At 39.3% G+C, this 144,179-nt stretch overlaps 2 protein-coding genes and 1 pseudogene across 7 annotated transcripts; 2 read left to right on the top strand and 1 right to left on the bottom strand.

Moving 5' to 3' along the window:
• Positions 1 to 50,233: 50,233 nt before the first annotated feature.
• On the bottom strand, positions 50,234 to 102,822 carry CDCA2 (cell division cycle associated 2). Of its 5 annotated transcripts, none has more exons than XM_055300445.1 (15): positions 102,765 to 102,822; positions 101,536 to 101,602; positions 101,266 to 101,445; positions 99,799 to 99,953; positions 88,098 to 88,248; positions 86,421 to 86,617; positions 84,535 to 84,619; positions 78,706 to 78,914; positions 76,399 to 76,483; positions 75,714 to 75,967; positions 71,497 to 71,575; positions 70,031 to 70,119; positions 68,789 to 68,926; positions 57,620 to 57,791; positions 50,234 to 54,945 (listed from the first exon to the last, which is right to left on the bottom strand). In XM_055300445.1, the coding sequence occupies exons 2-15, from the start codon at positions 101,600 to 101,602 to the stop codon at positions 53,702 to 53,704; spliced, it is 3,105 nt and encodes a 1,034-aa protein (XP_055156420.1). In that variant the 5' UTR covers positions 102,765 to 102,822; the 3' UTR covers positions 50,234 to 53,701. The 5 variants fall into 5 exon arrangements, with proteins under 5 accessions (XP_055156420.1, XP_055156419.1, XP_055156418.1 ...); XM_055300444.1 differs by lacking the exon at positions 102,765 to 102,822 and adding an exon at positions 102,368 to 102,494; XM_055300443.1 differs by lacking the exon at positions 102,765 to 102,822 and adding an exon at positions 102,045 to 102,230.
• LOC129493544 (60S ribosomal protein L27a-like) lies at positions 94,680 to 95,127 on the top strand (annotated as a pseudogene).
• A 302-nt stretch (positions 102,823 to 103,124) lies between the features above and the next one.
• Positions 103,125 to 141,621, top strand: KCTD9 (potassium channel tetramerization domain containing 9). Of its 2 annotated transcripts, XM_055300163.1 has the most exons (13): positions 103,125 to 103,275; positions 112,805 to 112,926; positions 115,843 to 115,886; positions 119,372 to 119,468; positions 119,972 to 119,986; positions 120,099 to 120,157; positions 120,356 to 120,484; positions 124,719 to 124,786; positions 124,883 to 124,978; positions 125,686 to 125,835; positions 136,624 to 136,729; positions 137,478 to 137,611; positions 139,611 to 141,621. In XM_055300163.1, exons 1-13 carry the CDS (start codon positions 103,228 to 103,230, stop codon positions 139,725 to 139,727), a joined length of 1,185 nt encoding a protein of 394 aa, XP_055156138.1. In that variant the 5' UTR covers positions 103,125 to 103,227; the 3' UTR covers positions 139,728 to 141,621. The 2 variants fall into 2 exon arrangements, with proteins under 2 accessions (XP_055156138.1, XP_055156139.1); XM_055300164.1 differs by lacking the exon at positions 119,972 to 119,986 and having other exon boundaries at positions 139,611 to 141,620.
• The last annotated feature ends 2,558 nt before the right edge of the window (positions 141,622 to 144,179 follow it).

Genomic DNA, 144,179 nt, shown 5'->3' with positions numbered 1-144,179 from the left:
TCCAAACCTCAGACCAGAGGAATCTCAAGCTGTGCAGCCATGAACCATTTGGATTCCCCCAGCCAGATTGGCCACCTTGACTTTGCAGTGGTCAGAATCTGGCTCTTGTCTACGGCCATACCACCCTGAACGGGCCCAATCTCGTCTGATCTCAGAAGCTAAGCAGGGTCGGGCCTGGTTAGTACTTGAATGGGAGAATCTGGCTCCTCTTGTGCCCCACACACAAGCCAGGCAGAGAGCCAGGTAATTCCCAAAGCAGATGGCTCTGGAGGTTCCAGCTAGAATTGTCTTAAAAGCATCAGCAGGCTGCATCATGAGAACTTTCCATCATTCTTGCACTCAGACTCTCTCCTTCTTCTTTCTTCTCTTCTCTTTCTGCTTTCTCTTTTCTTCTCTCTTCTTTCCTAAATGATAGGCAAGCCAGGGGCACCTCCACTTACCCATCACACACAGAGCCAAAGGGCTTTCTATTTCAAATTTGCAATGTGGCTGCAAGAAGCCCCTGTTTCTTCCTCTGTCCCCATATTGCTGCAGCTCCCTCTCAGCAATTCTTTGGTTTTTAGAACAACCTCATGAATTAAATCCCAGGACAGCATCAACATCCATGGGCCTTGCTGTACCCCTTTTAACTCAAGCTTTCTCTTCCGTGAGCAGGAAGGCATTTGAGCCACCCTCTCTTCTCCCCAACTCCCACAGAACCCCATGTGGCCCCCCTCAGTGATCAGACAAAGCCAGGAGGGAACAATGTTCTCAAGGCAGGAGCCCCTTAGTGTAGAGTCTGACTGTCGTCTGCAGGTGGCAAACAATTTCATACCCAGCAAGGCTGGCTACTTAGTTCTTCTCAACTGGAAACAAGCCACACACACACACACACACACACACACACACACACAAAGATTTTCAAAGAACAACGAAACCTCTTGTATAAAAGAGAAAGAGGAAAATGCTACTTGGCAGTTTCTCCTGGAGTCTAAAACATGAGTGACAGTATGTATCCGGTATAGTAGTGAACAGTACAGATGCACTTACAGTTGCCTGTGAAGATGTAGGATGAGGATCAGGGCAAAGGCTGAGAAAGTAGGGTCCAAACAGCCAAGAATCAGACATTTCTTAAGCAAAATTCTTGGTATTAGTCCACTCAATAAACAGAGGGGATTTTAAACTTCAGCAAGGTAAGAGGCAAAGTTATGCCAGAACAAGGATAAAGGCATACGTGGCTCTCTGTTGCCATCCAGTGGATGAGTGCTGTGTGATGGGGAGATTCTTCACTGAAATGATTCGATTCCATACATAAAATTCAGTCCTCATGAAATCATGTTGTCTCCTCCAAAGAATTACTAAAGCTTCCAGAATGTCCTTTCCCCTAGTCCTCCCCATTCCCTCATTAGCTGCATTTGTTTGTCTTTGAGATAAAGGCATCTTGATTGGATTCTCCTTGTTGACTGAAAAACTCAATACTCAAAAAAAGAACAAACTTTTGTGGCCCTTGAACAAAATCTGCCTGAAATCTGCTGTTCCCTTAATTGGCTTAAAAGACAGGCGAGAGGGGTGTGGAGGAGAATAAATGAGAACCAGGGAGAGAGTGAGAGACTCTGGCTTTATCTGAGTGCCAAATGGTAAATAAGCCCTTTTTATGGACTCATTTGGTCTCAGCGCTACAAAGGCTTCTCTAATTGAGGGAGGAAGCAGACAAAAAGGCAGTTGTAAGTGACATTCGATTCTTCCTGAGGAATGCTAAGGTTTCTGGTTGATCTGGAGAGGAGATAGTAGGGATTCTGGAGTCACTCTTTAAATCCATGGGTTTGCTAACCCAAGAGGTGTCCCTCTTGGGGATGTTTAGTTTAGTTCACGTTGTCCGAAATGTGTCCTTCAAGCACATACCTGGTGTTTCCCTCAGTGGGTCTCCCATTCTGTATGCAGCTGATCTAAGCCCAGCAGCCAGGGTCCATGGTGCCTGTGCCAGATGTGTCCCCAGGTCAGTTGCCAATGGCCCAGGAGGCATGAGATGCCTTAGGATATATCACAGGTAGTTTCAAACTGTGTGTTCCGGACACCCAGTGACACTGGGGTCCCACAAAAGTTTGATTCAAGTATTTTTATTTTTTTTTAAAGATTTTATTTATTCATTTGAGAGAGAGAGAGAGAGAGAGAGCACAGCAGGGGACAGAGGGAGAAGGACAAGCAGATTCCCCACTGAGCAGGGAGTCCGACAAAGGGCTCAGTCCCAGGACCCTGAGATCAGGACCTGAACCGAAGGCAGACACTTAACCCACTGAGCCACCCACGCACCCAGTTCAAAAAATATCAGTTTTACCTTAAAAAAAAAAATGCCTTCTCAAATGTCTTGTATGTCAAATTTAACACACCAGGACAGCAATAAGTTAACTTGTATGTCTGGACTTTTTAAAAACCTAGGCCTATGCATGTCTCCTCATGTGATATTGCATACATATGTTCTTTTAGTAAAATTGGCTGTGCTCAAGCTCCATCAGGGCAGGCTCATCCACGTCTGCTCAGAGAATGTGTTCTCCCAATATACTGTTAGCTGTGTAGTAACAAGTAAAGAGATGATAAGACTTATGATAACATCACATTAAAAATAGTTTTAGCAATTTTTATACATTCTGGATGCTTTTTATTTAAGTTCTCTCTCTGTGATAAATGATATTAACAGATGTTAAATATTGGTAGTAATTCAATTTAATTTTTATTTTAAATCCAACTATTCCTCTTTTGGGCTTTGCATCAATTTATTTGAAGAGTATCTAGAGATCACAATATGAGCTAATTTAAAACTGTTACCATTTGCAGATACTTATCTGTGTGAATTAGAATTTTCCCAACACTGTTTTAACCGAACAAAACAAATACTGTACTAATAAAGCCAGGATAATATTTATCAGCAGATCTCATTAACAGACAGTAGACTTCTGTTGTCTGAAAAAGTGTATACAAAAGAGCATAAGCTTTGGAGTCTGTCATGGGCTGAATCACACACCCCGCTCCAACTGTAATTCATACGTTGAAGTTCTAATACCCACCAGCTTAGAATATAACCATATTTGGAGATAAAGTTTTTAAAGAGGTCATTAAGTTAAAATGAGGCCATAAGGTTGGGTCCTAATCCAATCTCACTTGCATCCTTATAAGAAGAGGGGATTTGGATGGAGAAAGAGGCACCAGGTGTGTTCAGAGAGGAGAGACAGTGTGTGAAGACAGAGGAGAAGCCTGTGGTCTGCAAGCCAAGGAGAGAGGCCATAGAAGATACCAATTGTGCCAATACCTGAATCTCAGACTGCTAACCTCCAGAACTATGGGAAAAGAAATGTCTGTTGAAGCCAGCCAATCTGTGCCATTTTATGATGGCAGCCCAAGCAGACTAATACAGAGCTGAAAACAATTAGGTCTGAAATTCCCATCCTACCACATATTACCTGTGTGGTCTTTTTTTTTTTTAGTAGCTTATTAAAATATAATTTACATATCATAGAATGTATCTGCCTTAAGTGTACAATCCAATGATTTTTAGTGTATTACAGAGTTGTGCAACCATCATCACAATACCTTTGTAATCTTGAGAGAGATACTGAACTTCTCTGGGCCTTAATTTCCTCATCTGTAAAATGGAGCTAATACCTTCTACATGGGTTTGTTTGAGAATTTAATGATATAACATAAAGCACATGGCTCATGTGTTTGTTTTCTTCCTTCTCTCATTCTTGATGTCCTTCTACCCTAGCCCAATCAAGTCTCAAATCCTGGATACTTGAAGCTCCAACTTTCCTGTCAAAGCTCCAGTCCTTGAAAAACTTTGCATTGTAATACCTTTCACTCCTACTTACCACTTCCTACCAAAAGGTATAATAGTTAGCTATGCGTGCCCCAAAAAAGGCTTCTGCTCTGTGGTAGGCAGCCACTAAGATGGCCACCAATGATCTCTGTCTCCTGGTATGTTCCTGCCTAATTCCCTTCCCTTGAGTTTTAGATGGACCTAGTGGCTCACTCCAAATGAGAAGAAAACAGCAGAAATGATGGGATGTCACTTCTGAGATTAGGTGACAAAAAGCCTGTGGTTTTCTTCTTGGGTATCTTCTCTGGCTCTCTAACCCACTCAATTGGAAGGCAGCCAGCTACTATGTTGCGAGCTGTCCTGTGCAGAGCCCAAGTAGCAAGGAACTTCTGCCTCTAACCAGCTGCCAATAGAGACCTAAGCCCTGCCAACAGCCAGGTGCATGAGCTTGGATTATCCTTCCCCCAATATGCCTTGAGATGATCAGAGCCATGATCTGTGCCTTCCTTGCAGCCTTATGAGAGGTTCTGAGCCAGAAATCCCCAGCTAAGCTGCACCAGGTTTCCTGACTCACAGAAACTGAGATAATAAATGTTTGGTGTTTTGAGCTGCTTAAAGTGGTAATTTAAATGGTAATTTGTTACACAGAAATCCAGAAGCAATATACTCACCTTCCAGTACTGTAGAAGGAAAAGAGTCAAAAGCAGGCTGACCACTTTGGAATGGTCAGTGGCCAAATAAGGAACAAGTAAGGTCAGCCCACCCTTGGTCTATAAGAATTTGCTAAAAATATCTGTTGTTTATGGCAGTACCTCTTCATGTGTCTCCATGTCTCCTGGGAGGGGCTTAGTACCCTCTAACGTGGAATTCAGTTTGGGTTGCCCTATGACCTCTAACAGGCTCAAAAAAAGTCATGATTTTATTGAATATCCAGCTTTTTCTTATTGTTAGGGACAAAGCAATGTTCTCTGTGGCTCTCCACATCTTAGGTAAAAATGAAACCCCAGACTGGGTTTGAATTTTGATCTCTCCCTTCTTTTCCTTCTGACCAGGTACTGTGACACAGGTCCCAGAACACCCACACAACCAAGGAGACAAGGAGGCTTGGATTCACTCTTTGAGTCCAAGATCCATAGCCGACTGGCCCCACATAGTCCATTTACCTACTGACCTAGAGGCAAGAAAAGAGAGTTGCCCCAACAATGGGATTTAAAGACCTTTGAGGCTGGCCTTCATGTACTCCTTGAAATTCTCATCATTAAAGTCATTAATGAGTTTGATGACCAGTCTGTTGAATGTAGGCCAACATAGGAAATAAATAATTAACCTGGATAAAGGAACTTTGGGGTTTTTTGCCCAGTAACTCACCAATTGGGCAATTTGGCTTGGGCAATTCACTTCAATTATCTGTGAATTACTTTCCTTATCTATTAAAGAAGGACCTAAATGGTAGTCCTTATGACAACATAAGAATTAAATTTCAAATTTATCAAAAAGAGACTACTTTTCTCCTCATATTTGCATCTGTATTACTCTGGGCTCCCTCAAAAGATTCCACTGTTTTGCGGGGCTCTAAACAGAGGAGACTGACCAGCTGAATCTTAGGGAGAGTTAAGAACTGCACTTTCTTAAATCTGCACAATTCCCATTCTTTTTATTATTATTTTTTTTTAACAATCTCTGTTTCTCCCACCCCTCAACACATGCACACAAGCTAAAGGAATGGACACATGACCTAAACCCAGCCAATCTTATTACTTTAATCCTTCAGCAAACAAGGTTTGGGCCAAAAAATGGACAGAGGAGAGCCCTTCCCTTGGATTATCTTAAAGATTTTGGAGAAGGGACTTCAACGGCTGTGTTTGTTTACCCAAGAGAGTGTGCATTTGGGGATACTGGCTACCACACAGATGGAAAGTTTCTCAAAAAGAAGCCAAGATGAGATAAGGAGAAAGAAAGAAAGTGAAAGGTCTCCAGTTAGGGTTGTGTCCCAGTTCCAATTTCTAAGGCTCTGATCTCTGCAACTCTTCTCTAAATTCTGTGAACAAACCTAATATCCTTCCCAGGCACGTGAGCTAATAAACAAAGATGCGTTGAGTTTCAGTTACTTGCAACGCAGACAAGCCTGATAAATACAGAGATGGAGAGGGTGGGGGATGAGTAATAAAAGCTAAGAATGAAAGATTTTGGACTGAAGTGATGGGACACCTCAAGACAGAGGATCTAGGGGACCCAGGCAAAATATCCAACTTGATTCCTTTCCAAATGTATATGGCTACAGATTGCCAGCTACTTCTTGCAAGGTGGACAAAGCATGTAGACTTGTTTTATGCAAGATCCCAAACTCTCGGGCAGCACGGTGACCTGGCTATGGTTTCTTTCAAGTTGCATTCATCTCTGAAAACCAACTGGTACAGCGACCTGTAAGCGTTGAAGTGACTAGCTAACAGAGTAAACTGTGATGTCTCTAATTTGGGCAGTCTCCAATTTTCAAGTGCAATGTGGCTCTGAAGACGATAGCATTGATTCGATTGTCACGTTACAAAATCCCAGCTGCAAGTGTACTCAGAGAGGCGGCATTGTGTTAGAGGGGAAAGTGTGGAGATTGGAGAAGCATTAAAAGTGGACTCAGACATCATATTCTCTCACCCAATCCCCACTATGTGCAAGGGTGAAAGGTGTCACCTCAGTTTTAGAGCCGTGAGACACTAACAGCTCCTATGGGGATAGAGCCAGTAGCCTTGGCCTTGGTCTCATTAGTACCAAGCTCTAGCCAGCTGAATTAATCATAAAATGAACACTTGTCTATGTAAGACACATTTTCCCAGGGCACTTACGCTCTGGGCTTAAAGGGAAGTTACATTAATACTTGCAATCCATATCTTGCTGAGTTTCTCCACCCTGCTTGCTCTAACAGAATATCCAACTTCTTAACAAGTTCCCCCAAATTATGTCTTAGGACCTCTGAAGGGATTTTACTCTATACAAAAATAAGCCCTGTCAGCTTCAGTATGGAGTTCACTTCCATATTCTTTTTTTCCATCCTCTTTCCCTATCCCCTTAATGTCACCAAAAGGATTACCATTGTGTCCTACGGATCCCAGCAATGTAGCAACACCATACTCCACAGATATAAAGAAAATCCTTACTCTAGTTCCTGACACCCACCTCCAGGAACCATTAGCGTACCCTCTGAGCATGCATGCACACACACACACACACACACACACACACACACACACACACACACATGCACACACCCCTTAGTGACAAGGTCTGTCAAAATGATCCCACATTAGTGCTGTGTTATATGCCAAATCTTAAAGGGCTCCTTTTTTTTAAAATTTTATTTATTTATGATAGTCACACAGAGAGAGAGCTAGAGAGAGAGGCAGAGACATAGGCAGAGGGAGAAGCAGGCTCCATGCACCGGGAGCCTGAGGTGGGATTTGATCCCGGGTCTCCAGGATCACGCCCTGAGCCAAAGGCAGGTGCTAAACCGCTGCGCCACCCAGGGATCCCCCCCAGGGCTCCTTTCTATATAGCACACTTTTCCATTCCCCTGTGTACGTCTTTTATTTCCCATGGACCCAGACGTAAATCCATGGTGCTAACAGGGAACCGGGCTCCAGAACAACTCCAACGCTATCACCCCATGCCTCCTACAGCCTGAGCACACACTTCACTTACCAAACACTCCTCTCCTGCCTGTTATCCAAAACATCCCCAGGGTTCCAGAATCAATCCATAGGTCACAAGCTTTGGGCTTCACTTTTATGTTTCAGTTACACGTACATAATTCCTATTTTTTGCATTGCATGATAGATAATACGGCAACTGCTACTGAGTCCAGGAACACTTGTGAAAGAAGACCCATTGCCTCAGCTCACCTTAAAGAAAGGGTCACAGTCCAGCGGGCCTCACACTATAGTGGAGAAGATGAATATGATAGAAATCATCTTAAGATAACAGGCTGGAGGGGTGCCTGGGTAGCTCAGTCTGCCTTTGGCTCAAGTCATGATCTCAGGGTCCTGGAATCGAGTCCTGTGTCCGGCTGCCTGTTCAGCAGGGAGTCTGCATCTCCTTCTCCCTCTACCCTTACCTACCCCCATGTTTGCTCACTCGCTTTCTCAAGTAAATATATAAATAAAATCTTTTTTTTAAAAAAATGACAGGCTGATTTTTTTTTTTTGGTCTGTTCCTTCCCTGACATCTTATGAAGATATGTTCAAACCATTAAGATAGAAAGTCTAGCTACAAAGCAAAAGAGACAGAGTGGGTTGGGACTCATACAATCCACGAACTAGGGAAGTCAGTCTTTAGGAGAGTGCTGCAAGTTCTTGTACTATATAGTAACTTTTTATATTCCAATTCAAGTCTTTAGTACCAAGGCCCCCCTTATCTTTCTAATCTTGTGTTAGGAACTTTCTTATATATTATCTCATAGAATCTCCAGGATGAAACTGTGCTACCTATGACATTTGAAACAAAATATATTGCTTTATCTTTTGTTCTCCAAGCAATACATGTTCACTCTAAGATAAAAAACTGATGAAAGGAGACATGTTAAAATTATCTATTATTCCTATGTCTGGAGAAAAATATTTTAATAGTTCGATATATATGATATTTATTATTCTATCATCTTTTCCTACACATATGCAACATATAACTTTATAATACTACAATTTTAAAGCTGTTTTTTTCTGAACAATAATGAATATTTTTCTGTGACATGAAATATAATTTTTTTCTACAACACGATAAGTCTGCATGAAGTTCCATCATACACTATACATCATGATACATTTAACTGATTCTCTATTGTTGGGGACTTCAGCTGTGTCCAATTTTTTTCTTATTATAAAAACATCCTAAAAGCAAAATCTTCACACATATCCATGATTATTCCTTTTGGATTGATTCATACAAGTAGAATTTCTGGGTCACAGCACAGTAAAATCTGAAGGCTTTTCTCCCATATTGCCAAACATCCCTCTAGAAAAGTTCTAGCAATTTACATGGCCACAAGTGGTATAAAAACAAGTACTAATTTCCCTGCAACACTGCCAGCATTTTTATTTTTATCTTTGCCAATTTTTTGGAAGAAAAATTAACTTTCAGTTGTTTAAAATGTGTAATTCTAGACATTTGCCAGGGAGGTTAAATATATTTTGCATGGGTTCACTGGCTATTTATTTACATTTCTTCTTATGTAAAGTGATGTTCATTTCTTTTGTCTGCTTTGTATTAACTTGTTCCCCTTTTTCTTGTTGATATCTAAATGCTTAATTATTAAATCTCCCATACGTATCAGAAATCTCTTGTAACTCTTTCCCAGGAACCAAAAATATTGTCTCTCAGTTTGCTTTTTAATATAATTTAGTATTTGGTATACATAAGTTTTCATGATAAATTTTTATGGAGTCAAGTTATTCTGTAATTTTCTTTATGATTTTTGTACTTTCCAGGACACTTAGAAAGGCCTTCCAGGATTTTTTTTTTTTAATTTGCTTCATTATTTTTTAGAGCTGTAAAGTTTGTTTTCACATTTAAGTCTTGACTTTGGGTGTGGTCTGAAGCAGAAACCTATCTTTATTAAATGGCTAGTCATTCTCAGGTAATCCATTCTCTTCCCACTGACCTGAAAGGCCAGTGTTACCACATAAAAAATTCTGTTATGTTTGGAGTCTCTTTCTATTCCATTTCATTGATTTCACACATAGTGTCTCTCATCATTCTTATGCCCTGCCTTTTCCATTTATCCTGCTCCATCACCAGGAAACGGATTCCTTTTCTACACAAAATGAAGACAAGTCACCTGTTTTCAGCTCTCCTTGAAAAGCAAAAGAGTGAAAATAATGATCAACTACGGATATTTTTTAATTGAAGAGTGCCGTTTCAAAGGAAATCATTCCTAAAGAAATGGGCTTTAATCCCGTGTTTTTGTACTATTAGCTATTAGCAACTGAAAAGAGGTGGTGGTGGTGGCAAGTCCTGCTAAAACACTTGTCTCTCTCTTTGTTAACCCTTAAGTTACATGGAGATGCAGTTAAAGGAAGGGAGTTGGCCAGAATAGCAATGCTATAGTAGCCACATCTATGAAGCAGAGAGCAGTGACCTATCCATATGGCCATTTTCGTCTGTTGCTGCTCCTTTAACATGGCAAAGTGAGAATCCACTTATGATATTGGGTAGTGTAAATAGGCCTTTGACCCTGCACCAAAGACCTCTATCACTCACTGTTTTGAATCTGTTTCTGGTCAACTCGGTTGGCCCAAATGCAGCTCTAATGAGACTGAGGTCATGGGTTCAATACCAGTGTGGTCTAATTACCAATAAGTCAACTGTTTCAGGGCCTCCACTTGTATTTCTATACCAAGCCAGCCATTTTGCATATGCCCAGCCTTGGTCACTCAGGGGACAAGGTGAGAGAGCACAGATAAATCAGAACAAATCTCCCACTGTACTGGGACGTGCACTCAATGCCCTGCTGTTGGCAGGTCAGTAGCACGGTTTTGGATACGAGCAAGGAGAGCACATTTTTCTATTGGAATGACAGCCTTCGGTAATTGGCATATTCTCCACCCCATCCTGCAGAGAGGCTGCCAAAGTCCCATCTCAAAGGACTTATTATTCTAATTTAGAGGATAGAGATTGGAGGGGTGAAGGGTGGGGGATAGGATCTGATGCTTTAACAGGAATATTCCAGTATACCTAGGGGGAAATCAAAAAATTAAATGGAGAGGCAACGCTTCTTTATAATTTCATTATGAAGTCACTGAAACATGTTAAAGATAACTTGGAAAACAAGCAAAGGACAAAAACATCCATGCTCACCCACACAGCACATGCACAATTAGAAATTTTAGACATTACTTTTTCCTTATCATTTCAACGCGTTGCACAAATAACATTTTGCAGGAGAAAGAAACATTTTGCAAGAAAATGGAAATCACCTACCATCTCTAACAAAGCTACGATTTTAAATTTTCCCCGCCGATTTCCAGTCCTCACCCACAGAAGCGCTGTGTTTTGAGTAACTCCTCATAAATGCAGAAGTCCTCAAAGGCGCTGACCCACCAACCCGACAAAAGGCCCATAATTAAAATCCCCCAGGAAGTCGAAGATGCCCCGGTATTCTCGAGACTGCTTACACTTCACCTACTAAAGAAGTTTCTAATCACCAGCATTCAGCACGATATCATTTGGAAAACATCAAGAGGGGAGGAAAAAAAAAAAAAAAACAGTCCTCCTGCCTAATGTGAATGCAGTAGAATTGGCGCTCCCCTTTAGAACGTACTGTAATTTCTCATGGAAACACTTTGTGAAAAGCCAGTCATATATCGTAGCCCCTAAGTATGAAACCACGGGTCCCTCCAACCACACAAAACAGCTGTGCCCTCGGAGGAAAGGTCATCGGCTGCAGTCGTGTTTCTTTTTACTTTTAAAGAACTGTCAGACCATGTTTTATGCGGTCCTTATGACAGGGTGCTGTTTATTGTATGACCAAGCTGCCATAACTTCAGGACGAGGAAACTGCCTTTATTTGGAGAGTATATATCTTTCTGACTTGCAGGAAAGATGAAAATTAAGAACGGCCCCTTTTCGGAGTGGGTCTAAGTATTCTTTGACAGTCTCCTACAATATTTCAAACATCTTCGTCAGACCCATAAAACCTGATGCTGGCCTCACTTAGGCCAGCTGAAGCTATGTTGGAGTTAGGACATTTATCGCCAAGTGTGGTGTGAATGCTGCCACTTGGCAGATGTTTTTGACCAAGGATTTTAAACCAGCTTGCTCGGTGCCCCCGAGGACAATGAAGTGTACATAAAGAAATCACGTGACGTTAGGAGGTGGTAGTGATAGCCGATGTTTATATCATGTGCCAGGTTCTGTGCTAAGCGTTCTACATGCATTATCTCAATTTGTAATCCTGTGATACAGATAAGAAAGCCAAGGCAGGAAAGAAATCAACTAACTCGCCCCCAGGTCACACTGCTGCAAAGCCAGGGTGTCAGGATTCACATCCAGGGCTCATCACTCTGAGCTGCAGGTGCAATTAACATCTGCGGGTCACATGATGTTTCCCAGGCACCGCGGTCCCACAGGATAAGGACGGTCTCCACCGTCCTCACACGTTACCCTTACTATTGAAATTGTATTGGAGAAACTAAGTTCCTTCCCCAGGGTAACAGGTGGCAGCTTGCATTTGAAATCAGTTGTGTCCAAAAAAAAAAAAGAAAAAGAAATCAGTTGTGTCTGACCTCCAGCTCCCCGCTCCGGTGCCAAAGTTCTTGACCTGGAGGGTTTTCTAGAGAGGAGAAGTAAAGGGAATGTGAAACACTTTCAAAAGCTTGCTCCAGGACTTGACTGTCTAAGGATTAACTGGGGAGGGACTGTGACAAAGTCCCTTGAGAGCTCTGTTTAAAATCCTTGCCAAATTCTGTTTCGGTGTGTTTTTATATTCTGGCGTGGGTGAAATTTGAGGTACACCAAGCTGCTTCAGAAATTAGTTTGCATCTGGACCATGCTTATGAGGGACCAACAGTTACTAGACTAAATGCAACCTAGTCCCGTAGGTTAGTCAAGCAGTAAGTACCATGCCTGGGGTGTAGCAATGGGTTGTGTAGTCTAGGCAAGTCTCCTGCCAGCTAGAAGTCTCCCTTGGGATGGGGAAACCATGAAGTTCAGATGGATTAGGTGAAGTGACCATGAAACCCTCTTCTCCTAGGATAAAGTCGCGAGGGAGGCTGACAGCTGATAGACATATCCACCCTCCCCTCAGTTGCCACCCACCCCATGGAATCCCCTCCCTGGCCCATGCTCCCTCCCGTCTCTCTCCTTCCTCAGCCACCCTGGGATGGTGGGAAATCACTGGCTAGGTGGGCTGGCTTCTAGCCCTTGCTCTGACACTCACTAGCTTTGTAACTCTAGACAAGTTGCTTAACCTATGTCTTTCGACCTCATTGCTTCATTTTTTCCTGCAGATTTGTATTAAACGCCAAATGAAATGCTCATATTTCATAGGCGACATGAGGAATTAGGCCAGTTAGACTCTGCCGTTCTTTCTAGGTTGAAAATACTATGACTCTCTCCCTCTGGTGTGATGCTCCTGTCCTCCTCTTTCTCATCATCTTCCTTCTCTCTATACTTCCTTCTTCTGTAACCTCATTCCAGTCTACTTCTGAGGCTCTCTCTGGCTCAAAGCAGAGAGACAAAGATAGAGAAGAGAAATTCCTAGATGATGGGATCTTCCTTCCTTCCTTCCTTCCTTCCTTCCTTCCTTCCTCCCTTCCTTCCTTCCTTCCCAACCCCATGATACTTTTCTTTGGCTTTTCAGGGACTAAAGAAACCTCTCTTAATTCATTTGTTCATTTGGGTAAACTGTCTGAGTGTCTGCAAGTGCCAGCACTTTGTTAGGCATAGTAAATGACAAGTATCACCAATGGATCTGGGGAATATTAGTTCACAGATATGCAAACTGTGGTCCCTTGGGGGAACCCAAGGAGCTCATTGTAATCACCTGCCTCTAAGGAATGCCCAAACCAAGTACATGGGCTATCTTAAAAGTGACAGCCTCAGGAGCCCATCACAGTCTTCCCATAGAGGTGATTCCAATGGCTTGCAAGGACCACTAGCAAGTGCCAGCTCTGTGTATGTCTAACACATCCAGCCTTCCTGCTTGAAAAATTCCAAAGGGCTTGAAAATAACTACACCAGTGCTGTCCAACAGAACTCTAGGATCCTGGGAATGTTCTATATCTGTGCTGTCCAACACCACATGAAGCTATTGGCTACCACATGGGACAGCACAGTTGCGGAATATTAGAAGCTCATGGGAAAGGACATAGGACTTCTAGACGATAGAACAAATATGTACAATGGACATCAGGTAACCCTGAATCAGATGATGGAGAATTTAAGGGTAATAAAACTCTGAATTGTGGGATTTTTAAGAGCAGAGATGCCAAAACAAGAAAGGAGGGAGTTTAGTCTGAGGCAGTTTCAGGCAACCCTGGCATACAAGTCTCCAAAACTTCACTGGATGGGTTAATGGTTGCTAGAGCTTCAGGCTAGGCTGGTTTGGTTATGAAAAGGAACAGACACATACTCACATCAGCTTGAGCAAAGGATGGCAGATGTTGTAGAAAAGCTGTACTTATTCTATACAGGGGGTGTGATCTTTCAGATCTCTCAGATCAGCTAAAGACAGCGGGGTCTCACAATGATTGGGAGGCTCGGGAATACATTTTCACAGTTTTTTCAACAACGTGATGCTGAACACCTATAAAAATTATATAAGCACTTTTCTGAGTGTATCATTGACTGATAAATAAATGTCAATGATAAAATTATAAAAATGGCATTTAAAGGGTATATCAATGATAAGAAGAATAAGGAAGTCTTCATGTTTGGGGCAGAGGATCATGTTCAATGCTCATGGATAAAAATAGAAATACTTGGCTCCTGTTCATTTTTTTCCCACCTATTTTATCTTAAGGAGATCAATCTTCATGTGAGAAAAGAAAATACAAACATTGTAAGAGATAAGCCAAAGTTGGTTATTATAACATACTTCATTGCCCTCAGTGAGTTCAAATCGCCAGGTCTACACAAATTACACCACCAGCATCTTGTAGAAATAATGAAAGCTGAAATGCTGTAGATACCTTCTGAACAACTATGGAGAATGAGAGAAGTATCAGTGGGCTGGATTCAACATTTTCCCAGACTTCAAGAAAGGGTAGAAAAAAGGCTCCATAAAATGACAACCAATAGTCTTGACCACAATCTCTAGAATAATTTTTTTTTAATTTTTATTTATTTTATGATAGTCACAGAGAGAGAGAGAGAGAGAGAGAGAGAGAGAAAGAGAGAGAGAGAGAGAGAGGCAGAGACAGAAGCAGGCTCCATGCACCGGGAGCCCGACGTGGGATTCAATCCGGGGTCTCCAGGATCACGCCCTGGGCCAAAGGCAGGCGCTAAACCGCTGTGCCACCCAGGGATCCCTCTCTAGAATAATTCTGAAGTGAGTTTGAAGGGAAATGGTTTGTGAACACACTTTGAAAGGAAAACAGTGATCACCAAGAGTCAGAATGGGTTCACTGAGAATAAATTATGCCAGTCTACCCCCCATTCTGCTTTTGGGACAGAGAATAGCAAAAACACACACTAAGTTGGACTTCAGTGAGGCTTTTGACGGGGTCTCTCATTAGATACCTTGGACAAGATTTAGAAATTCGAGCTAAATGCTGGTACCATTGGATAGATTAATAAGCACTTGCATGGCTATCCTCAAAAAGTTGTGATTAATAGATGACTGTCAACCTGAAGGGAGGCTTTAATATCATGCCATAGAACTATTTGTCCTTGGCATGCTCTGCTAACATTTGCATGACTTAGATGAGGACAGTGACTGTATGTTCATTAAATCAGCAGATGACAGGAAACTAGGAGAGATAGATAACAGATTTCAGGCCCCAAATTTTCTCAGTCTGAGAAAATGGGCCAATTTAATAAATTATCAGTATGAGGATCTGCCCTAGTCCACGTTGACAAACACCCCTTTCAGCTCCTTGAAAGACCAGATGGGATAAAGCCAGGAAAACTTTGCTTGAGGGATTTAAAACCCAGGTTCCACCATTTTCCATGATCAGACCACCAAAAACAATTTGCTTTCCAATCTCTGGACTGTTTTGTTTTGTGGTCAGAATAACATCACAGAACATCAATGTCATCACCTGCTTCTTGTTAGGACTGACCTCTTGAATAACTCCTTAGGCCCTTGTCTCCATACTCCGTGCACCAATAAGAAGTTTCCAAGTCTCTACCTCCACGTGGAGCTCCTAGTACTTTACTCCCTTTCCTGATGAGGAAGTCACAAATTCAACTCTTGCAATTTGTCCTGTGATGAGACGAAGAGGGCTTCTGTCCTCAGTGATCCTCCTGGGCTTGCTGTGTTGCACTATCCTCTCCAGCAGGCTGTTTGATCTCTCATGTCATCTAAAAGCCAACCCTTCTTTGCTCCTTGACACTTTGGGACTATGGCCCCTGTGACATATGATAGATAAAGGTAACTGGCCGCATTTTTAAAACCAATAAGATAAGCACTAAGGCAGGAGTAGCTTGTGTTCAATTGATTATGGATCCAAAAACCAACGTGATACTAAGAGGTGCTATCAGAAATAACAAGTCTATCATAAAGGAAGTGATCCTCTTGCTCTTCTTTATACTGAGTAGACCATGCTGGGTACTTCATGGAGAAACACTATCATCTAACTGAAACTTCCTTGGAGAAGAATGGCTAGCAGAGTTAAGACACTTGACATCAAGTAAATAAAACAAACATTGAAAACTTGGGGTGAGTGTTTAGCTCTGAAAAGACCATAATAATTGCCCACAGAATTTAGGTCTGGCTTATAAAGGATTGGGATTGCTCGACCAGACAAAGCAAGCATCAGTAGATGAAAAGTCCAGAAAATCAGATTTCTTACAACAATCTCTAACAATTAGAACTGTCCAAGGCCAGCTCTAAGCTACCCTGGGATGTTCTTAATTCTCTGTTGCTAGAGGTGCTCAAGAAGAGAGTGTTATTTATATTGTTACAGTTGAAATGCACAAGCTAGCATCTAGTTAACTAGGAAATCTTCAATGCCCTTTATATCCTAGGCCTATGATTTTATAACTATATGTCTGATTTAACTTGGGCTATTTTTTCCTAATTCTCCCTGTCTACTATTTCAAGAATATATTCTAGAGAAGATATATGGCCTCTCTTTTTAAGTTTGTGAGGCCAGGCAGAGGAAAATTGGGGAAGACCAAGATTAATCCTTCTTTAAAGATACAGCTGGTAAGTATCTGCTGGGGTCTACAAAATTCTGCTCATCATTTGTAACAATCCTTGCCCCCACCCGAACTCCCTTGGGTCCTTTGAAATATGACTTCAATTCTGTTCTGTTATCAGACTCTGGACAACAGGTCAGTTTTCCTCCCAAGCCCTCCTCTTCACAGATAAGCACTCCAGGACACTGTGGCCAAGTGTGGTGGAGGGGGCCTTGCTTACTCAGCCACTGAAACCCACACAACCACCTGATTGGCTCCTTCTTATCCCAGCATGAGAAGGGGGACAGAGAAAGGAGGGAGTCATAACACAGAAGAAGCTGACTAGGCTCATCCATCTTCCTGCATCAGCCCATGGCCATTCTGCTCCTGGGCTTCTTTCCATCCCTGGGCCTATCTCTCCACTAAAGAGCCTCAAGGTGACTCCCATCTCTCTCCCATGGCTTTGGGCCACCCTTCTCAAATAAGCATTCTCTCTGCATCACTAGCAATCTTTGTCCAAAACCACACATCTTTCACCTTTCATACATCTTTCAGTTTATTGTCTTTAGGCAGAGAAGGTATGATTATTTTTATAAGATTTTTATTTATGTATTCATGGGAGACACAGAGAGACAGAGGCAGAGACATAGGCAGAGGGAGAGGCAGGCTCTCCATGGGGATCCTGATGAAGGACTCAATCCCAGGACCCCAGGACCAAGGCCTGAGCCAAAGGCAGATGCTCAACCACTGAACCACCCAGGTGCCTCGAAGGTATGATTATTTTAATTATTCTTGTTACCATCCCTGTTTCCTGAAAACTTACAATGTCAACCCTTTATGTTACTTCCTTTAACAGATGAGGAAGTAGGCCATGATAAAGAATATTGAATAATTGACTAGTGTCAGAACATGCTCTCGAGAGAACCTAAAATATGTGGATAGAAGGTGAAACCAGGTAATTGTGAAAGATCTTTTCAAATCTAAGGACACAGAAAAGAAAGAAAGAAAGAAAGAAAGAAAGAAAGAAAGAAAGAAAGAAAGAAAGAAAGAAAGAGGAAGGAAAAGGAAGGAAGGAAGGAAGGAAGGAAGGAAGGAAGGAAGGAAGGAAGGAAGGAAAGGGAAAGGGAAAGAGGGAAGAAAGGGAAAAAACAGAAAGTGGAATGGTTGTTGCCAGGGACTGATGAGAAGAGCCCAGGGGAGTCCTTGTTTAAGGGGACAGAGTTTCAGATGTGGAAGGTGTGATGAGTTATACAGATAGATTATGGCAACGGTGGCACAACAATGTGGACATAGTTTATACCACTGAATTGTACACTTAGAAATAGTTAAAATAGTAAATTTTATGTTAGATGTATTTTACCACAATTTTATTTTGTTTTATTTTTAAAGATTTTATTTATTTATTCATGAGAGAGAGAGAGAGAAAGAGAGAGAGGAAGAGACACAGGCAGAGGGCGAAGCAGGCTCCATGCAGGGAGCCTGATGTGGGACTCGATCCTGGGACTCCAGGATCACACTCTGGACCAAAGGCAGGCACTAAACCACTGAGCCACCCAGGGATCCCCCTTACCACAATTTTAAAAATGAAGAAAAAGATTTTTTTTTCAAAGCTAGATTTGACTCCATGATTTTCGTTAGAACTTCTAAGAATCAGCACATAGTTAATATGTAGGCCATAGGATCTGAGAAATGATGTGAAAGTAGGTGAGGAAAGACGGAAGACATGCATCTCAGCAGGAAAGTCATAATTCTCATAGACAAGAGAATCTCCTCACTCCTCACTCCAGCAATTAGCAACACTCGACAGCCACGTGTCCATCCCAGCCTTGGTTTTCTGGGTTCTCAGCCAACAATAGATTCAGAACAGGGCATCTGAAGAGAGTAGGACATGGCAGGGAAAAGATGTTAGGCTAAGACACAGAGCCTAGAAGAGATATTGGATAATGATTAAAAGCATATACAAAACTAATAAAAGTCAGCAGGCTGAGACCATTTAGTGCTGGAGCAAATAGCTCTTCATGGCTCAACAGGCCCTGAGGGCCTGGAACAATGACTGGTGCACATAATCAAGTCATCAAAGCATCATTTAACAAGTTAAATAATGTTCAATGTTCTTAGTTGATGAAAGAAGAAAGTATCAAATACTTTTCAGAAATATTCTCATAAATGCTTTAAATTTCTGTCTAGGTTGGCATTTAAAATGGAACACACTCAGTTGTCTGGAAAACCCACTGATGCAGAACCCTCATTTTCCAATGATGCCTGATAAATAAGTATAGCAGAGTTCCAGAAAGTTCAGGTCTGGGTGTACTGCATCTTTTCAGGGGAGGGGAAGTAAACTCCAAGAGGGTCTTTTCCCCTCTCTTTGTCTTGCCTTTCAGTTAAGGAAACCCACATGGGCCATTAGGAACCAAATCTCAAGGCAAATAACTGGAAACACATCCTCTAGGCTTAAAGAAGGCCAACTACCTCTAAGGACTGGTGGGTAAACACTGCTCAATGAAACTTCCCTCAATTGAATGGTAACAACCTGATCCAACTGCATACTCTCTTTTGGAAAGACGAAATACTATGAAATAAAGAGAAGGTGAGCTGAGTTCAGTTCCCCATTCCAAAGCTGTTATAGATCACTCCAAATGCTTAACGCCATCAGCAATTTTAAAGGAGACCTAAGCACCTATAGTCCTCTAGTGATGAAATATGTGTCCTAAGCAAGGGATAGCCTTAATTGCACCAGAAATGGGCACCTGATCCAATGTCGGCCAACCTCTAGACTGATCCCAATCAGTGAGGTTGTCTGGAAGAAAACAGTTTACCACAAGGTAATAAGCAATCTAATTTGAAAAAGAAAATATGAGGGATCCCTGGGGTGGCTCAGTCGTTTAGCACCGGCCTTCAGCCCAGGGCGTGATCCTGGAGTCCCAGGATGGAGTCCCACATCGGGCTCCCTGCATGGAGCCTGCTTCTCCCTCTGCCTGTGTCTCTGCTTCTTCTCTCTGTCTCTGTGTCTCTCATAAATTGATAAATAAAATCTTTTTTAAAAAAAAAGAAAAAGAAAATATGAGAGATTCAGTCAGTGTGCTTGGGATACACACGAAGTAAGAAATACTCTGTCCTCACAGAGCTTATAGAGCAGTGGTTTTGCAGGCAAGTAAATGCTATTACCGTAATTGCCATGAAATTGTGAGACAAATCCAAATTGGTTCAGCCATTATAGGAAACAGTGTAGAGGTTACTCAAAAAATTAAAAATAGAAATACCATAAGATCCCACATTTCTACTTGTGGGTATTCATCTGAAGAAAACGATGACACTGAGTCAAAAAGATCTGCACTCTCGTGTTTATTGTAGCATTACTCACAATGGTCAAGATGTGGAAGCAACCGAAGTGTCCACCAGGGGATGTATACATAAAGAAAATGTGGTATATAAATACAATGGAATATCTCTCAGCTATAAAAAAGAAGGAAGTCCTGCCATTTGCAATAACATGGATAGACCTGGAGTGAAGTAAGTCAGACAGAGAAAGACAAAATACTGTATGATCTCCTCACATATAAAATCTAAACAAACAAACAAACTGAACTCATTGATACAGAGAATAGATCAGTGGTTGCCAGAAACAAGGCAGGGGGAGGAGTGGGCCAATAAGTGAAAGGGGTGAAAAGATACAAACTTCTAGTTTAAGATAAGTAAGTCGTGGGATGCAAATGTATAGCATAATGACTGGTTAACAAGGCTCTGTGGCATATTTGAAAGTTACTAAGAAAGTACATCTTAAAAATTCCCATCACAAGAAAAAAGAAATTGTAATTATATGCAGTGATGGATGTGAAGTAGACTCACTGTGGTGCTCACTTCATAATATTTACAAATATTGGATCATTATGTTGTACAGCTGAAACGAACATAATATTAAATGTCAGCTATATCTCAACCAAAAAAATTATACAACTCTCCTGCTAAAACCCTTTCTATGACTCCCTAAGGCAACTAGAAAAAACACCCACACTTCTTCCTCTATTCTACATGTGACTGGATCCCACATGGTTTTCCCCACACTTCCACATGTCATTCAAGTCTCAGCTCCAGTGCTGTCCAGAACCATACAGCAGATATATGCTCCCCTCTTTATGCTTTTATATTTTTTTGAATGGTTTGTAAAATATCAAAAACTTCAAAAGTATATTAAAATTCACATTATTTTAAGCTTAAACATTTTATTTGTACCCAAACCAGAATTCATTGGCTTCAACAGAAGCAAACTCTCCAAGAAGATGTTCAAAATTTCTTAGATGATCTCATTTTCATTCTTTTTTTTTTTTTTTTAGATTTTATTTATTTATTCATGAAAGACAGAGAGAGAGAGGAGAGACAGAGAAGACACAGGCAGAAGGAGAAGCAGGCTCCATGTAGGGAGCCCGACGTGGGACTTGATCCCGGGTCTCCAGGACCACGCCCTGGGCCAAAGGCAGGCGCCAAACCGCTGCGCCACCCAGGGATTCCCATGATCTCATTTTCAATTGAGAGAATTGCCATATTTGACAACATCTCTTGATCAAGTGATGATCTTAAATAATTTTTAATTAGCTTCACCTTACTGATCCTTTTTTTTTAAAGTTTTGATATTTTGTTCCTTGTGTTTTTGGCATTAATTTTGCTTTTAAAAATATTTCCTTAAAATAGTATTTATTTTGATTACTGAGATTTATGTGCCCCCCACACACACACACACAAAAACTCTGTGCTGAATTCTGTACTTACCAGCTTCACATGGTCACAGGCCCATTCAGCTCAAAGGCCTTCTCCTCAAAGATGCCTTCTCTGACCCTCTATTCAAAGTAGCCTTCCAATCCTGCACCTGCCTAGTTTCTTTGTCTACTGTTACCCTGATTTAGTTTTAAAAGTAATTCTATTATTCTAAATCATTTTATTTAGCTTTTAATTTTTTTTCTTAGGTTCTGTCTCCCACCCCCTCGCTAGAAAATCCATGCACTGTGTCCATCTTATTCACTATTCTTGCTATAGCACCTATAACAGCAACTGGCACATGTCTGATAAAATAATGCATTTGGGAATAATCGAGTTATACATTGTCATTGAAGCTGTGTGCTTCAAAGAATGGATAATATGAAAAGAAAATCTAGCGTAGGACAAAACTCTGAAAGACAACAATATTTAGCGGGGGAAGAGGAATTTAAAGAGCTAATTGTGGGTGATGGGCACTGAGGTGGGCACTTGACGGGATGAGCACTGGGTGTTATTCTATATGTTGGCAAATTGAACACCAATAAAAAATAAATTTATTAAAAAATAAAAAAATAAAGAGCCAATTGAAGTATCAAATTTTGGTAAGTGTGTAGAGGAACAGACCTCATTCACTGCTGGCGGGAGTGCAAAATGGAATAGCCACTTTGGAAGACAGTTTGGAGGTTTCTTACAAAACTAAACATACTCTTATCAGCATATCCTTACTAAGAGCCAGCAGCAGTCATACTCTTTGGTATATATCCAAAGCAGTTGAAAATTTATGTCTACATAAGAACTTGTACACAGATAAGTATAGCAGCTTTACTCATGATTACTAACACTTGGAAGCAACCAAATGTCCTTCAGTAGGTTAATGGATAAATAAACTGTGGTACATCCAGATAATGGAATAGTATTTAGTGCTTAAAAAAAAAAGAAAGAGAGAGAGCTATCAAGCCATGGAGAAACATGGAGGAAACTTAATAGAATGAAGAAACCAGTCTGAAAGGGCTACATACGTACTGTATGATTCCAACTATACAAGTACAAAATTACAGAGCCAGAAAAAGATTAGTGGTTGCAGGGAGTTGAGGGAAAGGGAAATGACTAGGCAAAGTGCAGATGATGATGAAGGCAATGAGACTACGAGGGTGGATACATGCCATTATGCTTTTGTCTAAATCCATAAAAAGCACAATACCAGCAGTGAACGCGAATATAAACTATCTGGACTTTTGATGATAGCATATCAATGTAGGTTCATGAATTGTAACAAATATGCAGTGCTGGTGAGGGACATTGATAATGGAGGAGGGCCCCACTGGGCATGTGTGGGGGCAGGGGGTAAATAGGAACTGTCTGTATCTTTCTCTTAATTTTGCTGTGAAACTAAAACTGCTCCAAAAAAGTAAAGTCTATTAAAAAGAAGAAAAAAAGGTAACTGAGAAAGTACAGAGAAAGAAGCAGAGAGTGAATCAGAAGAGTAGCTCTTGCAAAAAGCAAAAGGCAAAAGATGAGATTATTTCAAGGAGGGCGAGGCAGTCATTCCCAATGCTGCCAAGAGTTCATCTAAGATAAGGACTAAAGAGTGTCTCTTGAGTTTAGAAAGAGGTCATCCTCTACTTTTACAAGAGCCGATTCATTGAAGGATTGCGGGTGAAAGCCAGATGGAGGGATGAGGAATGAATGGGTGGTACGACAGTAGTAGAGCTTACAATAATGACAACTCTAAGTGTCTGGCAGTAAGGGAGCCGCAAATAGAGGAAGGGGGCTTTTGCAGTTTTTAGATTGGGAGAGACATGAACATGCTTAAATACTGATAGGGAGAAGCCAAGAAAGAGAGAGAGAGGTAAAGAATGATAATGTAGGAAAGGGGATAACTTATATTCCATCTTCCTGAGTGGATGGAGGGATTTACCTTGACTGGGAGGGGAAATTCTTAATTCTATTACAAAAGGTAGAGAAGAGAAAAGACCATGAATAGGCCTGATCAGAGAAACTTGATGATGCTTTCTCTCATGCTTTCTATTTTTTCTTATGAAATTGGAAGTGAGATCTACTGAGGAGAACCTATGAAGTAATTGGATAAGTTTTATTTATCCACTTCACAAATATTTATTGGGGACCTACAGTGCTCAGGCACCATCTTGGATACTTGGAATACATTAATGGAAAAAACAAAGATGCCTGTTATTGTGGAGTTTATATTCTAGCACGTGAGGATAGGTAATAAACAATGAACATAATAAATAAGTTATATAGTGTGTTAGGTTATAAACCTAATATATAGGGGGCACCTGGATAGCTCAATGATTGAGCATCTACCATTGGCTCAGGCCATGATCTTAGGGTCCTGGGATTGAGTCCCACATCAGGCTCCTTGCAGGGAGTCTGCTTCTTTTTCCCTGTCTATGTCTCCGCCTCTCTCTGTGTGTCTCTCATGAATAAATAAATAAAATCTTAAATATATATATTTATATATGTATGTACATATATAAGAAAGTAGAGGAAGAAGGAGATAGAGAGTCCAGCAGGAAGGCAGAGAGCAGTTTACAATGTCCAACAGAGAGGTAAAGGTGAGCTTCACGAGAATAGGAAGTGTGAGAAAATATTTGAATATGATGAAGGAATTAGATGGGTATCCAGAGGAAGAGCGTTTGAAGAAGAAATAGTACAGAAGTTTTAAGGTGGGAACATATTGGACCCCGTATAAGTTTCCCATTGCTGCTGTAACAAATTACCATAAACTTTGTGGTTTAAAACAACACAGAATTGGAGCACCTGAGTGGCTCACTTGGTTAAGTGTCCAACTCTTGGTTTCAGTTCAGTCATGATCGCATAGGTGGTGGGACTGAGCTCCACATCAGGCTCTGCACTCAGTGAGGTGTCTGCTTGAGGCTCTCTCCCCCTCTCCCTCTGTCCCTGCCCCCATTCGTGCACTGCTCTGTCTGCCCAAAATAAATAAATAATTTTTTTAAAAAACACACACACACACAAAATTTATTCTCTTACAATTCTGGAAACAGACATCTAAGATCAGTTTCACAGGGTTAAAATCAAAGTGTCAGCAGGGCTAATTCCTTCTGGAGGCATTAGGGGAACTCTGTTTCCTTGCCTCTTCTAGCTTCTGCAGGCTACCTGAATTTCTTCACTCATGATCCCTCCCATATCACCCCAACCTCTTGCTTCCATGTAAAATCTCTTACTTCCTCTTCTGTAGTCAAATCTCCCTCTGCCTCCTCTTACAGGAACCTTGTGATTACATTTAGAGCCCACCAAGATAATCCAGGATAATCTCCCTAACTCAAGATCCTCAATTATAATTGCAAAGTCCCTTTGCCATGTAAAGTAATATTCACAGGTTTGAGGAATTAGGCCCTGCATATATTTGGGGGCCATTCATCAGCCTACCACAATCCATACTCTGGCTCCCAGAGATTCACATCCATCCAATATGCAAAATACATGTACCCCCATCACAACATCCCTAAAAGTCTCAGTCCTTTACAGCATCAATTCAAAGTCCAAAATTTCATCTAATTATCAACTCAAAAATCTCAAATTTTGTCTAAGTCAGGTACAGATAGAACTCTGGATATGATAAAAATTCTGACGCAAATTTCCCTTCCATCAATGGACTTGTAAAACTAGAAAACAAGTTATTGGTTCCTAAAATTCGATGGTGAGACAGTCATAGGCTGCCAGGTATAGATATTCCCATTCAAAAAGGGAGAAAATGGATTAAAAAAAAAATCACTGGTCCTAGACAATTTTGTAATCCAGTAGGGAAAACTCCAATAGTTTTCAAGGCCTTAAATGATATCCTATGGCTTGAGACTTTATGCTGTGGACTCAAGGTTCTGCTTTGTGAGCCATCCTTCTTTTTCATGCAGAGTGGCATGTGTTTGTAGCTGACTGGTTTTATTAGCCTGCTTTCTGCCTATAGAGTTTGGGGAGTCTACAGGCTTCTTTCATTTTGTTCTCTCAGTTCAAGCTGGTGGCATTTCTGCTGGTGTGACATTCTTGGAAACCTTGCAGGTCTCCTATGGATGTCATGGGGATCCACTAGATTCCATTAGACCCTTCCGTAGGTTTTTCCTGGTAATCTCTTCTCTGTTCCTGGCTTCTGTGGAGATGGCTGAGTCACACATCTAAGCTCTTCAAAGTGCCGTCTGTATGACCAAATACTCTAAATAGTGAGGTAAAGTTTGCCCAGTCACACCCTGGGCTTTCTCTCCAGAGCACAGCTTTCCTCATAGCAAATCTCCTAATTTTAGCATTTGTTGCCATCTAGCTAGGCTATTTCCCAAATCAACAGGTCCTGTTCATTTTTCTTAATAGTTCTTGCTTCACAGAAGCCTGTGCCTTCAACATCTTGCTCAGGAATCTCAACTATCTGCATTCATTGTTTAACAATTCTGCTTTCCACAAAACTATGGGACTCAACTCTGCCAAACTTTCTGCTGCTTTATACCAAAGCTCCTTTTTTCTCTGGTTTCCTAAAATATGTTCCTCATTTCCTTTGAAGTCCACATTGGTAGCACCTTTAATGCCCATATTTCTACCAACAATTTGTTTATGGGTATTTGTGTATTCTCCAAGACAATATGGGCTTTCTTTACTAGTGAGGGGGTTTCCCACTTTCTTCTGACCCCTCACAGGCAGAGTTTTAACATCCATGTTTCTACTAACAGTCTGTTGAAGTCAATCTGTCTAGGCTTTTTCTAACATGCCCTTCAAAATTTTTCTGGCTTCTGCCCACTGCCTAATTCCAAAGCCACTTCCACATATTTAAGTATTTGTTAGAGCAGCATCCCATTTTCAGGGTATGAAAATCCATGCCAGAGTTCAACCAGAGAAATACAACTGGTAGAGCAGATATATATTAAGAGATTTATTTCAAGGAATTGGCTTATTTGACGTTGAAGCAAGATGTTGAAGGCACTACTTGGAAATGATATTGTAAGCCCCTCAGGGATGAAGGTCAATAGAAAGGAAAGTCCAGCAGTCAGTCAGAAAGTTGGGTAGGCAAGTCCTAAATCTGTAGGTCAGACTATCAAGATGGTAGACTGGAACTTTCAGATATGAGCTAACACTGCAATCTGCAAGAAAGCCTCAGTTCTGCTCTTACAATCTTTCACTCATTGAATAAGTTCCAACAAGAGTACCTAAGATAATCTCCCTTACTTAAAGTCAGCTGATTATGAGCTTTAATCAGACCAACAAAATACCGTCACAGCAATACCAAGATTGGTGTTTGAATAACTGGGAATGATAGCTTATTCAAGTTAACACATACACCGACCATCAGAGATGCGTTCAAAATTCAGCAAAGAGGTCACTGTGGCTGGATGGGTATGGGCAAAGGAGCTTTAAGAGGTGACAGCTTGAAATGCAGGGTTTTGTAGGTCAATGAGAAGAATGAAAAAGTTTTGAAAAAAATAATTCATAGAATCAGGGGGCTGAAAAACCTAAGTGTAGAGTGCACCAGTCTCTAAGATAATGCTATTTTCTTTAGCAATGCAGTAGTCCCAGTTTAGGCAAATTGAAGTCAGGCACTCGAATGATCCAGAGGCTTTTAGAGTGGACAGAACAGAAAAAAAGAGGGGGCAAGGAATTAAACTAGCAAGAGAAACGTGAAAACAGTGGAACCAGGAAGTTTAAGTTGGTAGGAAATAAAGTGAACAGTGGATAGGGAGAAGGTCTGGGCTTCAAGAAATTCAAGGAGGACAATAATAACAAGGCCATAGGACCAAGGAACAGGTAGAGGGAGTAACTGCACAAGATAGGTGTGAAATTAACAGGTCCGGTCGATAGTGGAATGTCTACACTTATTCTGGGATGGAATAGCTATGGGTCGCAATAGGGTACATGGTGTATTTATGGAAAGAACAGCTGATGAGGAGTAAAGCTTCCAAAGATGAGCTGGACTTAGAGAGGAAATTAGGAGGATGAACCCCATACCAGTGTCTTCACTGAATGAAAAATATATGTCCAGAGGACAGAGCGTGATAGAACCAGAGGAGATGCCCCTATGGCAAAGGCTGGAAGAAAGCAGCCGGGCTTTTCTTTCCCCTGGAGGCAATGAGCATTATCTGTTTGAGATAGCTACCAAGAGAAGTAGTGTCCTTAGGAGAGAGCCTGGTTTCAGTTAGAGAATGGAAAGAGAGATAATCTTTAGTGAAAATATTGAGGATGCAGAGAATTTGCTTTCTATGAGACCACAGAAGGCTTGGAAAGGAGAGCAAAGGGAAGGTGGGCTGGGGAGTCAGAGCAGAGAGCTATAAAGATGAGAGGAAGTTACCTGGATAGTAACCAAGGATAACAGATAAGGGAGGCATGATGGATTTACTGGTGTTGCATTTCTTGCAAGAATAAGTCATAGCAGTCTCCTGGTGGATGGAGAGAGGGACATTCAGACCTTGAGTCATCCGGGACCTGGACGGATGCCACTTGCAAAGGAGGTCTACTCTGCTGGATGAGTAGATTCTGGCTTCACTGGAAGAAGACAGCGTAAAGACAGATGATATGGGTTCTCTGTAGATACTATTATACTGTCCTGCAGTGGAATTTAAGGAGATGTGGAACCCTATACAAGTACAGGTGACTACTTAGAAATGATATTGTGAGTCCCTCAGGGGTGAAGGTCAATGGAAAGAAAAGTCCAGGACAGTTAAAACATGGACAAAGAGTCATAATTCTAGATACACACATACAATTTTATATTTATTTTGGGTACTATCAGTATTAACATATAAATGAAAGTTAAAGCAATGGTTATAGAGAAGGCAAAGTGCCATGTAAAGATGGCACTAGAGGGGCGCCGAAGTGCTTCAGTCAGTTAAGTGTCAGACTCTTGATTTCAGCTCAAGTCATGATCTCAGGGTCATGAGATGGAGTCCTGCATTGGGCTCTGCACTGGGCATGGAGCCTGCTTGGGTTTCTCTCTCTCCCTTTACCCTACCCTCCCACCTACTCTGTCTCCCTCAAAAAAATAAAAGTATCATTAGTTATAACAATAATAATAATGATAGAAAAATTTATTGAGCACTTACTCTATGGAGTAGCTGGCAAGCCACTACTCTAGCACATGACATGTATCCACTCATTATTTGTAGATATTAATATTTTTCCTATTCTACAGATGACATCACACAACATAATGATGGTACCAGGATTGAAATCCAGAGCCCACATTCTTTTTTTTTTTTAAGATTCTATTTATTCATTCATGAAAGACACAGAGAGAGGGGCAGAGACACGGACAGAGGGAGAAGCAGGCTCCATGAAGGGAGCCCGACATGGGACTCGAACCCGGGTCTCCAGGACCATGACCTGGGCTGAAGGCGGCGCTAAACCGCTGAGCCACTCAGGCTGCCCAGAGCCCACACTCTTAATCCCAAGCTTAGGCTACCAAAAAAAGAGAAGGTAAAATATAATCCCGGAGAACATCATTATTAAGAACATACTGAGGAGAAACTATAGAAATTGTACATCACTGAGATACAGGTAACGGATCCTAAGTATGGTCTTGAAAGTTTATTTTAAGATAAGTTGCTGACAGGGGTGCCTGGGTGACAGTTGGTTGAGCATTCAACTCTTGATTTCAGCTCAGGTCATGATCTCAAAGTAATGAGATCGAGCCCTGTGTTAGGCTTCATGCTGACCAGGGAGTCTGCTTGAGATACTCTCTGTCCCTCTCCCTTTGCCCCTCCCTCTGCTCTCTTTCTCAAATAAATAAATAAATCTTTTTTTTAAAAAAAATATAAGTTGCTGGCAGCATCTTGCTTTCTTGTCTTTGACTCTTTTTTTCTTGAAAGTGGAATGTGGGATAAAAATGAGTTCAATTTAGTTGGGTTTCAATTAATGAAAGTTTTGTGGTATCTGCTTAGTGGTTTAATAAAAGCAACTTTAGCACTGGGAAAACTTCATCTCGTCTTCCTGCATTCCCACAAGAAATTTTTATTTAAAAAATAATAATCACCATAATAATAATCATAATTTTTCTTATTTTCTAAAGTAGACTCCTTGGACCTTACTGGCTAGAGCAGTTACTAAGGAAGGATCAGGGGTTAATTTCAGTTCTCCTGGGTTGTGAACACTGACTTGGGACCAAAGGAAAACCTTCATCCAATTTTTTTCCAAATTAAATCAAGAGCATTGATAATTAGTTTCTATCAAAGACATCTAGTGGGAAATGAAAGAACTGAAAAAGCCATAAGCTGCCTTTACTTCTTCATTAATATTTGCTCCCAAATGCAGGTCAAATAAACTACACTCACAGTTTTAAATGAGTTGCTTTAAAGCTGATGAATTATTTTTCTCCTTGGATTTATACCACCCGTTGTGGCTAATTATTCCCAATACGTGCCCCCCGCACTTACTTGAGGTTTTAGTCAAACAAAGAAAACAAAGCTAAGCTCCATAGACATTGAACTCTGTTTTGCTTTTAAAATTTTTTTCACTACATATGCAACCCCACTTTGAATACTGAGAGATTTCTTCTCACAATCAAAGCTCCTCTTGGCTCTTAATAGATAGTGGATGAGGTTGGCTGATTTTATGGCTTTCTGAATACCCAGAACAGAAACACAGTTTAGGAGGCAAGCCTGTAGGAGCTACAGGTACAACTCCATTATGACCACATCCTAATTTCCCCTGGTTGAAGCTTTCTTTCACTCTACCAGGCCTTAGCTTGCTCATCTGCAAGATAAAGACAAGAATACTGTGATAGAAACAGCTAGCTGGCCACCGAATTTGTGCAGAGTTGTTGCTGGGAAGTAATCATTCAGCCAGAAACTCGACTTCCCCACTCTTCTTGTACCAAAATGAACCCATATGACTAGTATTCGCCAACAGAAATTCAATGGAGTTGTACACGCTTGAGCTTTTAGACAGTGGGCATGCACTCCTGCTTCTGGCCAAAATACAGTAGCAGGGACTAGATTTATCCTCATGTCCCAAACAACTAAAATGTCAGACAATGTACACAAAGCAATGGTTCTCAAGACATGGGACATCAAAAAACAAAGGGCAATAATCCCTGAGTGATCAGAAAAAGTGAGGTAAGCCCGATGATTGCCCAAACTTTACCACATAGAGAAAGTTTCCAGTGTGTACCACCACTGGGAGGGGGAATCCAAGCTGAGACCCCATCTCCCTGAATTGAGGATATGGAGTTGGGAATCTGGGGAAGCCAAAGCAGCTAGAGTCCATAGGCCGGAGTACGGGAGAGGAGGGAGGGTGCTGTACAGAGAGAGAACTCTGGGGCTCTGTAGACAGTCTCCACTGAGTACTCAATTGAGTATTACTTAGTACATGTGCATAAGTCAACTACCCAAGGCCAGGAATCACTCTAAAGAATTAGACAGAACAATGCTCAGAGGACGCACAGGGCGGGGATCAATACCTGTTCCAAATAGCCAGAGTGGAAAATCTCATAGTACATGAAACATCAGAATACTAAAAAGAGCCTTTCCTCACAACTGAAGAAAGATTAATCTTAAATTAATCTTTAGGTGGTCTCATCTAAAAAGGCTTATCCAAAAGGATCACATTGGGGCCCCTGGGTTGCTCAGTGAGTTAAGAGTCTGACTCTTGATTTTAGCTCAGGGTTTTGAGTTTAAGCTCTACTTGGAAAAAAAAAGGATCAAACTTTTTTTTTTATTTTTTTTTTATTTATTTATGATAGTTACACAGGGAGAGAGAGAGAGAGGCAGAGACACAGGCAGAGGGAGAAGCAGGCTCCATGCGCCGAGAGTCCGACGTGGGACTCGACGTGGGTCTCCAGGATCGCGCCCCGGGCCAAAGGCAGGCGCCAAACCGCTGCACCACCCAGGGATCCCAGGATCAAACTATTTTTAAGAAATAGCATCCCAGGACAAAGCTCAAGGCCATTTGTTAGAATGCAAAAATATCTATCACCAAATAATATAAAACTCACGTCTAGCATCCAACAAAAATTGCTAGGCATACAAAGAAAAAATATACGACTCATAATAAGAAGAAAAAAATCAATTGAAACTCACCCAGAAATGACATAGATGGTAGCATCAGTAGAAAAGGACAATAAAAAAGAACAAAAGAAATTTTATAACTGTATTCCATATATTCAAGATTCTAGAGGAAAGATAGAACAAGCTAAATAGAGACATAGAATATATTTTATTTATTTTTAAGGTGTATTTTATTTATTTTAAAGAGAGATAGGGTGTGGTGGGGAGGGCAGAGGGAGACAGAGAGAGAAATACAAGCAGACTCTGTGCTGAGTGCAGAGCCTGACACAGAATTTGATCTCACAACTCTGAGATTAGATCTGAGCCAAAACCGAGAATTGGATACTCAACTGATCATGCCACCCAGGCACTCTGAGACATAGAAGGTATTTTAAAAGACCCAAAATGAGAAAGTTATTGGAATAAATACAAGAAAACTGCTAGAACTAATAAGTGAATTTGGCAAAGGTTTCAGGATGAAAAATTAATAAACAAAAATCAATTATATATAGTAGCAAGGAACAATTGGAAAAGGAAATTTAAAACAATGCCATTTATAATAACAAAAAATATGAAATACAGATAAATTTAACAAAAGATATGCAAGACTTGCATACTCCAAGCAACTCTCAGAACATACTCCATGATGAACTCAGTCAACAGAAAGCACCTTGCCTGGACAAACTCGATTCCCCCTTCACCCCCTAATCTAATTAAGTCTTTGGTTCCCCCCCTCTCCTACCTCTTTTCCACCGGCCTGAAACCTATCCCAAGATCCTACCTCCTTTTGAGTACCCTCCACTACTGGCGCAAGGGGGCCTCCTATAGCATCCCTCTTTTCCACGGAAACTTGTCTCTTCAATGCCCCATCTCCTTCGAACCCCAACACCAACTCCATCTTCCTTCTCCACCTCTGGATCTGTCCCCTTTCTGAGTGATTGACTGCAGGAATTTTCATTGTCAGGGAGAAAGCCCCTGTCCTCAAGGTGGCTCACCCTAAATCTGTCCCATCTGAAGGAGCCCAGTAATCCTCCATCAGCATGCTGCACAGGGCTGGATTATTTAGTTTGGAATAACATTCCTGTGGGCCTTTCACACATAGAGTTTTAAGCCCTCAGTTTGGTCTCATCTCAAGGCCCCTCTATCAACCTTGTCTGGGGCTTGTTCCTGATCTTCCGGCTGAGGAATGCTTTCATCAGGAGCCAACAATCATTTTTAGTGAGAGGGTTATCAAAATATGTATGCAGGGAAATTTTTTCCTAAAAAAAGAAAGTAATCTGTGGAGATATGGCTTACCCACAAGAAAAACCTTCTACATTGTTCTGCAGAACATCTTATTCTTCTTAAAGACTCTGATTTACTTGAAAACTATCCTTTCCAAGAAGGAAAAGATCTTTAAGTTTGCAAAAACCAAGGTCCCGCTAAGCTAGTTTTCCTGCAACCAAGAAATATTTGTCCTAAAATTCTTCAAGACCCCATCTTCTAAAAGTATATTTTTCCCAAAGTTTCCAAGATCCCAAGGACTAATTCTTTGGCAAGGCTCAAGTTCACAGTATGTGTTTTTGTCTTTCCCCTACAGACACCTCAGCAGTTCATGCAAAAAGGAAATATTTCTAAACCCGCAGCCTAAAATGGGAAGCTGGCCACCCACGGCAAACCCCAGAGATTCCAGCCTGTATCTTATTATAGGATACACACACACACACACACACACACAGGATTTTTATATATGATATATAAAATTATTTAATTATATAATGATATACATGTATTATAGATAATATATAATACACTACATATTATGTTTGCTGACTTACAACAGCCCATACCTATGAATGGCTGTCCTTTCCTGTCCCCCTATATCTTCAAGACTTCCCTCCAGGATCTCTATTCCAAACAGTGGGAGAAGGGTGCCTCTACCCTACATTTATATCAGCAGATGAAATCAGAATTTAACAATTTTATGGAAGAGCAAACACATACCATTTGAATTAAAGCATCTGTAACTCCATCAGCATATTAGTACTAGAGGAGTGTAGTAATTATCTGCATCCCACACTGCAAAATAATTTCTGGAGGAAAATTCATCTTGTGTTCTAAACAAATAACGAACACAATCCTTTGTGCCTTTCTACATGCTGATGATGTACTATATCCTGGAACATTCCAAAAAATATGCTTTCTCTCTACACTTTCTTGCGAGATAAATAGCAGGCAAAGTGCTAGCTCATGGTAGAAATGGAAAATTTGGAAGCTACAGAGAAGATAAAACAAATTCAGCCGAGGTCCAGAGCAGATTTTCCTTCTGCTAAGCAAGGACTGCTTGCCTGTACATGTCAGTCTCCCAAATACATAAGTGAAGAGTTGGAAAAAGAGAAGGAGGGTGGACCTTGCCCAGAACACAGCGCTTTATCACCATGGTCCCACCCTGCCGATCTAGGGGTTTAAGTAGTTCAAAGTCTTCTGCTTTGGCCAATCAGAATCATTCACCTATTGAACTATGACAGAGCAATAAACGCAAACCCCAAAGGGATGTTTTGACTCTCTAGCTGTGCTATACTTCTATCAACCAACCAAGAACTTCCTAACTGGAAGTGAAGTATCCACAACTCTAAACTCTCCTTCCTGGCTCCCAACCCTGCCAGCTCCAGGGAGAGGCCACCATGTTCTCTTGACTTGTTTCCTCAAGTGTTCTCTCACAGGGCAACATTCAGTTAGAATTCCAAAAGAAACTGTTACTTCCAAGGGTTCCATTCCGTTCTCTCATAGTAACGCACTGCAGGCTAGTATTTACGTGGCCGTGCGGGCTATTTCCAGGCCCAGCCATAACCAGTGAATGCGGTGACATTAATATGAGTAAATGCAGGAAAAGAGATGAAATAAAACATATCCTATTGAAGGAAATGAGAGCTCCTTAAGAAAGGAAAACACACATAGGAAAAGACGTGGGCATATCAGAATACAAATAGGGCACTTGGGAGCAGTGGATTCCACAGGCATGATGTTATTGAAGTATTTGATACCAGAGTAGGCACCTGCAGATATGAATTACATCCTCATGTAGACCACTAACGTTAGAGTACTGACATCTCAGGAAGCGCTTATGTTATATTTCAAATCCCCTGCCCGCTGCACAAATATCCAATAAATCAATCAGTGATAAAGGACACCAACAAAAAAGGCTTAAAATGCTGAACAAGCCACCTTTCCCTCCTCAGAGAGGCTGCCGCCCTTAATTTATTGGGGGTTCCCTAGTTGCTCACACCTCAGCCTTGGGACACCAGGAGGGTACTATTAACACCTTCAGTGCTGGGCCAAGGGAAAAAGCAATAAGCTGGCTGTCTGGGGACATTTCCGAGGTAGGCATCAGCTTGGATGGAATTCCCTGGTTATCTCTCAGGAATTCCTGATGCCTATTTCCTCCCCACCTCTGCCTCCTTAACTGGGGTGTCACTTCTTTTTCCTTAGGGTGAGACGTGAGGTGGTGGGTCATGCTTATTTCATTTGGTTATAATAACAGCACCTTATATACGCAAGGCAAGTTTTCCAATGATGATTATTCTATAAGTGCAAAACCAGAGGCATGGAAAATTTTAGATACTTTTCTAGGTAAATAAGAAGAGACAACATGAAATCTCTAGTCAAGTAGAATAAGTGATTTAAAAACTGGTCAGTGGCACACTGAACAAAACACAGAGAGAAAAGATTGAAAAGCAACAGGGCAAACTCTAATTATGGTTATCTTTGGGTGGTGGAATTTGGGGACTTCTTTTTCTCCTTCTTTCCTGAATTTCCTAGATAGTCTATTATATTAGGTGTGATGCTAACTTTTATGTGTCAGCTTGACTTGGCCAGATATTTGGCTAAACATTATTCTGGGTGTATCTGTGAGGGTGGTTTTGGATGAGACTGATATCTGAATTGGTAGACTGAGTAAAGCAGATTACTCTCCCCAGTGTGGGTGGGCCTCATCCAATCAGTTGAAGACCTGAATAGAATAACAAGGCTGGGTAAGAGGGACCCTCTCTGCCTGACTGTCTTTGACCTGGGACATTGGTCTTCTCCTGTCTCCTGACACAGACTCAGAATGAAACTACATTACTGGTTCTCCTGGGTCTCTACCTTGCCGACTGCAGATCTTAGGGCATTTTCTCCATAATCGCATGAGCCAATTTCTTATAATAAATCTCTTTATATATATCTATATATAAAATATATCCTATTAGTTTTGTTTCTCCGGAGAACTCTCCAAGTAATGCAGCTAGTTTTGCATTTATACTTTACTATCTTCTGCAATATTATTTTTATAATTAGAAAATAACTTTTAAAATTTATCTATGCAAATTTAAGAACTATGTACTATGCAAAGAGAGCCTCACAAAATTAATCCCACTGAGAGCACTAGTATTTCATTTCATGTTTAATTTTGATATTTATTCCTACCACATAAATCTTAAGGCACCTAGAGAATATTAACATCAATATTATTTACATAACATTACTCAAAGCCTTTCCTGGTTTTGAAAGCATCTTTTTTTGTGTTTAAAATTGTGCATTGGAAAGGAAATGTTTTTCTGATATACCAACTGTACTCTTCTTCAGTGATTTTAAAAGCAATGATAGCAAGTCTTAGCTTTGTTCTTAGACAGCATTTGACAAAAACTTATTTAAGTTGCACAGTGGTAGGCCCCGTGGGTGATACAATGTACAAAAATGAAACTCTTTTTTTTAAGTGTACCAAATGCTATATTAATGATTACCTTATTTAGTCCTCACAATAACCTTGTGTTTTAAAAGGAGACATCAGCACTGTTTTATAGCAGAGGAAAGCACAGACGGTGAGGGTGCAGCGACTCACCCAAGGTCATGCAAGCTGGTAGGTTACAGAACTGGGGCTTGAACCCGGCGCCTCTACTTCTAAACCTTATGCTTTTTCCTATGGAGTGTGACACTGTCCCCCTGCTTGAAGAGCTGACTGTCAAGACAAGATGGATACACAGGAAACGGAATAAGAGTATACGATTAAGCATTAAATCTGAGTGGTATGTTCATCGACTTCCATCAATTATAGCAAGTCTCGCCTGACTTGTTCCATTTTAAAAACTGAAGTTCAAAGTTGGAAAATAATTCACCCACATAGTTAGTGGCAGCTCCAGAAAGAGAATCCTGGAATGATGGCTTATGTTCCAAATGAGGCATAAACAGAGACATAGCTACAGCCCAAGAAGCTGTGTTGTGAGGCCCCAGCAAAGGCAGCCCTCCCCTCTGCCCAGATGTTCAGGAACAACAGAATATAATGATTCAGAGGGGAAAAAGTTTTTGTTTGATTGTTGACTTTTTATTAAGCCTTTACAAAATCAGTGATTCTCTTTAGGGTCCTCAAAATCACTGATTTCTTCTACATAGAATGTCAAGAACTGGATGTTCTTTAATAATTAACGTCTTCCTTCAGATCCTCCAGAATGGGGATGGGGGTGGAGAGGAGGAGCCAGGAGGGTGTGAGAAGGATAAGGGAGAGAACAGGAAAGGAGCAAGGAGCACAGGAAGAAAAGGAATATAGAAGAATTTGGGGTTGACCCCACTCACATTTATCGTTATTCTAGTTGGCCACCATTTTTGAGAATCTCCTGAGGACCACCCTCTATAGATGAGGTGTTTTATTTACACTGAGTCTCACAAAAAAAACACTTGAAAGAAAAACAGTGCCATCATTTCAGACAACGAATTTGAGATGACCTTGCTCAGAGTCGCAAAGCTAGGCAGTGGAGCTGAATCCAAACCCGGGTCAGTGTGTGGAACTTGAGTTGTCAGCCTCCGAGGAAGACTGTTTCTCCATTTCCAAGTTCTGTAGGCAGGGACTTCAAATATTCCCAGATGCCCTCTCTCACCTTGGCTAAACCATGGCTAACTGGTGGTTCCCCAGCTAGTTGGAGTTCTCTACGAAAGTGCCTGGTCTGAGGATGCCTGTGTGGCTCAGTGGTTAAGTGTCTGCCTTGGCTCAGGGTGTGATCCTAGGGTCCTGGGATCGAGTACTGCATCAGGCTCCCCACTCAGTGGGGAGTCTGCTTCTCCCTCTGCCTGTGTCTCTGCCTCTCTCTCTGTGTCTCTCATGAATAAATAAAATAAAATCTTAAAAATAAAATAAAGTGTCTGGTCTGTGAATTAATATTCTTTTCCCACTGACTTTGAATTTCTAACCCATCTGAAAGTCAGGACTGCTGATTAAAACTCAGGATTTTACTTGAATTAATCCTGGGATGGGAAAGGGTCACCCCAGAATTCCTCAGTATACTGAAATTCTGTAAGGCATCTGTCACCCCAGTGGATTGTGCTGTTAATTGTCCTCTGTGTCTAGGCAGGAGGACATTGAGTCAGGCCAATCAGCGACGGTTGGCTGAGGACAAGAGCAGATCGACAGCTCTTGATCTCTGCTAGAGTCTGGCCAGAGCCAAAGTCATGCCAATGGATGACATCGCCAGTTTCTCAAGTCCTAACCACCAATATGTTAACAATATCGTCAGCACTCCCTGAGAAAATAAACCTTCCTTTCAAAAATAAACCTGACTAAAGGTATCAGAAGATAAAGGGTTGGTTTCCAGCCAGCAGCAAAACCGTGCAAAAGAATGACAATGACTTTGAAATAGAGTTCTGGAGAGCTCATCAGAATTAGAAAGGACTGTGGAAACAAAACCCCTAAAGCTCAGCCACGGAATCACATGACAGTTGAGCCAAGATTAGCACATGCAGATCTAGGGGCCCCAGTAGGGTTGCTTCCTAGTTTTTCTTACTTTTCTCATTTTTATAATACAATGTGTTCAGCAGTCTAGAACAAAGAACACTGTTTTTGTTAAGAGTGTAGTTTTGGAAACTTTGGAAACTTTTGGCTTGGAGTCCTCAAAAATGGGTTCAAATCCCAGGTCTTACACTTATTACGTTCCTGCGAGCAATTTACTAACTCCTTAAGTCTCTTAAATGTTGTTAATAACATCTGCTTCGTGATGCTGTTGAGAGAATTTGATGGAATATTTTCCAAAGCATTCAGCACTACGGCTGGCACATAATACATGCTCAGTAAAAGATGGTTGGCTCCTGATCTGAATCTGAGTCAGAGAAACACTGCGGAACTATGTAAATATTCCCACTGCTATAATTACAGCCCCTTAATAATAATCATTGGAGCACATTATCTTGTATTTTTAGATTTACACTGAGGCATTTAGGGGATGGAGGCATCACATCTGTAACCTTATTAAGTGGTTCAGAAAAAAATAGTATTTATAGGTAGATAGACAAATATGAATATAGAGATGGATGGATAGATAGATATTACAGTCCCCAATTTAGGATGTTTCAACTCAATGATTGGACTTTACGATAGTGGAAAAGTGATACGTGTTTGATAGAAACCGTACTTCAAATTTTGGATTTGAATCTTTCCCTAGGCTAAGTAGCAAGAGCACAGTCCTATCTCGTGATGTGGGGCAGCGGCAGCTCGCAGTCAGCCACCCCATCATAAGGATGAACAACCAATACGTTTACCACCATTCGTACCCACACAACTATTCTTTGATCGTTTTCAGTACGGTATGAAATAGTCAAAACTTTATTATCAAGCAGGCTTTGTGTCAGATGATTTTGCCCGACTGTAGGCTATTGTAAGTGTTCTGAGCACGTTTAAGTTCAGCTAGGATGAGCTCTGATGATCGGTAGGTTAGGTGCATTAAATGCATTTTGACCTAGGAGATTTCCAATTTAGGATGAATTTATTGGGAGGTAGGCTGATTGTAAGTCAAAGATCTATATCTATATAGACATAGATCTACACAGATCTATGTATCAATTTATCTATCTATATAGATATACCTTTCTCGAGAGAAAAGCAGGTACAGTAAAATACTAGTATTTTGGGAATCTTAGTGAAGGCGATTTGTAGTATTTCTATTAACTTTTCTTTAAGTCTGAAATTTCTGTAAGTCTGAAATCACGTTAGGAAAAGTAAAAATTAATATTCTCTTATTCAATCCCTATCGTATGCCTAGCACTAAACAACTTTACACATAATCACTACATAATCCAATCCTCACAATTACTGTAAGAGAAAAAAAATATATATATATATATTTTAAAGATTTTATTTATTTATTCATGAGAGACACACACACAGAGAGAGAGGCAGAAACATAGGCAGAGGGAGAAGCAGGCTCCATGTAGGGAACCTGATATGGGACTTGATCTGGGAACTCCAGGATCACACCCTGGGCCGAAAGCAGGCACTCAACCGCTGAGCCACCCAAGCATCCCTGTAAGAGAAAATATTATTACCCTCATTTTATAGATGCAGCAACTGAGAGTTCCCAAGAGGATATGTAATTCAGCAAATAATACAGTAACTGGGGCCTGAGATTCAAACTCAGGACTAACTTCAAATCCCCTGCTCTTAACTCAACGGAGGTCTCACTGGCAACTGGCATCAAAGGCAAATCTCACAAAATGATTAGGGAGCAGAGAGCGTAAGAAGCTTGAGATCACTGTGTCTCAGGGTCCAGCAGCTGCTTGAAACAGTGGGTCAAAGGGACACTGTCATTGGGTAAAATGCTGACCTTCAAATGGGACAAAATTATTGTCACTTTTAAATAAGTTCCCTGATTTGTTTGGAGTGGAGCATGCTTCGAGAAATACTGGAATGATTGCAGGAGACTTAGCCAGCCCCTCCTGCTCAACATCTGTCCCAAGCGTGTAGAATGACTTTGGATTACATGCTTTTCTAACAGAAATAAGAGTCTCAATACCTAATGCAGGTATATCATTGCATAGTACAGCCTCTCAATCCCTCAACAAGCATCTATGACATATGTTATGTGACCAGCCTGTTGCTGTGGTCAACATACAAGAGAGAGAAAGCCCAGTTGGTGGTCATTTCAAGAAGGTAAAAACATGGTTAGGTGATAGAATATCATTGATCCCACAAAAGCGACATGGAGAGGGAATAGACAAATGCCCTATATCTGGGAGACCTTATCCTAGCAGGTGGTGGGCAAGTGGTTGCAAATCCCCTCCCATCAGTTTCCTTACATACAAAGTTAGAAGGTAGGAAAATAATAAAAGATAGTCCTTATTTTGTTTTTCACTCTATCCTTCTGTAATTTTCTAAAATTGTTTTATACACTTTGTATCTCAAGGCTTCCAAACCACAAGCACAAAATAATATATATCTGGAAATTTTTTAACCGACATTTTATGGTGTCACTGCCCATGGCACATATTACATACAGGGGAAATGGGGTCATGAGGCAGTATAAAATAAATGTTTAAAAACGTCCTTCTCCAATTCCCGTTGCAGAAGCTATTGGGGAAAGCAGGGTAACACTCCCCAAATTTGGATACTAACTCCTTTAGAAGGAAGCTCCCATTCTCACCCTGAAATATCTTGGTACCACTGCCTGAACCAGAGCAATGAGATGGAGGGACCCCCCCCTTAACTTTAACCAGCCTCTCAGCTTAAAGCTAGCATGCCAACTAAATGTATGCTCTACTCACTGTCTAGTAATTAATGATCATTTACTAAACATTTCTTTTGGCACTTGCTGCCCCAAGCCCTTGGCACAGGACTTGTGCCAGTTCCTCCTTCTGGGTCTCTGGACACAAATGACAGCCAGCAGCTCAGATAGATTTCTTCTTGGGGTTGAGGTGCCCAGCAGGATGGAGGAGAGTCTATATTACTCAAACTATCCCCAGAACTGGATTTAGGATGGACAAGAACCCCCTCATGGAAACTCTGTTCTTCTGTCAGACTCTAGAGAGAACCTCTACCAAACTTCCTACTTTTTTCTGGCTAAAGTGCACACCTGACCCCTTGCTGTGAAATCATAGGTGAATATATTTTGGGTGATGAAAATATCCCTGTATTTGATTTCCATGGCTAGGAAAACCCTAGGGAAAGGTTTGAGTAAGATAATATGAAATTTTAGCAAGCCAGTGCATTCAGTGCAGGATTACACAACCAACAGCCTTGCTGCTTACGCACGCTTGCCCTAACCCCCTTTTGATACAGAAACATCTAAACTAGGAGTGAGGGGTGCATTAGGTGGTGCAGTGGTTGAAGTTTAGGGACTGATTTTCTTTGGAGGACATGTAGGACGAGGCTATGGGCAAAGGACATGAGAGCAAGACCAGAAGTGGGAAGATGCCCCCCAAATGGAGCAAAGGGTACCCTTGTGTCTGTAATCTGGAGTAGAGGGCATCAGCTTTCCCTCAGGGGTATTTCTAATAACATGAGCAAGTCTAACACAGAGAAAATTCTCACCTTCAAATCCTTGCCTATTTACAGCATCTTCCTCAAAGGAGAATGGACTTGAGAGCACAGCAAACTCCTAATTCCAGCTCTGTCACTTAGTAGCTATGTGATCTTGAGCAAGTCACATGAACACCTTAAAGTCAGCTTCCTTCTTTGTAATATGGGCATAATAATGAGAGCATGTAAAACAAGACCCTGTGAGAAACCCCTACAGTGATAACACTGTGGATAGACACACGAGAAAGGAAATGGGCTCCCGTAATAAGAAAGTGTAGAAGGATGAGAAAACAAGGGGCATCATGTCTGTATTAACTGATTTTTATAGCACCCACATAAAGCAGGTACCCCTAACATGCCCATTTTACAGATAAGGTAACTAATGGACACTTTTGCTGTTAATGTTCTAAGTCCTTTAAGTTTTTAAACTTATCACAGTTGACCCTTGAACAACACAGGGATTAGGGGCGCCAGCACTGCCTCCCTCCAACCCAGTTGAAAATCCATGTGCTAACTTTTTTTTTTTTAAGATTTTATTTATTCATAACACACACACAGAGAGACAGGCAGCGGAGAAGCAGGCTCCATGCAGGGAGCCTGACGTGGGACTCGATCCTGGGACTCCAGGATCATGCCCTGGGCTGAAGGTGGCGCTAAACCGCTGGGCCATCAGGGCTGCCCCATGTATTAACTTTTGACTCTCAAAAAACTCAACTACAAATAGCCTACTGCTGACCAGAAGCCTTACGGATACCCAAACATTTGATTAACACCTATTGTATATGTTATGTGTGTTATAGATTGTATTCTCCTAATACAGTAAGCTAGAGACAAAGAAAATAATAGAATCAGGAAATACTTTTAGTAATGGATTTATTGTCAGAAATCCACATGTATAAAAAAAAAGAAAAAAAAAAAAGAAATCCATGTATAAGTGGGCTCAGGCAGTTCAAACCCACGGCATTCAAGGCTCAACTGTAATGACAGATTCGCAGGAAGTTGCACAAATAGTAGAGGTCCCGTGTCCCCTTTCCCTAGCTCCCCCCATGGCTGCATCTTACCCCAGCACGGTGGCTGTTCCTATTTCCTCGGGGGAGCCTAGCCTGAGGCTGACAGTCGGGAGCATGGTTGGGGCCACTGGAGGACTTTTGGGAAGGCTATGGGATGAAGGAATAGATGTCAGTGCTCGGGGAGCCCGCACTAATCTCCTGATTGGAGATTTATGAGACAAGACAGTCATTGAGGTTCATGGACAAGGTTTGGCTGCTTCTGCCTCAGAAGAGGACACTGGCCCTACCAACTGGGATCGTCCGTGATCCCGCCGGTGGAGGCGGCCAGCTCCCTAGCATGGTCCTCTAATCTGCTAACGAGGCTCTGGATACTGACTGGCTTCCAGTGACCAGCTGGGCATGTGGTGATGAAAGGCTTTCTACTTTATTACCGGTCCCTCCGGCTCCTCTGCTCTTCCATGCACTCTGCTTACTGTTCCAAGTTACCCCAATCCAAAGCCAGCAAATGTATATGGCCAAGCCTACCCGGCCCCTCCTGCACTCCAACTTTTGAACTTGGAAGAGAAAATAGCTCCCACATTTGTTACTGTGCTATTTGTTGGATGGGAGTCACTTCATCAATCATAAACATCCTTCTCCGAGAGCTGGTTCCCAGGAAGAGAGGAAACTCGATCCTTTTCCTTCAATACAGATACCCCTTGCAGGGCTTTGCTGTCTACACGACCCAGGTGATGCCTCCTGAAAGTTCCACGTGGGAGGCTGTCTTTCCATCTTGGGCCACGATGCCCGAGAGGCCAGAAACCCTTAAGGAGAATTAAATCGACCCAGCTGCATCCCACTGTCCTGCAGCCCAGCTGTGCCCCCACTGCTCCCCGCTGCCCACTGGGAGCCAGAGCCTCTGCCTGGAAAGGACGCCCTCTGCGGCTGTGCAGCCTCGTCTGCTCCCGGGTCTGGTGGCGCACCCCGGCTCAGGAAACTCGCGTAGGCCAGGGGATGGCAAAGACAAAGCATACTTGTATTCCTTAAAAAAATAAAGGCGAAATGTTCTCTCTGACCCCCGCTAAAACAAAAACCTTTACAGAAAAAAGCACCCTGCTCAGCCGCGATAAGGTGAAAGGTTAAATGTGGACAGAGCAGTCATATATAAGCAGTTTCTTAGTTTTCTGGTGGGAATACTTAACAACCTAAGTATGTTTCCCCAGGAGGTAATCTATTATATTTTGTCCAATTTCTTCCTCCAAGAACTGAATCAATTCATGATGTAATGCCCAGGGGAGAAGAGTCTTCTGGAAAGAGAGTATCTTTCTGGGGACAAGGTTGAGGAAAACATCTTAATATTGTTACAGCTTTGGCCTGGCGGTAACAGCTCTTTGCTTTGCCCAGATGGCAGAGCACCGGCCGGCAGGGAAGGCAGGAAAGGTCCGAAGGACTCACGCCTCGGAAGTGGTCTGGGTACGGCCAGAACTGTTTGCCCCTCGTGGGGAAATACAGGATATAAATCCCGGCAGATGGTTACAGGACAGCAGCGGGACGCTGGGCACATGCTTCAGGAGTCTGGTGGAGAGTGCTGCTTGTTCCAAGTGTTGGCATCTAAATGCACATGCAGTCCTGGTTTCTGGTTCAAACGCTATTTCTTCTGGCTTCTTTCCTGTTCCCGATCCCCTCTCCTCCTCCACACCCCTCCCGCCCCCAAATATATTATAGAAGAAATGGTAAATCAACACTCATGATTCACGTCGTTTTAAGAAGAGAGATGCAGCTTTTGATTATTTGTGAGAGTCTGGATGGCTTCAAAACCCCATGGTAGCTGTTGATTTCAAGGGCTCCTCCAACTAAACTTTTACAAGAACAGCCAGCAAGTACCCAAATGGCCTGACCTCCTTAAGCATGCAGGTAGAAAACGGAGGAGGCCGCTGAGGCAAGTGAAATAAGCCACGGGCCCGGTATCAGAAGGCCTCCGATCTTTCCAGGTCTTATTATTGCATCTCTCTCTCTCTCTGTAGGCAGAGAAAACCACTTCCCTCTTGATCATCTTATTTATAAGATGGGAAAACATCCTATGTCTTGCTATGCACTTTGAGAGATAGACTACCTCAGAAGGGTGTTTTGTATGTTTTACTGAAATGTGGGTTGAAAAAAACCAAACCAGCTCACAAAGTGGAGTGTGAAAACCTATTGATTAAGGGTTATGAGTAGAAGGCAGGTAGGCTCAGGCAATGTACCTAAAGAAAAGCTGGTTTCTGAGGGGGGAATGAAGCCACAGTGCACATTGTTTCCAATTTGACTGAGAAATGTACATTCTTAAAAATCTTACAATAAGCTTACTTAGTTTTAGGTCAAAAAAAAGGATCCCTCAGCTCTCACGGAGTTGTAAAAAAAACAAATAGTAGAACTTCGATAGATCAGTGTCCAATTATTCCTATACCCAGTGAAAGAACCCTATGTATCCGCATTTAAGTTTGAATACTTAAGTCGAAAAACTTAGAGCAACATTTAAAATGGAAAACAGCTTATTTTTTTTACCAAGAAGTTTGCACTTCACCCTCCTCCCTTCCCCTCTTACACCGTAACACTCATATTTGCTTCTCTACAGCCTGAGAGCCGTGGACCTCGTGGATGCACTTACCCAACACAGAGGTCCTTCCACTTCCCACCATTCAGACACGCTGCACCACGCTAAGCACCCGCTCCTTCCAGTGATTTATGTCTGGAACATGCCAGTCAGGCTGCTTGATAGGAATACAATTGGACTTTGCAGTGCTTGGGAAATAGCTATCTTTGCGTCAATATGCAATGTTACTAACTGAAATGCAAGATGAAGGCAGTGTTCTGTCTGGAGTGTTTATTGTACAAAAAGTTAACGGTCAATGAAATTATCCAATGGCTTATGTCCATTCGCACAGATGTCTGATATTGTTCAATAAAACATTTGATGAAAGTTTGAATTTTATATTTCAAAGGAAGGACCTAAAGGTGGATTGAATGAAGTCTTTGCTACCATTTTCTGAGGCAGACTGCCTGGCTCAAAAAATTTATGTTTCCAGTATTTCTTTGGTTAAGGCACAAACCATGGTCACGGGTGACCATAAATTTAAAGTTATTATTCTAATAAAAAATGTATTTTGCCAGGGTTATGAAGCACAATGGTGCATTACAAAATGAATTATCTTGATTGTGCAGAGTACTTTCTCCCCACAGATCCAAACGGTGGGAATACTTAAGAGGGAGTTATTGGAGTCAGTAAACAATGTTGGAAGCATCATCATAAAGGAGTCATTGATACTCGCTAGAAGGAATTCTTCGGGGGCCATAGAAGGCTACCATCAAGGGAGTTTTACTGCATATTTGCTGGGTCTGATATTCCTAGAATTCTCAGATTCTTAGTGGTCTTTCTAAATGTTTAAATACTTAAATTCAAACATTTATCACTCTGTGGGGACCTCTGTAGAATTTATTTACATTTGGAGTTACTATTATCGGAGAGAAGTTCATTTAAAAAATATCAGCCAAAAAAAGGTAGCCTATTTAAAAGTATTACTACAAATGCAATTACTTAAGACAAATACCATTTAAGAAAAAAAAAAGCCACCTGCAAGCTGTAAATATGTGTATTAATTTTTCCCCACAATATTTGCTTTGGCTGTGACCTATCCTAATTCTCAGTTGAACAAGGGCTAAAAATTGTCAAACCAAATTCTTGTTTGAGAGCTAGAGCTCTAACTACTGCCAGTTTGAGAAAAACACACATGCAGGTTTAGGGAATATGTTTTGTTTGTTTTGGCTATGACATAGGGCAGAACACTTTCCATCCCATTCGAATGCATTCAAGAGAGTTTGAAATATTGCACAATAAAAGCCATTCATTATATCTGTCTCCTTTCCCTTCCAAAAACAAAAATGGCTGCCCAGTTCCAAATCTACACAGGGGGCAGGAAGAAGGGAGTCACAGGGTCACTGGAAATCACCCAAGACCAACACCAGGTTTTTCAGGTTTGAGTTAGGGAATACTTCTGAAATCTTCATTCCCAACGTGTACTTAAAACAAGAAAAAGACTGGTGGTTTTGGATTGTTGTTCTGTTATGAACAATTAGAAAATGAACACATTGTCCGTGTTCAAATGTTAGGCATAAAAATCACACACTTTACATCCAAGTGCCTGGCATCTTAACCAAACTTACTTGAACCGAAAAATCCTTTTGCTCTCTATCAAGTTTCAACAGTTTGACACCAATTTTATACTAAACAAAAATTATGTCACTGTTTGGGCCATACATGTGGAAGAACCTATTTTTGCAAACACCTGATGCTACTTAGCAGTTATTTGATATGCCTAGAGAGAGAAAAAAACTGACGTTTACTTCATGCTTACCAGACCCCACAACACTGGAAATGTAGTTTGTTTTTAAGCAGCAAAAAATAGAAATGTCACTAGCAAATCACCATATTTAACATTCAAACAAGTGGGAAAAAAATTTTTTTAAAAAGCAAATGTTAAGTTAGGTAAGTAAAGCCATAGAATAAAAAAATTATTATACGTAATAAGTATATATAAGAGCTATCTTGACATTTCAGAGCTTAAAAATTCACAAATACCCTCAGGAATTTGGAACTCTAAAAAATATGTAATTGGAATTTTCTTAAATTACATCTAAAACCAAAATGCCAGCTGTTTGCACCTTCACAGGCCACTTTTATTCACAGATTAATATAAATTAAACCATTTATCAGACACTGTGTATGTTGTGGACAGATGAGAAGGAAGCCTTAAGAAAACTGCTCTACAACTGGACTTTGGATATTTTGGACATCCCAACCTGCCCCTTAGAAAATGCAAACTGGTATTTTTCTTTAGTGTGCATGCTCATGTATTCCCCATTTTCATATAACTGATATAACACTTATGGTATCTACAAATTGCAGCTCCAGAAAACACTTGCTTCTCAGTATCCTATAATTTCCAAAGTCCTAATAAATCTTAAAATTAAGGTCACCCCCAGGCTAAGTAGGATTTTGGTTGAAGATGTGGGACAAAACTATGTATCAGGAGAATGGCAGTAATTACTCATCTTCTCACCAAAGCTATTATGTTACTTGCAGTCTGTATCATGATTTAATAAAAAACGAGAAGCATCAAAGAATGTACAAAGATGAACACACCAGTACAACAGTAGACAAATTTGAAATTGTTAGGCCACAGTACATTGGTAATTAATCTGTTCTAGAGCCAAGTTAAGGTTATGAAATAGTCTCAAAAAAAAAAAAAAAGAAGAAAAAAAGAAAAAAAGGGGGGGGGGAATAATCTCCAATAAATTAAAGGTTAAAAAAAAAAACACACCATGACCATCAACAAAAACCAACCACAAAACAAAACAGGAAACACCCAACACTTTTTTTTTTTTTTTGGCATGTACAATTACTTATTGTGATTTAATTTCATTGCAGTTCTGTTCACTTGATCATGGATTCCAAGTCCCGGGTCAACCCTTTGACACACTACCAAGAAATCTGGTAATACAAAAGACAGAAATGCATCAGCATTCAAGGAGGAGAGACTTCTTTAAAACTTTGTTATGTACGTTCATACTCTCTAGTTTCAAATCCAAGCTTTGTCCAGATTTATTCATAGGTTAGAATCTAATGGGAAATTTAAGAAAAATACTGAAAGCAAAAATGTGTATGAGATGAAGACAACTTACATTGCCTCAACACAGCAAAAAAATTGCAGAAATTACAAAATAATTAAGATAATCACATTTGGAAAAGAATATGCCTTTTGGATCCCCATTCCTCTAAAACTCCTGTTAGTAAATTTTGTTCAAGCATCACTTCTAGAAAGAAATCAAACTTACCTGATCTCCAGGTGGTATCACTTGAGAGTACCAAAATGTTCCTTTCAAATCACCCTGGACTGTAATTCTGCCCCTTAGAGAAAATGGAGTATCTTGAAGAGAGTGATCACATTAGAAATTAATGCCTGGCATACATATTATTGAATCTACAATCTGTCTACTTAGGGTGACCTGGTGCAGGAAAATATTCCTATGCTTAAGAAATAATTCTCAAATGTTAAGGCTACTTTATGAGTGAAGGTAGTGGCAGTTTTTAAAACCAAAACCAAAAACCAAACTATAGTAAAAACTTTATTTATGAGAAGAAATGAATCAGATTTATAATTTAATATTTTTGGCAAAGACTTTTGAACCTTATTTTAATCCAATTCTCTTTATTTTCTTGCCGATTTTATATGGTAGTGTTCAAAAAGAGAATTCTTTCTCAATGACTAAATCTTACAGTGGGGCTCAGGGTGACAATTTAGAATCATGAACTGAGCAAGGGCACTGGGCTGAATGTACACGGACTCAATGAAGTTTGTTTCCTTCCTATATTTCTGATAGCTTATTATTGATTCTTTCCCCTAAATGGTAATGCAAGTCTGGGTATAATTGTAGGCTCCAGATAGAATTGGTTGGTCAATCTTTTGCTTCTACTGGCCTCACAAAAAAATAACTTTTAAATATAAACTATGATAAAAATCATAGTTAAGAAAAAAAAAAGCCTTCCATAGTAATCAAGATGTTGTGATGTTGGTTTAAGAACAGAGATCAATGGAAAAGAATGAAGTCCGGAAATAGGCTTGTACATATAAGGTCAAACAATTTTAACAAAAGTGTCACAGAAATTCAATGAAAAATGTATAATCTTTTCAACAAATGGTGAATAATTTCCATTAAAAAAAAAACCCTGACCTTACATAATATACAAAAATTAATTCAAAATGCATCTAATACCTGAGGGCTAAAACTCTAAAACTTCTACAAGAAAACACAGGGGAAAATCTTTGTTTTTGAATTAGGCAAAGATTTCTTAGATAAAACACAAAAGCATGAGCCATTAAAGAAAAAAGATAGTTGTAGATTACACTGAAATTAAAAGACAGTGCTAAGAAATAAAAAGACAAGTCACACCTGGGGAAAAATATCTGCAAGATACATCCAATAATTTGTATCCAGGGATGCCTGGGTGGTTCAGCAGTTGATACCTGCCTTCAGCTGGGGGCATGATCCTGGAGTTCTGGGATCAAGTCCCACATCGGGCTCCCTGTGAGGAGCCTGCTTCTCCCTCTGCCTGTGTCTCTGCCTCTCTCTGTGTCTTTCATGAATAATAAAATCTTAAAAAAAAAAAAAAGAATTTGTATCCAAATATACACAGAACTCTTTCATTCGATAGGAAAACATCAATAAATAAATAAAACGTGGGAGAAACATCTGAATAGACGCTTCACTAAAGAGGATATAAGGATGGCAAACAAGTGCAGGAAGAGATGTTCTACATTTTTAGCTGTTAGGGATACAGAGAATTCTAAAATGAAAAAGACAACATTGGGTGCTGGTGAAAATGTGGAGCAATTGAATGTGTTGCAGGTGAGCACGCACAATGGTGCAACCACAATGGAAAAGTTTGGCAGTTTCTCAAAAAGTTAAACATATCTCAACCACACACCCCAGGAATCCCCACTCCTAGATATTGGCCCAAGAGAAATGAAAATGTGTTTAAAGAAAAAAAGTCCATCTGTGAATGTTTATAGCAGCTTTATTTGTAATGGTAAAAAACCAAACAATCCAAATATCCATTCCATTGGTGAATGAGTAAAGAAAACTGGTACATCCATTAAACAGACTTTTACTACTTAGTGAGAAACAGGAATCAACTACTTATAACATAAAACATAGATGAATCTCTAAGGCATTTTGCTAAATTTCAAAAGAGACACAGAAGGATATAGCTCATATCCATTTATACAACACCGTGGAAAAGACAAAACTAGAGGGATAGAAATTTGCTAAGTGGTTGTGAGAGGTTGGGGTTGGGGGACAGAGGGTCTGACGGCAACAAAGAGGTAAGAGGTGTTCTGGGGTGATGGAAGTGTTCTCTTATGTAACGGTGGCAGCTGTTCTAGGACTGTATGAATTTGCCAAAATTCACACTGTACATTTAACAAGGTAAACTTCACTATAGTTTATTATAGTTAATTACACCTCAATAAGTCTGATTTCAAAAAAAAAAAAAAAAAAGAGTTCTTCCAATCTAAAGCATGAACCAGGCACTAATAACCATTTCCTCCTTATCGTGCTAAGTCTTAAGCCCCACACTCCACTCCACAGCTCAAATGCCATGGGGAAGAGAAAGAGCAAGAGAAAAAGGAAGCAAACTGGCACTGAGGTGATGGCGGAATGAAGGAAATTCATGCCAGAATGTTTATAGAAAAACTCTATCACGTATGAACCAGGGAAGATAACTTGATATCCATTTAATTTTAATTTCAAGGAATTTGTCTTAGGGATATTTTTGACCCAAGTCCAGTGTGGCGTAATTTTCAATCACAAAAAAGTGGAGACAACCAGACTCGTTAGTAAGGAGAGGCTAACTAAGTTATAGACGTGCAGAGTGTATGACTCTGCAGGGATTCAAAAGACTGAGGCTGCACTAGGATTCCCCATGACAACATGGAAGCTCAATCCTGGTGTTTTGGTGAATAAGAAAATCAAGCTGCAGAACGGCACATTATAGTGATCCCATCAGAAAACAACAAAACCTACACTTGTGGGTATACAAGCAAAGGTCTGGAAGACGTAGGCCAGTTGTTAACAGTGTTCACACGGAAAGCTGGGGAGGGGCAGGTGTGGCTGCAGGGAGACAGTCTGGAATGGTGTACAGTTCTCCACTTTTTTCCAATAGACACATATCACTCCCATGATAAAAATGGGTGAAAATTAAAGTGACAGAGAAGCACCCACAGCAACAACGAAGGGCTGCCCGGGCTCCAAGTTAATGTATCCAGATGTCATGCTGCCACCTTCTGGAGCAAACAAGCATCGACAGGAGCGATGGGCTGCTGCAGTAAAAAAAGATTAAGGCAAGAACAAACTCTTCCAAAGCCCACTTTCCAATCCGACCGTTAATGAACAGAAACAGCTAAAAACAAGCAAGCATGATCAAGTACAGAAATAATTAACTTTTCACAAATCTTAGGAATACAAATGAGACAGTGGATAAAATTATGTCCCAATTGGTTTGATTTCTCAGACCTCTTCTTTTTAGGAAAACTATTTGTTATTTACAGATAATCAACAGAACATTTATGCTGATACATCCCAAAACTAACAAAATACATCAAGTGTTTACATTCTTAACTGGAGATGCCAGAAAACAAGAATTTAACATTTAAAAACTCAAGCCAAAAAAAACCCACATATCAAATGTGTCCCTTGTCCGCAATTAGCACGGTTTGAGAAACAGAACAAAGCGGGTGAGATTCTTAAAATCCAAATACAAGGGAGATCACACATCATCATACAGCAACAAGGGGAGGAAAAAAAATACCAGTAGTTTTAGCCTTCACATGAAAGGAAGAGAACAAAAAGCTTTTTAAAAAACAGGACCCTTAACATTGTATGTTTCTGAAAGTTTTTGTTCTTTTCTAAATTACCAAAACCAAAAAGTTTCAGAATAGTTCGTTTTGCTGAGGGGAGTGTGTGTGTGGGGTGTTATTTTCAGTTTTCAGTGGTAGAGATTTGCCAACTATACCAAACTATAAACGGGGAGGGAAAAAGCCCATAAATAATTTACGTGTAAAGATAAAAGAATTTTTAAAACAATCCAGCCTTTAGCTGAAGAAATCGGGGATCACTTTGAGTGTTAATGTAAAATACATTTAGTCTTTAACAGCAGGAGTTCCAGACCTATTGGTGCCAAGAAGGTAACAAATAGTCTCTATCTGAGGCGGGGGAAATGGGCACTCAGCAGGAGCTTTCTTCCCTGTTGTGTTATTTATAGAGAGCTCTATTTGTTAACATGTTTCTGCTATCAGGGAGACGGAGAGTTTAATGATTTAAAGGATTTCAAAGACAATTGTTTAATGATACAATGATTTATGTGCATTCACAAATTCCAGATATATAGCAATTTAGATTTTCAAACTGCTGTCATCAAAAGGGTAACAGGAGAGGACGCTGCTGAAATGTAACTGGAAAATCAAGACAAGTGATTGTACTTGAGATCGTGAAATAAAGAGAACTGCTGGAAAAGGCCAGATTAAATAAAAAATCAGCCATCTACCACCATCTTTGTGTTAGTAACCTAATTTTCCAGGGCCCTTTCATAGGAGTTTCTGGATTAAAAAAAAAAGAAAAAAATTTTTTTAATCAAGAACCATGAATTAATTCCCAAATCAGTAATTTGGGGTTTCTTTGAATAAATCCTAAATGTGACTAACTGGAATGATCAACTAAACTGCTCTGTTTTCACCAAAAACCAAACCTGCATGTCCCACCCCACAAACCATGTAAGAGGCTTTTTTGAAGAACAGAATGTTTTCACCGTATTTATTCATAAACTAAATATTCATTTTAGAATGCTAGATTTATAATATTCTGATTATTGAAGGAATTTTCCAAGGTGCCATGTTTAAGTTTTGGTTTTAACCTATTAATACAAAATTTTCATTTGAGACAAAGTAAATTAAAGCTTCTCAACTTTAAAACGTCTTATGATTTCCATCTTTCCTGTTAACATTTTTTAACCTTTTTTTTTTGCATTTTAAAACACATCTTTTCTCTTTTTCTAACAGTTTTTAACCTTGTATTACCTTCCATCTTCACAAAATTACATTAATTCTATCATTTTGTTTTTTAAACGCTTCTCATCCAGACAGAATGAGTCAATTCTAAAAGACAAGGTTTTTTTTTTGTTTGTTTGTGTTTTTGCAATAGAGACTTAAACGCTTCAGTGAACATGTGGCAATGTGAAAGCTTCAGTAAGTGTGTACTATTTGGGGAGAGAAGAACAATATTAAATAGAATGTTTTCCTTTTCAATGAAGAAAATAATTTACTTCTACTTAAAAATAAGTTCAACTCAAATGATTTTATTTGAAGCTTTTAAAACACCGAAGCTGAACAAGGGACATGAACTGGAATGAATGAATCTTTTGAGCACGGATGGTTACCTTCTCTGCTGCCCTGCGTTCTGTAGGAAATGCCAGCTACTGCTTTAGTTCCTGGACATGTTCGATTCTTTGGAAGTCCTTCGGAGAGCTCTCTCCCTTCTGGCTGAGAGAGGTTCTTCTTTTGTAGCATTTTGCCTGAGTAGTAGTATCTCTTGTATTTGCGAGCACAGATGTGCAGACACTCTTCCTCCTCTTTCCAGGTAAACTGGAAGAACCAGCAGCAAAGCCCTCTCTGTTTTCTTTACCTGATACCGGGAATGGCATACTCGGTTTCTGTCCAGAAGACACAGTTTCTTTAGAGAGGGACAGGCCTCCAAATCCTCTGCTGTCAACTGTACATATCGTTCTCCTTTTCGTTTTCTGGGAAGTGCAGGAAGTGGAAGGACATGGAAGTGAAATCCACACGAGCCCTTCATCTTCCAAATCTTTCCGTAGCCGTGTGCTGCGTCTTACTTTTGTTTCGCCGTTTGTTCTCTGAAAGGTTTGCTCGATGGAGTCAGATAAATCTTTATACAGTTCAGAATTTTCTAGACCAATTTCTACAGAGCTGCTCGCAAGGTAGGGAGATTCGTGATTTCCATTTTCTTCCAAATATAAACTCTGCCCATCGGAATAACATGAAGAGCGCCTTCTGTGCTTCTTTTCTCCACCACGCATACCAGTGCCACTTCTACCTTTTATGAAGTTTCTTCTCAAACCTGCACTCGGACTTTTACTTTCTTTTACGTTGTTGATTAAGACCTCTTCATTCTGGAAGTCAGACGTTAAATGCATGGTCTGCACTTTTCCTTCTGTAGCTATGAAAAAGTCATCCTGTTTTTCATACTTTATGTTTACATCTTCTGAAATTTTAAAGATTTGGAAAATGTTTTCCACATTTTGACTGGCAGTAGCCAGTTCCTGAGACGGCAGGAGAACATTGGATTCTGCGTCATCGGCTGCCAGGGGCTCTGCGGTCACAGAAGCACAAAAAGCATGACTGCTTTCGCTCTCAGGGCCCGCCTTCAGTTCATGTGCACCTTCTGACTTAATTTCTGCTTTTGGAATTATTTTAGGTTCACTAGTTGCTACAGCATTTATGTTTAAATCTTGATCTAAAGCAGAGTTAATAAGCGACAAGGAACTTTTGGTGTAAGAGCTGCAGAATGCAGACAGATCGTATTTATTAAAGCCCTGATTCATCTGCAAATCTTCGGGGCTCTGGGGCAAAAGAGTCTTTCCTTTAGGAGGCTTTGCTTCTTCAAGTTCTTCTTCAAGTTCACCGTTGGATTTGAAATCATCTAAGGGATGTAAATAAGTTTAAGTCTCACTAAAAAGTAACAATGGAAATAAAAGTCAACATATCAAACAGGTGCCATATCATCTATTCTGTGTTAAGCTTTCAAAACTCACAAGACTTAGCAAATGCTGCCCTGTACTTGCCCCCATCTGTCATCTTGCTCTTTCCTTTCTAGTTCTTCTCCAAGCCACAGGTTAAGAAAATATGTATTTAATACACGAGTGGATAAAGTACATAATCTCAGACCATGAAAATGAGAAGTGTATCTCAAATTGCTTCCTGTAATGTACTTTCCACACTACAAGGTCAATCAGCACAAGGCGGCCACATTTCCCATTTCACAAAAAATGAATCACTGAAAGTGGGCACCGCCGTGCTTCTGAAACTTTTCTAGCTACATTTCCCCTGAAATAGAGAAAAGAAAACTTGGAATTCTGGCAGATCTGAGGGTACTTCTGCAGACACTTAGGTCTTAGGCCCTGTGTTTAAAATTAATATAATTTAAACTGCACTATACTGTCACATAGAGCTTTGTTTCAATATCCTAAAAACTCTGTCCCTTCCACCTCAATCTCAAAGTCAGACCCTAGGAAGATATGCCAGGCGGAGGTGCCCAGTGTTTCTGACACCCTGTGTCACATCACACAGGTGAAAGAAACACCATTGAGGTTTTAAAGCTATGGAACACAGCCTTAAATAGATAAATCTTAATATATATATATATATATAAATCTTAATATAATATATATATATATATATTTTTTTTTTTTTTTTTTAAATGGGGCACCTGGGTGGCTCAGTCTGTGAAGCCTCCAACTCTTGATTTGGTTCAGGTCATGATACCAGGGTCATGAGATGGAGCCTGGGGTCTGGCTCTGTGCTCAGCAGGGAGTCTGCCTAAGATTCTCTTCCTCTCCCTCTGCCCCTCCCCCAGTTCCCATGTATGCACGCTCTCTCTAAAACAAATATTTTTTTAAGATTTTAAGCTGTGTAACACAGCGTAAAAATTCAGGCTTTCAGTACTCAGTACTACTGGATCCCATCTCTCTTGTTATCTCAGAGAGTAAAGTTTTTAAATGGCCAAATAAGTATAAAAAATATTTTAAACAAAAACAGAACTATAGGGTATACAAATCATCAGCTGAGCTAAAAATCTAAAAACCAGTATTTCATGATTTAGGTACTTAAAATCAGGTCACATGAGGCAGAGATTAACAGAGGGTCCACTTGGTGGCAACCAACTGATATGTCACTTGGGCTTTTCATTCAACTTTAAAAATCAATGTTTATGTATTTGACATGCTAGGGAAGAAACACAGGGATCAGGGATGGAGGGAGGAAAAAAGAAAGGGATGGGGGAAATGGAAAAGGGAGGAAGAATAATTTGCTTTAAACCTTTAAAACATGACTCCATTGGATAGAGAAAAAAATAATCCTTCAGAGGTGTTTTTAAGAAGAAGTTCTCTAATAAGATGCAAGATGGAAAACATACACTAAGAGTCATCATTTAAACATCTTTGGAAAAACTCCTGTCAGGAACTGGAGATATAATGAAATAAGACTTGGTCTTCAGTGTCAATGTGACTGCAACTTGCAAGGGAGGGAGGCAGATAGAACATTACAAACTAGACGGTAAAGGTGCAGTGTGAACAAAGACTCTCCCTGAAAGGCAGCTAGTGGAGCTAAATCTTAAAGGCTAAGCAGCACTGGGGCCAGATTAAAAAGAGGTGAAGTGGCCAACCCCCTGTCTCAAGACACAGTACATAAAGCGGCTGGGGTGTCGATGGTGCCCAGGGGCTGGAGGAGCGTAGGTGATGATGGGCTACCTGTGTGTGCTTTAACTCTGTGCTTTTCTGAAGTTAAGAAGCAGGTGGAAGCCAACAGTCCAAGGTGGCATATACTGTATTCATCCTAGGATCTATTATAAATCCTATAGATATATTGCAAATGGAATGCAGGCTATATACATTTGATGACTGACAAAGACAGCTATTTTTAGAAATTATTCTATACAAAATTAACACACCAAATGAACACATACTCTTATTAATTGCAGCATGATTTAGTCAATCTTAAAACTCAGGCACTATAAAACAGATGTAACTCCAATTTTTATCTAACTAGGATGTCAACTGACTTAATCTTTGCTTGCCAACATAACTGTTTCAAGGTAATCAAGTTCAATTCATAAATGTTATTTCTAATAGATGCTTGGCAGTGCCAATTCTACTGAACATCATAGGGCAATTATTATTTTTTAAATTTTGGTCCATCTGTTACTGAGCCATCACCTTGTTTACTTTTCATGATGGACCATAACACCACACAGAATTCATTTTACTTTAACAGCATGCTATAAAAAAATCAAAACATTAAAATGCTTTAAAAAGAGAAAGGATGGAAGGAAATTATTTCCCCTAAAATTATATGTACTTGTACTATCTTGTGTCTTTGTTTCTCTGGGGAGAAGATCCAGAGTTTCCATCAGTTTCTGATGAGGGTAAAAGTTACCAACTACTGCTTCCTTAACTTCAAAATCTCATGGTAGTACGACAGAAGGTTGTTATTTTTATTTATATGCTCTTTAACAGTGAATGGGAAAAAGGCAAAAGAGGGTGCAACAGCAAGAAAGTGATGGAGAAGACAAAAATATCAACAGGAAAAGAGCAGGATACCTGAACACATCCTTCCGGCGCCTAGAGTGGCAGGCATCCCCTCGGAGAGCTCAGGCAGCTCGGAAATAGGACTGAGGAGCGGCTTCTTCGAAGCGAAGTCTCTTTCCCCATATAAAGACTTCTGAACACTCTTCTTTCTCTTTGCTTTCTTCTTCCTGCAACTTTTTAAAGCCTGTGAAATGTAGTAAAATGCCGTAATTGGGAAAGACGTCGCACCATTGAACTTCTGAACCTTTAATTAATTCTTACAGAAAAACCTGAGATTAGTTATGCCATTTAAAATTTTAGAAATTCTGGGATGCCTGGGTGGCTCAGTGGTTGAGCATCTGCTTTTGGCTCAGGGTGTGATCCCGGAGTCCCCGGATCAAGTCCCACATCAGGCTCCCTGCATGGAGCCTGCTTCTCCTTCTGCCTATGTCTCTTTGTCTCTGTGCACGCCTCTCCCTCCCTCTCTCTCTCTCTCTCTCTCTCTCTCTCTCTCTATATATATATATATATATATATATATATATATATATATATATACACACACACACACACCCACACACATACACATATACCATGAATAAATAAATAAAAATCTTAAAAAAAATAAATTTTTATAAATTCTGAGTCAGGCATGGGTGCCTGGGTAGTTCATACGAAGTCAAACAGAATACGAAGCAGAACTCAGTTTACAGATTATATGGTAACTAATGGTCTACATTTCCACAAAACATTTGCCAAAATAAGTTCTGGGTAAGTGAGAGATAGATTGGATGCTGTAAAGCTGACAGACTTAAGACATGAGATATTTGTAAATCAGATATAGTTATAGAATGACTCATGATTAACCTAGAATGAGGTATCTACTGGAAACTATGGGAGACTGTCCTCTGCTCATAGGTTTGGAAGAAGAAACAACAGATGCATACATAAAAGTTAAAAGATAACACAAAGCTAGCTGAACTACTTCAAACAAAAGATGATTTAACCAAAATTGAAATGAGTAGGTCAAAATGAGATGGGTTAACAAGCACAAGTAGAAGATGACAGACAATGGTCTGGTAATAACTATGGACATGTGGGTTTCCATAAAAAATTGAAACTGTTCTAATACTATCTGGAATGTAGTATTAAATTCAATTTTGACTGCCATGTTAGCAACTGAGAACTAATGTTCTCTGTTAAAAAAAAAAAAGTTCCATATGGAAAAGACTTCAGTGAAACTCAAACACTGTATTGTTATGAACAAAAAGAAGTACACTCAGTGTGATAATATTGGAGAGAACTAGACTTTAGGTCAACATAAGGAACATGTTTTCAGCAATTAAAGCTGCCAGAAAACGGAATCCATGCAAACATCTATTGAGAAACCACTATGTACATGTAGTAACTGGCTAGATAGGAAACAAAAAACAAACAGGATGTGGTCTTTAAGGGGCTCCCAGTCTAAGGGCAAGTAACTGTAATACATACAAACCATGACAGGCTCTCTATGGACTCAGATTGGTATGTGGCCTACAGGGGGCTTTCAAGATTGCTCCCCAAGGCAAGCAAGGCCCTTGTATGCAATGAGTATGAGCCTGAAAACAATGAAGGTTCACTGCACGGTGATTCAGGGAATGACAACATTTGATTTTACATTTAAGAAAGATTATTTGGGTGAAAGCATATAAACTGATGACGTGAAAGAACAGATGATATTCAAGAGTACAAAAATGGCACAGAACTGAATGTTCCCTGAGATATGTATAGATATCCTGTAAAAACAAAACAAAATAAGACATTCCATGGAAAAATAATTTTAGAACTGTACAAGATAAATGTTTCTCTTGGTGATTTACAATATACATTCAACGTTAAATTCTATGAGAAGTCCTCAGTATAAATAATCTTCATACACATTAGGGAAATGCTGGGTTAACTATTTTTCCATGAAATACACACACACACACACACACACACACACACACACACACACACACTTATGGAACATCTGTTGAGATTCCATGAACAGTTGGGGAAATGACAGCTTGGTCAATGGATGTGGAAACCAAAAGAAAAAATCTTAACTTGGGCTCCTCAGATGAGCTGTGAAAGAGAACACACGACCTCTGGTGCCAGATGCCTGACTCTGTCACCTAACTGTTTTGCGATCTTAGGCAAGTTACCTCACCTCTCTATACCCCCTCCTCTGCAAAATGGAAACCACACCGGCACACACTACTGCAGCGAATATTGTTAGTTGATATAAGTGAAATGGTTAAAATAAGGCTTGAGCCATACACAGAAGAGCTATGTGTCAGCTATTCTTGTTTTTTTTTAATTCCTTCCTACTACTATGGGAATATAGGGAAAATTTTTTTTGATTCCAAAGTATGCTTAGTGTTATTGTGTGACACAGGTACTACACAGTTAATACCCTATGGTCACTGTCATCAGTTATAACTTCTAGAATAGTTTGGGATTCACAGGTACAGAAAATACCCTTCTAGCAAGATTTTGGACATCTTTGTTCATATAAGATGTCTCCCATACCTGCAACACTTCCCGAAACACAATGACTTCCCGATAAAAAAGAATGAACAAATGAATGAATAAATGTAAAAGAAAAGGTATATTTAAAACTTCATAAAATTTGCTACACATAATGAAAAACTAATATTGCTTTTTCATTGTTATGGGCCAGTAGTACACCAACCGAGAAAAGACCAAAGATTATTAAAGCACTTGCACTCTGTCATGAACATACCTCTAATATTGCTTGCCTATTAGAAGGTTTCATCTGCAAAGGCTAAAATCTTATCAGAATTTAAATTTGTTCCAATACAAAACAGCCTTGCTTTTATACTGCAATAAAAAAGCTGCATGTCACTGGAATCCTAGGGAAGCCACTGATTACAAACGGTTAGGCTCGTATTAAGACTTGAGGCAGATAAAGGACAACTGAACATACTATCCCCAAAGTGATTCCAATCACTCCAGAATCATCAACAGTTCTTCTCAGCGAAGGAGATCACTAAATAGATGTAAATACTTGTCTTTTGTTTGCATAAACAATACTTAATTTGCTTCCTGTGAATAGCTTTAAAATTATTTTAAAACAATTCATGTACATAGCAACAAATCACATTGCACAGGAAAGCTTATGATGAGAAGCACACCCTTCCCTACACCTTTTATTTATTGGTTCAACTTTTAGTTCTTATAGCTAGCTCCACCTCTCTATAAAGAGGCTCATACTGTCATTTTTTAAACCTTCGATAATGGAAAGTTTCTAACACACAACAGGTAAAATAGTATATTGAACCCCAGGTACCTATGATCTAGCTTCAACAATTACTAACATATAGAAATCAGGATTCATTTATAACTCTCCCTCAGATTTTAAAGCAAATCCCAGGCATCACCTCATTTCATGTGAAAATCCTTCAGTATCCCTAAGATATAGAGCTCCCCCCCATAATAAAATGAAACATTTTAGTTCCTGGCATTATATTTTATTGTTGATTTTTTTCATTTTACAATGCCATTTCCCCCCTAACTTTATTGAGATAAAACAGATAGATAAAATTTAAGTGTAAAATACACAATGTAATGACTTGATATATGTATATATTGCAAAATAATTATCTTTTTTTTTATAATAACAAATACTATTCAGGAATAAAAGGAACTAACTGTTGATATACACAACCTGGATAAATCTCCATATAATAGTGAAAAAAAAAAAACAGTCCCAAGAAGTTACAGAGTGTGATTACATTTACATAACAGTCTGGAAATGGCAAAATTAAAGAAATGGAGAACAAATTAGTGGTTGCCACTAATGATGGGGACAGGCGTGGAAATAGGCAGGGCTACAAAAGGGGAAGAAATCCCTGTGGCAACGGAAATGTTCTTTATCTTGACTGTGTTGGTATTTTTCTATGTGATACTATTGAAGTTTTACTGGGGGAAACTGGGTAAAGGGTACCTGGGAAATCTCTAATTCTTGTTACAACAGCCTACCCTCAAAATAGGGACTCCTGGGTGTCTCAGTGGTTAAGCGTCTGCCTTCGGCTCAGGGAGTGATCTTGGAATCCCGGAACCAAGTGTCCTGGAGACCCGGGATCGAGTCCAACATCAAGCTCCCTGCATGGAGCCTGCTTCTCCCTCTGCCTGTCTCTGCCTCTCTCTCTCGGTCTCTCATGAATAAATAAAATCTTTAAAATAAATAAATAAAATGACCTCAAAATATACAGCTTAGACACAAAGAACAAAAAGAGAAATTTACCCTAGTTATTTCCTCAGAGACTAAATTTCTCCATTTGGCCCGTGTCTTTTTATAGCTGTTCAAACCAGGATCCCTATAAGGTCGTCACACATTCCATTTGGTTGACAGATCTTTGAATCTATGGTTATCTTTCTTCCCTTGCCATTTATTTGAGGAGTAAACTGAGGCACCGGCCTCAGAAAATTAGTCAAACTCTGGATTTGGTTGGCTGCAATCAAGATGTCTTTATTTTCCTCTCTCCCCTACGCTTCCTAACACTAGTTGTTAGATCTAGGCTTGATTAGATTCAGCTTTTTTTTTTTTTTTTTTTTGAAAAGAGCATTTTGTGGGTGCGTGTACCCTTCCTCACTGCATTGGAAGGACTGTGTTCTCTTCCCTGTGACCTTTGTAGGCTCAAGTGCTCAGTCCGATCCATCCACTCTGCCTCCCCCATCAGCCTTCTACCCCATGATCAGCAACTTTCATGAATGTGTCTTTTTGACTTAGTAGAAATTTTCCTATAAATAGCTTCCCCTCATCAACTATGTGTTTACTTGAAAATAGAACTCCCTTATTTTCTAGTTTTCACAAAAATGAGTTGGTGTCCTAGAAAGCTTCTAAGGTGACCTTTAAGATTTTTTAACTATTATGAACTTGAAGTGTTTTTTCACATTTGAAGTCTGTGTTTCAATCCACCACAACTGTTATTTCTGATAATCACACCCACCTTTGGTCAGTGGAGCCCCTTCGAGATGGTTTGCGGTCCTTCCCCATGGCCGCAGGGGTTTCTTAAAGCTTATTCCTTCACTGCACACTGGTACTGACCCAGGCTCGTTCCCTATGTGTGCTGTTCATAAACCCACAAGCAGCCATTTCACTACGGAATCCTCATCACTTTTAGTTGAAGATGTCAATCTGGGTCCCAGGGGTGCTCACTGCTTCTAAGCCTTGAAAGAGCTAGGATATCTTCCTAAAGGAATAAAACCTGACCTGAGCCTGTACTGATGTTTCCAATTCAAATTTGGCCTAACAAGGTTCTGAATTTGATTTTTAATTCTTATTTTTTATCTAATGGTCAGGTCTGGATTCCTAGTAAGTTTAAAAAAAAAAAAAAGCAAGAAAAGAACTCTGAATTTCTTTATTCTACATTACACTCCCCTCTCAGTAGGAGTCCTTCCTTTTGTTTGATTAAGCTCACTTCCTTTGTAGTCACTCTTGTCCTGAGGATGCTTTCTGAAAGGACCCTCTAAGTTCTAGGTTTGAAATTATTCTTTGTGAGGTTAAGCCAATAACTTGACACCCAGATGATTTGGCTTCCTTTTATTTCCAATTTTTTTTAAAAAAGATTTTATTTATTTATTCATTAAAGAGAGAGAGAGAGAGAGCGGGAGAGGGAGGGGCACAGAGGGAGAAGCAGGCTCTATGTAGGGAGCCCGATGTGGGACTCAATCCCAGGACTCCAGGATCACCCCCTGGGCCAAATGCAGGCCCTAAACCACTGAGCCACCCAGGGATCCCCTTTATTTCCAATTTTTAAGGACTGTTCTCTTTCTCATAATTCTGATTTACTGTATCCTGTGCCATACTGACACAGTTCAAAGTCAAAAGTCCAAAACATGCTCAGGAAAGTCTGGCTTTGAGTCTTTCCTATTCCCTCCTCTGTCTCCTCTCCCTAGAGATAATTGGTTTTGGCCTTTGGCTTATTCTCTCACTTTTATGAAAAGATTTTATATGTGTATATCAATATATACACCTGTTCATACAAATATATGTTTAAAGTTCCCTACTTTCTTAGATAAAACATAGTACATTCGATTGTCATATTAGCTGCCATCACAAAATACCTCAGACTAGGTGGTTTCAACAATCTTAGTCTATTTCCTCACAGTTTTGGGGACTGGAGGTCCGAGATCAAGGTGCTTGCAGAGTTGGTCTCGGAGGAGGTCTTCTTCCTCCGTATGCAGATGGCAACTTCCTGCTGCTTCTTTTTTTTTTTAAGATTTTATTTATTCATTCATGAGAGACACACACAGAGAGAGAGAGGCAGAGACAAAGGCAGAGGGAAAAGCAGGCTCCATGCAGGGAGCCTGATGTGGGACTTGATCCCAGAACTCCAGGATTACGCTCTGGGTCCAAGGCAGGCGCTAAACCACTGAGCTACCGAGGGATCCCCTTCCTGCTGCCTCTTTAGCTGGTCTTCTCCCTGGCTGTGTGCACACTTAGGGTCTCCTTTTGTATCCAAACTTCCTCTTATAAGGACACATGTCACATTGGAATAGAGACCATCCCAATGGTCTCATGTTAACTTAGAGTTTCTTCCCTTTTTTTTTTTTTTTTAAAGATTTATTTACTCATGAGAGACAGAGAGAGAAAGGCAGAGACACAGAGAGAGAAGCAGGCTCCCTGCTGGAAGCCTGATGCGGGACTCAATCCCAGAACCCCAGGATCAGGCCAAAGGCAGATGCTCAACCACTGAGCCACTAAGTGCCTGAGGTCAGGGTTTCAACAAAGAAATATTTTGGGGGGGGGGGGATCCCTGGGCGGCGCAGCAGTTTGGTGCCTGCCTTTGGCCCAGAGTGCGATCCTGGAGACCCGGGATCGAATCCCACATCGGGCTCCCGGTGCATGGAGCCTGCTTCTCCCTCTGCCTATGTCTCTGCCTCTCTCTCTCTCTCTCTCTCTCTCTGTGTGTGACTATCATAAATAAATAAAAATTAAAAAAAAAAAAAGAAATATTTTGGGGGCAGTGTGGGAGTGGGATCACAATTCAGTACCAAGAAGCCTACTCTATGTTATTTTTACACCTTGTTTTTTTTCACTCAACAGTAAAGACATCCTGACATCATTCTATCATTGGAAATTCTCTTCACTATTTTTTCTACAGCTATAAAATACTTGGCAACACACCATAGTTTATTCAACCAGTCTCATACTGATAGGTATTTAGTTTTTGTGTTTTTTGCATTACAAAGGGTACTGCAAAAAAATATCTTTGCTCATATGCCTTTTTGTGGCATATGGATCTGAGACAGATTCCCAGAAACAAGATTGCTGGGTCAAAAGGTAAATGTTTCTTTTCATCAATATTCAAAATATACCCTGAACCCCTAATCTGTAAGATAATCCTAATGACAGCCACAGTGCCTACTATGGCCAGGCACCAGCACATTACATATATTAACTTGTTTAATGCACACAATAGGCTTTTAAATTTAAGTACCACTATTCCCTTTATTTTAAAAACAATGGAGAAATCAAGAATCTTGCCTGCCATTCCACTGGTAGGAAGTGGTCAAGCCAGAATTTAGAATCTAGGTTGTCTGGCAATAGAACCTGCACTGTTAACTCCCTTACAGTGAATGCTAACTAACATCCTCACATCTTCTCTATCCACTTTTCACCTTCTGCTAGCAGCTACACTTAGATCGTCTTACACAATCCAGTTCTTAAAGCTTTGCTCTTAGTTGAAAACAAATAGCATTCACATCATGACTGTGTAAAATTTTTTTCATTGCTCTGCCAAGGACAAAGCTCATATTCCTTTCCTCTGGTGCCCCCTGTAGATGATTCCTAGCACTGTAAAACATACTTTCCCTTACACTTGCTTGTAATCACATTAATGTTTGCTTCATATTTACTCCAAAACTTTTATACACAGGCTTTTATTTGAAATGGTATATGTATGTAACTACCTTTTTTTTTCTTCTTATATGATACACCTTCTCCTTTCTCAATCATTGGTCTTTTTGTTTTTCTCTCCAAACACCTTCTCCCTGGAGCACCCTTTCTTCTTGCTCAAATTTGGCCTGGTTGCTCTTCTAGGTTGGCTGAACAACCATGTTCAGAGATTTCCCTCATACTGCTCTCCCATATCATTAGATCCAGTGTGTTCTGAATCCTTAAGCTTACTTCCTCAGTTTCCTAGAGTATCTCCTCCAGTAATAATCCAAAGAAAAACTTTCAAAGTCCTTGAGTGTCTAAATGTCTTTGTTTTTTCTTCTACACTTAATTGAATTTGACTGGGTACAAAGTATTGGGCTGAAATCAAGTTTCGTTCAAAACTTTAAAGATCCTGTTCAATCATCTTTCAGCATTTCGACTACTGTTAAACTGGATACTTACTATTCAGATTCTTGTTTCCAGGGAGGAAAAGTCCACTTTTCTTGTCATCCTTATTGCTCAGTTTCATACCGACAGGCTGAAGACTTGGCCTTTTTTTTTTTAAATTTTATTAGGCATTCAGTAGGTCCTTCTAACCCGAAGACTCCTTTGTTGTGGGAAATCCCTTCTTTTGACAATTTCTCTCATTCTATCTTCTTCTTTCTGAGATACCTACATAGTCTCCTAGATTTAGTTTTTACATCTCTTATTACTAGTCTATTTCTCTTTTGCTCTACCTCCTAGGAGACTTTCCTTAACTTTACTGTCTAGTCCAATTACTAGATTTTACATATATATGACTATTTTTTCCTCTGCTCCTATTTCATAGGATCCTCTTCTTTCATGCAGATAATATTTTCTTAAATCTGAGTAGATTAGATTTTTTTCAATAAAGTTTCCATCCATTCCCAGAATAGCATCTCTTTCTGGGGTAAGTTTTTCAACTTTTAAATATTGATCTTTCATCTCTTGTTCCTACTCAATTATCTGGTTTTACATAAGGAAAGACTGGATAAATTGGTCTGAGCTTCCTCTGCGTTCCATCTCAGTCTTTTTCCTGCATGGAAATTCTATTGGCAACTCTGTGCAGGGTGAGGCAGGGCAGAATGAGGAGTATCAGTGGGTAGGCTGTGCTTTAGGGCAAGAACAGGCTGTCAGGACTATGGGACTTTCCAAATGCCAGAATGGGACTATGGGCTTTCACTTTCATGATAACATCTGTTCTGAGATGGGAGAACATGGAGGGACAGGGGTGGAGTGCCAACTGGTGCAAACAGTCTCAAATACAGAACTTCGTTTACTCTGTTACCTACTACCACTCCTCACTCTCACCATCCACTGGATCTCCCAATACTGGGCCCAAAGTCTCCTGGGATTGCCACGTGCAAGCTGGCTCCCAATGCCTCTCTGGCTCCCTCTAAGAACATTCTGGGCTGTAAATCCACCTCTTGCATCTGTTAATGTGCCCTCATCCACCTTGTCTTCCAGAGATTCACTGAAGGCTGTCATCTGTTGCTTAATATCCCTCCTTACTTCCTTCCTCTTCTCAGTGCTATTCTGAGTCTAGTCTCTTTATTATATCTATTATTTTAATTCCATGGGGTCCTGGGAGGGGTTGAAACAAACCTTAATGCTCAATGCTCCCTGAACTTTCTGGCTATTGATTTTATGTCAAAAAGTATGTGTACATTCTTTGTAGCAGTGTTTTTTAAAGAGTATAAAGAAAACCAATTTCTGATACAGTAATAGAGGTACATGCATATTTCTGAACATATGTGTTTTTTTCAGCAAGGGGATCTTTCAAAAGATTGGGATCTAAAAGAGGGATTAAACCAGGAAAACTTCCAGCTTTTTTCTGGCTTTGCTGACTGCAGATGTTTGGGCCATGTTTAAACCAGTTTTTGTTTCATGGAACAGGATGGAAGTTTACTGTTTTGGTGGCCAGGATATTGGGGTAAAATTGAGTTTAGTTTTGGAAAAGCTGATATCTGAGGTGCTTGCAGGATGGTTTAAGAAGAGAAATATAGTAGGCCACTAATTATGTTTATACATTAGAAAGATTTGGGAGGCATCAACCATGCCACCTATGACATTACCCAGAAAATACACGATTTAGAAAGGCAGAGAGTAGAACTCTGGGTAGTACAAACTAAGGGTGGGTGGAAAAAAAAAATAAACCTTTAACAGAGACTGTAAAGGGATTTTCTCAATTATGCCAAATTCTGTGGAGGTGGCAACCAAGCACAAGAACTCAAAGGTTGCACTGCAGTTTAGTCACTAGTTAACTCAACACCTTGGGAAAAAGATTAGAGTGAAGAGGGGGAAAATGAAAGCTGACTTCAGACAATATCTGAAACTATGACTCTGCAGCAGGAGCACCTTTGTGAGCCTCTCCAGGAGCAATGTTAGATGGGAGAGGGGACAGTGGTGGATTAATCCAGAGTTGAAGTGGAATGAAAGGGATAGAGGACTGAGGTTACTGACAAGAGTTGGTGAAACTGCTCATGCAATTTAGGGTGAACAAGGAAACGGAGGAAATGACAGGATATCTGAATGCTGGAGGGTACGCAGAGGGGCCAGATGACGCATGTGAGTAAGGGAGTGAGAAGGCTGGACAGAGAGGCAGCTGGGGTCAGAGAATGGGACACAGAAGTGTGTACTACTAAAAGTGGAAAGGTCTTAGGTACCAACAAGCTGTGGGGTATGGCAGAGGAAGGTGTGTGGATCACTGAAGTGGAAAGGGTCCACCGGGTCAAGTTGCTGGATCAGCTATCCACAAAGACACAGTGAAGTCACCTGAGCCAGCACAGGCCCTGAAGTGTTGAGGAAGATGAAGAGCCCGTTTCTACATTCTTCTTTAAATACAGGAAGAGATCCAGCCATTGGCAGAAGCTAAGTCAAACAAGCAGCAGATGGCACACTCATCTCTAAGAAATTACAAGATTCCTCTCATAGAAAAAAAAAAAAAAGATTCCTCTCATAGGGTGAGGTTAGATTAGATTCAAAGGTAAGAATCAATTTAACATCGGGGTGCTCGTGTTCTACTGTGCTGAATGTACATGACACAATGAAGACAACACAAAAATGATCCTCGGGTAATTACAGCTGAGTATATAACTGCCTCGGACCCTTTCTATTTAATGATGATAATGATGATTTTAATACTCTTGGTTCAACGTTAACTGGAAGAATTCTGTTTCCTTGCTTTCCTAATCCTACAACAAAGAAATGTACGACTTCCACTCTTACTATATCTTTATACACACACTTACCTGATTCTTTTTAGGAAGTACTCTTCTTGTGAGCTTCCTTTCCTGAGATTTCCTCCTATTCATTTTCTTTTCTTTGCAAGGCTGAGCTTCTGTATTAAGTAAGTTGCAAACATTCTCTTCCGCAAAAGTGATCAATTGCTATAAAGCAAATTTAGAGGAGGGATACCATAAAACACAAGCAAGTGCGTTTTGACATGTGTTTCTCATATTTTCCTCCCCACGCTGCTTCTACGTTTTCTATCCCAGTTCTAATTGACCAATTCTATTAGAAGTATTTTAACCATCTTAAATTCAAATGGAGGTGCTCACTAATTACTAATTTCTGATCTTATTAAACTTAGAACCAGAAGCATATGCACTCTGTCCATTATTTTAAGGGAGAAAAAAAGTTTAAAATCAGTTGATTTATTCATTTATGAAATATTTACTAAGCATCTACAACTTAGTAGCTAACTGCTATTGAGTTATGGCAGGGGGGATATGCACTTAGATTATCTAAATGTGAATCCTGGATTTATCATCCAACAATGTCAGCTAAAAGCCCTATAATGGTATATATTTACGAATTTAGACAAAAATCCAATTTTTTTTTAATGGAATAGGAAAAGACACACACCCAATGAAAGTTATGCTCCTACTGAAAAGAATTAAAACCCAGTGTTAAAAAAAAAAATGCAATGTTTTTGTAAAAAAAAAGTTATAATTATGCCATTTTCTGGCTCTTGTAATTACACACTACTCTTCTCCACTGTGTACTTCAGTAAAAATTCATAAAACCATATAGATCCCAAACAAATGTGCCAAATGGATTACCTTCTACATTAACACAAACTCTGAAAGCATCTTGTTTTATTGTATTTTTTTCTAACAGAATTAAAATCAAATCAGAAAAAGAACATTACCATTGGTTATAGGCTATTAGCTCTCAGTGACACTAATTAAATCAAGATTTTATTCAAAATGATGTGATCATAAAGACAGAAGAAATCTCTAGTAAGATTTATTTTTTTTTTTTAAATTTTTATTTATTTATGATAGTCACACAGGGAGAGAGAGAGAGAGGCAGAGACATAGGCAGAGGGAGAAGCAGGCTCCATGCACCGGGAGCCTGACGTGGGATTCGATCCCAGGTCTCCAGGATCACGCCCTGGGCCAAAGGCAGGCGCCAAACCGCTGCGCCACCCAGGGATCCCTCTAGTAAGATTTAAAAACAAATACATTGTGCCAAATACAAACACTTACATTTCTTCTGTTAGAGGCCCGTGTGATTCCATCAACTTTACAGGAGGCTATTTTCTCATGGTTTTCTGAAGAGCTAAAGCTATCAGTGCCTGATGAGGAAGACACAAGCAAAATTAGGATAGCCAACAAAAAGTTGTAAGAGCCATCATTTTTCAAATACACTGGATACTGCTTTGGATACTCACCTCTGCTTTTAGCAGAAGATAGTATCTAAACATAATTACTAAGAATAAATTTTGAGATTCAGATACATGTTTTAAAACTTAAAGTTTACTGAAAACCCAGAAACTTTTACCACTTCCCATGGAGAAAGCATACCATATTACCCTAAGACAACAGATTAAATCACATTACAGTAAATACCATATTCTCACTGATGTCACTTTATTCCAAGCTACATTTTGTACAATGAAATTGCAAAAAAAAAGGGCATTAAAATGATCATGAAAGTAATTTTTTTAACTTACAAAATTCAGGTACTTTTTCATTTGATCCCTTTTAATGGTATAAATGAAAGGTAGTATAATGTGTAAAAGAGCATGGGCTTTGGATCATGACAGACTACACTTCTAGGTTTAGCTCTAACTTCACACTCCATGTCTTGGATTCTGTTCCCGTGAACCTGGTTTGTCTCTTCCAGCTAATGAGAAGCCATTAACAGATTTCCGTCAGGGGAGAGACAAGAATAATGGTCCCCATGATGTCTGCCACCCAAGTCCTGGCTTACCTTTTCATGACCATAAACAAGCCAGGGACCTCAAAAGGTACATGGGCCCAAAAGGTCAACTTAATGTTGGTGAACACTTCTGGAAATTGAAAAATGACCCTTATGATCCACATCGTTCAGTTTTCCCAATTGTCACAAGGAATTTACTGTTGACAAGAGTTGGGAGGGCAAATCCACTGCCTGCAAAGACCTGAAAAATGGGGCTACTGCCTACAGAAGTTAACTGCAGGTGATTACAAAGTGTGGGACCTGGATGTAGAAAAAAATTCTTCTTCTTCTTCTTCTTCTTCTTCTTCTTCTTCTTCTTCTTCTTCTCTTCCTTCCTCCTCCTCCTCCTCCTCCTCCGCCTCCTCCTCTTCTTCTTCTTCTTCTTCTTCTTCTTCTTCTTCTTCTTCTTCTTTTATGACTCACTTATTTATTTGAGAGAGAGAGAACACACAAGCAGGGGGAGGGGCAGGAGAGGGAGAGAATCTCAAGCAGGCTCTGACTCCTTGCTGAGCTTGGATCTCACGACCCTGAGATCACAACCTGAGCCGAAATCAAGAGTCAGACACTTAATGGACTGAGCCACCGAGGTACCCCAAGAGACTTCTTATAAGCTTTTCTATACTACATGGTTTTTAAAAACCAAACATGCATTGTTATAATAAAATTTTAAAAAGAAATTTAGATTTAGTTTCATAGATATAAATACTGAAAATGACACTTGTCTGATTTTAAGATAAATAAAAGTTACTACCTGAAAGAGTCTCAGAGATTGAAGGCTTACTAAGAGGACTCAGAACTGCAAACGATTCCTGAAGAGGTTCTATGTTTTCCTAAACAAAGAAAAACAAGAATAGAAATTAGACATCCTTAAATTCAGTGGACATGTAATGTGCCCAAAAGAAAATAAGGATTTATTTTTGTAGGTGGAACTGCAGGAAGCATAGGGATGGGGAACCAATAAAAGATTAAGAAAAAAGGTCAAAGCAAAACAAAGATATTGAATATAAAAAGATTTTATAATTTTTACCAATCTTTAACGAAACTATGTTTACTAACTACAGTCTAACAAATGAAATATTAAATGGAAGTAGCCATAATGATCCACTAACAAGTTCCTCTTCGGTTTACTTAAAATCACATGTCCTAACTCTACAGTAAATAGGACATTCCATTAATAAGCACAACCTAACATTTCAATATTATTCAGGGGAACGGCAATATAAATGCAGATGTCAAAACTTTTCTTTCCCACCTAATTACCAGTATGATAGTAGCTGTTGGCTTTTCATAAATAGAAGTTGTCAGTTTGAAGAAATCTTCTTTAATCACCAGTTTGCTCAGACTTCTTATCAGAAGTGACCACATGGTTTTTCTTAGTTTGTTAATAATGTAAATTATAGATTTTTTTTTCAAATATCAAACCAACTGGCATCTCTGGGTTAAATCTCACTTGGTCATGATGTAGTACTTTTTTATATATTATGATGTTCATGAGGATATTGAGCTCTAGTTTTCTTATGATGTCTGATTATGATATTAAATTAATGCTGACATTAACGAGCTGGGAATTACTCCTACCTCCTCAAATTGTCTGAAAGAATATACATAAATTTAGGTCTTCCTTAAGTATATGGTAGAATTTATTAGCAAAATCATCTGGATATGCAGTTTTCTTTGTGGGAAGGTTTCAACTACAACTTAAATTTCTTCAGTTGATATAGGGCTAATGAAGTAATTTATTTCTTCTAGCATGAGGTGTGGCTGTTTGTATGTTTCAAAGAACGTGTCTAGTTTATGTTGTTGAATTGATTGGCATTAAGTTTTTCATAATACTTATTATCCTTTTATCTGTATTATCCTTCTAAAACCTGTTAGAGTATGTGGTCAAACCACCTTTTTTTCCTTATATTGGTAATTTGAGTATTTCCCCTGAATAGTGTGATCAGAAGTTTACCCATATTATTTTTCTAAAGCATTATCTTTTTATTTCGATGATTTTTTCAGTTCATTGATTTCTGCATTTGTCTTTATTAATTCCTTCTGTTTATTTTGGCTTTAATTTGCTTTCTTCTATTAGTTTCTTAAAGTGGAAGTTGAAATAATTACTTTGAGACGTCTCTTATGTTGAAATACAGACTTCAATTATTTCCAAGCCTGCTTCAGTGCATCCCACATATTTTTGTTGTTTTGTCGTGTTTAGGGTTTACAGCATACATGTTTAACTCCCACCACTTTATGTACACCCTAAAAACCCCTCCCAGACTCTACACCATGTTACTTCTGTTGTAGATCTTACTGACATATGCTATAAACCAAAACACATGCTATTATTATTCTTGTTTTAATAATCTTTTATAGAGATTAATAATAATTTTTTAAAAGTCTGTTACAATCTGCCCACTGAGGATGAGTGAGCATCCTTAGTGCTCTTCATTCCTTTTTTGGATTGAATTGGGAATTTTTTTTTTTTTTTTGACCAAAGGACTTCCTCTAACATTTCTTCTAATGCTAACCTGCTAAGGCAATGAATCCTCTCAGCTTCCAGATGTTGGAAAAAGCCTGTCCTTCACCTTTGTTTTGAAAGATGGTTTTCATTGGATTTTTTTTTAAATTTTTATTTATTTATGGTAGTCACACACACACACAGAGAGAGAGAGAGAGAGAGAGAGAGAGAGGCAGAGACATAGGCAGAGGGAGAAGCAGGCTCTAGGCACCAGGAGCCCGACGTGGGATTCGATCCCGGGTCTCCAGGATCGCGCCCTGGGCCAAAGGCAGGCGCTAAACTGCTGCGCCACCCAGGGATCCCCCACTGGATTAACAAGTTTTGTTGCTGTTATTGTTTTGCTTTTTTTGCTCCAAGTAAATGCTGCTGCACTGTCCTTTAGCTAGCAGTTTCTAACGAGAGTTCTGTTGCCTCTCGTATTTGTTGATTGATCATGGATTCTAAGCAATGATGTGTCTTTGTGTACAATTTCATATTTCTTGCACTGGGAATTTGAACTTTAGGATCTGTGAGTTTATGATTTTATCAAATTGGAAAATTTTCAGCCATTTAAGTATCTTTTTCTGTTTTTTCTGATCTCTCCTCTCTTTGGGGACTCTAATTACATGCATATTATGCCACCTAAAGTTGTCCTAGGCTCACCAATTGCTTATTTTTATTCAGTCGTTTCTACTCTTTCATGGGGAATAATTTCTATTGCTACTTCTCTAGGTTTGCTAATCTTTCCTTTGGAGTCTTTAATATGCTTACTCTCATTCAACATATTTTTCTTCCAGCAGATTATAATTTTCAGTGACTATAATGTATAGAATTCAGGTTGGATCTTTTCTGTATCCTTCATGTTCTCAGCATGTCCAATCTTTTCTCTGCCTTGAACATATCAAAGATAGTTAAAGTAACTTTTTCAGTGTCTTCGTCTATAAATTCTACCACATGTGTCATTTCTGGATCTACTTTTCTTGACTGATTTTCCTCCTCATCATGGGGTATCTTTTCTTACATGTCCATTAGTTTTTTATTGAAAAGTCAGACATTTTGAGTTTAATGTTATTTGACACTGGATAGTGTTGCTGTTTTTGAGCTAGGTTGTACAATGCAGTAAATTTGTGTCCTTTCAAAGCTTGCTAAGCTAATTCTGTGCAACTAGTGAGGCAATACGCTCCTGAGTATCGGATGCCCTCTGAAATATAAGGTGTTTCTACCACTTAGGTTGGTGGTAACACTTCCTTCTTCCCTGTAGCTGCAGGGACTGTTTCCTCTGCTCCATTTGGGTAGTCCTTTCCCTGGCTTCAGGCAGTTTATTCACAAGCACGCACTGACCAGTACTTAGCTGCTCAGCTAAGTCTCCAGTGAAAACCTTTGCAGATCTCCAGAGCTCTCTGTGCAGCTCTCTCCTTTCTGGTCTTTTGCCATGAGCTCTAGCCCCTCTGCTTTCCCAGACTCCAACTCCATTTTCTCAGCTCATGGAAACTGCCAGGCTAACCCCTCCTGTGCTGTGGCCTGGACACCCAGCTTGGGCAGTTAAGTTGGGGCTCTTGTGCAGTTTGCCTCATTTGTCACTATCCTGCCCATCCTGATGGTCAATGTCTCAGAACAACCATTTTGTATATTTTGGGTTTTGTTTGTTTTAGTTGTTCTTCTTGAAAACATAAATTAGGTCCCTGTTACTCCACATTGGCTAAAAGTGCAATATTCTTATTCCAAAGTGTAAGGCAAGGGAGAGGATAAATGATGGTTCCAATATAAAAACGGGCAAAGATTAACAGGCAATTCTCTAGAGAAGAAATTTAAATGGCTTATAAACATGAAAAATGTTCAAACCTCATTAGGAAACTAAATTTTCAAGTCATCTTTTTCTCCTATTAAGCTATTTTAAAAAGTAGAAGTTCATACCCAAAGCTTACAAAGTATGGTAAAATAAAACCATTTATACTGCTGTTAAGTCCAAATTGGTACAATTTCTGGATACTCAGCAATATGTATTAAAAAGGTAAACGTTCCTATTTTTTCATCAATTAATTCTACCTACAGAAATTCATCTTAGAGGGAAAAAGTTTATATTTACAGCAAATCAGTTCTAAGGTTGTTGCTCTTTCACATTTTCCCACTTCTGAAACCTGAGTGCAGCTTACAATTCATGGTGTGTGACAGCTTAACTTCTAGCATCTTTTCTTGGTGGTCCATAAAACAATGGTACATTGTCAGTCAATGGTATTTAGGTTCCAAGAAATATGCCATGTACAAGGAGTCATGCAAGTATGACAACACAGTTAATACCCCATGCACTTGTCATGATGAGCACAGGGTTAAAAAAAAAAAAAACCTACCTAGAAAAACACATTAATTTCTACCATGACACATCATTTAGTCCATTGCATGATTTCAAAGCATAATTATTGTTCACACAAAACAGGCGAGGTCTGATGAAAATATAAACAAGTTTGTTCCACATTTTTCACACTTACAAGATTCTCCCCCTTGTCATCAAAATTTGGTTGTGATAACTGCAACTGCACAGGAACTGGTGGTGATTGCTCAAGTAGCAGGGGACTGATACTACTTAAATCCTTTTTTCGAACAGGTGTTCCTCCTTTTCGCAACGGAGTATTTGCTGGCAAAGACTCATCAAACACTTCAGGGCTTAGATCCTCTCCAAAAGTAACTCTCTTCCTCTTCCTGATATTTAGAAAGGCTGGCACTTTACAATTTTCTTGACCTTCTATAGATAATAAATGAGTAGATAAAAAAATTATCTAAAAATGCATAAACTAGGATCTTTTAACATAATTAGATACAGCTTTTATAATATAAAATAGTTTGTAGAAAACATAAATTCAAAATGGAAAAGGAAGCAGTTCTAAAATATGGTAATAGATTTAAAGTAAATTTTGCATAAGTATCTTAGAAGTTTACAAAATTGGAATAATAAGTTCCTTTACAAGTGTTACCATTAAGCACAAATGGGCAGGCAAAATGGACAGACCGACTGTGAAACTCTCCAAAGAGATTCCAACCAACTATTCTCCATTCCCATAGAATGTGAGAAGCACCAGGGCATTTAGCAGATCACTGAAAATACCACATACTACCATCAAATGATTCACAAGGAAATGATATCCTCAGGCTTCAAAATAAATGTGAATTTCTTACCTGTTTTTTGTTCTTTGCAACAGTTTGCACGATTTGAGATTAAGCTTGGATGAGTCCCATCATCACAGAGATTGTCACAGTGTTCCTAAATATCAATGAAAAATTTTACACATATAAATGCATATGTACAGACATTAAGAACAATTTGAACTTCTTTTTCTGCCAAGATCTAGATACTATTTAGCATTGCAGGTTATATTCACTTTCATAATGGTTTGGGGTTAATGATGAGCCACAAAGAAAAACTGGATGCCCTAAACATTAGTTCAGTAAACAGTATTTTAGGCCAAAATTAAAGAACAGAAATCCATAATATGGGCTAAATTCACTTCATCATTTTTAATCTGGCAAATGAAGTTATGGAAAATGTCAGTGGCTAGAGTCATACTACAAATGGTGCCAGATGACGCAGACTAACTACAGTTATAAGAATTGCACAAAAACAAGAAAACAAAAAGGTAAATGACATAATGGGGTGTTTTGTCTTTAAATACGTGACTCACACTTTTGATAAATATGTAAACCTCTCGCCCACATTACTGTATTCTTGAGTTAGGAACAAGAAAAGAAGATAGTATTTGTCCCTCTCTACTTAGCAAAAGATGATAGAGTAGGCAAGCTGGTGAGGAAGGGACAGTGCAAGTCCTGAAGCACCAGACATGGCCAAACTCAACACAGGCCCACTGGAGTCAAGCAGGACAGAGCCAGGGCTGTGGGGTCCATAAGTCACCTCCAAATCCTCATCTGCTTCCTACATCCCGGACCAGCCCTTGTTCTCTAGAGCTATTCATTTTCTCCAGTGCACTTGCTCCAAGAGCAGCACCATTTCTAAGCAACTGTCCTGCCCCAAACCAATCTTCTTGAGCAACTCTCTCTCAAGTCCATTTTATTTTCCTGACGAGGAGAATACTCATATCAGTATTTGTGAAATAAATGAGCTTAGAAAATAAAATTCTTGTGAACTTTTAGGCTATCTTTAATTAAAACCACCATGAAAATTAGCAAACAATTCAAACTGTATACACCCACAAACCTTGGATTATAAAAATCTTCATAGAATTTTAGTGGTAGGACTTGATGTTTGCTATGTAATGCTGTTAATCAGTAAGGGTTATTTGGACCATGAAGATGCTAAGTCTGTTTGAGGAGAAGATAAAATGAATACAAGATATGAATGAGCAGTGCTGTAGAGACTCACGTCAGCTCTTTAACCAGAAAAACTATTAAGCATTTAAACAGCCATTGACCATTAACTATTCATGTAGATAGATAGAAGGTAGTCTAGTTCATTTTGGCTTTAAAGATGTATAGGCATCGTTCTATACTTAAATGTCTACGGATTGAAAAAATACTTCTCATTTGCCAGGCATTGTGCTAATTTCAAATTATTATCCCAGTTAAAATGCTCAAATCACCATGTAATGTAGTTACTAACATTGTCGTTTCAAAGATAAGAAAACCAGGGTACAAAAAGGTTAATAATCTGCCTACTTCTTAAACTTCAGAGTGAGGATCTGAAATCAGGCACGTGGACTCCAGAGGCCACCCCCTCAACCTCTCACAGCATTTACAGCCTGCCATGGCTTTCACTATCAGATTTACCTGGGTTCATTTAACAGCCTCAAGCGTAAGTTTATATAGAATGGGGCTCCTTGGAGTACCAGTGCTGCATGTACATGATATACCAGAACTGTCTGTAGAAAGAACTCAATAAGGAGCACCTGGGTGGCTCGGTGAGTTAAGCATCTGACTCTTGATTTTGGCTTAGGTCATGATCTCTCTTGAGCTCTGTGCTGAGCATGGAGCCTGCTTAAGATCCTCTCTCTCCTTCTACCCTTCCCCACCATAGTTTGTGTGCATGTACAGGCACAAACAAGAAAGAAAAAAAAGGAAGTACTTAATAGTAAGCGCCAGCCAATTCCCACCAATCTACTCTTAGCTCATACTAGCTGAGTTTAGAGAAAGGTATATGCCTATAAAAAAGCTATCTCTAAGACCAAATATTTTAGGTGGAAATAATTAACAGACTCACACATCAATAACTCTGAAACTCAAAATATAGCTACCCACAGTAAATTCTACAAGTTATATTCCATACTGAGTTTAGAAAAAAGGAAGGTAGGTAGGTAGAAAGGCAGGCAGGCAGGAAGGATCTCTGCATAGTGCTGTAAGAAAAGGAGGGGAAAACATTAGGGCAAGATAACTTCTTTTAAACCAGTATGACATATAGAACATATCACAAGAATTGTTTTAAACCAAAATGAATTTTTATTCAATTTGCTTTAGGAGAAGTAGATCTAAACTTACCTGCAGGCTTTCTGGAAACAGCTTAACAGAGGGTTTCTTCAGCACAGAACGAAGTACAAAGGTCTCAGAGGATGGAACGTCCCTTCTGCACAGTGGAGAGGCCAGGGACCTGACTTCAGGAGCTGGGTCTGCACTCACTTCTATAAAGTTGTCAGGTGGAAGAACATCACTTGATCTTTTGCCCTCTATACACTCAGCAACCTTGACTCCTTCAAAGGAAGCATGTAAACAAGAGAGGCAGAAGACATCTGAATCAGGTTGTTCTACAGCAAAAATATATCTTTGCAAAGAGACTAACATGCTATAAGAAATTTGACCCTGGGCAGCCCAGGTGGCTCAGTGGTTGAGCATCTGGCTTTGGCCCAGGGCCTCATCCTGGAGACCCAGGATCGAGTCCCGCATCAGGCTCCCTGCATGGAGCCTGCTTCTCCCTCTGCCTGTGTCTCTGCCCCCACCCCCACCCCTTCTGTCTCTCATGAATAAATAAATAGATAAAAATCTTTTTTTTTAAAAAAAAGGAGGGGATCCCTGGGTGGCTCAGCGGTTTCGCCCCTGCCTTTGGCCCAGGGCGCGATCCTGGAGTCCCGGGATCGGGTCCCACGTAGGGCTCCTGGCATGGAGCCTGCTTCTCCCTCTGCCTGTGTCTCTGCCTCTCTCTCTCTATGTCTATCATGAATAAATAAAAATAAATCTTTAAAAAAAAAAAAAAAAAAAAGGAAAGAAAAAAATCTGACCCTAACATATCCTGCTTAGGGAATAACATCTGGAATTTCATTTGGATACATAAAGAGAAATGGCACTGGCCACAACTTTCAATTCAAATCTAACTACTGTGGGTGAAGGTGAGCAAGGAGTTTTGGCCACCCAACAAATTTAAGAAAATGCCCATGAGGGATGCCTGGGTGGCTCAGTGGTTGAGTGTCTTCCCATGGCTGAGGGTATGGTCCCGGGGTCCTAGGATCGAGTCCTGCATCAGGTTCCTCTCCCACCAGCTTGCTTCTCCCTCTACCTATGTCTCTGCCTCTCTCTTTGTCTCTCATGAATAAATAAATCTTTAAGAAAAAAAGAAACAAACAAAAAACAAGAAAATGCCCATGAAACAGCTACTATTAGTCTGCCTCTACTCAAGACTCCTAGGCCTTGCACCATAAAACTACCATGAGTTGAGCAATGAATGATGATCAATTTCACTGGGGAGTCAGAGGAATTTCAGCCTGCAAGGGTGGTGGGAGGGAGAAGATGGGTTGTGAGGAGAAATTAAATCGAAACTGGTATATGCTGTGTATGCCCTCAAACAAGGCAAGGCTTACTGGTGTATATTTTTTTCCTCACAAGAGAGCACTTCCTTTACGATCAACATTTAACAAATATATATTGGGCACTTATCATGTGACAGGCACTCTTTTCTAGGTGCTAAATATACAACGATGAACAAAACACACAAAGGCCCCCAGCCTTTGGGTGATAAATGGACCATAAAAAACACAGGAGGGGTAGGAGAGAGGGAGCGATGGCTAATGAAGGGGAGCAAAGTGTGAGGGACCCATGCTGAACCTTTCTCTATCTTGTCTGCAGTGTGGTCACGTTAGGTTTATATGTCATAAATGTACATGGAACTAAATATAAACACAAGTAAGTGCAGGTAAAACTGATGAAATCTGGGGGGGGGGGGGGAGTCCATGGATTGTATCAGTGACAATTTCCTGGTTGCGACACTCTATTATTGCTACTCAAGATGTTACAATTGGCAGAACGTTGGGGAAGGGAACACTGGATCCCTTTATATATTATTTTGTACTGCTGCCTATGACTCTACAGTCATCTCAAAATAAAAAGTTAAAGAAGTGTATAGTTAACAAGTAGTAATATATGCCTTTAAAGGAAATAATGTAGAAATTAAGGAGATGTGGTAGGATAAGGTGGGAGGGGAAAGTTGTTTTGAGGTGTTCAGGGATCAAGCAGACACCTGAATGAAGTGAGGAAGTGAGCCATGCATGTATCTAGGGAAGAACACTACATGCAAAAAGCCAAGTGCAGAGATCTGAGACAGAATTATACCAACACACAGAGGTAGAACAAAGCCACTGTGGCTGGAACAGCGTGAGCAAAGAGAAGAGAGCTAAGAAGCTCCAAGAGAAGACTAAAGACTAGGTCAGGTGTGGACTGGGTACTGTTGTAAGTAAGTGGGAGGTCAATGAAAGATCCTGAGAAAGAGAATAACATAGTAACTAGCATTTTAAAAGGAGCACCTGGCTGCCATGTAGAAAACCCTGAAGAGGGGGGGTCCACTAGGGTAGAAGGAGGGAAATCACATAAGAGGAGACACAAAACAATACAGGCAAGATAAGATGGTAGCCTGGACCACAGTGATAATAGTTAGGGAGTAGGAAGCGGTTAGACATTTGATAGATCGTCAAGATAAACCCAACAGCACTTGTTAATCAGATTAAAGTCTAACTTTTTCTTTTCTTTTTTAAGATTTACTTGGGGGGGGGTGCAGGTGGGGAGGGGGGGCGGCAGCATGGAGAGAGGGAGAAAGAATCCTGAAGCAGACTCCCCACTGAGTGTGGGGCCCGACGACATGTGGCTGAATCCCAGGACTCTGAGATCCTGACCTGAGCCCAACATTAAAGCCGGACATTTAGCCAACTGAGTGACTCAGGGGCCCCCTGGAGTTTAACCTTTATAAGGGAGGTGGCCAAGGTTACTCCAAGGTTTTTGATACAAGCAACTGGGTGAATGGCAGTATCGTTTTTTTGAGATGAAAAAAGAGAAAAGAAAAAAAGATGAGCAGACTGGGAAGGAAAAGTAATTGAGACCTGTTTAAGTATGTTAAGTCTGAGATGTTCATCAGATACTCCTGTGGAGACAGGAAAAGGCAATTGGGCACCTGAGAGTTCAGGGAGGAGGCCAAAGAGAGGTATTTAAGTTTCGGAGTCAACAGCATTGTGGATAGCATTTAACGTGAGAATACCCACAATCACCTAGGGAGTGAGTGCAGAGAAGAAAAGTCTGAGCACTAAACCCAGGGCACTCAAGTGTTGAAAAGTTAAAGGATGGAAGAGAAGAAATAAAGAAAACAGACAAGGAATGATCAGTAGAAGAAGGGAAAACAATAGAGAATGGTGTCCCGATGCCCAGTGAAGACATGATTTCCCCTGGTAGGCCCTGGCAGCTCTGCCTGCCACACTGGGACCCCGAGAAGAGGTTCTATTGAGAGGAACTACTGGGATAGCAAAGAGGCTATTGGTGACCAAAGCCTGTTTGGAGCTGGGTCAATACAGAATGGGAGGGATACCTGGGTAGCTCAGGGGTTTAGTGCCTGCCTTCAGCCCAAGGCATGATCCTGGAGTCCCGGGATCGAGTCCAACATCGGGCTTCCTGCATGGAGCCTGCTTCTCCCTTTGCCTATGTCTCTGCCTCTCTCTCTCTCTTTCTGCATCTCTCATGAATAAATAAATAAAATCTTAAAAAGAGAGAGAGAGAGAGAGAGAGAGAGAGAGAGAGAATGGGAGACTAGGAGACAGAGCATGACCTGGTCTTAAAGGGAGCTTTGCTATAGAGGAAAGCAAAGACATGGGGTTTTGGCTGGAAAGGAAACCTGGGACAAGGGCCAATTGAAGATGGGAGATAATATAGCACATTGTGTTAAAAGGAGAAGAGGAAAAAAAAAAAGGAGAAGAGGAAACACCTCAAGCAGAAGGTCCTCGAAGAGGGAAGGGATTACCCTTGGATCAGAGCATGGAGATCTACCATAATAGAAGGAAGGGGAGGGGCACACCACACTTGTTTGGAGAGGCACGAGTGTGGTGGGGATTGCCCCAGGCCACTTGCTTCTGACATCTTCTGTTCTCTTGGTGACAGAAGCAGCCATGGACTACAAAGAGGCACAAGAAACTTATATCAGTCATTCATGAGTAGGGCTGCCAGATTTAACAAATACAAATGCATGAGGTCCAATTCAATTTTGAATGATATCTAATTATGTGTATGTATGTTGATATGGAAGAAAAATACTGCATGAAACATGCTTACACTGAAGAATTATTTTTTGCAATAAATAAATAAATATCTTAAAAAAGAAAAAGGGGGAAGCAAGGGAAGGAGGATTAGAGGATTAGAAGCCCGAGTGAAAAGAGGAGGTACAAAAATGAGGTGATCAAGGAACAGAAGGGACAGCCAGGCAGCACTGAGGTCCCCTGGGCAGACAAAACATGCGGTGAGGCTATCAGCACACACACGACTCTGCACAGACATATGTGGGGCGGGAACAGAGCAGATACACAGGTCTCTGGGTCAGAGTTCCAGCTAGGTGGGTGAAACAGACGAAGTGGAGTAGGCAAGGACACCGTGGAGCTATCCTGCAGGTTCTCCTCTGCAAGCCTTCCTCCAAGTGTCATCTATCCTCCTTTACAAAATCTTTTCACCCTTCCGAAAGGTGGACTATTTGGGGCAGAATTAACTCTGGGGTGCCACTAAAAAACCAGTTTAGCACATGGAGTGCTAAACTGGTGCTGACCAGACTCCTTTAATCAAAGCTCTTCTTTCCTGTCATACAATATTTCTGCTTAGAGCCTAGTGAGGTGTTAAAATGGGATATGTTGGCTCTTGTGATGTAGAGGGAGGTGTCTTATTTAGTGACAGGTTTTAATGACCACACCTCATACATTCTGTAACTACTATCAAAGGATCTGTCATTTAAGACGAAGTCCCACAGGAGGAAAGCAAGAGAATTGTTAAGAAATGATGAAGGTAAGACTATTTTATTTCATCTGGGTAACCAGTTTATAAATCTGGCTCTGTGACCCATCCATTTTGATTCAAATTAAGTCGGAGCAGGCATACATTACAAGATGCTAAAGGAAGTTCGTTTTCAGGTTGAACTCTTTTTTGGGTTCCAGGACTCAATTCCAACATGGGGGGGTAAGGGATTTTCTAACACACAATACCACCAAGGCACTCTTATCTTAGACCAGCAGGGTATCCAAGAATTCAACCCAATTCTGACACTACCCAGAGATAGCATCAGGTTCCACAGGTTAAGGGCTCAATCCTATAAGAGTGTCCCCTACCTCCAATTTAAGATGCCAGCCCCAAGTGCCAGGCTGTCACCTTTGCTTCTGACTGACATGCTACAGACTGGAGTTTCAACAACCTCCTCCTTAGACTTCAGATGTCAGTCACAAGTCCAGATTGTTACCTATACTTCTGACAGAATGGCTATCAATCAAGAGGTTCTCAGGACCTCCTCCTTAATGTTCTTTTAACTTTTCCAGAGCAGCATACAGAATTCAGGGAACTACTGTTTGCCAGTTTACTAAAGGAAAGATAAGGGTTACGAATCAACAGGTAGATGAAGAGAACAAGGGAGAAGTCTATATATATCTGTAAGTCTTACTTTAAAGATAAAGACACAGGTGGGTTGAAAGTAAACCTAATACCTTAACTGGTGACTTTCACTCAATACAAGCATATTGATTCAGGGAAAGTTATAAACGCTAGTCCCTTTCCACACTTAAAAACAAAATAAAACAAGAAAACAAAACAAAAAATAAAACAACGCATGTGTTTTCTCTTACAAAATACACTTGTGCGTTCAGACATCCTATTTTTTACAATAGATTCTATCAACTTGGAAATATTTCACTTATTCTTATCAGTGGCAGTTAAAGTAAAAAAAAAAAAAAAGTTGTTCTCTCATATAACAGCAATTCCGAAACATTCCAACTAGACCAAGAGCTCCTAAAATATAGGGCATGGATTCAGTTTCCCCAAAGTTTAGCACATAGATCAACTGGCACAAGTACTAAGGAAAGATTAAATACTTACCATTTGAAGCCTCTGTGAGCTCTAGAAGTGAAACAGACTCTTCAACTAAACATCCAGACTGTGTTAAGCCAGATTCAAAAGATTTCTTGAGGGAAGAATTAAAGAAATGTTAAATCTTACTACTCACAGGAGTATGGAGATCTTTGTAAGCATTAGAGATTATCTAGAAATCTGATGTCAAATCATGACCTAGCTGATTATTATGAAAGTCCACAGCAATTGAACTAAAAACACAGTATTCACTGTAACTGCAGCCTAAACATCCTATCAAACAAATTTCAGCTTTTTTTTTTTTTTTAAAGATTATTATTTATTCACGAGAGACAGAGAGGCAGAGACATAGGCAGAGGGAAAAGCAGACTCCATGCAGGAAGCCCAATGTGGAATTCGATCCCAGAACTCCGGGATCACGCCCTGAGCCAAAGGCAGATGCTCAACTGCTGAGCCATCCAGGCATCCCCAGATTTCAGCTCCTTAAGAAAAGTTTATAGGACACACTTTTGTTGCCTTACAGTCTGAAGTCCAGAAAACTATATTGATGGATTTTAAAGAGGAAAATCACAAAAATAATGAAAAATGAGGGCACCTGGGTGGTATAGTCAGTTAAGCATCCAACTCTTGGTTTCGGCTCAGGTCAGATCTCAGGATCATGAGATCGAGCCCCATGCTGAGCTCCCCACTCACTGTGGAGCCTGCTTGAGATACTCCCTCCTTCTCCCTCTGCCCTTCCCCCACTCATGCTCTCCCCTGCCCCCTTCTTAAAATAAATAAATACATCTTTAAAAAAATAATGAAAAACGTTAATTATTAAACAAGGTATCGATAGCTAGGATAGAAAAACTATTAATGGCTAGGATAGAAAACACATTCATAATAACGTGGACACCATTTTCAAATCGTAATATATGTCCAAAGTTCTGATGAGAAACTATTGGTTTTGCTGGATGATTTCATAACAACTAGAAAAAAAAAAAGAGGGAGCAGAGATTATAAGTGACTCCCAAGTGAAACCTATTAGACCCTGAGAAATCTTTAATGACTATCAAACATTTATTATATTAGTCCAATAAGATCAACAGGATATGTACTGAATCTTTGTGACAGAGAAGCTACAGAAAAAAGTTTCAGATCTGCTGGTGTCAGGTGTCCCCTCTCACTAAAGATACGGGAACCTGCTGGGTCATACCAGAACTAAAGCAAGGAAAGCCAGTGATGAGAACTAGCTTCCCATTCACATGTGATGAGAAGGTCAGGGATCCTCAATAGTAGTATTTAATTATGTTGTTTATCGTCTTTTGATAATCTTGAGAGGCTTTAAGTAGGGAACAAAAATCCCTACTGCTACTTGAAAGAAGTGAACAGAACAAAGGAGGAATGGCTAAACAGCACCCTGCTTCCCAGCCAGTACTGAACCACTTAGGGACGGAAAAGGTCAAAGTGTAAGACCCTCAGACCTGAGTTGCACAGCCCATATAGAGTCTTCAACTCATTTGCCAGTTAAGTGTAAATAACTGCTCCTGTGTCTGCCTCCTCCAGCAGACTAAAATTTGCTCAAGGGCTGGACCATGATTTTCTGTTGTACCATCAGTATCTAGAACAATACCTCACAGGCAGAAGACCAGAGAGCTTAGTAGTTTCATAAAGTGTTTTTCATAACCAAAAGCAGCATACTAATCAAAATCGTCAAATAATCAATAAGCTAACCAACAACAACAAAAAAATCTGACAAGAAATACACACGCACATACACACACAGTATAACTTAAAACTCTGCTGTAATATCTAAGTACCAGGTACCATAACTGAAAAAAAGTTTCTGACGGTCTTAAAACTGTCTAGCCAGAAACCAAAGCTTCATTTTCCTAGGATTCTGGTCAGTGAATTACCTCAGAAAAATCTGCAAAAGCAGAATCAACAGCACACATTTTGCCTGCATTGGAAGTGGCACTACTGAATATCTGCAGATGAACCGCATCACTTAGATCTTCATCAAAGTTACTCTGAGAGCATATCCTTCGACGTTTGGATGATAAGTTTGCACGGAATGCAGACTCTTGACATTCACCAAGACTTTCCTTTTTGGCTATATATACAAAACAAAATAAAAACATAATGCAGGCACGCATAAATGTTCACTTTTAAACGTTATAAATAATCTTAGTGAAATGTAACACTTGAGTCTAAACGCTTTATCAATTAAAAGTACATTTTTCTCTTCAGAAGAAATCTAACTGAAAGGCAAGAGAGCAACACTACTAAAAAGGTAAACATTAAATTTTTTTTCTAGACTTTAAAAATGTACAAAGATATGCTAATATGCATTTCCATTTCTGATAGAGTATCTCACTCTATTTTAAAATTTACAATGAGGCCTTTTCTCTTGAACTTTTTAAAGATTTATCGGAGGGAGGGAGGGAGGGAGGGAGGGAGGAAGAGAGAGTGAGAGTGAGAGAGAGAGAGAAAGAGAGAGAGAGTGTGCACATGAGTGGGTGGAGGGGAAGAGGGAGCAGGCTCTCCACAGAGAAGAAGCCTGACATGGGACTGGATCCCAGGACCTCAGGATCATGATCTGAGCCGAAGGCAGACACTTAACCAACTGAGCCACCCAGGCGCCCCTCTTTTGAACATTTTAATGGATGTAGTTATGTTCTAATACTGGTTCTGCTTTGACTATGTATGATTTTCTGAAATATACAGCCAAAATGCACCTCAGTTCCTCTTAGCCACAAAAAAGTCAATGTAGTCACCTGCAGAACTATAGCAATCAGGTCAGTAAATTATTTTAAAATGCAGGTCAAAAGTGAAAGATAGGTAAGTTACAAACTACAAACAAGTACGTTGGAGTGGGTCACGGGCCAGAGGAGGAGATGAACTGGACTTGTCTTGAATAATGGTGCACACTGAACAAGAGGAGGTGTTGAAATGTACCTGAAGATGGTTCAAGAAACCAAAACAAAATCATTTGAAACCTCAGTGTGCAAAGCACCAGAGGAATGATTATGATGATTATGGTGAGGTCAAGATTTTGTCTAATTCTGGTTTTTCAAATGCTTTAGGATTGGAAAATCAAAAGTGACAGGACAAAATAACCAAATGAATTGCAATCTAAAAGTTATGGTAGAGAATAGGACAGGCTATTAAGATGTCGGATTAGATATATCTGCTTATAACATCACAGTTGGGTGTATGGTATTCATAGAAATGCTTGCCAAACTTAATAATAAACCTCTAAAAATCAAGGTTTGAATACTCCAATTTGCCACATGTCCTTATTCTAAAGATGAAACAGTCAACCAGCTCTGACATGTTAACACTTAAAACTCAACTGCGGCCATGTGGAAATGCAGGCTTGGGACTGTTTGATATCAGGTTTTTTTCTTGACAAACCAGAAATCCAAATTTTTGTGTGAAATTTTCCAAATTTTAAATGTTAGGCTCCATTTAAAAATACAGCTCTGCTCAGAAAAGACTGTCTTCACACTGTGGAACTAAATTTTTTTTATCCCGCACAGGCTCTCTGAATAAACACAGTAGTCCAAACTGACTGCATGGTTTCTACTCACTCGAGCCTGTTGTCTTGAACTCTCCTTCTGCCTCTGAGAATCCAGGATAGTCGGTCATGTTTTCATTCTCCTTTATGCAGTGGAAAGCTGACTGGAAGGCAGACATTTGCTCCCTTAAGGAACTAACATTCCGATACAATACAGGACTGCCCTGTTAAAATACAGAGACATGCAATGTATTATAAATGAAATTCAACACAATTTCTCTACTCTAGGCCTATAACCACTGCATCCAGGACTAAATACATAAGGTCTTTTTGAAGATCAGAGGTGATAAACGAGTGTAGCAGAGCCTCTTCTCCTTTGAATCACATATTTTCAGTTTGAGTATTTTGGGTGCTGCCATCATCCTACTTTCTTCCGCTACATTTCCCTCAGTTTTGAACCCAAGCACAGAGAATAGCTGCGTGGTACGTCTAGATGTGTATCTACAGGCGGGCTCAATACTGTTATTAGTCAGGCCACACACATGACAGAAGTCTGGAGTAGGTGGGGAAGAACTTTAAGAAAACACTCATGCAAAACACATCCCCAACTGTTGTTCGGGGACTAAACAACTCTTTAAAAGGATTCCTTCTGGGGGGTTTAAGGCCTCTCTTTCAGAGTCCTTAACTCAGAGTCCATAGCCTGAGGCAGGCTCAGCAAATCAAACTGGAAAGGGAAAGTTTAGCACAAAAATGCTTGAGAAGCCAGTCAAGGCAATTATATGGAGAACACAGGAAATAACCAAATCCTGGAGAGGAGGCAAGAAAGGACGGACGGAAGAACCTGCCACTTTGCAAAGTTCACCAGAGTTGCTAAAAAGAATCCATTGAAAATTATCTGTGTGACACATGTAGGTCTCAACATACCTAGTGTCACACCAAGCTGGTGTGACAGCTCATTTCCATCCATACACACCCTCTCCCCGGTAGGCCGGGATGAGACACAGATGTTCCGTAGTAGCCCAGATATCCAGCTTCACACTCAACCTCTCCCTAGCTAAATTTTCCTGATTTCATGAGACCTTACTTTGTTAGAGCTAAAAGCTGGACATTCGCTAAAACTACAAAGCCAAAGTTAGATGGTCTGCACAAGAGTACTCTGGAAACTCTAATGGGATTTCAACTAAGGCGTCATCAAACAAAACTGAAACTGGCAGGGATAGAAGTGCCAGAAACATGCAAGTAACATACAATTTATTAAATTCATAAATTACTAAATTCTCCATCCAGGTGCTTTCCCCCCCCTTTATTATTTAGACTAATGTATTTCCACTAATTTGGAGCTTGTAACAATTTAAGAAGTACACTAACTATGCAAAAGTAAAGTAAAAAATTACCTCCCTTTACAACATCATATGGAGGAAAATCAGTTAAAAGCTTGAAGCCATGTTTGATGGTGGATCTGCTCACACATTTGATTCTATTCCCAGTTAAATACATTCACAAAGCAAACTGTTACATAATAACAGGATATTTTAAATCCAAATATGGTTGATGATGTAAACCTTTATGACATAACACTTAACATTCATAAAAAGTTGGTGGCCAACTTTTATCTATGAGATATGGAGAAAAGAAATGGATTATCCCAAAGTCATACCATTTACCACCAACAGACTTTTTTTTGTACTATTTGAACATGGTAGGGGGGTAGGTTTAATGTCCTAGGAATTTAAAGTACTTTGAAATGTTGCCTAAAACAAATTCAAGGTTCCCCAGTTAGAATCGTTTTCCCCTATTTCCTGATGGAGAACAGGAATATTACAAGGGAAAAGAGACATTCAAAATGCACTGCTTTATTCTTTTGTCAGGAATTCTCTTGGTCAGTCCACAACATTCCTCCCGTGTACCAGATAACTGTCCCAAGGGCTAAGGACACAGGGGATTACATTCTAGAATTACATTCTAGACTGAAATTCTGAAAGCCATATTAATATACTTACAGGTACAATAAGTGCTATTGAGAAGATAAAAAAAGGAATGTGATGCAATAAGGTAAAGAGCTGCTTTCGCTTTAGTCAGAACAGCATTCTATCTAAAGCAATAGCAGAGATGAAACCAAAACAAGGAGAAAGTGGTGGTGGAGCAAAGATGTTGGGGGAGAAAGGCATTCTGCAATACAAGGCTGAATAAAATAAGAACAAAAGCTTAAGAAGGAAACAGGACACAACAGGAAAAAAAACAGCTATGCCCAGAAAATGGAAGGAGACGGGGACTTGAAGCTAATGGTGGGCAGGGCTCACATCAGGAAGGGCAAAGAAGGCTTTAAAGAAGGGGTCTGGGTTTAGTTCAAGGCATAACAGAAAGCCACTGGAAGGTTTTAAGCAGCAGAATGAATGATCTGATTCAGTCTATCTCTGACCATTCTGTGGGATGCTGGGTGGATTAGAGAAGGAGGCAAGTAAGGGGACCAGTTAGGAAGGAGCAGGTGTTAATCTAGGCAGGAATCACATTAGGGTCATAGCAATGGTGCTGTGGGACATGTAGAATTATAGAAAGGTTTCTGAGAGGTACCTGGAAGGTAGTGATACGCTGGATGTGGAAAAAAGGAACCAAGGAAGATTAATAGGTAGTTGTCCTGAACAACTGGATGATGATGACATGACTACAAGAGCAAAGTGGGCTGGAGGATCTGATGGGGAGGATAAATCTACAACTTGGCTGTGGCCCAAGTGAAGATGCTGAACAGGCCAACTGTATACCTAAATCTGGAGTTCTAGGAAGCTCTGGGCCAAAGTTAAGACATTTGGGAATTCAGTCTACAGCTGATGCTGGAAGCTGTGGGAAGGGATCGGATCCTTAAGGAAAGCAAAGAGAAGGGGGCAGAGGGAATCCTTGGGGGCACGCACTCAAGCATTTTTGAGGAAAAACTAGAAGAGGGGTGGGATCAGCACTTGAAACATAAAGGGAATAACCAACAACACAGAAGGAAAATCAGGTTGGGATGGAATCCCAGAAACCAAGGAAGAAAGCGTTTCAAGGAGGGAGGTGTCGAACACATCAAAACCCGAAGAAAGGCTGAGGAAGATGTAAACTTAGATTTAATCTTTGCCTTGGCAAGGTGTAGGACATTTGGGACCAACAGTGACAAGAGTCTTCTTGTTGGGAGTGGTAGAAACCAAAGCCCAGTTGGAGTAGCTAGAGGTAGCAGAGAGGATGAAAGAAAGGAAGTGGAGCAAGACAGAACAGACAAATGCTCACAGCACTCTGCTATGATGAAGAGGCACAGAAATGGGATGCCATGGAGATCTAGAAGGAGTTAAAGAGAGAGATGAAAATCTGTTTGTACTAGTGGAAAATCACCCAAAAGAAAAAAATAACATAATTGCAGAAGAAAAATAAGCTCAGAATGACCTATGTGGTCATAGTAATATAAACACTTGAATACTTATATAACTCAACTACTAGAAAGTTGTAGAAGATGGGAAGACCATTTGTGTATTGTATGATAAAAAACAGAACGAAGAAAGAAGGCTTATTCTCCATCATCCACAGTGGGAAGACAAGTTAATGCCTTTACACTGAAAGATTAAGTAGTAGCAATTAGGCAAAAAATAAAAGGCATTCAGATCAGAAACAAACAGGAAAAACTGTCACTATTTGCAGATGGCATATTAAATATGGGAAACTAAAGACTCCACCAAAAAACTGTTAGAATAAATGACTTCAGTAAAGTTGCAGGATACAAAACTAACAAACATCTGTTGTGTTTCTAGCTGCTAATAATGAACTAATAGAAACTGAAATTAAGAAAACAATTGCATCAAAAGAATTAAAACAGCTAGAAATAAATTTAACCAGGGAAGTAAAAGACCTGTACATGGAAAATCATAAGAAACTGATGAAAGAGGGATCCCTGGGTGGTGCAGCGGTTTGGCGCCTGCCTTTGGCTCAGGGCGCGATCCTGGAGACCCGGGATCGAATCCCATATCGGGCTCCCGGTGCATGGAGCCTGCTTCTCCCTCTGCCTGTGTCTCTGCCTCTCTCTCTGTAACTATCATAAATAAATAAATTTAAAAAAATTAAAAAAAAAAGAAACTGATGAAAGAAATTGAAGACATAAACATACAGAAAACGATTCTGTGCTCATAGACTGGAAGAATTTCATTAAAATACTGTACTACCCAAAGCAGTCTACAGATTCAATGCAATCACTATCAAAATTCCAATGGCATTTACCAACACATATAACAAACGATCCTAAAATTTGTATGGGATCGTCATAAAAGATCATGAATAGCCAAAGCAATCTTGAGAAGTTCTAGAGAACAAGAGCTGGAAACATCATGTTCCCTAATTTCAAACTATATTACAAAGCAATAGTCATCAAAACAGTATGGTATTGGCATAGAAATGGACACACAGATAAATGGAAGAGAACAGACAGTCCAGAAACAAATCCACACATGAATGGTCAATTAACTAACCGAAGACAAAAGAGCCAAGAAAATCCAATAGGGAAAGAACAGTCCATGGGGAAAACTGGATAGCCATATGCATAACAATGAAACTGAACCATTACCTTACACAATACACAAAAAACTCAAATGTTTGAAAGACTTGAAAGATATGAAACCATAACAATCCTTAAACAGGTAGTGAGCTTTTTTTTTTTTTTTAAAGATTTTATTTTTTTATTCATGAGAGACACACAGAGAGAGAGAGAGGCAGAGAGAGAAGCAGGCTCCATGCAGGGAGCCTGATGTGGGACTCGATCCCAGGTCTCCAGGATCACGCCCTGGGCAGGCACTAAACCGCTGAGCCACCCAGATTGCCCAGGTAGTGAGCTCTTTAACATCAGTCTTGCCAAGGAGTTTTTGGATTTGACACCAAAAGCACAAGCAACAAGTGAAAATAAACAACTGCTATTTCCTACAGTAAACTAAAAAGCTTCTGTATAGCAAAGGACCATCAACAAAACACGAAAACAACCTACTAGATAGGAGAAAATAGGTGCAAATCACATTCTGATATAAAAAAATAAAGAATTCATATAACTCAATGACAAAAAAGCAAGCAATCTATTTTAAAAATGAGATCTGAATCGACATTTTTCCAAAGATGACACAGATGGCCAACAGACATGTGAAAAGATGCTCAACATCACTCATTATCAGGGAAATGCAAAACAAAATCCAATGAGATACTATCTCACACTTGTCAGAATGGCTGTTATCAAAAAAATAAGCCATAATAAGTGTTGGCAAGGGTATGAAGAAAAGGAAACCCTCATGCACTGTTGGTAGGAATGTGAATTGGCACACCCACTATGAAAAACAGTACAGAGATTCCTCAAAAAATTCAAAGTAAAACTACCGTATGATCCAGCACTTCTACTTCTGAGTATTTACACAATGAAAATGAAAACACTAAACATACCCCCATGTTCACTGCATCATTATTTGCAATAGCCCAGATAGGAAAAAAACCTAAGTAGGAGCTACAGAAGTTAAGGACCTGAGGCTGCTGGGATGGTGGATGATCATCCATGTCCTTACTGATATATTTAAGAATGAAGGCAAGGGTAGTAGAGGAAAGATGGAGAGCCAATGTCCTTCAATTTTTCTCTAAAATGTTTTCTTTCTGAAACAGAAGGTGGAGGGGTGCCTAGGTGGCTCAGTTGGTTAAGCATCTGCCTTCAGCTTAGCCCATGAACCCAGGGTTCTGGGATTGATCCTGGGATCAAGGCCAACATTGCTGAACAGGGAGTCTCCTTCTTCGTCTCCCACTGCTTGGTGTCTCTCGCTCTTTCTTTCATAAACAATATCTTTAAAACAAATAAAAAAAATAAAAACAGAAGGAAGAGAATATAAGAATTATTTAAGCAAAAAGGCCCTTACACTTTACAAAAAGAAAAAAAAAGTCTTAACAGTATATTCAGAAAAAGATTTCAGTAAATTAGAACATGTAATATTATTTATGCAGTCAATAAATTTCTTGGGCAAGGAACGAACGGATACAGTGAGAACTGAAAGAGTAGAGCCACTAAGGGTATTTACTCTGTAGGCAAATCTCCAAAGGTCAAAGGATAGCGCTAATTATCCAGAATAACTGCTCAAGTAAAAAGCACTTACTTTTAACGATGCTAGATACTAGAGCTATATATTCAAGAATTCTTTTAACACATAGAATCATATGACATGGGTGTGGGGTGTTTTCATAAATACACACACACACACACACACACACACACACACACACACCCTTCTTAAAAAAGAGAATCAGTGCTCGCTTCGGCAGCACATATACTAAAAAAAGAAAAAAATCAACAGATGGCATGTCAACAAACAAAAATGGACTTAGGTCAGAGAAAGCTGAAACCAACAGGGACTCTCTAGGGCCCCCTTACAACAGGAGCAAGCCAAGCTGCTACAGACCCTCAGAAAGGTTCAGGTATCTAACGCATCAGATATTTCTGAAAACCAGTGTAAAGGAGAGGACTCAAAACAGGAACACTGAAACTCTATCATTAGCACTTGAACCCAAAGACTTCTCCATAAATAAGAAAGGACCTTTATATTTTGAAGAAAACACAGAGACTTAAGATTCCATGAGATTGAGAACTCCACAAACATCCTTTTTCCTCTGGGCTGCCAACATGCCATCCAGACTGAGGAAGACCCAGAAACTTTGGGGCCACGTGAGCCATGGCCACGGCCGCGTCGGCAAGCACTGGAAGCACCCAGGAGGCCAGGGTAATACTGGTGGCATGCATCATTACAGGATCAACTTTGACAAATATCACCCAGGTTACTTTGGAAAAGTCGGTATGAGACATTACCACTTAAAGAGGAACCAGAGCTTCTGCCCAACTGTCAACCTTTATAAACTGTGGACCTTAGTCAGTGAGCAGACATGGGTAAATGCCACCAAAAACAAGACTGGAGCTGCTCCTATTATCGATGTGGTGCGACTGGGCTACTACAAAGTTTTGGCAAAGGGAAAGCTCCCCAAACAGCCTGTCATCGTAAAGGCCAAATTCTTCAGTAGAAGAGCTGAGAAGATAAAGGGTGTGTGGGGGTGCCTGTGTTCTAGTAGCTTGTTGAAGCCATGTAGGGGGAGGTTCATTACATGCTAACAAGTGCTTTTCAAAAAAAAAAAAAAAAGAGAGAGAGAAAGAGAGAGAGAGAACTCCACAAACAGCTAAGGATAGGAGGGTCTGCCCTGACAGAGCCTGTCCAAGTCTTCTCAATGAACAGTTAAGCTTCTAGTCATTTTTGACACTTGACTTCCAGAGTCCTAGGGCTCAGGTTTATATGTGCAGAATTCCTTTCAGAGAAAAACAGACCTGCCAAAAGAAAATAGCTACAAGATTCTGATACTTGGGAGTTCTTCCAATGAAAAGTGGCCACATCTACATAAATATCCACCAGCGAACAAAACCAGGCCATGCACATTGAGCGCCCAGCCAAGTTTTTAAAGTGTCTCGCTTTAAAAAATGAAGAGTATCAAGGATCACCAGACATCAAAAGATTTCAGCATGAGACAGAGCCTGAACTAGTCAGGTAGGAAAATGGAACCTGAATTGTTTTTTGTTTAAATTGTACCTAGTCTCATCAATCAGACAACCAAAAGAAATAAAAGGCATCTGCATCGGCAAAGACTAAGTCAAGCTCTCCACTCCTTGCAGATGACATGATACTCTGTGGAAAACCAAAAGACTTCACCCCCAAATTGCTAGAACTCATACAAGAATTCAGCAAAGTGGCAAGATATAAAAACAATGCACAGGAATCAGTTGCATTTCTATATATTAATGATGAGATGGAAGAAAGAGAAATTAAGGAGTCCATCACATTTACAATTCCACCAAAAACCATAAGATATCTAGGAATAAGCCTAACCAAAGAGGCCAAGGATCTACTCAGAAAAGTATAGAATGCCCATGAAAGAACCTGGGGAAGATACAAAGAAAGGGAAAAATGTTCCATGCTCACAGATTGGAGAACAAATATTGTTAAAATATCTGCTACCTAGAGTAATTTATACATTCAGTGCAATCCCTATCAAAATACCATTTACATTTTTCACAGAGCTGGAACAAATAATCCTAAAATTTGTATGGAACCAGAAAACCCCGAATAGCCAAAGCAACATTGAAAAAGAAAACCAAAGCTGGTGGCATCACAATTCTGGACTGCAAGCTTTATTATAAAGCTGTAATCATCAAAACACTTTGGTATTGGCACAAAAGCAAACACATAGATCAATGGAACATAATAGAGAACCCAGAAATGTACCTTCAACTCTCTGGTCAACTAATCTTTAACAAAGCAGGAATATCCAAAGGAAAACAGTCTCTTTAACAAACTGGTGCTGGGGAAACTGGACAGCCACATGCAAAAGAATGAAATGACCATATTCTTACACCATGCACAACAATACACTCAAAATGGTTGAAAGACCTAACGTGGGACAAAAATTCATCAAAGTCCTAGAGGAGAACACAGGGAGCAACCTCTGTGACCTCAGCCGCTGCAGCTTCTTGCTAGACATGTCTACCTACAAAGGCAAAAATCAACTATTGGGACTTCATCAAGATAAAGTTTTTGCACAGCAAAAGAAACAATTGACAAAACTGAAAGACAACTAACAGAATGGGAGAAGATATCTGCAAATGTCTTATAAAGAGCCAAAGCCTATAAAGAACTTATCAAAGTTAACAACCAAAAAACAAATAATCCAACCAAGAAATAGGCAGAAGACATGAACAGACACTTCTCCAAAGCAGACATACAAATGGCCACAGACACATGAAAAAATGCTCACTCAGCATCAGGGAAATACATATCAAAACCACGAGATACCACCTGACACTGGTCAGAATGGCTAAAATCAACAGATACACAGAGAAAGGGGAACACTCTTATGCTGTTGGTGGCAATGCAAGTACAGACACCCTGGAAAACAGAATAGAGATTCCTCAAAAAGTTGAAAATAGAGTTACTCTACGACCCAGCAATTGCACTACTATGTATTTACCCCAAAGATATAAATGTAGTGATCAAAAGGGGCACCTGCAGCTCAATGTTCATAGCAGCAACGTCCACAAGAGCCAAACTATGGAAAGAGCCCAGATGTTCATCGACAGATGAATGGATAAATATGTGGTTTACTACTCACCACTACACACACAATGAACTACTACTTAGCCATCAAAGAATGAAATCTTGCCATTTGCAACAATGTCGATGGAACTAGAGAGTGTTACGCTAAGCAAAATAACTCAGACAATTATCATACGATTTCACTCATATGTGGAATTTAAGAAACAATGCAGAGAATCATAGAGAAAGAGGGGAGAAAATAAAGCAAGCTGAAATCAGAGGGAGACAAACCATAAGACTCTTAATCATAGGAAATTGAGGGTCGCTGGAGGAGGGGGAGTGGGGTAACTGGGTGATGGACATTAAGGAGGGCATGGGATGTGATGAGCTCTGGGTGTTACATAAGACTGATATATCACTGACCTCTACCTCTGAGACTAATAATACACTATACGTTAATCAGATTTAGATTAAAAATAGAAAAAATTGTAATTGTATTGGAACCTCAGATGAGGACAAGGGATTGTGTTAGGATAACTATAGCTAAGAGGTATAAGAGAGCAAAATCCTTACTTTTCACAGAAATAATTACAATGACAGTAAATCTAAAGCATACCATGTTCCAAGCACAGGTCTAAGTACTTCACCTCTACTAATTTAATCATCCTCTTTAAAAATCTTGCTATTATCATCACCTCCATTTTATATCAGAGAAAACTGAAACAAATTAAGTAACTTGAAGCACTTCGCTGGCTCAGTCTATAGAGCACCACCCAACTCTTGATCTCAGGGTTATAAGGTGGAGCCCCACAATGGGTATAAAGATTACTTTAAAAATAAAATTTGAATAAAAAGAAATTAACTTTCCAAAGGCACAATTAATTAATAATAAAGCCAGGATCAAACCTCAACAAATGGTTCCACAGTCCATATTCGAATCTACCCAAGAGCAGTTCCTAGGAAGTCTTTACACTCTTAAAAATTAAGAGATCACCAAAGGATCTCTTAGTTCATGTGCATTATAGCTATTGAAAGTATTTATTAGCCTTTTCAGAATTGTGGCTATTCTTTAGTGAAACACAAAATTCAATGAAGATTTCCTAAAGGTTAGTTGCAACATCAAATATGAAATCCTATGAACTTTTTGTATTGTTATGTTAAAATCTGTGAGACTCTTGCAATTTGAGGGTATTTTGTGCATGCACTAGTCATTAGGAAAATATTGGTTCACTTCGTTATGCAAATCTTCCAAATGTTGACACCTGTTATTACATAATATAAAAAAATCGCATTCATTAATACGGCCACTGATCTTATTAGAAAAGTCTAGCTAGTGGGAAGTTCTCAAGCTCATGGTGCCGTACAGAAGTTTTCCAAAGTTCTGATTTTCTCCTGAAAACTCAAGCTTTTTCATTAAAAATGAATATTTCAGTTTTTCCTTTAAAGGGCAGGTTCACTGTTCATTTTTGAGAAAATGTTCGCAATCCCAGGTATAACCATGATGTCAGTCATTCAAGTAAAAATGCCATTCTACGAAAAAAAAACACAGGCACAGTTCAAGCTCACAGCTCAAAACAATCACACACACGTTTTTTTCAAAACATCCATCATACTTCTGTACGTACTTTGGAAGTGCCTGATGCAGTATTCCCATTGCATCACACATAATACTCAAGGGTGGAGAATTAATAAAATTTAGTTTTCACTGCATCCCCAAGGATATTAAGTGAACCTGGCATTATCATTTCCTGTGAAGGCTTAGCAGTGTGGAATAAACTGACAGCATGGTGCCATGAGTTTGACCGACTGTTGCTTCTGCACTGTGAGTGCAAACATCAACATAGTGGAAAAAGGCAAATAGCTCAGTGCTTTTACAAAAACCCCGTTTAACCTCTTAGATCTCTTGAATGGACTCAGGGATCCCCAAGGATGGGCAGATAATCTCTGAGAACCACCGTACGACGCAGCCTTGTGCATAGTGTCTAAAACTGAAAAATATAGAAGTGGCAATGTGAGTACATTTTAAAATAGGAAGGCCAATACTAAAAGAGACAATAAATGGTTGTCCTTCAAGAAGGGGAAGCATTAACTGTGTCTTTCATAGTAACCCTTGTACACTATTTGACTTTTTAGGAACACGTGTTATTCTGAAAAAAAATCCACAAAAAACATCTACATCCTTTCTCATCAGCAGACAAGTACTTTTTTCCTTTTTTCAAAGTCTATCCCAAATGTTTTGTCCTGGGGGATTTCTTAGCCCTACATGCCAATATGTTATAGTCAAAAAAAATTAAGACACTTACAGGTATTAAAAGAAAAAGACTGAAAAACACTGCTTCACTTCATTAGAGAGGAAAACATTAAATGGCCAAAAAAAAAAACAAAACAAAACAAAAAAAAAACAAAAAACAAAAAACAAAAAGCCCTGCAAAATGAAACAGCTCCTCTAGAAAACTATTTCTATCCAGGATTTCCTAATTCTTAACATGGCCATATTCAACCTCACCATAAATGCTAACTCAACACTCTCTGTAAGACAGAGAAAATATTTCTCCAGATCCAAAAGGGATGAGATGCACAAGAAGGTGGAAACACCTTAAGAAAGCTTTGTAACAAAATGAAACATTCTCCCCAGAAGAATTCATGACAGAACTTAGAAGAGTATCATACCAGAAAAGGGGAATTCTGTGTCAAAGGGGGTTTCTCTGCATTCTTTAAACTCCTCTGCTGAGCAATGAAACGGATAAGATGGTTTGTTTCAGGGGAGCCCCGGGCACCAATTGTAGAGCGTCGTCTGGATTTTTTAAGGTAGGATGATGACTTTCCTATAACGAAAATTCTCATTTAAATTGGAACAAAACAAGGCAATCACCAGTAATCATGTACTGAATTCCCTGTAACATACCAGACAAAGAGAGAACGTGATAAACACCTATTACAGAAATCTAAATAGAGAATTACAGGCAATATTATTTACAAACAAGTAATTGAATAGGGCTGTCAATTGATTTATTCCACACTTCTGAAAGTGTCTAGCCCTAAGCATTGATCAGATACCTGTGGAGTGAACATGTGAATACATTTTAATGGTTCTCATTTTTGTTTCATATGTCCTGCTCACGGGGATGGGTAATGGCTTGCTCTGGACCAAGAACTTCTCTTTTATCTGAATTAGTTCATCTTATCCCCAAGAACTGAGAGGAAAACTCGCACTTAGGCACATGTACCCTCATGTTCTCAATTCTTCAAGGTAATTTGTTTCTCTGAGATAGCAATCTACCTTCTGCACACTACACTGAATTCTGGCCATATGCTGATGAGCACAAAATAATTCCAAGTTTCGTTTTTTTAAGACTTTATTTTTTTATTCGTGAGACAGAGAGGCAGAGGGAAAAGTAGGCCCCATGCAGGGAGCCCGATCCCGAAACTTTGGAATCATGCCCTGAGCCAAAGGCAGATGCTCAACTGCTGAGTCACCCAGGTGTCCCTTGTTTGTTTGGGTTTTTTTTTTTTTAAGGCTTATGAATAATGTTCTTGACAAGGAAACACAGAATGGCATGCCACTGTGGTCTTGTCCAAATCATGCATTATCTAATGGGTCCTCTAACTTTCCGGCCTTCTATCACCCTCCATTTCTTAAGGCTGTTCTCCAATTTAATTCCATTTCCACGTTTGTTTCATCTCTAGCTAAATCAGACTTCAGGGGTGAATTTCACCTCTACTCCTTGAAGATGAGCCCCAGTGAATTTTCTGTTCATGATTTTCAAAGAGGGCATACCCCAATCTTTCTTAACTGCTCTTCTCCTTTCCCTTATTTTTGTCATTTGTAAGTATAAAATTTATAACTAGAGTATACAGAGTCCTAATCCCAAGTGTGTGAGGTCAAAAAGTGACTCACGTATGGATTCTTTTCCAGTCTGGGAAACTGAGCACACTTCTCAACCTTACCGCTCTCAGGGCCCTGGGGACCTGGTATTCTGCCATATGTGAGGCGCACTGCACATGTTCACAGAAATCTCCCTAATCAAACGTTTGCAGCGTCAAAGTAATGAGACAGAGCAGGTGAACAAAACTGAGTTATATTAAAGTTATTTTTGAAGTTTAAAAGCACCGCAACAGGAGGACAACCTCTCTTACCTGAAGAGTTCTTTACAAAGCTTTCAGGCGTAATTCCCAATTGCTCTACTGTTACCGTGGAAAAGTCCAAAGGTGTCTTGAAAGCATCTGCTGTGCAATCTCTAGGAAACACATCAGGTGTATGCTTCTGAGGAGTTACAAGACTCCCACTCCCCAAAATCAAAGAGGTATCTTCTGCAACTGACAACAGACGGGTGAGGGCTAAACACCATCAGGAAGACAAACGCCTAATCCTTACATCTCACAAGGAGGCAAGAGATCACTACATACCAGCATCACGAATAGCAGGCTCCTTGGTTTCAAGAGGCTCACTACTGTCCTTTGAGTCGGTATCCATCTAAAAAAAAAAGAAAGAAATAACCCCATTCCAATATTGACGTGATTCGATCAAGACGAAACCCTAACACAACCTGTACAGGCATGAAAAGAGACGTCGAGAGGGTATCTTGAGAACTTGAGAGAGAGAGAGAGAGAGAAATGGAGGAAACTGCTGTTGGGGATCAAACAAAGCAGACCCCCCACTAGAAGTCCTGGCTTTTCAACCTTGGCGAACTTCCGCGGGATTCCGCTGGGATTCTGTTCAAGACCCAGCTTTGCGGATCCCCACGGAGGTAGGTCTGGCCGGGCTCCAGGCAACCCGCACTTTAGAAAGCACGCGGGGGGCGGGGCTCAGGTCGCAAGAGGACCCCTGTGTCCGTGGAGCGGAGGGAGGAAGACCCCGCTCCGGAGAAAGGCCCTCCAAGCCGCCGCTCTGGGGACCGGGCTCCTTGCCGCCCTACCTCACTCCCGCAGCCTGGCTCTGCTCCCACCGGGCTTATCCGCAACGCTCCACCGCAGGCTGAGTGTCGAGCAGCCGCTGACGGTTCGCTCGAGAAGCCAACCCCGGGCGCCAAAGGCTGCCTCGTCAGCCCCGGGGAACCCCGACCCCCGCGGCCTGCTCCCCGGCCTTCGCCTTCGCCTTCGCCTTCGCGGCCGCCCGCCGCCCGCCGCCAGATTCAAATCGCCAGCCCCGCCCCCTGGTCCCGGCGTTGCCCCCACGAATCTCTACGCCGCCTCGGTTCACACGTGTCCACGCGCACCCCGCACTCTCCCGGGCCCCTACCTCGTCGTCCCGGCACCCGGAGGGGCTTCGTGAGCTCAAGAGAGGCCCCCGCCAGCTGCGGGGGGACGCACCCACCGCAGAGCCCCGACTGCTACCCTGCACCCGAGGGGACTACTTCCCGTGAGAGTCTCGCGGAGGAACCCTTCGGTTAGGCCTTTAGCCCCGCCCCCGCCCCCCCCCCCGCTTTTCAATTGGACGCTGCGAACTTCGAAAAGAATCGTTGGGCCAATCCTGGCAGGACGACGGGCGGGCTCTTGCCCAATCATCCAGTCCCGACAGCAGCCGTTGCGTCCGCGGTTTCCGAGAGTGGGAAGCGGCGACCGCGACTCGCGTGCGTCCCCGCCAGCGCTCCACCTCTTTCCCTCCAGCCCCGCCCCCCTATGCAAATGAGCGCTACCTGGTGTTGGGTTTGCGCGTGCTCAGTAACGCCGCGAGGCGCCGCTCGGCTGCAGGTTGTGCTGATTGGCTGATAACCCTTCCCGTCTGCAAGACAGCAACCTCTCTTCCCTCCCTCCACCTGGGCTGGGTTAGGATGAGCCCACCCAATGCAGGGCGGTGATTGGCTGAGTCCTGGCCGGAGCTGCCGCTTGATTGGTGGAGCTTAGAGTCAGTCCGGGAGCGGTGGGGGAAGGGTCCCAGGCTGGCGGAGGAGCCCAGGGGCGGGGTGGGAAGGAGGACCGGCCGAGCCAGGGGTGTGGGACCGGGAGTGCGTGCTCGTGTGTCTCCCTAAGAGAAGGAAGGTGGCGAAGGGAGGAGAGTCCGCGTGGGTGGAGGGAGGGGAAGGGCGGGAGAAGAAGAAGGTGGGAGGAGAGCCAGGTGGGAGGGTGGCGACTCACTCAGGACCCAGTGGGGGCAGCGCGATGAGGCGGGTGACCCTGTTCCTAAACGGCAGCCCCAAAAATGGAAAGGTAAGGGAAGGGGGTCGGGAGGAGGCGCGCCGCCTGCTCCGGGAGAGGGCAGCGCAGCCCGGGGCGGGCCGGCGGGGCAGAGGGCTGAAGTTGGGGACAGGGGCTGGGCGGGGGGCGTGCGCCGCGGCGGGGGCGCCCGCGAGGGGAGCGGCGGGTCCGCGCGGCCTCCTCCCCGCCCGCGGGGCTGCCGGCCCCAGCCCGCCCCTCGGCGCCCCCGCCGCCCCCGCCGCCCCGGGGGCCGCGGCGGGTCAGCTCGCGCCGTGCGGCTCCCACGTCCAGGTGCGCGTCCTGCAGCGCGGGGGGCGGGGGCGGGGGCGGGCCGCCGTCCCCCTTGGCGCCTCGCCCCCGGCGACCCCCGCCGCCCCCGCCCGCCCCCGGCTCCGGGAGGGCGCTCGCTCGCTGCCGCCTTCGTGCTGAGTAATGCTCTGCTCCAGAAAGTGAGAGGTGAGCGACCGAGGCAGACGCGGAAGGTAGAAGGAGGAGGCTTGAAACGGTTTTATTTATGGGGTGGGGGGTGGGGGGGGGTACGGTATTCTTCTACCCTAGGTGCAGTAGCAGAATGAGGATGAGGGACGTTTCCTTGACCGTGTCCCACCTCCGTCTTCTGGGCGCCCTCAGCCCCGCCGCCGCCAAACTTAACGTGCTCACTTTTCTATTTCGCCTCGTTTTTTTTTTTTTGTTTTTTTAGTTCCCTAGGGATTGTCACGGTAGACCAGAAGTGGGTTGATTGGACACGACTCGTTGCTGTGTTAGGCCTTTGTTGAGGGTGTGGTACCAAATATTTGCCCGCCCCCAAGGCTGAAGCAAGCCAAAACGAATCCTGTTCCTTCTCGAGTCTCTTGCCCCACCCATGAAAGTTCGGCTCCCTTTGGAAAATTTGACTATCCAAAGCAGACATTTATGATGTGGCTAAATGACATCTGCAAAGGACTGTGCCTTACAGGCTAAGGTGAAGGTAAATTGGCCTCACTGGAGTATTGGCCAGAATACAGTACTTTATTTCCCGCATAGTTTGGAAACAGTACGTCTTTAAATAGTGTAATTGTGCCCCAGTATTTTAGAAAGAAAGAAAGAAAGAAAGAAAAAAAAAAAGGCTTTCCAGCTACTCTGAGATTTTAAATAAATCTGCTCCAAAAATTTGAACCACGGTCTAGTGTGTTGACTATAATTTTCTGATGTTTCTGAGTGTGGAGATCTAATAACCTTAAGAACGACTGGCATGTATTCAAGTTCTTGAGTTTTCATAAATGTTACTTCAAAATATACTTACTTCTCAAGACTGACTTCTGACATCAACGTTTTCTAAACCTGTTTCGTTCGCTACTAATAATCTAAAACTTATATTGGTACTGGGGGAAAAAACTTCGCATATCCAGATGGTTGTAATATGTTCTCAAAAACGGACCTTTGACATTTTTATCCAGCATCTCTTTGTTCCTCTCTAAAAGACAAGATGTTTAGACTAAGTCATAGATATTTGACTATGCACTAAATCTCCTCTGAAACCACTGAATTTTGTTCTTTCAAAGATTGGCTGTGTTAGTCTTACCATATATATATTTTTTAAAGTATCTGGTCTTGACTAGGTTAGGTTAGCCATTTTTTGAATAAAATTGTACTTGTTTAAAAAAATATTTAAAAATATTTTCTAGGGAATCTCAAAAGATTGAGAAAATTACATCTCAAGTAAATAAAGATAAATATGTTTATACTAGTAGTAAAGATCATATGAAGATCCAAGCTGGGGCAGCCCTGGTAGCTCAATGGTTTAGCGCAGCCTTCAGCCCAGGGCTTGATCCTGGAGACCCAGGATCGAGTCCCATGTCGGGCTCCCTGCATGGAGCCTGCTTCTCTCTCTGCCTCTGTTTCTCTCTGTGTGTCTCTCATGAATAAATAAAATCTTAAAAAAAAAAAATCCAAGTTGGAAAATTACTAGTATGATTCAATAATAGTAAAAACAAGTCATACTATAATCCTTACTACTCAGAAAACATACTCTATGCCAAAGTTCTGTTTCCTTTCCTCTCTTTCCAGCTGATTAAAGAATATATATATGTACTATAATTACTCTTGTGTGACAGAAGAGTCCAGAATAATACATAACAGGTTACATGTTTGTATAAATAACATGACTAAGCCAGAATTGGCATGATCATGACATGACATTCATGAAAAACATGCTGAAACAGAGCACCATTAGAGTTTGATATTGGGATATCTGTCGCTTCCATTATCTCCTTCTTGACCAAGCTTTTATTTTTTCTTCTTCGTCAAAAGATGAGTATCCGTTTTGTCAAATAGGTTTCCCTCCTGTAATGCTTCTTCAGTGGTTGCCAGACTGGGCCATAAAGCCTGGGCTTGGAGAGAGACAGAGATACTGCAGGGAACTACATCATAGGCTTTCCGTGACTTTTCTGTATACTGAATAAACATAAGTGTAACTAGTGCATGCTTTGATGTTGTAGAGAGGGCTGTGCATTTTCTAAACCCGTGCTTTCCATAGTGCAATAGTACACCACAGAGGGTGTGCAAGAGGACCCAGTAGAGTTTAAGAAGAAATACACTTTTTATATTTTTACTTAGAAGTCTAATAAAATCATTTTAAAATGTGGTTTTTCAGTCCATAAAGACACAAGTGCTTTCAATTACTCAATGTGTCAGGTGGCCTCAGGTCTCTTGAGAGAAGGGAGTCTGTTCACATGTGAAAACTACTTCACTGGTTGGTTCTGAATTATGACCTACTGAATTATACAAGTGCATGTTAAGATTTGAATTATCCAGTTTTAACTAAATTAACCTTCACCAAAATGCCAAGTGGCTTTAAAAGATTCTTTCAAAGAAGCTGCAGACTGAAGACTGGTATGTGAACACAAGTAAGCAGTAAGAAAATGGCAGAGCTGCCACTTCTCCAAATATAAACTATGAGATTTAAAAAAAAAAAATGGGGGGTGCTTGGGTGGCTCTGTCAGCTAACCTGCTGCCTTCAGCTTAGGTCATGACCCCAGGACCCTGGGTTAGAGCCATGTATTGGTCTCCCTGCTCACCCGGGAGCCTGCTTCTCCCTCTCCCTCTGCTCCTGCTCTCAAAATCTTTTTAAAAAATTAAAAAATAGGGCAGCCCGGGTGGCTCAGTGGTTTAGCACCGCATTTAGCCCAGTGTGTGATCCTGGAGACCCAGGATCAAGTCCCACATCAGGCTCCCCACATGGAGCCTGCTTCTCCCTCTGCCTGTGTCTCTGCCTGCCTGCCCCCCGTGTCTCTCATGAACAAATAAATTTTTAAAAAAAAAATAATAAAATTAAAACTTAAATGGATATCTGGATCTGAGAAATCAAAAAGTACCATTTTTTTTTTTTTTAAGATTTACCTATTTATGAGAGAGCGCACATGTACAAGTAGGGGAGGAACAGAGGGAGAGAATCTTTCAAGCAGACTCCCCAGTGAGTGTGGAGCCGGAATTGGGGCTCAGTCCCACTACCCTAAGATCATGACCTGGGCCAAAACCAAGAGTTGGATACTCAACAGACTGAGCCACCCAGCTGCCCCCAAAAGTGCCAAATTTTAAAGAAGACTATTTGAAGTCCTATTTAATAACTACTATTAACAATAAGCTACTCTTCAAGTACATATTGTTCTTTGAAACATTAGCCAATGGTGAGATGAGGTCATCCTAAGTAGCAAGATGTTTAAAAATATTTTCCAACATATGAAGACAACTTGAGATGTTTTTATTTTCCTTTCTTGTTTGTTTTTAATGTTTAAAATCAGTTTATATTTGGCAGCATTTCACTAAATTTAATGGTAAATAGGAGATTTTTACTGGCCAGTTCCATATTCTAAGTTGATAAAAGTCCTCATTTGGGAAATTGTATTTTTTTTCTAATTGTGGCATAAACTTTATAAATGAGTAAATAAACACATAAATGTTTGAGCACATGCCCAAAAATGTTTTACTGATGGAGTTCGCAGTCTAAAACATTTGAAGGCCATAATCCTAAAAAATTGGGATCTTCAAATTTTAGGTTTTTTAGTTGCTCCAAAAGAATCAGTTGTATCCTTTCATCATTTCTCCATATGCCTCAGAATTCTCATTTTTTTCTTTTTAATATTCCCGTAAATAGCATTAAGGAATTCGAAATGAGGACTCAGATGTCTGACAGTAGTGAGTGGCTTCTGAGTAACCTGATGTCAATTCAAAATTTCTATACATCTTGAATAGAAGATGCCCTTTTTAACTTCAGAATATTTATCAATGGGCTGTGCGAGTCATAGACCTTTTGTATACTGAAATTTAGTACCATCTTTGTATGAGGAACCATGCCATACTTATGGCAGACATAATGGAATGTGAAATAAAATTCTGTACTGATGTTTACACTCTTTGTCCAGGACATAATTATTTTCTTCTGGCTTTGATATTAGGTCAGAAATACGTTGTTGGTGTTAAGTATCCAGATTTGAATCCATTAAGTTGAAGAAAAGTAAAATCTATGCAATCTTTTCCTATGGAAACCTAAACATTAATAGGAACTTTGCTTTTCAACTTTAAACATTTAAAAAACATATTTGATACTTATAAAGAATACTAAAACATATAAAAAATTAAGAGGAAAATAATATACCAAGTATCAGTAAACCTGACACACAATGAAAGAAAAAGTGTATTACCAAAACTTAATGTTCTTGTCCACTTTCCTATCCCCCTGCTTATCCATAAAATCAGCCAGTTTCATGAATGCCGTAGTTTTCTTTGCCATGGTTCCTTTTTTTTTTTTTTTAAAGGTTTTATTTATTTGGGAAAGAGGGAGAGGTAGAGGAAGGAGGAGAAGCAGACCCCCCACTGAGTGAGGAGCCTGATGCCAGGCTCCATCCCAGGACTCCAGGATCATGACCTGAGCCAAGGCAGACACCCAACCAACTGAGCCACCCAGGCATCCCTCTTTGCCATGTTTCTTTAATAGTTTGGCCACATATATATGTATAACTAATCTATATATTGTTTTGTCATCTTTGGGATATATCCTAAATTGGTGTCATATATAATCTTTTTGGACTTACATTTTTCATTCAATATATTTCTAAGGTTACATCCATAATGTTCTATATACTTTAATTTTTTTCACTGCTTTGTAATAGTTTATTGTATATAAGTACTATCCCATTTTATCTATCTTCCTGTCAGTGGACACTTGGGTTATTTCTCTATATTTTGCTATTAAATTGACAGTGTTGCTATGACTGTTCCTGTGTATGTATCCTGGTACACACATGCAAGCATTTTTCTAGGGCAGTGGATTGCAAACTTTAGCATGCATTGGGAACAGCTGGAGGAATTGAGAAACCACATTGCTGGGCCATACCCCCAGAGCTTCAGATTCAGTAGATTTGGGATGGGGCTAAGAATTTGAATTTCTAACATATTTCTGGGTGATCCTAACGCTGCCAGTCTAGCGACCAAATTTCTCAGAACCAATGCTTTGATGAATATATATGTAAGTTGTACTAACCGTTCACTTTGAACAACATGGATTTGAACTACGTTGGTCCACTATGTGTAGATTTTCTTTTTCAATAAATATACTATAGTCCTATGAATGTATTTTCTTTAGCATACCTTATTGTAAAAATAGAATAACATACAAAATATATATTGTTTATATTATTGGTAAGGCTTCTGGTTAACAGTAGGCTATTAAGTGTTTGAAGAGTCAAAAATTATATGCGGATTTTTGACTATTCAGGGGAGAGGGAGTTGGCGCCCAAAAGCCTGCATTATTCGAGAGTCCAGTGTATTGGGTGTTAGGGTACATTAATGTTTAATTTTTTATAATGTCAAGTTGTTTTTGGAGGCATTGCAGTAATTTTTATCCCACTAGCATTGCATAAACCTTGCCACTGATCCACATCCTCTTCAACACTTGATATTGTCAGACTTTTTAGTATTTACTATTTTAATATTTGCCTTCTTAGCTTAGAGTTTAGTTATCTTTTTTAGGAACAAAATAATTGAAAAATATGTGGAATTTAAGAAAACAAAGAGCAAAAGTGGGGGTGGGGGGAAGAGAAGCCAAAAAACACTCTTTTTTTTTTTTTTTTTTTTCAAAAAACACTCTTAACTATAGAAAATAAACTGATGGTTTGCCAAATGAGAGGGAGGATGGGTTAAATAGGTGATGGGGATTATGGCGTGCACCTGTGATGAGTAGCCAGTGTTGTGTGCGTTGAATCACTATATTGTACACTTGAAACTAATATTAAACTATTAACTGGAATTTAAACCCTGCACCAAAAAAAACACCCACCCAATTTTAAATGTATTAAACTAAAAGTGTAGGTACAGTAAATTGAATTCTGTGTTTAGTAATTGTGATTGGTGGTTTGGTTGGGTAAATCAGCTTGCATAAATTGAATAAGTATTTATTGATAGTGTATTAGGTAACAGATAACATGGGCATGTAAGAAAAAATGCTTTAGATACTACACGTGTGGGTTTTAATTTTTAAATTTGAATTATCTAGGCTACAATTTGAAAATGGTGTTTAAAGGCAAATTAAAACTCACTAAATTAATCTGTCCTCTTAGACATGGTAAAACATTTACTGTCCCATTTGACTGATGGTCTTCACTTGTCTTGGGGTCTGAACTTTAGAAAGGATTAATAGTAGCATATTATGATGGTCATTAACTTGACTAGAGGCATTTCTCAATTTACTCTATAGAATGCTTCCATTCTAAGTATAGTGCCTCCTTTATTAAATTGGGTAATCACAGTGATGTGGGAACCCCAGGTCCACCCTGGGACCCTGGGAGGAATACCACACATAAAGCAAATAGCCTTTCTTAGCATGACCATTTTACAAATGATTGGCCTCTTTGAGGTCTAAAATGAGCTTAACATATAACAATTAAACCTCATATGCACGATATACAAGGATTCCTTTGCTGCTTTATCCCCAACAGAGTTGATACATAAAGAAGGATATATAAGGCAGTCTATTAGAGACTTTCTTACCAACTTAAAATCCTTTCCAGGCCTATCACATCTTTTATGTTGGTATATATCTATTTTTAAATGAGATATATCTATTTTTAAATCAGATATTCTGGTTCTGTTTACAAGAAAGACATTTTGAATTTTATTTTTGCAATATAATTCCATCTTATTTGTTAATGTGCTTGAGAGAGTAAAGCTAAAGTGATCTAGTTAAAAAAACAAATGCCAAGACTGCCCTCCAGATGTCAAGTATGTTGGCCCAACTTAAGGGCAATTTTCAAGTTTACAGAACTGTAAGATTTTTTGCAATAAGTTCACTGTTTTCTGTAATTGATGGCCCTTTGATTATTTCATTTAAAAGAAAGTATCAATTGCATAACACAGATACATTAAATTTTCATCCATTTTAGGATATGGCTGGTTGAGAGAGAAAAGTTAAAAAAATGGGAGAAAGTTGATGTTTTGGCAAGGAGGGGATAATGTCAGGCCAACTAAAGCCATGTAAAGAAATATAAGAAGCAAAAGTCACTTAGAAAATTCTTATATAATAGATACATAATATATATATAATAAACTATCACAAGAATGCTGATGTGGGAAAGGATTTTCTTACCCTCCCTGGGTTATTTCCAGGCTACAAAAGTCAATCTGCATTTGTTTTGGTCAGTCTCTTGTGTTTCTATGCTTTTGATTCTTTTCTGTTTTCTCTCCATACCGTCTCCCTTAGCACAAGTGGGTTTGCTTGTACATAAAGCCTTATGTATTCTCTCTTCCTTTTCTCCCAGGAACGTATATCTGCAGTAACAGAATTCCAGGCTCTATTACAGAGGTGAAAAAATGATAGGAAATATAGAAGACACATTTTATTCAGGTTTCAGTTACTTATGGCATGTTTGCTGTGTCAAGACACTGTGCCTAGTGCTTTGCATTATTATTTTTTACTATCGCAGGATACACAAAAAGTTACCATTATAGCCGTTTTTAAGCATACAATTCTTTGGCATTAAGTACATTTACGGTGTAGCCTCACCACTACTTCCAAAACTTTATCATACCAAATATAAACTACCCATTAAGCAATGACTTTGCAGTTCACCCTTCACCTTGATTATCTTTATTCTACTTTCTGTCTCTATGATTTGTCTATATCATGTAAGTGGGATCACATATTTGCCCTTTTAATGTACCTGTCTTATTTTACTTAGCATATGGATTCAAGATTCATCTATGTTGTAGCTTGTATGAGAATTTCATTCCTTTTAATAGCTGAATAATATTCCATTGTGTGTATGTACCTATGTACCACATTTTGCTTATCCACTCATCTGTTTAAGGACACTTGGATTGTATCAGACTTTTAATGCACCTACTTCCCTTTAAATTGTGCTTGCCTACCACCCTTCCCTAGAACTCCCCAGCTTGCAATATGTATCTGTCCTTTTATCCTTATGGTCCAAGAGAAAACAATTGGAATATAAGTACTCTTGCACACTTCTATATTAGCAAACAATTCCCTTCATACTCTGCTCTTCGTTTCATTTATTTAACTAAAAAAATTCAAAGTCTTCTAAACTCTAGTCACTAGTAAACAAAGATTCAGCCTTGTTTTTTTATTTCATATGGCACCTTGATCCAGTATCCTGTGGAAGGTCGATTGGCTGTTCATTCTTCATGTTCAGCCCCTCATCTACATTTTGTTCATAATTTTTAGAGAGCCTAACTGATAATAGCACAACTATACAACTCAGCCACCGGGCCACCGGGAACCCATAGTTAAAATTATACTGGAGCAAAAAGAAACTTAACTACATGTAGAGAACTACATGTAGAGATTCTCAGCCCCCTACCTAAGCATTTGCATTGCCTATACATGTATCAGACTGTGCCTGATATAAAGCAGGAGAGAGCAATTCACTGCATCTCAGCTGTTTGCTGTATTTAGAATGTTAGCTAAAATCTGGCTTTTATAATATAGGTAATTACAGAAGAATTAAGTGAAGTGGGAAGTTCTTACCTTTCATGTGGTGGTAGCTGATGTAGTAAATGTTATCATAAACAGTAAATCATTCCTGTTTTTAAAGTAAGGCATCGTACAACAAAGGAATAACACAAAAGCAACGTTGTAAAGACTTAATAGGTCTCAGGAGCTTTGTTAAGCTCTTACCATGCATTAACTCCTTTCATCCTCATGACCTGATGTAGGTGTGACTCTTACTGGTTTCTGGTTAAAGCAACAGAAGCAAAAAGAGGTTAATTTATCTCGTCCACAGCTAGAAAAATGTCAGAATCTGCATTCCAGTGTGGGTCTGTCTTTGGAACTGGAGCATTATTTAACACATATAAGACCGTAGATTATTTTTGTGCAGAGATCATTTCTTACACTCTAGTTCTGGATTTCAGCAATAATAGATATAAAAACCTCTCAAAATCTCCTTTTATTTGATAGTCTCATTTTTAGTTTTGTTTGTAGTGTGGAGGTTTATAATTTGTAAATAATGAATTCATTATGTAAGTTGTTAATCTGGTGTGTTCACAGGTGGTCGCTGTATATGGAACTTTATCTGATTTGCTTTCTGTGGCCAGCAGTAAACTCGGCATAAAAGCCACCAGTGTGTATAATGGGAAAGGTGGACTGATTGATGATATTGCTTTGATCAGGTAACCTTCACCTTTTTATAAGCTGTCTACAGTGTCCCCTCAACATCTTGGTGCTCTGCTGTTTCCCTTAAGTAGTAGTTTAATTACTGGTAAGAATATAGAATTTTGGCAAATGATTGCCTAAAATTTGCTCTTTAGAATTCAAATAATTTGCACTTACTCTTTAAGATAGAAAATCCGTAGTACATTCCAATATTCTGATAGTCTTTCTGCATATTTCATACATGGCTATAAGGAATTTTTTCTTTATGTTATTAGAGATGGATCTAATAAGACATGCAATTTGGGATGAGACATGCCTTTAAAATGCTGTGGAAGTGCATAACTTATTTTGGTTTACAAAATTGATGTACATACATTAACTCATTATTTGATTGCCTCTGAACGTGTGCTTTTGTAAGATAAATTTAAAATGTTGATTCTTCTCTACTTCTTAGAAAAATAGTCTTCACAGAGAGGCAGGCTAATTTACTAAATGACTAATTGACACAAAGCCAGTTCACCAAAAATCAATTTGTCACATGACCAATTTGCCAAGTGTTTTCCAGGTATTAATTTCACCGTATCTTTTCTACCTCTTTTCCCACTGGCTTATAATTTGGATTTAGCTAATATCCAATTGATATGTTTCAAAATCCAGATGCCTAGAACCTCTGGAATTTCTGATTCTGAAGACATACGTTTTTTAATGTTAGAAATATGATTGATCTCTTTAATTTTTATATGCTACTCCTTATTGTTCAATTCATTCCCCAAGAATGCTGTGAATTTAATAAATCTCACAATGACCTACTTTGGTGAAAACTTGCTGAATAAGGTAGAGCTTTAAGTAGGGTTAACTCACCAGTGATCCACCACAGTAGTGGTTTTCCGTTTATTGGGTTTTGGTTTTGGTTTTTAAATATCCCAGGCAGATATATCTCTTTAAAACAACTGTTTGTTCACCTCATTCCATCCTCATAGGATCATAGAATTTTGGAGCAAGAAGAGGCTTAAGAAAGAAGATGGGAAGGGAACACTAAGTGCTGACTCTGCCAGTTGTATTGGCTTTGCCAAAGTCACCTCATTTAATTGGGGAGGCCTGGGGTTTTTTCTTATTTTTTTTAAGATTTTATTTATTCATGAGACACACACAGAGAGAGGAGGGGGGTAGAGACACGGGGCAGAGGGAGAAGCAGGCTCCATGCAGGGAGCCCAATGTGGGACTTGATCTTGGGACTCCAGAATCATGCCCTGGGCCGAAGGCAGGCCCTAAACCACTGAGCCACCCAGGGATCCCCAGCATGGGGTTTTTTAAATTGATGATATGTAGACAATGATGTGCTAAATTGTAATAGCTAATACAAAACTACAATAGCTAATACAAAACTAATACATAGCTTAGTTTTTGTTTAAACTCAGGTCAGAATGGCCTTTCAACATTATATACTGCTTTTGAAGGTAATCGTTTCTAATCTCTTCATTTTATAAATGAGAAAACTAAACACCTGAGAATTTCAATGTTTTACCAGGGTCATACAGTTTAGTAGTTGATTTATGTTAATGAGAAGAAAACAAATGTTCATACTAGTCTTAAAAAGTTAATTGGCATAGTGAGCAAGTAGAAGAGATTACAGACTTAAAAGATGGAGCTTTAAAATCCAAATCAATTAGAATAACTTAGCTTTTCAGCATCTGTCTCCCAGCTTCTTTTCCTTTCAATGGATATTTAAGTCTTGTTGGATGCTTTGCATCAAGCCAAATTTCTCCTTAACCCAGACACTACCTCTATGAAACATTCAATATATTCCTGTGAGGCCTTATAGGAAATAAAAGTTTCTACAACATAGGTCAGAAGTGAAGCCTTCTGAACTAGAAAATATCTCGCTGTTTAAGAATTTGTGGCTCAAAGTATAATCTCTGATCATTTATTTACACTAATGGTGAGATATGTTGAGGTAGGGGAGGAAAATATACACTGATAATCTAGAATTTTGGATTACATGCAATCATTTGACCTTTGAGCGTGTGGTGGGTGTTTGTTTTGTTTTGTTTAAGATTATTCATGAGAGACACAGAGAGAGGCAGAGACACAGGCAGAGGGAAAAACAGGTTCCCCTCAAGGAGCCTGATGTGGGACTTGATCCTGGATCCCAGGATCATGCCCTGAGCCAAAGGCAGGCACCCAACCACTGAGCCACCCAGGTGTCCCTAGTGAGTTTGGTTTTTGTTTTTGTTTTGTTTTTTTTTTTTTCCTAGAGAGTTTTTATAACAAAGTTATACTTGGAATTATATTCTTCCTAGATGTAACATGAAAATGTATTTTTATTTCCAAAGCACAGAGCAGCTGATAATTTAGAAGAAAATCCCAATAATTTATTTAGGGTTACAGAATTAAAGTATAAAAAGAAGAGTTGGCTATGGCTTTAATCCTATCCCTTGAGTGTAAGAGTACATTCCTCAATTGATAAGAAAGTGGAATTTAGGGGATCCCTGGGTAGCTCAGCGATTTAGCACCTGCCTTCGGCCTAGGGCGTCATCCTGGGGTCCTGGGATCAAGTCCCACATCGGGCTCCCTACATGGAGCCTGCTTCTCCCTCTGCCTGTGTCTCAGCCTCTCTCTGTGTGTCTCTCATGAATAAATTAATGAAATCTTTAAAAAAAACAAAGGTGGAATTCACATAATTTGCATAGTGGGTTTTGTTTTGTATTTTCCATTTTAAAAGTTCTTCCATGTACAAGATCTTATTTAAATTTAAATCCAAAGAGAGTTAAGAAGTTAAGCAAAGCGCTGGACACTTAGTCAATGTCTTTGCAATATAGATTGATAGCAAAATCTGTCTTCTACATAATTCTAAAGTATAGCTCCTCTAGTCAACTGATAATTAATGTGATTTCTGGATTTTGATGGTGGCTTTTAAATTTTGATTTCCCCAGGGATGATGATGTTTTGTTTGTGTGTGAAGGAGAACCATTTATTGGTAAGTGACTTCCTAACAAGCCAATTTTATCTGCCAAAGTGAAAAAAATGGCAAATATTTTACATGCACTTACTAAGCTTAATATTGACAAGGATCTTGTGGCAGCACTCAGATCGTCATACCTTTTTGATTCTAAACTGGGTATGTGTGTCGAAGTAAAGTTTTAATTTGAATTATATTTTAGTATGGATACCTCATCTTTTACTTGCTTTTAAAATGCTCTGGAAGTGCACACGTTCATCAGAGATGACATGATAAGGTCATTCCGATTGTGGAAACTACAACTTTTGTGTTGATATTTTCTCCTTGTAGGTGTTAGGTTACAGATTTTTAAGTGTGTAGTGCTTGCACAAGTTATCATTTGACAGTCATTCACAGTGGTCAAATCAAATCAGTTGAAATGACTTGGTATCAACCACATACAAGGACACATATGGTATCTTTTGATTTGGAAGAAAGTTTATACAATTCTGTATCTCAAAAGAAAACATAAGGCTTAGATAACATCACTGTTCTTTAATGAGTATTTGATATATTTAGCTCCATACAGCCTGACCCTGAATATTTAATAATTTGTGTAAGCCATCACAGTTACTGTATTTGGAGAGCGGAGGGAGTTCTCAAGATCATCACATGAGCAGTTGCCAACTTAGAAGTACATGCTCTTACCTTAAAACAATGAGCACAAATTTTTCCACATCTATCCATTAGCTTAACAGAGTAGTTAGCAGGCAGTGGTCACTTAATTGGTTTGGTGCACACATACAAAATAAAAAGTAATTCATGTTTTTTTATTGTTATGAATGCTTGGATTTAAAAATATTTGATATGTTTTCATGCTCTGTGTTTATTGATGCCTATATTATTTTACATTTGGCTTGTCGAAACCTCTTCAACTCCTTTTGATACAACCCCACTGGTCTTTTATAGCTTCCTTACTGTCTGGAATAACAGGGTGTTCATCTTATACTTCTCCTGTTGCAGACCCAGATCAATGTTTTTTCCAAGAAGCCTTAATTTCTTTTAGTAGGAAATATCATTTCAAAACAGTCTGGATGCCAGGCTCATTGCTACTGGGTTCATTATTTTTACTAGGCTTTTGGTGGAAGGAGTTGGAAATACATAGCTAGCTAGAGATGAAATTTATGTGTAATGTAAATTATATGATAATAAGTTTTATATAATATATAACATAGGTAAAATAGCTCATGGGTTCATACTCATACTTTGGTTTATAATCAGGATTGTAACTGATTTTATTTAACTTTTATTATTTAACTTTTTCTGTCTTACACCTATGTCTCCTTTCTTCCACATCAATAATTCTGATTTTCGGGGTCATAGGGAATGAAAGAATTATGTCACATAAGTACTCATTACATCCTCCCACACAAGACACACATAAAAGTGTCAGTAACAATTCCAGTACTTGGCAGTACCGATATGATTGCTAAAGACAGTTAAACATTTTTTGCATATGCTCATTCCTTTCTTCCCTTACTTAAAAAATAATGGTATTGTTTCTACGTTATCAGCTTATATAGGTATTATATACTATATTCTCTATATTCTCTCTTTAAACGGTCACTTAGCTTTACTCTTTCAAGTGTATTTAATACCCTCAATCCCTATGTTGACGCCTCCAGTGGTTGTCGGAAAATTTTTCTCTAGTAGATTCTTTACAAAGAACTTCTGAGAACAATGTTCTCTGACAATTCACACGTTAATAACAGTTTGTGGTTTCTATACTTGAAAATCAGTTTGGCTAAAAAAAAAAAAAAAGAAAATCAGTTTGGCTAGATATAAAATCTGAACAAGTTCAGTCAAAACTGAACAAATTGCAAACTTTAATGATGTATGGTTTATTCTCTATCAGTTATTCCTCAAGCTGTTAAAATCCTTGGTTCATATTTTCTTTTTTAAATCTCTTTAATATGTGGTACTCCATCTTGTTTTGGCATAAAATGTCCGTGTCCAAACAATCTGATCATTCATAATGATTATTTTTCCTAGGTCACTCAAAGGATTACTCTCTTTTTTATTTACTTACTTTAAATATTTATTTATTAATGAGAGACAGACAGAGGGGCAGGGACACAGGTAGAGGGAGATGCAGGCTCCCAGCAGGGAGCCCATCACAGAACTGGATCCCAGGAGCTTGGGATCATGACCTGAGCTGAAGGCAGGCGCTCAATCACTAAGCCACCTAGGTGTCCCCTGCCCTCTTTTTTAAAACAATAGTTTTAGTAGACTCTTCTTGGGTGTTCTGGGCTGATTCTATCTGATACCTGGTGGACCCTGTCAATATGTACTTGGCAAGTCTTTTAATTTCAGGAAGTTTTCTTGAACTTTAAATTACGCATTTACTTTGTCCCCTTATTTTCATTTTCTCCTTTTAGTCCTATTGTTTGTATGTTGGATCTTCTACACTTGTTTTCTGTATTAGAAATCTTCTCTGAAATCGTTCTCATCTCTTCCTTCATTTCTTACTGATTTTTCAAGCTTTCCTCTTTTTCATTGTTTCTTTCCCTTAAGGTATTACCTGTTTATTCTCTCCTGTGTTCTTGTAGTTTGATCTTCATTTCTGAATTGAGTTTTCATTGTAGTTTTAGTTCTCTCTTGAGTTCTCTCACCTCATTTGTGAATTTTGTAATTCTGGGTTATGTTGTTCTTTCATATTTTATATTATTTACTTTTAGCGTGTTTGGAATATTTGATTATAGTTTTTATTTTGTGGGCATTTCTTTCTGGCACATTTTCATTGCTTTATTTAAAATGTTTGAGATTTTCTCTTGCAGTTGCCCATTTAATGTGAAATTAGTTTCTTTAACTTGAGAAGGGAGAGCTGACTTAGGAAAAGTTTTCCAATTTCATAGCTCTAAAGTTCCCTTTTCTGTCATTTGTGTGAATTATTAAATATGGAAGTCCCCTTTTGCTATATTCCAATTGTGTTAGACCTTTTTAACTTTTATCTGGACTCCTTTTTCTTTTGTCTTTGTTGTCTTTGTTCTGTTCAACTTGGGTTCTTTTTCCAACATCTTATCCTTGGTATTGGTCCTGGAAGGGAGTTTTGGCTGGTGGGTTTTGAGAGTTCATGTCTAGCCTTTCCAAGATCTTACTGCAAACTGCTTGCATCACCCACCATTGGAGTGGACATACCCCTTCCCACTTTCAGTCTCCTGTTCTCAAATATACTTTCTGAGCTTTGAAGTGAGCATGAAATACTTTGGGATTCTTAGGTTCATCACATACTCTGTTGTTTCTCTCAGCTTCTTCCTTCAAAGATGCTTATACCACATTGCTCTTCTGCCCATCAGTGTTGGTAGGAATACCTTATCAGTGTTGTTTTAAATGCTATCAATTGGTCTCTAGTAGCTCTGGTATACTTATATGTGTGTTTTTAAGTGTAAAAAATTATGCTTATTGCCATCTTCCCCAATTCTCTAATCTTAATTTCTTTATTATTTTCTACATATCATTTCTAGATCCTCAGACAGATTCTAAACTACCTGAAGGGTTGTCAGGATCTCACACAGACTGGCTGACATTAAATGTTGGAGGGCGGTACTTTACAACTACACGGTAGGTGCATGTGAGAGTGTGCACATGTGTGTGTTAGGGGCACTACGTAGTATATGTTATTTCCTTCAGTTTTGCCAATTCCCTTGGAAGATACTCCAGTACTGCTTAAATGAACTGTCTGATCTTGAACCATTTTTTAGAAAGTTTTTTTAAAGAGTAGAAAAATGATTAACAGGTCATTCCAGAGAAATCACAAAAAGCATGAACATGCTTGATAAGTATCAGTATTTTAAGGTTTTAGAACATGTTTTTTAGATGTCAGGTAATAGACGTGCAACGCAAGTAAAAATTAATGGTACTGAAATTTGTAGCAACTACAACTGCTTATGTTAAAGATAAGAACAATGTAAGTTTAGGTCAGCATATTGTGATATAATAGCTTGCTAGAAGGTTAGAGTAGCATTTAAGTTAAAGGAACGTAAAACAATATTTGAATCAAAGGAAGTGCCAGATTAGAAGGGATTTTGATAAATGGCAACTTATTGCACGTTTTTGTTTCCCAGCGTCACTCCTACCAGGTATAGCATGCATCTTTTTGAGAGAGCAGCTGGGATCGAGTATACTCTTGACTTAAATATGTTTGTTTATAAAGACAAATGGAGAAATCAATTTTTTTCCCTGAATTCTTAGGAGCACTTTAGTGAATAAAGAACCTGACAGTATGCTGGCCCACATGTTTAAGGACAAAGGTGAGTGCAACACATTGTTTTCACATTTTGTGTAACCTGTTTGTAGTTATATTGACTTAACTCTTGTCCTGTACTTTTTAATGATATCAATAATTTTTACATGAGCAAAAAACTAGTATGTTATACAATTTTTCTTCCTAAATTTCTAACTTTGTTTTTCATTTATGGGGGGTTCTCTTCGCTATAATGGTGACACAGGTGTCTGGGGAAATAAGCAAGATCATAGAGGAGCTTTCTTAATTGACCGAAGTCCTGAGTACTTTGAACCCATTTTGAACTACCTGCGTCATGGACAGCTCATTGTAAATGATGGCATTAATTTATTGGGTGAGTTTTTAATATGATTCTTCACATTTTTGTAAGGTTAGGATTTTTATTTTGTTTTCATTTACTTAGTAACATAGTATATTTTCATAAAGTGAAAGTATAGTTTTTCCACTTTTAAAACTAAATTTTTTTACACATGTGAGTTTATATAGGTATAGAAATAGATATAGGCACAGACAGTCATATAGGCACAGATAGACAGTATTTCGGTATATGAGTATATGTCTAACCATAAATTCTGATTTCAGATTCTAAATAGATTTAGATTTTATCATGAGGTACTTTAAAGGATTTTGTTGTTTTTAATTGAATTGTGGGATCCCTGGGTGGCACAGCAGTTTGGCTCCTGTCTTTGGCCCAGGGCGCGATCCTGGAGACCTGGGATCGAATCCCACGTCGGGCTCCCGGTGCATGGAGCCTGCTTCTCCCTCTGTCTCTACTTCTCTCTCTCTCTCCCTGTGTGTGACTATCATAAATAAATAAAAATTAAAAAAAAAATTGAATTGTGACTTGAGTTCAAATTATGAACCTTCGCATTATATTGAGAGTAGAGTGATCAGAAGGGGAAATTATACTTCAGAATCATAAGGCTGGATTAGAAATTCAGTTCTACAACTTACTAGAATTTTAACTTGGGGAAAGCCTTTCTAGTCTCCTTTGAAAATTATTAAAATCTCTGATTACATCACAGGAATTTCACATCATGGAGATGATGTCAAAAAAAAAAAAGATGATGCCAATCAGAGCTCTTATAAAGTAGTAGATACATATTCAAAGTTCGTGGGCCTCTATGTGACCAAATTTGGTCTAACTTGATGAGTGGTGGGGCATGTGGTGATCTTGAGTGCACATTCCTGTTCTACTTCGACAGATTGTTGCCATGTGGAGATGTGGACTTGGGTCAGAGCCTTGATTTTTACAGAAAAGCTGGAAATCTAAAATTTTGTGTGGAATCTTCTGATTTTGAAAATCCTGCATGCCAAACATCAGACTCAGCCTGGGGTGGTAGTAGGGGAAGGGGCTAACTTACAGTCTTCTGGAGTATAATAGATAATACTCAGTAACTTTTGTTGTTGCTGTGTTAAAGTCTATATTGCCTTTAAAGCTTACCCATTGCAAAAAAATAATCTTATTTGATCATTCATCTAGCTCAATACCTAGTCATAACAAATTCTTGTTACTTTCTTATTTTTTACCTGCCACTGTTGCTTAAAACCCTGTATAACATATTTTTATTTTAGTCATTCTACAGAAACTATCATTAGAAAAATAAGCAGTGGGGCAGCCCAGGTGGTTCAGTGGTGGATTAGCGCTGCCTTCAGCCCAGAGCATGATCCTGGAGACCCGGGATCGAGTCCCAGGTTGGGCTCCCTGCATGGAGCCTGTTTCTCCCTCTCCTGTGTCTCTGCCTCTCTCTCTGTGTGTGTTTCTTATGAATAAATAAATAAAATCTTTAAAAAAAAAACAAACAAAAAACAGAAAGAAGCAATGGTCTTCTCTTACACAGTCTTTTGCTTTTCAGCAGCTAGATCATTCTGCTGCCTATACTCTAGTGGCTACTCGTTTCTCCTGAGGACATTTAAACCTCACTGTAGATGTCCTATGGGCTCTTTCAGTGCTTCCCAGTTTAATTTTTCTTTGTATCACTAATAGCGTTTCATATCCTCCCTGCCTAGGGAAATAACAGAAATACATACTCATACTATCCCAGACTTTAGCACTACAGGCTTTTGCCAAGCTATGCTTGTTTGTTTTTCAGGTTTCTCAGCCATTACTTGTATTTATTCAGTTCAGCAAGCAGAGCTCTGTACTGAATTCATTTTATAAAGCATTACTTCTAATTAGTACAAAATCTATCCAAACTCTATATAATAGCTACAGATTGCCCCAGGTAATTATATGCTTTCAATAATCTACACTGACTTATTTGCCTCCCCCTCTATTTATTTAAATGACTTTATTTCTTACTCTTCCTAATTTGTGCTTTTATCAGCGAATATATTTGTTGCCTACTTTCTTTTTTTTAATAGCAAATTTATTTTTTATTGGTGTTCAATTTGCCAACATACAGAATAACACCCAGTGCTCATCCCGTCAAGTGCCCCCCTAAGTGCCCACCACCCAGTCACCGCCATCCCCCGCCCTCCTCCCCTTCCACCACCCCTAGTTCGTTTCCCATAGTTAGGAGTCTCTCATGTTCTGTCTCCCTTTCTGATATTTCCTACCCATTTCTTCTCCCTTCCCCTCTATTCCCTTTCACTATTATTTATATTCCCCAAATGAATGTTGCTTACTTTCATTATTTCTTTTGATTTCTGCCTTTAATGACCTTCACTTTTTCCAATGAATCATGTCTTCCTTTTCTGCTTTCATTTATCTTTAAAACCTTCTCTTTCTGACTTCTTATTTTTAAGATTTTATTTATTTGAGAGAGAGAGAGAGCACGAGCAGGGGAGAGGGGCAAAGGGGGGCGGGAGAAAGAACCAAACTCACAGCTGAACAGGGAGCCCACAATGGCTCCATCCCAGGACCCTGAGATCACGAGCTGAGCCACCCAGGAGCCCCCTTTTTTTTCCCCCATTTTAAATCATCTTTCCCAACCTTGTAGCTAAATCTTACTTCAATTATTCTCTAACTTGAGAACTTTTCTAGAATTTCAATATTTATTTCCTTGAAGTTCACATAAATCTTCTGAAACCCCAGTTTGATACAGTAAAAAGAGAATGGTCTTAAATATTTATCAGAAAACATACAGTTTAAAAATGATCGTGATAATCATTTATTGAGGACCTATCAAGTGCCAAACATTATACCAGATAATATATATATATGCATATATCTTTTAATACTTCTGTTAACTTTGTGAAGTGGTAATACTTCCATTTCACAAATGTGAACGGAAGCTTTAATAGAAAGAATAAATAGTTTAAGACAAAAAAAGAAGTAAGGGGCAGAACTGGGATTTAAATCTATTTCTTACTGGTGCTGACAAAATATGCTGAATATTACTTCCTTTTCTCATCTGTCCCTCATAGATGCCTTTTGTATTAATAAGGCTTTTCTGGAAGTTAAGGTTTGGTTCTGAACCCAGAAGTAGAAAAAAATCCTTACTATATTCCTTGGAGGTTCTGATTGACTCTGAAGATCTTGACACAAGGAGAGTGAAGCCAGCTAGAAACCCCTTTTATGGTGGGTTTCTACCAGGGACAGATATGAATTATGGCTACCCCTTAATGAGGAATCCAAAGATGAGGCCACTCTGGCGTGGACTGGAAAGTGTGCCAGAGCACCTACCTGAGTAGTGTGCTGTTCATTAGATGACCTTTGTTTTGCAACTGGAATATTAGAGATGGAATTGGTCTTTCCCTGAGAAGACCATCATCTTCCCAGATAACTGCTGAGCTTCCCATATCTACCTATAGTTACCCTTATTAGCTTGGAGCTATTTGAAGGGAGAGATTATGTCTTTTATTTTCTTTGTAATTGCTGAGTCCTTTTTTAACTCATTAAAAAATTCAGCTAAATGGATGAATGAATTCTTCATTTGAAAGAAAATGGATTCCAAATTTCTTCCCAAATACCCTGATGAAGACATTTAACAGATATAAGAAAATAAGTATGCATACTAAGTCATCTAGAGAATGTGCAGATTTTTTTTTACCAAGAAAACCAAATCATATATAAAATCCCTTTTATCATTTAGAAATCCTTTTTTTTTAAAAAAAAAAATCACCTTAAGAGGTTTCTGAGTCATTCTGTTGCATTTTATTTTGAAATGTTTATTTACTTTTATTTATTTCTATAATTTTCTGATTAAGTAAAAGATAATTGTGACAAACTCATTCAGATCTGCTTCACTGAAGAAGTCAATGAAATGTTAATATGAGGTAAACTGATCATTTATTATTAGATTTACAATCAAATGTATTTCAGTTATTTTAGGAACTGGGAAATTAGGAGTTTTTGCTTGTCTTTTTAAAGTGATTTTCAGAAAATTTTGAAATATAGAAGGTTTTCATTCTAATCTGTTTAGGTTTCTATATTTTTCTTTTGCTGAATGTAAACTATTTAGAAAAAATTTGTGTATTATACATGTATACAGAATATTTTAAAATATCTTCTGTATTGTCTGCTTTTTGAATTTCACTTGTATTGTGAGGATTTAACAAAGGATTTTATAAAGTATTAAAATGAATAGTTTTCTATAAAAGTCACATCTTTTTTATTATGATAGGTGTTTTAGAAGAAGCCAGATTTTTTGGAATTGACTCATTGATTGAACACCTGGAAGTGGCAATAAAAGTAAGGCTTTTTTTTTTTTTATATTAACCAGTGTTCAGTTATTGTAGCTGTTTCCCAAAATGCTCACTCCACTGATTTCTTAATATCTTCTTTAAGAATTCTCAACCACCAGAGGATCATTCACCAATATCTCGAAAGGAATTTGTCCGATTTCTTCTAGCCACTCCAACCAAATCAGAATTGCGTTGCCAGGTAATTAAAGCAGGCTTTTACATGAGTTATTTGTATCAGCAAAGCTGTGAGTAAAGTTTTACATTCTTGTAGGATTTTTTTTATTGTTGCCTTATATTCCTTTTTCAAAATAAGATAGAATTTAGTTATGGTTTATAGCATTGATTTATTACCAGAATGGTTAGCGAAAAAAGAGATATAATAGCCTTTTATATTATCTAATATGTGTTATGTAGCCGTGTTTGAATAGTGCATCAAAATTGCAGCAATTAAAATAAAAAGTCAGTTGTTGGTACAGTTATTCTGTATGGCCAGTTAGTGGCAGATACTTTTATGTATTATAGCACTAAAGATTTTAAAAACCATAGTATTCACTTTTTAAGAATAAAGCTACCTTGTATTATTGAATATTTATAAAATATATAAAATAAAGATTTAAATAATACCTATCAATACATACATGGCCAAGAGAGATTGCTCTTTAGAAATTTCTGCACATAAATGAGGTATGGTCATAAATGAGGCTGGAGTCTAATGTTATGTTTAGAGTTTCTTTTACTAAGAACTCATTAAGGACGCTGGTTTTTATCAGATCATGTTTTCTAATAAGCTCCAAAAGACTGACCTTCTAATTGCATCTAAGAAACTTGGTGGTTAGCTATAGTAATTAAATGTAATAATAACAGATGGCTTATAGTTTGTGACAGTTTGTCTTTTTTTAATTTTAGGGTTTAAATTTCAGTGGTGCTGATCTTTCTCGTTTGGACCTTCGATACATTAATTTCAAAATGGCCAATTTGAGCCGCTGCAATCTTGCACATGCTAATCTCTGCTGTGCAAATCTTGAACGAGCTGATCTCTCTGGATCAGTGCTTGATGTAAGAATCATTTTTTTTTTTTTGTTATACGGGAATTAAATGTTCATTTTTTATTATAAGAGAATTAAATGTTCAGTCTGTTGAACAGTCTCAACAAGCAGAAATGATCTCGTTCTCACTAGAGCTTTTTCTTGAAAACAGATAATTTATTAAGTTGATAAACCCCAAGGCTCTGAAAGTGAAATCTGTTGGTTTTGTAATTTTGATATCCTTCAATAAGTGAAGATGTGAAAGATTAGCAACTATTAAGAAATCTTGACACTACATCTTCATCTCTTCAATATATTGTACTTTATCAGGACTTATATTTTCAGTGAATTAGGAGGGTAAAGCTAAAAAAGACTTTGGAAATCTATTCAACTTCATTTCTGAAGTAGAGAAATGTTATTGCTCTAGAGGTATTTGGCAGAGATATTGTGAAATAAACGTGTGTCAATCTGTGTAAGTCAGCATCCTAGTGGCTCTCCTTCTCTCTACATGTATACACATGTGTGTGTGTTTACATGTATGTATGTATATGTATGTATATGCAGTTGACCCTTGCACAGCGCTGGGGCTAGGGTCACTGACCTCTGTGCAGTCAAATATATATATAAACAAAATTGTTATATATATACACATACACACACACATAACAATTGCCTGTGCTAATTTGGGGTTAGAGAATGGATGCAGAAACAACAGTGAAATCTACCAACTTCTAATAACTTTAATTTCCTTAATACCAAAGCCCTATATGTCTTTTTTTGTTTTTAAAGATTTTATTCATTCATGAGAGAGACAGAGAGGCAGAGACACAGGCAGAGGGAGAAGCAGGCTCCATGCCGGGAGCTTGATGTGGGATTCGATCCTGGGTCTCCAGGATCACACACTGGGCTGAAGGCAGCGCTAAACCACTGAGCCACCTGGGCTGCCCCCTATATATCTTTTGAATTAATAACATCTAATATAGTACTTTGCCTTTTTTTTTTTAAAGCTTTTATTTATTTGAGAGAGAGAGAGTGAGCATGAGTGGGGGAGGAGCAAATGGAGGAGGAGAAGCAGACTTCATGCTGAGTGTGGAGTCCGACTCTGGGATCATGACCTAAGCCGAAGTCAGACACTTAACCAACTGAGCCACCCAGGCACCCCAGTACCTTGCTTTTAGTAGTCATTGAATAAATATTCATTGAGTTTTATAATTTTAGTTGTATTCCTTACTTGTAACCTATTTTACCATGAAGTTTATAATATCAGATCTATAACAAAATCTGCCAATATACATTCCCAGTATTTCAACTCTCCTTGACCCATCTTATGAGGAAAGACCACATTGGTAGCAAAATAGGCAAAAGACTAGCAGCACAAAGAAAGGGTTTGAAGGACCTACTCTTTAAATAGTGAAATGTTGAGAGACCACTTGTGTGGCTTTTGTTAAGGACAAAACACACGAACAAAAAGATAAAAAGACAGATTGGGCCATTCAATACAGCTGGTTTTAAATTCTGTGAATTGTAGTAGTGCTCCAAACCTGAACAATAATTTTCTTACCTGTAAATACTTGTTCTACCCATAGTGTATAATTGGTAAGCTGAAGTGCTATAGAATTAAGTTTAATTACTAATGATAGAAATGGCTCATGTTGGAGAGTCATTGCCCAGGGTGTATAGGCTGAGAAGTCAAAACTAATTGTCAATTGTCCTTGGCATTTGAGGATGATTGCTAATGAGTAGCTGTTGTATCCACAAAATATGATGTGTGCTAAGCACTCTGCCACGCAAGATGTACCTAATGGTTCCACCACTCTTTTTGGACTTCTCACCCAGTGTATCCCTCATGGGCTGTGAGGTCTTTCCATAGGAACCATGCAATTCTGTTACCAGCTAAGGTGATGTCAGTTGCTGTCCCTATTAAGAAGTCCATGCCACATTATCTATTCTGTCAGCATGCTTTAAAGTGTTTCTTCTACGTGCTCTGTGTGCCATCAGTGACTTCAGCTTGCTGCATAGAAGCTGGTGTAATAATTCAGCTGTTACATATCCGTTGCACATTCTCATTCAAGACTTATACATGGTAAGAGCTGGCAGGGTCATCAAGTGTGATCCTGTTGTGTGGTTGACTGAGAAACTTAAACCTAGAGATTTGCCCAAGCCTAGAAAGGCTAGTTTGTTAGCATAGTTGGAGCTTGAGTCTATAGCATGTGTTTTTCTCTTCCTTATTTCTTTTTTTTAATGACTTTTTCGTGTGGAAAATGACAAACATACAAAAATAGAATAAAATAATGAGTCCCCCTTGTTACTTCTGTTACTTAGCTTCAACAGAGATTATCAGCACATAAAAAATTTTGTCTGCACCTCTTTTCACATTATTTTGAAGCCACTCATTATTTCGCCTATAAACATTTTGTTTATCACTTAAAGTTAAAACCATTTGGGCTCAATCAGTTCAGTGTCTGCCTTGGGCTCAGGACTCAAGGTCCTGGAATCGAGCCCCAGGGCATGCTCCCAGCTCAATGAGGAGTCTGCTTCTCCCTCCCACTGCCCCTCCCCCTGACTTGTGCTCTTGCTCTTTTTTTCAAATAAATAAAATCTTTTTTAAAGAAGATAAAGACCATTTTTAAGACATAATCGTAATACCATTTATCATACTTTAAAAATAATGGCAATAATTGAACTACTTTCATCAAAACCCTTTGCCCCTTGATACAGTAAGATAGCAGGACTCTTCGAGATGCAATGCTGGTTTACTGAGTAGCTGAATTCTGTATCTTTAGGGTTGATGACCTGCTTTACCATTGATGGATAGAGTGTGAAATATGTTCTGTAGTTAAGATAGAAAACTTCACTGAATTTCTTACAAATCTGTGAGATTCCATAGTGTATAGCCTTCAGTATAGAGCTGTACTTATAATAATCTTAGGATTTTCTTGTGTTGTTGTGGTTATTAGATTTAAAACAACAAACATTAGTTTTTTAAAAATCCCCCATGTGTCAATCACCCATTCATCCAAATCAGCTGGTCTAATCTATACTCCCATCCACTTCTGCTGCTTCCCTGTTTTTAAGTATAGTTAACATACAGTGTTACATTGGTTTTATTAGTATCATGATAAGTGTATTTTTTTTTTAGATTTTATTTATTTATTTGCAAGAGAGAGAGCACCAGGTGTGAGAAACAAAGGGGGAGGGAGAGGGAGGTTAAGAATCTCAAGCAGACTCCACATTGAGGGTGGAGCCAGTGCAGGGCTAAGTCTCATGACTCTGAGGTCATGACCTGAGCCAAAACAACCAAAGTTGGACGCCTAACTGACAGCCACCCAGGCGCCTTTTCATGATAAGTTTACTCTTAATCCCCTTCACCTCTGTCATCCATTTGTTTATTTCTTAAATTCCACATGTGAATGAAATCATATGGTATTTTTCTTTCTCTGATATGTTTCAGTTAGCATTATGTCCTCTGCCTCCATTCTTGATACAAATGACAAGATTTCACTCTATTTTGTGGCTGAGTAACATTAGTGTGGTGTGTGTGTGTGTGTGTGTGTGTGTGTGTGTGTGTGTGTGTACCACATCTTCTTTATCCATTCATTTATTGATGGACACTTGGGTGCTTCCATATCCTTGCTATGTAAATAATGCTGCTATAAACCTAGGGGTACGTATATATCTTTTTGAATTAGTATTTTTGTTTTCTTTCAGTAGATACCTAGTCGGTAGATTACTGGATCATATGGTAATTTTTAATGTTTTGAGGGACCACAGTGGCTTTCCACAGTGGCTCACCAGTTTTCCCACCAACAGTACATCAGAGTTCCTTTTTCTTCACATCCTCACCAACACTTGTTATTTCTTATGTTTTTTATTTTAGCCATTCTGACAGGTGTGAGGTGATATCTCATTGTGGTTTTGATTTGCATTTCCCTAATAATTAGTGATGTTGAGCATCTTTTCATGTGTCTGTTGGATATTGGATGTCTTCTTTGGAGAAATGTCTGTTCATGTCTTCTGTCCATTTTTTAACTGGATTATTTGTTGTTTTGGTGTTGAGTTGTATAAGTTCTTTATATATTTTGTATACTAACCCCTTATTGGATATGTTATTTGCAAATATCTTCTCCCATTCAGTAGGTTGTCTTTTGTTTTGTTGGTGATTTCCTTTGCTGTGCAGAAGTTTATTTTTATGTATCCTCAATAATTTAATTTTGTTTTTGTTTCCCTTGCCAAAGGAGATTTATTTAGAAAAATGTTTTTATGGCTGAGATCTAAGAAACCACTGCCTGTTTTCTCTTCTAGCATTTTTATGATTTCAGGTATCACATGTAGGTCTTTAATCCATTTTGAGTTTATTTTTGTGTATGGTATAGGAAAGTGGTCCAGTTTCATCCTTTTGCATGAAGTTGTCTAGTTTTCCCATCTGTTTCCCATTTGTTGGAGAGACTGTCTTTTTCCCATTGTATATTCTTGCCTCCTTTGTCATAGATTGTTTAGGGAGGGAGGGGCAGAGGGAGAAGAAAAGAGAGAATCTTTAGCAGGCTCCATTACCAATGGAGCCTGACATGGGGCTTGATCTCAGGACCCTGAGGTCATGACCTGAGCTGAAATCCAGTGTAAGATGCTTAACCAACTGAGCCACCCAGGCATCTCTCCTTTGTCATAATCAACAATAAAAGCATGGGCCTATTTCTGGACTCCATTCTGTAGATCTGTGTGTCTGTTTTTGTGTCAGTATCATACTATTTTGATTACTAGAGCTGTGTAGTATACCTTGAAATCTGGGAATGTGATACCTAGGGTTTTGTTGTTCTTTTTCAAAACTGCTATGGCTATTCAGGGTCTTTTGTGTTTCCATATAAATTTTAAGATTATTCTAGTTCTATGGAAACTGCTATTGGTATTTTGATTGGGATTGCATTAAATCTCTAGATTGTTTTGAGTAATAGGAACATTTTAACAATATTGTTTCTCCCAATTCATGAGCTTGGAATATCTATTTATGTCAGTTTTAGTTTCTTTCATCAGTTTTATAATTTTCAGGGTACAAGCCTGTCATCTCCTTGATTAAGCTTATTCCTAGATATTTTATTCTTTTTGGTGCAGTTGTATAAGTAGGATTGTTAATATTCTCTTTACTACTTCAATATTAATGTATAGAAAAACAACAGATTTCTGTATAAATTTTTGTATCCTGAGACTTTACTGAATTCAGTTACCAGTTTTATGATTTTTTTTGGGGGGGGGCGGGGGTGGACTCCTGAGTTTTCTATATAGAGTATCACATTGTCTGCAAATAATGAAAGTTTTACTTATTCCTTCCTTACCAGCTTAAATTCCTTTTATTTCTTTTTCTTGTTTGATTGCTATGGCTAGCACTTCCAGAATGAAAATGAAAGTGGTTTGAGTGGACATCCTTGTGTTGTTCCTGATCTTAGAGGAAAATCTCTCAGTTTTTTCCCCAGTAAGGATGATGTTAGCTGTGAGTGACATTTTCATGTATGGCCTTTTATATGCTGAGTTATGTTCCTCTAAACCTACTTTGTTGAGAGATCATAAATAAATATTGTGCTTGCTAAATGCTTTTTCTGCATCTATTTAATTGGTCATATGGCTATCTTTTCTCTTGTTAATATTGGTTGATTTGCAAATATTTGTATTTTTGTGTGCCAGGAATAAATTCCACTTGATCATGGTGAATACAGTTTTATAAGTGTGTTGTTGGATTTGGTTTGCTGCTGTAATGTTGAAGATTTTTTGCATTTATGTTCATCAGCGATATTGGCTTCTGGCTTTTGTTTTTTTGTAGTCTCTTTATCTAGTTTTGGTATCAGGGTAGTAATGCTAGCCTCATAGCAGGAATTTGGAGTCTTTCTTTCCTCTTTCAGTTTTTGGAATAGTTTGAAAAGAATAGGTCTTAACTGTTATTTAATGTTTAGTAGAATTCACCTGTGAAGCCACATGGTCCTGGCTTTTTGTTTGATGGGAGTTTTTCAATTACTTACTCAATTTCATTACTACTATTACTACTAGTCAATCTGTTCAGGTTTTTTTTTTTTTTTTCTTCTTCCTGATTCCGTTTTGGGAGGTTATATGTTTGTAGGAATTTATTCATTTCTTCTAGGTTGTCCCGTTTGTTGGCATAATTTTTCATAATATTCTCTTACAATCCTTAGTATTTCTGTGATGTCAGTTTTTATTTCTCCTCTTTCATTTTTTATTTTATTCAAGTCCTCTTTTCTTTTTCTTTATGAGTCTGGCTAAAGGTTTATCAATTTTGTTGAACCTTTCTAAGAATGAGATCCTAGTTTCATTGATCTGTTCTGTTGCTCTTTTAGTCTGTATTTCATTTATTTCTGTTTTAGTGTTACTCTTCCTTTCTTTTACTGGCTTTGGGCTTTGTTTATTCTTTTTCCACTTCCTTTAGGTGTAAGGTTAGGTTGTTTGAGCTTTTTCTTGCTTCTTGAGGTAGGGCCTATATCTTCCCCCTAAGAACAGCTTTTGCTGCATCCCAAAGATTTTGGACCATTGTATTTTCATTTTGTTTTTCTCCATGTATGTTTTTAATTCCCTCTTTGAGTTCTTAGTTGACCTACTGTTTGGTAGCATGTTATTTAATCTCTAGGTATTTGTGTCCTTTCTACTTTTTTCTAGTTTCATACCATTATGATCAGAAAAGTTGCATGATATGATTTCAATATTTTTGAATTTGTTGAGACTTTTTTGTGGCCTAACATATGATCTATTCTCATTGCACTTGGAAAGAATGTGTATTCCACTGTTTTGGGGGGAATGTTCTAAAATAATTTTTTTAATTAGAAAGAATGAGCACAAGTTAGGGGAGGGGAAGAGGCAGAGGGAGAAGCAGACTCCCTGCTGAGCAGGGAGCCTGATGCAGGGCTCAATCCCAGGACCCTGGGATCATGACCTGAGCTAAAGGCAGACACTTAACTGACTGAGCCACCCAGGTGCCCCCCCCCCATCTCTCTCTCTCTCTCTCTCTCTCTTTTGGTAAGGTATGTTTTAGAGAGCAGGAGGGAGGGGCGGGGGGCCGGGAGAGAATCCTTAAACTGACTCCCTGCTGAGTGTAGTGTCCAACACAGGGTTCAATCCCAGGACCCTGAGATCATGATGTGAGCCAAAATTAAGAGTTGGATGCTTGGGATGCCTGGGTGGCTCATCAGTTGCCTTTAGCTCAAGGCATGATCCCAGTCCAGGGATCGAGTCCTGCATCAGGCTCCCTGCGAGGAGCCTGCTTCTCCCTCTGCCTATGTCTCTCCCTCCTTCTCTGTGTTTCTTATGAATGAATAAATAAAATTAAAAAAAAAAGTTGGGTGCTTAACCAAGTGTACCACCTTGGCACCTCTCCATCCCTCCACTTTCAATCTGCATGTATCTTTAGGTCTGAAATCCATCTCTTGTAGGCAGCATATAGGTGGTTCTTGCTTTTTTATCCAGTCAGCCTGTATCTTTTTTTTTTAAGATTTATTAGAGAGAGTGTGAATGAGTGGGGGGAGGGGCAGAGAGAGTGGGAGACAGAATCCTCAAGCAGACTCCACACTGAACGGGGGAGCCCAAAGCTGGGCTCAATTCCAGATTGTGACTTGAGCCAAAGCCAAGTATTGGACACTCAACCAACTGAGCCACCCAAGTGCCCCAGCATGTATCTTTTGATGGGAGCATTTAGTGTATTTACATTCAAAGTAATTATTGATATGTGTCTACTTAATATCATCTTGTTACTTATTTATGGTTGATTTTGGGGTTCTTTTTTGTTTCTTTTTTCTCTTGCTCTCTTCCCTTGTGGTTTGATTACTTTCTTTAGTGATTTACTTGGATTTCTTTTTCTTTATTTTTTGCATATCCATGACAGGTTTTTCGATTTGTGATTGCCTTTAGGTTCATATATGTGTTCATCTTATGTGTATTGGCATCTATATAAAGCTGATGGTTGCTTAGGTTTGAACCCATTTTGAATGCACTAAATTTTTACTCACCCATGCCCCATCCCAACACTCAATTTTATGTATATGGTGTCATACTTTATATCCTTTTATTTTTGTGAATCACCTGAGTTTTGGTGCTTTAAATCACCATACTAGGGATCCCTGGGTGGCGCAGCGGTTTGGTGCCTGACTTTGGCCCAGGGCACGATCGTGGAGATCCCGGATCGAATCCCACATCAGGCTCCCGGTGCATGGAGCCTGCTTCTCCCTCTGCCTGTCTCTCTGCCTCTCTCTCTCTCTCTCTCTGTGACTATCATAAATAAATAAAAAAAAATTAAAAAAAAATAAATAAATCACCATACTGGTTTTTATAAGTGATTCATCTGCTGCTTTTATTATATTTGTATTTACGTTTTCTAATTTTTTACTCCTGATTATGTCCTTTCCATTCAAAGAATCACCTTTAACATGTCTTGTAAAACTGGTTTATGGTGATGAACTGCTTTAACTTTTGTTTGGGAAACTTTTTATCTCTCCTTCTATTCTGAATGATAGCCTTGCTGGGTAGAGTAGAATTGGTTTCAGGTTTTTTTCCTTTCAGCACTTTGAATATGTCATGCCACTCCCTTCTGGCTGCCCATGTCTGCTAAAAATTCAGCAGATTACTTTACCTGGTTTCCCTTTTATGTAACTGTTTCCTTTTTTCTTGCTACTTTTAAATTCTCTCTTTATCACTACTTTTTGGTCTTGGTGTGGATGTCCATGGGTTGATTCTTTTGAGGTCTCTGTGCCTCCTCGATCTTTTCTGCCCGTTTCTTCTCTGAGATCTGTGTAATGCGTATTACCACACTTGATGTCACTGAGTTCCCTTAATCCAGTTGCATTTTTTTATTCTTTTTTTCTTTTTGCTGTTCATCTTGGTTGCTTTCCATTACTTTGTCCTCCAGCTCACTGATCTGTATTTCTGCTTCCTCTAGTCTATTGTTTATTCCCTCTTGTGTATTTTTAATTTCATTTCTTCATCTATGATTGATTCTTCTATATTTTCTATCTCTTCGTTAAGAGTCTCACTGAGATCTTCTCAAATCCAGTAAATATCTTTTTGACCATTGTTTTGACTTGTCTATCAGGCATATATAGCTTGTCTCCATCTCATTTAGCTTTTTTGCTGTGATTTTGTCCTATCCTTTCACTTGGGACATATTCCTCTGTTTCTTCATTTTGTCTAACTCTCTGTATCTGTATTAGAGTCAGCTCTGTCTCCTGTGTTTTTGGTTTTGTTTTGTTTTCGTTTTGTTTTTTAATTTTTATTTATTTGAGAGAGTGAATGAGAGATAAAGAGAGAGCACATGAGCAGGGGCAGAGAGAGGAAGAAGTAGGTTCCCTGCAGAGCAGGGAGTCTGACATGGGGCTCAATCCTGGGACCCTGGAATCATGATCTGAGCCAAAGGCAGATGCTTAACCAACCGAGCCACCCAAGCACCTGTCTCCTGCTCTTAAAAGTAGTGGCCTTATGAAGAAGAGGTCCTATAGTGCCCTGTAGTTCAGTATCCTTTGTTCACCAGAACCTGGCACTTCAGGCAGAGGTGTCTCCTATGTGTTGCATGTGCCCTGCTGGTGTGGCTGAGCTGCCTTTTCTTTCAGTTCAGTTGGCTACTTCAGTGCATTTTCTTGTTGTGGGCAGGATTTGGTCCCTGTACTGTGAAGGGCCAGTGGGGAGCCATGTTGGGTTTATAGTTGGGTCAGACTAGATACCTGGCCCCAGTCTGTTTGCTGGTGCTGCAGTCACACCTAACTGGGGGGCACTGTTCCTGTGTGTCAACGTGGGAACTTTTGATGATAGTTACAGTCTATTTACCTGGGTTCACAACACAGAGAACACAAGACATTTATTTTCATATTATCAGCTTCCTGTCTTGTTAATATTTTCAAGTATTTGAAACACAGTTGTCTTTAGTTATTTTGGTCCTTCCAGGTCCTCATTTATTTTACCTCTGAGTCTGAGTTTCTGTACTACCTTGTGTAATTGCAAAGGCAGAAGTGGAAAGTGCATGTGCATTTCTCAGTTGTCTGTGATTTGATCTGTAGCGTATCTCCCTTTCAATGGAATTGACTTTAGGGTGAATGAAATTGCACATATAAAACAGGATTGTGTTTGTTAGATATGGCAATAACATAACTTGATCAGCCTTAGGATTTTAGAATTCTCGGAGATATATTAACATAATTTAAAATTCTAAAATATATTTTTTAGTTTTTTTCTCTTTGTATATTGCACTGTAATTTGGGTGTTCAAAGTTGACAATGCTGTGTACTAGTGATTGGTACAGAAAGACCCAGCAAACAACTTGTAGTGTTTTGTAGCCAGATGATGCTGTGAACTACTGGCCTTAGTATTCTGACCTTTGACATGAAGATAGTAATAGGATTGAATATCAAGAATTTGGTTGATTCCTACAGAAATAAGGAAGAGAAATCCCTACCCTTGACAAGTTGATGCTTTTCTTATTCATACATTTCAGCTCTCACATTGTCACACCCAGGGCTAAATAGAAATAGGATGTCATAGTCTGACTCTCCATTTGTTTTATCTAAACTCTTAAGTTTTGTGTAAAATGGACATGCTATTGTTAATTGGGCTGTTGTTTCTTTTAAAACTGCTTTTTTAAAAGAACTTTTTCTTGAAGTAGTTCTCAGTTCTTATTGAGTCTAGTTGGAAAGATCTTCATTATAAACAGAAAATAATTGATGGTAAGTGTATGAAACCGAGCTTCCACTCCTTGTCTGTTTTTTATTTTACTATTTGAGCCATTTTTTTCTTTTCCAAACAAAATTCTGAATGTTACAATATGGACTTCTCTTTTTCTTGCCAGTGTGCAAACCTCCAGGGAGTCAAGATGCTCTGTTCTAATGCAGAAGGAGCATCTCTGAAACTGTGTAATTTTGAAGATCCTTCTGGTCTTAAAGCCAATTTAGAAGGTGAGCTTCTACCTATAAGTACGTTTTCTAATGTGAAAACATACCATGAAGTAAAAGGCTCAGTGAAATAATTGTTTTGGGAAAGTCATGATCACTGTAGGGGGATATAGATTTCTTCTGTCCTCATACTGGGAAAATTAGCAAAGGAGTAAATTTGTCTTGATCTCAGTCATGTGCTAGGCAAGAAGGCAGGGGAAATCCAGCCTCTAATATTGAATAAGGCTAAGGCTTTAGTTGGAGAATTACATATCAACATCTCAAACTTTGAAACTAAACAGCATACTCTTAAACTGACTAAAATGAATTTCAGTTTGCATAAAGCCAGGCAGTTTTTTATCATTGTTAGATTTACTGTTATATTTATGAATTCCGATTGCTCTGTTGTGTCAGTGAACTGATCACTTCATTTATGTGCATGTTTAGAATACAGGATACTTACCTTCCTTATCATAAACTTTCAGGGGTTATTATAAAAGTGCTGTTTATCTTAAGACTGAATTAAATTCCTCCCTCAAAATATAGCCTAAAACACTCTTAATTCAGAGTATAAGCAAGCAGTTTTTTAACAATGAACTCTTTCTATGTAGAAGTTGGTTAAGAGACTGAGATTTATGGTTCACAGAGTTCTTTCCAAAAGTTAAAGGAGCCTGTCATCAGTCACCTCAATTAAGTCATCTTGTGGTTTTTTGAAGGTAGATGACTATAAATATCTTTAAGTTCACCTACTCCCCTTGTATGTTAACTTTAGGTGCTAATCTGAAAGGTGTGGACATGGAAGGAAGTCAAATGACAGGAATTAACCTGAGAGTTGCCACCTTAAAAAATGCAAAGTTGAAGAACTGTAACCTCAGAGGAGCAACTCTGGCAGGAACTGATTTAGAGGTGAGTCACTAATTGCTAAAGAGTTTTTGTTGATCTACAGTTACTGAGCATCTCATGCATAATTTATTGAAATTATAAACAAAGTAGTTGGCTGGTACAAACTGCCAAGTGGCCTGCCAGCACAGCTGGAGGGATGTTTTCTTATCGATTGCTTCTTTAAACAAATTGGAATCCCAGAGCAGGATTCTGTTACACAAGTCAGAGATGCCAGTTTCAGATTTGAAGATTCATCTGACATTCACTCTAAGTTGATTTCCTCTCTTTTCTTTGGGTCTCCTTCAAGTAGCTCAGTTTGATGGGTGCTTTATAAATCTGATTTATTGTGGTTTTTGTAAGTTTTAATTCCAAACAATTAAATGGGGCCAGTTTTTTTTTTTTTTTTTAACTACTTGAGAGATTTAAAGGATATACAGGTTTGAAACCAGGTTCTGAGAAAGCCTGTTCTAAGTGGGAATCATGTTCTTTTTGAATCTCAACTTCAGATTTTAATTTTGTCTGTGCATCTCCTTCATCAGAATTCTATATGTTGTCTTGATTTGCAGTGTAGCTAGCATAGTCATGTGCTATTGATAGGTCTCACAGTGCTGTCCACTAGCATTTTCTGTGAGGCTAGACACGTTCTAAATCTGTTTTGTAGGGGATCCCTGATGGCTCAGCAGTTTAGCGCCTGCCTTTGGCCCAGGGCGTGCGTGATCCTGGAGTCCCAGGATCGAGTTCCACGTCAGGCTCCCGGCATGGAGCCTGCTTCTCCCTCTGCCTGTCTGTGCCTCTCTCTCTCTGTCCGGCATGAATAAACAAAATCTTTTTTTAAAAAAATCTGTTTTGTATAGCAGTAATCAGCACTATGGCTGTTGAATACTTGAAATATGGCCAGTGCAACTGAGAAATGGATTTTTAAAGTTTTATTTAAATTCATTTAAAATTAAGTAGCCAAATGTGGCTATTACAATCATATTGAACAGTATAGCCCTATCCAAGAAAATCTGGCCTAGGTTGGATTGGATAGAATAGTAGGTCTAGGTTAATTTTAGGCCTGTTACAGATTTTTTTTCTTTTAATGTTTTGCCTGTTCTCTTGATACATCTTAGCAACAGAGTGGCAGGCCCCATTAAACTTAAAAGCAAAAAGAACCAGCCTAAGGCCAAAAGTATAAACCCATTATAAGCACAGTTATTTAATTTTTTATTATTTGGTACTGTCACCAAAGATGATTCTCCCCCTGCCCTTGGTTTTAGTTACCATGTAGCCAAAGTGGATAAACACCAAAAGTCTACCTGGTTGCAACTGATTGCAAAGACTAATCAGGTTCCCTGTTGAAATACAGCTGGTAACATTCTGTCCTAAAAGGTTATGTGTATTCGCCTACCATCCCCAGGGACTATCCAAAATCGGTCTCATCTTCCACTCTGTCTGTGATCCTGAGAAATTTAAAAGCAGCTTCGAATTGTGCTGGTAGTAACTGTTTGTTGTATACATTTGCTAAAACTCCTTGAATTGTGCATGTAATTTGGGCGTTAAAAAAAAAAAAAAGGCAGTTCCCTGCTTTAGAAATATTCGAGTTGAGGAATGGCAAAATCTATTTCATAATTTAATTTAGGAAGTAAAATCTCTTTCATTCAGATTTTTTTAATAGTGTTTCCCAGCCTTGTTCATGCCTTTTGTTATTGTTCATGAAATACAGTAAATTTGCATAGATAATATTTACTACATTGGAGTCCATTCTGGGTTTTAAATGACTGATTTTAAAATGTATGAATGGGAGAGACACACTTCCTCTTGAACCTTTGTCTATATTTGTGACAGTCAGCCTGAGCATCACCTAGAGAAAGCAAATCCAGTAGAAGAAAATCTGACTTTTTTCCTAAAACAGAAGTTTTCCAGAAATAACTGATTTTCATGATAACGTGAGTTTCGTGTGCCCCAGGAATCATTTTGAGAGGGAACAGAAAAAGGCCCTAAACCTCCATCTTATTTTCATGAATATTGTTTTTGTCTGCAGAATTGTGATCTGTCTGGGTGTGATCTTCAAGAAGCCAACCTGAGAGGTTCCAATGTGAAGGGAGCTATATTTGAAGAGATGCTAACACCACTACATATGTCACAAAGTGTCAGATGAGAATTTCAGGGCTAGAGGAAGAAGCCCAAGATGCAAAATGTTTTCCTTATCACTTTTTTTCTCCACCCACTCAGTTGTCTAGAAGAAATAACACTGTAAGGGAAAAAAAAACAAAACAAAACTTTTAGAGGATTATGCTTGTTCTCAGCGGTGCATAAAGGAAAAAAGCAACTTTTTTCCACATTCTGATTTTAACAGAGAAGCACTCATGTAATAGATGTAGGGAAGCTAGATTAGCTTGCTGCCTTTTGAGTGGAGGTAGGGGGATTTGCCTGGCTTTATGACCGGGAATAGGATCTATTATATTTGCTTTTATATAGGCATGATATGGAAATACCATCTTGGTTTGAAATGTATTTTGAGGATTTTAATTTATGAAAAGCACAACATATGCAATTATATTTATTAAATCTCTAGATGCAGTATGGATATTTAAATTGTTAAACTTTATGAAAATATTGACAAGTTCAGGTTTATTAATAGCTTTAGTGATGCGCTCCCCTACTTTAAATACCTGTCACGCCGTGTTAATATGGTGAGATCAGACTCCCCAAGGCTCTTTTCAGGTTCATTTTTATAATGTTTATTTTTTAGAACAAAGCAGTAGCTAAATTAAATCCTCTTCTTACTGATTGGGACAGAGTGAAAGGAAAGACCTCATTGTCAGCTCAAGTTAAGGTGGAACTCTTCAGATGGACAAAGAATATACCTGTTGCTACAGCTTTTAAATGAGCATCCTTAGAATTTCATTCTAAGCAAGTTCCACTCAACGCCAGACCAAGCAATTTTATCACTTTACACTACTAGCCTTGTTTCCTCCTGTACAGTCAAAACACGCATAAGAAGATATGTCAAGACCAAAAACCGTAGGTGCATTATTAATGTTAATTTAATTCAAATGCCAGATAGCTTAAACTTAGAAATAGGTATTAATAAATCCCAGTCCACTGCAATCCAGGCTATAAAATACAAATGAATCTGGCAGTCATCTTCTGGACATGAACATAACTGCAGCTAAAACCCTACAATGGGGAATGAGGGGATTTTAAACTGACAGTTTATAGCCACCAAAAAACTTAAATAAGAATAAAGGCATTTGGTTGGTTCAAGATGTAATACCAATCAGTCAGCACCTGTGGAACTTTGACTTCTATTTTCTGGTTTTGTTTAAATGAATTCTAGCCTGATTTTCTTGAGTCCTGATCTCTATGGTAGCAGAGATAGGGCCTGTATTTCGTTACCAGTGACCCACGTCCTTATGTCTACCCCAAGAGCAGGGATATAAGCTGTGTCCAAATAGGTTCTGAATTCTACAGACTCATCAAATTGAAGCAATGAATCATTAAGAACTACTTTGTCTCCTTTGGGAGAATGACATGTCTTCAATATTTACGTAGCTTATTCTTCTATATATACATATGCAAAGCTTTCCTGAACAGTAAAGGATACAATATGCATAGTGGGCGATCGGACCTTTACAGGTGAGGGAAAGCAACTTCAGAAATGAATTATTTTCTTTGCTTTATTATTTTTACCAAGACAGAGAAGTATTGTATTGAGAGATATCTATTTTCATAATCAATATGTGCCTAAATTATATTTAAATCATTTCACTCTGTACTATATTTTCAATAATTATAGAATGTGTTTTCATCCACTTAAGGGTACCTCCGTAGACATAACCTAAAACTGCAGAAGAATCTGAAAGATCTAAACATGGTATGCTTAGACACTGCAGATTTTGGATATAATGTATACTGCATTAATAAATGATGTGAAATGTTGAAAAGGAGTTTCTTGTCGTACTTTTGAAAATCAGCACTTTACTGTATTTTGCTTACATTTCTTCAACATATGTTCATGACCAGCCCCAAGAGTCTGGGTGAAAAAGAAAATGCAACATAACAGTATAATGGATTTGTCTCTGAAAGTGCCATTAAAGTAACCTTGCTTCTGAAAGCATGATTATTTTGTGAACCTCTTTTTAAAATCTACCATGTTAACAGCACAAAGAAATTTCATTAATTCTGAGAAAACAAGACTACCTTCCAATAATTCATTTAATTTGTGTTACTCTTTAGCTGATGAACATTATAGGTTAGCTTTATTAGGTTAGTTAAGTACATTGTCCCCAAAACATTTTCACCTGACACCTAGGAGAGAATTTTGACAGAGGAGTTTCAAAATAGTAAATACTGTAAATTAAACCTAGTGATGGAATGTGTGTACACACAGATAAAAATACAGTTGGAGGTGGGGGACTAGGAAAGGGTTTGAAACCTAAATTAGTTTACCTACATGGATAAAATTCAGTACTCATGTAATTGTTGAGAGCCATACATAGTATTTTGTAATATAATCTAGTTCTTTCAAATACAATTTCAAAAAAATTTTAGTAGGAAATGTTGCAAATTCATTTTCTTATGAAGGTTACTATCATAAATCAGGACCTGGAATATTTTCTCCAGTTGCTCATTTTATGAATTGGTGATTTATACTGTAAATCTACCCCCATGTCAACTTCAAATCATGTTTAATGAAAAGTCCTAGAATTTCATTAAATTTCCAAGGAGGTGTTATCTTTAAAATTAAAAAGTACACCTCTACAAAGAAAAGTGGTTACATTATTTTCTGTATAAAGCCTCTTATTCAAGGATTAATTCTCTGAAAGCCTTTCACAACCTTTAAATATGTCAGCAGGAGTTCATCACACATTCTTCCTGCTGAGATTTTACATTAGGGCAAAAAAGAGGTTTGCATCCATCACTCATCAAGATTACGAAGTCATTATTGTAGCACTTGTAATTTTGGGGTGTTTCTTTTAATGTTGAAAATGAAACCATTTTCCCTCTAAAGCCATACACTTTAAGGTCTGGACGTTTCTAAATTAATAAAAAATTATGACAATTATAAAATCCAATTACTTAAACCCAGCTTACTAAATTAAGCTTCATGATAAATGGATCTATCCTTGGAACTATAAAAAGGTTCAAAGTTTGTCACTATCAAAATTCCATTAATTGCATGTTTAGTCTCTTATTTGATACTGTAGAAAATAAATCTGGCCTTTGCCCTTGAGATCTATGTGACCTAAGTATACAACACAGATTTGGCATAAAGCATATTGAATGTGTTTATACACCATGTGGCTCTGTTCATCCAAAAATTTCAAAACATGTTTCAGAAATGAAATACCAACTGGTAGAAATAACCTACAAGATATCCACAGATGCTTATCCAAAGAGAAGTGCTTAAGCTGACTATAAGGGTCAGAAGTCTTAACTCCCCATTTCCTTAGTCCTGACCAAAGGCCACATCTGCTTAAGCAACACTGTTAGAGGTGCACCTCTTTCAGCAAATAGGAGGTCAGTTGGACGATTTGAACACTGTTCAAACTAATGCACTCTTGAAAAAGCTGCTCATTACCTTTGTATTATAGTGAGAGAACTCGCATGTCAGAATGGCACTTAAATCATTCAGCGTCTAAGGAAATAATAAATGAAATACATCACTTAATATTTTTAAATTCCCCTCTGTTTGCAATTATACTTGAAGGCTTATCCCCTTCTCCTATCATGAGACTCTGACAACCTCCACAGATATGGCTGGGTAAAGCAGGGCAGCCTGGCTCTTTATGCTGACATCCTTGAAAATGTAATTGTTCCAGAAAACATTGGGCAATGACTGATTGGTTTAGATTCTACCAGAGGAGAACTTGCCAATCCTAGCTCTAAAATGAGCAAATATCCAATTATTTTAAACCATTTTACTGCTTAGCTAATGTAACAGCCCTCACAGACAGTTGTACAAGAAGGTTTAATTCTATGTCAGATAAAACATCTTTGATGCAGAAATCGAGGAAGCATTAAGCCTAATCTGGTGTAAAGGTCTTTTTTATTCATTTGTTCACTCAAACTTACACTTATCCAATGCTGACTAAATGCTAGGGATTTAACAGGTGTTTCAACTAGATGATAAAATGTAGTCATGATAGTCAAATACTTTTGACTATCCTGAGTTACAAACCAGGGGTAAATTAGGGGAAGACAATCATGTATTCAAATAAATGTAATAAAGAGTAATGAATGGTTCTCTCCTTGCTTTGTAAATGTTCATACTGTGTAAAGTATCCTAAGGGTTAGCCACTGGGTTGGAACACATATCTCTAAAATTTGGATAACGATAGCAACGATAATAATATCATTATCCAAATTTGGCAGGACTGTTATAATAAGTGAGGTTGGTCTTAGTCACATGCCAGTTAACTACTATTATTTCTCACCTTTGTGTTCTTACTACCTTCCTACTACGCAGCGATTTGCATATTTTAACTCAAATAAGTATCTACTTAAATGAGTCAAATTGTCCACCCACCAGGTGGTCTTGGGCTTAGTATATTCTTACTACAGTGTTTCTCAACTTTTTGATGCTAAAGAAGGCTTTCCAGGTAAG

The sequence above is a fragment of the Nyctereutes procyonoides genome, unplaced genomic scaffold (genome assembly GCF_905146905.1).
Source record: "Nyctereutes procyonoides isolate TBG_1078 unplaced genomic scaffold, NYPRO_anot_genome, whole genome shotgun sequence".
In the NCBI taxonomy this organism is placed as follows: Eukaryota; Metazoa; Chordata; class Mammalia; order Carnivora; family Canidae; genus Nyctereutes; species Nyctereutes procyonoides.
This window is presented reverse-complemented; position numbering and strand designations above follow the sequence as displayed.

What these genes read in the sequence shown, in the direction of transcription:
- CDCA2 (XM_055300445.1), bottom strand. Translation starts at nt 101,602, where the DNA reads ATGGATACCGACTCAAAGGACAGTAGTGAGCCTCTTGAAACCAAGGAG. An exon ending in GTTCAAGACAACAGGCTCGA is followed by an intron (nt 86,618 to 88,097) that starts GTGAGTAGAAAC and finishes TTGTATATATAG; the next exon opens with CCAAAAAGGAAAGTCTTGGT. An exon ending in TTGCAAAGAACAAAAAACAG is followed by an intron (nt 75,968 to 76,398) that starts GTAAGAAATTCA and finishes TATTATCTATAG; the next exon opens with AAGGTCAAGAAAATTGTAAA.
- KCTD9 (XM_055300163.1), top strand. Translation starts at nt 103,228, where the DNA reads ATGAGGCGGGTGACCCTGTTCCTAAACGGCAGCCCCAAAAATGGAAAG. An exon ending in GCAGCCCCAAAAATGGAAAG is followed by an intron (nt 103,276 to 112,804) that starts GTAAGGGAAGGG and finishes GTGTGTTCACAG; the next exon opens with GTGGTCGCTGTATATGGAAC. An exon ending in TGGCAGGAACTGATTTAGAG is followed by an intron (nt 137,612 to 139,610) that starts GTGAGTCACTAA and finishes TTTTGTCTGCAG; the next exon opens with AATTGTGATCTGTCTGGGTG.